We start from the raw sequence: 112,188 nt of genomic DNA, 5'->3' as shown, positions 1-112,188 counted from the left end.
GCTGGAGCGCATCCTGGAACTGCGCGAGGGCGGGCTGACCTCAGTCATGGTGGTTGTGGACTTTCTGCGCCGTCGGTTGGCGCCCCTGCGAGAGCGGGCCCGGCCAAGCTGGTTCTACACCGGGCCGGAGGACATCACCAGGACCCAGATTGGCGCGAGCTGGGATCTGGGGCAGGCGGAGCTGCGGGGGATGACCCGAGTGATCATCGGAACGGAGGACATGAGCCGGACGGAGCTCCCGTGGCCGGAGATGGCGCTCTGCGCCAACCCCAGCCGGGTGGCCATTATGGCGGGGCTGCCGGAGTTCGATGCCCAGGGGCCCGTGGACCGGCCAAGAAGCCGGAGTCCTGAGGCCTCCGAACTCCCTGGGCTGGAGGAACTACTTGGCGATGAGGTTGCTGGCAGTTCGGCGCAGGCTGGCGAAGGGGTCGCCGCAGGCGGCAGCCGCCGTGCCAGAGAGGAGGGCGCCACTGAAGTTGTTGAGGAGTTGGCGCCGGGAGACCGGGGAAAGCGTCCCCGGGCCTTGATCCTAGTGCCGGACTCTCCGCCGTCGCCGACTGTAGCGGCGGCATTTCCGGTGCTGGAGCCGCGCCTGGTGCGGATGGGGCTTGCATCGGCGCCCGCGACCCGCACGGCGGAGACCGAGACCCGTGCGGCGGCACCCGAGGCCCGCACGACGGCGCCCGTGGCCCGCGCAGCGGCTCAGCCGAGCCCCCAGCAGAAGAGGCGGCGGGAGGAGTCCGGACCGACGGCGCCGGACCCGGACATCAGGCTCCCAGCGGCCAAATGGCGCTATCGGTGAGTCTTCTTTCTTGCTTTTCCATGGGCATTTCCGGCCCGAACTAAGTTTTGATAATTTTCACTTGTCTCCCGTAGGCCGGCCGCAGGCGCTGCTGCGACGGAGAGAGAACAGGCACCGGGGCCAGAGCCGAGCCCGCCCGCTGCGCCGACGAAGGCCGGCACAGGAACGGCGGAGGCGCCAATTGACGTGGCGGCCCCTGGGAGAGAGGCGGAGGCGGCGGCCAAGAGAAGGGCGCCGGCGGAACCTACCCCGGGCGCGGAGAGCCCGGGGCGGATAACGGTGGAGGTGGATGTTCTGCCGGGGCCGGTGGACAGGGCGGCCGATGCGGGAATGCGGCGCCGTCCGAGACCTTGGCTCCGGCGGAGCCTACCCCGGGCAGGCAGAGCCCGGGGCAGATGGCGGTGCAAGGCCCTGCAGAGAGCTCGGCCCCCCTGGAGGCACTCTGCGGAGAAGCCTGGGCCCCACCGGTGCCCGGTCAGCCTGCCGATCCTTTCCTGGCCGCCATTGAAGGCGTCCAAGTAGCGGTTGGGCGGCTGGGCACAGTGGTGAACGCCAAGGAGGGGGAGCTCGAGGCCGAGCGTGCCCGCCTGGCACTGGAGAAGGCGCAGCTGGCGGGCGCCCAGGAGGAGGCCCGTGCAGCAGCCGCGCGGGAGCAGAAGCTCCTAGAAGACATCCGCGCGGAAGCCGCGCGGGAACGAGAAACACTGAAGACCGCGCGGGCAGAAGCCGTGCGGGAACGAGAAGACGCCGCCCGCTTGGCTGAGGCGTCGAGGCAGCAAGCTGCCGAGGCCCTCGCCAGGATGGGGCAGGCGCAGGAGAGGGAGGTGGCAGTCGCAGCCCGGGAGCAGGCTGCGGAGGAGCGGCAAGCCGAGCTGGCCTGCCGGGAGGGCGCGGCCGAGAAGACGCGCGCCGACCTCCAGCGCTGGGAAGACGACCTCCGGAAGATCAGAGAAGAATTCAAGCGCTGGGAGGAGGACGTCTCCATCCGGGAAGTGGACAATGAGCTATCGGCGTCGGATCTCGGTGCCCGGGAGGATTCGGTGGCCCAGCAGGAGGATGTGTTGGCCCGGCTGGAGAATGAGCTGAGTCGCCGAGAAGGCGAACTGAGTCGCCGAGAGGGCGAAGCTGCTGCTGCGGCGGCCGCCGTGGCTACCAGGGCGGAGGAGAATGCGAAGCACGAAGCGGAACTGGCCGCCCGCGAACGCGCCTTGTCCGAGATGGTGGCCAAGACGAAGCAGGCTGCCGCCCCCGCCGCGGCTGGCGGTTCTTCCGGTCCGGCCGGGGACCAGGGACTCGAGGCACAGCTGCGGGCCGCCAAGGAGAAGCTCGAGACCGCCTTTGTCTCGTGGGTCAACCTCGAGCATATGCTGGAGGACATACTCCGGCGGATGCGACGGGCCGTGGAGAAGGGTGGTCTCGGACGGCTTGTCGATGACAAGAAGGGCGACGGCCCCGCACGACAAGTGTCTGCGAGCGCCTCGAGACCCTGCCTTGGGCAGTCCAGGAACTTGCCGCCCGGGAGGGACGTGGCTTGGCACGTGCTGTGGCCGAGCACGTCCTGGCCTGCTACCGAAGCAGGGACCCGAACTTCCCACTGGAGCCGGCGTGGGAGGGAGTGGTCGAGGCTGAGGGGGAGGCCGCCCGGGCAGCGGTCCGGAGTACCGCCTCCGTGGTGGCGGCCGGCTTCAGGCGAGAGGTGCCGCCGCTGCCAACCCCCGGGGACGACTCAGAGGATTCAGCCGACGCCTCCGCCGCCGACTAGATCTTTTGTAGCCTTTGTCTTTCTTTTGCCGTCTTAATGGATGTAAATATTAGGAGTGAACCCTTAGAAAACGCCTTGTATATGTCTTGTGAATATAATGACAGCTTCTCCTTAGGCTCGCAACTCCAATTTCTCTGTGTGTTTGATGTTTCTTCTGGTGTTCTGCCTGGAAGTCCCGGGGAGTACTCAGTCGGGCCGTTCCCGACCTTCCCATCCCCGAGAAACGAAGTTGTTCCGATCGCTGACGTTGGCGCAGCCAGCCCTCGAGCTCTCGCGAGTCCGCATTGCCTAGGTTAAGAAATGAAGACACAGACTCCCTTGTCCGGGAGATAGATCGATCCCGCTCGGAACACGCCGTGCCTAATGAACATTTTTTCACTTTCCGACCACTCAGTTAGTAGAAGGGAGACGCGTGCGGGCGAGAATGTGACCAAGAGTCCTCGCGGTCCGGTGGTGCCCGGGCTTAAAACGGGCTAGACCGAGCACTGACAGCCCGCCCCCGAGGCCTGAGCTCCGGACTACCCGAGTAGCTCGAGCGATAGGATTACCCAGGGCACCCGAGGACTCGGTAGTGCTCGGGGTCCTTAAAAGCGGACCGAACACCACGACCACCACGAAGGGCTTCGGTCAGACATTATCGCAAGCACGCTACTCTTTTCTACAAACTGCTCTGTCGTTCTGGGAAAAAGTAGACACACGGCAGGGTTTTTTGCGTGCGAGGAAACCACCTCACCGAACAGATTAAGGCGCGAGAGCCCCCGAGAATGACTCGGGAACATAAATTTATTGAAGGTAGATTTGTCTGAATATAACCACTCACCGGACAGCTGTCGGCCTTCCGGCCCATCGATCCAGGAGGGATGTGCTTCCAAGTTCAGGTGTCGGGAATTTAACTCTTTTAACGGGGCGCCCGAGCGCCTGGAGGTGCACGAGGCTCCTAGGGTCGGGTGATCTCGACCACCCATGCCTAAGTGGTAGGACCACCCGAGGACCCTTGGGGCCGACCAAAGACCGGGGCATTGAAGCCCTCGCGGCCGAGCTGCTTGTGATCGCCAACCTGTGACTTTAAAAGAGAAAATAGGATTTCTTTGTCTGGCGCGCTCTGCCAGTGCGGTACTTGTTATAGACTACTCTTGTTTTCGACTCGAGACCTCTCGAACACCCAAACCGGCGGACAAGAGCGGGCAGAGGCATAACCCAGAGGTCCTATGGTTTGGTGGCGCCCGGGTATGACAGACCAGACCGAGCACCGACAGCCCGCTCTGGGGGCCCGAGGTCCGGACTACTCGAGCAGCTCGAGCGATGGGATTACCCGGAGCACCCCGAAACTCGGTAGTGCCCGGGAGCCTGTCACGACACCGAACACCACAGCCTACCATGGCGGACGTAAGTCAGCGGTGACTGCTCGCATGCATACCGATCGGAATTCTTTTGTCAGCGGGGAAAGAGAGAGAGCGAACTTTTTCTCGCACAACCGAGCTCCTCACCAGACAGATTAAACATACGGAATCCAGAAAAAGTATTTTGACATAGCGATTGCTTATTGAAATACTTAATGTGCAATATTTACAAGGTTGGGCGACAGCGACTTACCCCACGGGGCGAAGCCTTCAGACTGCTCGGGCGGGGAGAAGCCCCCGGCCTTGCTGGCCTGAGCCGCGAGCACGACCATCTACGGGTAGAAGCGTCGGAGATGCTTGATGTTCCACGGATTCGGGAGTGGCTGTCCTTCCTCCGTCGCCAACCTGAAAGAACCTGCCCGGGGGACCGCGATCACGGTGAAGGGACCTTCCCACACAGGGGATAGCTTATTCATTCCTTCGCGCGACTGGACGCGTCGGAGAACTAGGTCCCCCACCTCGAGAGACTGGGCCCGGACATGGCGCAGATGATAACGCCGCAGACTCTGCTGATACCGAGCTGCCCGGACAGCGGCACGCCGTCGGCACTCTTCCAGGTAGTCCACGTCGTCGCGTCTTTGCCGCTCCTGCTCACCCTCAGAGTATGCATGCACTCGAGGGGAGCCCAGAGTGAGCTCGGAGGGGAGTACTGCTTCGGCGCCATAGACGAGGAAGAAAGGAGTCTCCCCGGTGGCGCGGCTTGGCGTAGTCCGATTGGCCCACAGCACGGCTGGCAGCTCGTCTACCCATCCCTTCCCGTGCTTAGCGAGCACGTTATAGGTCCGGGTTTTAAGGCCCTTCAGTATCTCCGCGTTGGCGCGCTCGACCTGCCCGTTACTCCGAGGATGAGCGACGGAAGCGAAGCAAAGCTTGATGCCGAGATCTTCGCAATAGTCCCCGAACAAGGCACTAGTGAACTGGGTGCCGTTGTCGGTGATGATCCGGTTCGGGACACCGAAGAGGCTGGTGATGCTGCGGATAAACTGGAGCGCCGTGTTTTTGGTCACCTTGACGACTGGGACCGCCTCCGGCCACTTGGTGAATTTGTCGATAGTGACATATAGGTATGCATAGCCCCCGACTGCTCGGGGGAATGGACCCAGAATGTCCAAACCCCAGACCACGAAAGGCCATGACAGGGGAATGGTATGGAGAGCCTGAGCTGGCTGGTGAATCTGCTTTGCATGGAACTGGCACGACCTGCAGCGCCGAACCAGCTCGGAAGCATCCTGGAGAGCTGTAGGCCAGTAGAAACCTTCCCGGAAGGCCTTCCCGACCAGCGTGCGGAACGATGAATGGCCACCGCACTCGCCCTCGTGGACCTCAGCGAGAAGATCGCCGCCTTCTGCCCGAGAGATGCATTTCAGGAGGACACCTCCTGCGCTACGTCGGTAGAGATCCCCATCTAGTATGGCATAGCGCCTGGACTGGCGAGCAACTCTTTCGGCAGACGTCTCATCCTCGGGTAGGAACTTTTCTTTCAAGTACCCTCGGATGTCAGACATCCACGAGGCATCTTGAGAACATTCGGCGAGCACAGCGCACTCGCCGGACGGCGGCGCCCTGACGGGGCTTCCCACTGAGGGCACCGCCGGGGTCCCCTGAATTAAATTCGAGGTTTCCCCTTCATCCTGTTCGGCAGGCAGGACGGAAGGCCGTGCGAGTCTTTCTTCAAAGACTACGGCAGGGACGCGCGCACGTGAGGAGGCCAGGCGAGAGAGCTCGTCGGCCGGAGCATTGTCGCGGCGAGGGATATGCCGCAATTCGAGGCCGTCGAAGCGTCTCTCGAGCTTTCTGACTGCAGCCACGTACGCCGCCAATTGAGGATCCGTGCACTGGTACTCCTTGGATACCTGGTTGACGACCAGTTGGGAGTCCCCTTTGACCAGGAGGCGATGAATCCCGAGCCCCACCGCAGCCCGGAGGCTGGCGATGAGACCTTCATACTCCGCCATGTTATTGGATGCGCGGAACTGCAACTGTACGACGTACCGGAGCTCTTCACCCGTTGGGGAGGTGAGAACCACTCCGGCCCCTGCGCCTTTCAGCGAGAGGGAGCCATCGAAGTGCATAACCCAGTACCCGGGCGCGTCGTGCCCAGGATAGGCAGAGACCTCTTCTGGGACGACGCAGGGGACGGGCGTCCACTCTGCCAAGAAGTCGGAGAGCGCCTGGCTTTTGATTGCCTGGCGACAGACGAAGTGTAGGTCGAACTCCGCCAGCTCAACCGCCCATTTGACAACGCGCCCGGTGCCTTCCCGGTTCCGGAGAATGGGTCCCAGTGGATAAGTGGTAACCACCGAGATCTTGTGCGCCTGGAAGTAGTGGCGCAGCTTCCGGGAGGCGATGAGCACGGCATAGAGTAGCTTCTGCGCCTGGGGATACCTTGTCTTGGCCTCCCGGAGGACCTCGCTGACGAAGTACACCGGTCGCTGTACCCGGCGAGCCCGGATGGTGGCCCCACCCGGGGGGCTGCCACAGCCCCCAGGGTCGGTGGTATGGTCGGGGCTGGCCGGGCATTCGGGCTCGATTCCTTGGCTGGGAAGAGCAGTGTGTTCGGGCTCGACCCCTTACCCAGGGGGAGCCGCGAGGACAAGTGAGTGGTCGGGGGCCTCTGGGAGCTGGGACCCAGCACCCGGCCCCGAACACTCGTCGCGCTCCACCACCAGTACTACGCTCACAACCTGAGGAGTGGCCGAAACGTAGAGCAGCAGGGGCTCACCTTGAGAAGGAGCCACCAACACGGGTGGCGAAGTAAGGTACTTCTTTAAGTCGCGGAAGGCCTGCTCGGCCTCCGGCGTCCAATCAAAATGACCAGATTTTTTCAGAAGCTTGAAGAGGGGGAGCCCTCGCTCCCCGAGGGCTGCCATGCAGCCGGCGAGGCGCTGGACTTCCTTGAGTCGAACCGGGGGTCGCATCTGCTCGATGGCCCGGATCTTCTCTGGATTGACCTCGATCCCTCGGCCAGAGACCAAGAAACCAAGGAGCTTGCCCGCCGGCACCCCGAAGACACATTTCTCCGGGTTGAGCTTGAGGCGGGTAGAGCGGATATTGTTGAAAGTCTCGGCAAGGTCCTCGAGCAGGGTGGCGCGGTCTCCGGTTTTGACCACGAGATCGTCGATGTAAGCCTCGACGTTGCGGCCAACTTGCGAGTTAAGAGTGATACGAATAGCGCGCTGGAAAGAGGATCCAGCGTTGCGCAGGCCGAAAGGCATTGACATGTAGCAATAAGTCCCCACCGGGGTAGTAAAAGCAGTTTTTTCCTCGTCCCCCACGGCCATGCGAATCTGGTGATACCCAGAGTTTGCATCTAGGAAGCATAAAAGATCACATCCCGCAGTTGAATCTATAATTTGATCAATGCGAGGTAAGGGGAAGGGATCTTTAGGACAAGCCTTGTTAAGGTCGGTGTAGTCCACGCACATGCGAAGCTTGCCATTGGCCTTCGGGATGATGACTGGGTTTGCTAGCCAGTCGGGGTGGAGGACTTCTCGGATGAATCCGGCGTCGAGGAGCTTGCTGACCTGCTCGCGGATAAACTCCTGGCGCTCTGGCGCCTACCGCCGGACCTTCTGCTTCACTGGGCGGGCGTCCGGACGCACGGCCAAATGATGCTCGATCACCTCCCTAGGGATCCCGGGCATGTCAGACGGTTGCCAGGCAAACACGTCTACGTTAGCCCGGAGGAAGGCGACGAGCGCGCTTTCCTATTTGCTGCCCAGGTCGCTGCCGATACGGACAACCTGGGTAGCGTCTTCGCCCACCTCGACCTCCTTCGTTGGAACAGAGGTGTCGGCGGCGAGTCGGGGTCTGGATGAAGAGGGTCCCGGGCCCCCTGTAGAGCCATCAACCTCGGCCTGCGCTGAGACCAGAGCCATGTATGATTGTTCAGCGCAGGAGACGGCGCCGCCGGAGTCGGCGATCACGGAGATAGAGCCTGCGGGGCCGGGCATCTTAACCGTAAGGTATGCATAATGCACGGCCATCATAAACTTGGCAAGCGCCGGACGCCCGAGGATGGCGTTGTAGGGGAGAGGGAGCTCCGCGACTTCGAAGAGGACGCACTCCGTGCGGAAGTTGTCCCGGCTCCCGAACGTGACAGGCAACTCAACCTGCCCGAGGGGCAGGGAGTGCCCGGGGGTTACTACACAGAAGAGGAGTGACGGCTTTAGGCATCGGGAAGATACTTGTAGCTTCTCAAAAGCCTCCTTAGAAAGGAGGTTGAGGCCAGCACCACCGTCGATCAGTACCCTGCCGACCTTGACATTGCAGACAGTGGGGGATACTACCAGAGGTAGCCGTCCCACGGCTGCAGTACTGGCGGGGTGATCAGCCATGCTAAAGGTGATCGAAGTATCCGACCATCTTAGGGGCCTTGTGACCTCCTCGCTTGGGGTTGCCGAGCACACTTTGCGTCGCATGACCTTGATGCCACGGCGCGAGCAGGGTGTGTAAGTGCCCCCGTCGATGAAGGCGACCGCATGCTCGGGCTCCTGGAAGCCGAGCTCGGCGTTGTTGGGGACGACCTCGGTATCGCCTCCTCCGCGGGACTCGTCGCGCTCCCTCTGGCGCTGCTCCACGAGTCCTTTGACCGTACGACACTCCGTGAGGTCGTGCCATCTGGTCAGGTGTATGGGACACCATTTACCTGGCTCGGGCCCCGCGGGAGCGGGGGCCCTCGCTGGAACAGGAGCTCGGCCAGGGGCCGGGGCTCTTGCTGGAGCTGGTGCCCTAGCCGGTGCCGGGGCCCTCGCGGGCACAGAGGCCCGAGGAGGAGCCCGAGCAGGGGCCCTGACGGGGCGCCGATCGACACCCGGCTGACGCTCTTGCCGGTGATCGGGCTCTTGCGGCACCCTGTGAGCGGGGACTTGGGCTGGCTCAATGGGAGCGGCCTCGCGCTTCCTTCTCTTTTTCTTTTCCCGCTTATCAGAGCGGGAAGAACTTGGCTGGTCGGAAGCGGGGCGAGGAGCATGCCACGCCCTGGCCTCCGCAGCCTTGGCGCACTTATCGGCCAGTGCGAAGAGTTCCGCAGTGGTCTCGATCTCGTGCGTACCTAGCTTCTCGAGCATCCGCTCATCACGGACGCCCTGCCGGAAAGCAACAATAACAACATGGGGGGCCACTCGAGGAATGGTGTTGCGAACCTGGCTGAAGCGCTGTATAAAGCGCCGTAGCGTTTCCCTCTCCTGCTGTTGGACGGCATGAAGGTCACACTCCAAACCGGGGCACGTAAACGTGCCCTGAAAGTTGGCCACGAACTGGTGGCACCGGTCATCCCAGGAGCCGATAGACCCTGGGGGCAAGTTCATAAGCCAAGAGCGGGCGGAGCCCCTCAGGGCAACATGAAAGTAGTTTACCATCACCTTTTCGCTGCCTCCGGCCGCTTGGACGGCCGTCGTGTAGATCTGGAGGAACTCGACGGGGTCGATGGACCCGTCGTACTTCTCCGGCAGCTCGGGGCGGAACTTGGAAGGCCACCTAACCCGGCGGAGCTCGGTGGTGAAGGCACGGCAACCGGTGCCGTACCCCGCAGCGCGAGCGGGGGTCCTCGGTGGCGAGAAGCGGCGAGCCGGGGATCCCCGGTGGCCGCGGGCCGGGAGAGAGGAAGCCTGGTCCTCTGCCCCAACCCCCTGCCGGGTCTCCCGCTGACGCTCGAGAGTAACTCGGGCATCCTCGTGGCCCATCCGCTCGTCAAGGCGCAAGCGGAGGTCCCGGGCTTCAGACACGGCCAAGGGGACGGCGCTCCGCCTGGAGACCCCTCGGCCCGTGCGGGTGTTGCCCATTGAGGAGCCGGCTCTGGCGGCACCATGCTGAGAAGTGGCGCGAGGACTCCCGGCCTGCACCTGGCGACGAGCAGTGCCGACCAAAGCGACGACATCTTGTATCCACCGGCCTTCCGGAGTGTTTGGCGTGACCTGAACGGGCGGGTGCCTGAGGAGAGCATGTGCTGCAAGCAGCGCGCTCCCTGGGCTGGCCTCGCTGAAAGCGAGCCTGCGCCGAGGCGGCACCCGACGTGGTCCAGAGGCGGACCTAGCGGCCGGGGTTCTGACCACCTGCTGGGGGTCGGAAAGTACGTCGGCAGCGGCGGCGGCGGCCCTGATGGGCCCAGCGCCTTGATCCCCTTGAGCGGGAAAAACCGCGCACGTGGATGGCGGCTGCCGCTGGTACGCAGCAGCGACGGGGCTCTCTCGGGCGTCGGGCAGCGCTCCGTCACTGGAAGTGGAGCCGAAACGCTGGAGACGGTGCCCGCTGGCCATCTTTTCCTGGAAAAAAAAGTGAAACAAACAATCCAGGGATATTCCCCCCTACCTGGCGCGCCAGCTGTCGGAGGGTGAACTCCTGTCGCAGGGATCCCGAGAGACCCCTTTTTAGAGATTCGGCCGGGGGGATGATCCTGGAAAAGCTTGTTTGGGAAATAAGCGGGAACGGAAACAAATGCGATGGCTGGTGGGAGATGATCGCCCTAATGCGAGAAAAATGGGTGCACCGGGGTTTAGACAGGTTCGGGCCGCACGGAGGCGTAACACCCTACTCCTGTGTGAGCGCTATATTTATCCTTGAAGGGAATTCTTCAAGGATGTATCTGGTTTCAAGGGGAGAGCCGTTTACAAAGAGCTTGAGGCTCTCGTGTTCTAGCTTGGCTTGAGCTGGTTCGAGCGTCTGCGTCCTCTTCTTCACACACTTCCGGTCCCTCTTTTACGTGTTCTCTATCCTTTCCTTTTATAGGCGCGCCGACCTCAACATATCCTGAATGGGAAAGAGGGGATGCGAATGCCAAGGTGCCACGGAGAAAGGCGTAATCATTTCGTCTTGGCGAAGTGACAGGGGCGGTGGAGAAAGGCGGCGCGCATTCGACCACCCGCCACTGTGGAAGCCCTCGGGCGCCATAAAGGGGGCCCGCCGGGCAGCCTCAGAGATGACCGGTGCACCCACCCTGTCTTGTTCTTCCGCCATGGCAGGGTGGCAGACGGAGCGCTTCGATCTTGGCAGCGTTATCCCGAGGCACCCGGATGAAACGGGACGGGACCCGTGCATTTAATGGACCCACGCCCCCCCTGCCAGTGCATGGCAGGGTCTGACACTGGGGCGTGGGCAGCTGAGAATGTCAGGATGCCGGGATGTCAGGCCGCGCGTGCCTATTAAATGCGGCATTGGGCCTTTGACTGGATGACACCCTGACGACGGGACCCTTCGGGTCGTCGAATGATCTTGCGCGAACCTTCGGGGAACCGAGTCCTCGGGGGCTGCCACGTGCAGCCCCGAGCACTCTCCCCCGAGCACTTGAGTGAGACCTTCGGGGAACCGAGTCCTCGGGGGCTGCCACGTGCAGCCCCGAGCACTCTCTCCCGAGCACTTCGGTGGGACCTTCGGGGCACCGAGTCCTCGGGGGCTGCCACGTGCAGCCCCGAGCACTCTCTCCCGAGCACTTCGGTGGGACCTTCGGGGCACCGAGTCCTCGGGGGCTGCCACGTGCAGCCCCGAGCACTCTCTCCCGAGCACTTCGGTGGGACCTTCGGGGCACCGAGTCCTCGGGGGCTGCCACGTGCAGCCCCGAGCACTCTCTCCCGAGCACTTCCTTCTTGGTATTTGGGCTCTGCGGATCATCGGGGAACTAGGGTGCTCGGGAACCAGAGGCGGCGGCCCCGAGCACCTTCTGCCAGGACTTAGCTTCTTCTTACCTTGCAGGGTGGTGACATGTGGCGGATGGCCGGCCTGGTCTCGGGACCTAGGGACCCCTGGTTCTGAATACACCGACAGACTTCCTTATGTGTAGTCAAATAAGATCTAGCTATGAAAGGCTTGGTGGACGCAGAGTTTCCGCTGGCACGTAATGGCTTCTAATGACTTGCAATCATCTCTCCTCCGTATGGTCCACAGACTCCGTATATATAGGGGAGCGTCGTACATCCTTTGGATTCTTCATTCTCATTCTTGGAGTAAAACTTCCCTATTTACGAGATATCTTGGGTTTCTACAGGTAGTTTCCATTCATCAAAAGATCCTCTTCCCAGAGATAGAAATATGTCCTAAGAATAGCGGGAAACCCTGGGGTGCCCGTATATGGTAGTTTTATACTAGTCATCATCACGTTATTTTTTTTTTCTTGCTTCCAAATTTCAAATCTTTGGGGTCTGTATATGGTAGTTCTATACTACTCATCATCCATTGACCGATGAAAAACTCTTACACATTACCGAGGTGTGTGCTAAAAATCCATTGCGAAGACTTTACAATGACACTCTCAACATGTGTCTACCCGCTAAGGTTTCACCGTTGTGGGAGTACACCCTCCACTCCAGAAGTCCGCTCTTGCACTAATGGAACACCTTGGAAGTATACCCTTCTATTTTACACAATCGGATGATCTACACAATGTTGAGAGTATGCCAATTAATTGGCTAGACCTGTTCCACATCAGACTTGTGGTTGCATTGTAAACAGAAAAATATCACTCCATGAACCAGTTCTTATATTTGAGCAAGACTACCACAATCCCAACAGTACATCCTATACTAGTCTCAACATACCGCATGCTCAAATCCATATACCATGTTGCTATAAAAATTATACCATCATCTATATCATTGTTGCATAGGACCATCATCAAGTTTCGTAGAGCAATTGTTATGATCACTAGCCCAAAAGTAAGGCTAAGCATCATCTACCCTTCCATAACCAATAACCATAACCATGACAACAAGAATGATAGGGGAAACACTAGAGTAAAGCCTAATTCTTGGGATTCCAGATAAAATTATTAGCATTCATGTTTTTAAATAAAATATTTTAAAAACTAGGATAAATATGTTCAAGAACACAACTTCCATTCACTATACTCGGTTGGGTCTTCAAATACTGTACTCCTTCTAACTCATCCGGAATGTTGGCATCTACTCACAACATTAAAAAAAGCAACACATAAACACCAAGATCCAAAAATAACTAAATAGCACATAACAAACATCATCACACACCAGATCACACTTCTCTGGGCAATTCAGTGAATGAACGGGTAAACTCAAAGCTACGATTAACGGTTACAGCTTTCAAAAGATTAAAACATGACTAAAAAGATTATCTACATACAAAATTATGTTTCTAGGAATTTTTCTAGAATTTTTTCCAAGTCATCTATGATTCTATGGGATTTTCTAAGATTTTTATAGAATTTTCTAGCATTTATTTGAATAGTAAAAATATTAAATATTATTAAATAAACCTATAAAATTATTAAATATTATTAAAATTTCTTTTCCTAATTATTCCAATTTTTAGAATTGTTTTTTCACTGAAAAACTATTTATAATGCAATATATAACATATATGACATCAGTAGAGTAGAAATAAATCAAAAGGAAAAATAAAAAGGTTGACTAGGTTACTCACTCAGGACCTACTGTTGGCACGACACGACACATCGGACAGACACGCTTACGTGGCAGCCATGTGGACATGTTGATTGGGTTTATGTAATGCTGATTTGGCTTATCTGAGGGGGTACGGGATAATCTAATCTTGCCCATTCAAATTAGATCAGACAGTCGAGATCTAACCTCGTCGCTCTCTGACGCGATGACGGTGGTGTAGAGCTTCACCGCGGTGGTGCTTCAGCAGACAAATCGCTGAAACCATGTTGTCATGCCCAAAGTTCACCGACGAGCGATGGACGAGCACTAGGGGCTCACCGCGAACTCGGCTGTGGGGCACGTCATCGTCAGCGATGGCTGTGTAAGGCTGGCGGCAGCTAAGGGTGGTGGTGACTTGCGAAGCTCGTCATAGAGGTCTTCCCAAGAGCCGAAACTGGTCCATTTGCTGGGCGAAATATGCGGTGTGCTCTGAATTGAACATATGGCCCTCTATTTATATCTAGGGTGGGCTAGAAGTTGTGATCTAGTTGGATATGGGCTCAAGTTCAATGGAGGCTGCAGCGGGTCAATACGAAGGTGATCACGCATTTGAGTCGAACTCGGCTAGAGATAAAGATGGGCAAAAGTCCAATGGGGGCACGAGTAATCTATCATATAGCTTTCTAGATGGTCTCGATCTCTAATGGAGCTCAGATTTGAAATAGGACACAGTGCCCGGTAGGTTAAGCTCAGAGTTCATCTCGGGTTGTGCTTGGGCTCTTCAAGTTCTCGCACTAGCTCTAGCTTCCTTGACCACTAGCGAATCTGTTTGGCTCATCCCCCTGCGAATTTGGTTGTCCTTATTGCCGTGCTGGTGCCGAATGGGAGCAGAGAGAGTGGGGAGGGAGAGGAAGTTGATTGGTGGGGCTCGGTGTCGATGGTTGAAAGAGAGAGGGAGGGGGGAGACGTGGCTGGGCCGGCTGGCCGAAAGGCCTAGGCGGAAGGGAGGAAAGAGAGGGAGAGGAAGATGGGTCGGTCAGGAGTAAGGGAAAAACATCCTGGTTATCCTTTTCCATTTTCTAATTCCTTTTCTTTTTCTTTTTCGTTTTCTATTCCAATTCTTGTATACTCTTGTATATACATGTATATATACTTATACAGTATATATACTACAAAAATAATTTTATTAACTCACATAATCAACCAATCAAGCAAGCAATCAATTATATACACATATATATATATATTCTTTTATAAGAAAATAATAACCCTCCATGTATATATGTGCTTATACATATAACACATATACTCACGTACATGTATATGTACATATATGCATATATACACACTTAGGGTTTTATTTTGTTTTGCAAAACTTTTTTATTTTCTTTTGTAATTTTTTTATTTTATTTTGTTTTGGGAATTGGGCTATTACAATTATACACTAATCTATTATGACATGCAATGTTGGAGATATTACTCCAGCCTACGTGGGCTCAAGCACAACTTCATCGATGACCAGGGGATAACAACAACATTTCCTCGAAGATCCCCAAGGCTCACGTCCAAAAAGGCTTTGCAGCCCGGCACCTAAAGGTGTCGAGGGCTTGCCTCTGGATATCTTCAAAGCATGCCTTCGAGGGACCTTAAAGGCATGCCTTCCGAAAAAACTTGCAGACCTGGACCTCGAAAGCCTCGACAACTCCGTGAACCATTCAAGAGTAACCGCACACCCAAGTTGTTCAGTACAAATGGATAAATAACACATAAATCGAGCTTAATTGAATGCCCTTAAGACCTGTGCTTCAAGATGTTGAACCTTGAACGACGACCCGATGGGCCTACCGGTCGTAGGCCTGCACCTGATGCATGTGTCAAGACAAAACAAGCAGATGACCAAGATATTATAATTCATGTAACATGACCATTATACCCTTGGTCAACTCTTTTTGACGTAGGGACATAGTTATCATCATAGTATATAAATTCATGTAACTCTCTTATAAGAAACTCATGTTTACTCAGAATATAATATACATTTATAACTCATAATAAGGGTGATCCATAGAGAACGATATGACTCAAAAGGATTTGTGTAACTCTCTTATAAGCAACTCATGTTTACTCAGAATATAATATACATTCATAACTCATAATAAGGGTGATCCATAGAGAACATATGACTCAAAAGGCTCGAGAGGCTAACCAGCTAGATGTAGGACGCCTCTTGACATCAACAATCCCACTTATGTTCATGTTATTTATTGATGTGTCTCAGTAACGTGAACGTTCCCACTTAGTCGTGCTCACTTACAACAACATGCACCGGGTAGTGTAACAACAGTGTTAATGTAAAGCCGTGGCCTTGTCAAATAGAAGCTTTACCCAATTAGGCCCAATCGTCTTACACGACCACACAGGTCCACACAAGGAGGTACTCATGTTAACCTTTTTCATACCCAGACCTACCAACTTGCACATGCCCCTATGGCACCGGGGTTACCACGCCACCTTATTTCTCCTATTTTTTTCTCTTACACATCATATGGATGTACGACAAGCATTAGCACCGCGTATGATAATCAACTTACCTTACATTAGATCGGTATGTCGTTAGTACGGAAAGTGATAAAGCCAACAACATCAACGGACGGTACTTAACCGATGCAAGCGGCCTATGGCACTCGGGTTTCTCTCCGACTTACCCCTAGCACCGCCCACATCTCACCTCATTCTCACCACTCATCAACCCATCATTTTTATTATCATTGTGAACAATAATTAAATCTATAGCTCACCAACGATGAAATATTTCACCGCTCGACTTCTATCAATGACCTAATACCCTGCTAAGCATCTTGTTTAACTTTTAAGTTAGACAGCCACATCGTTGAGCCCGGGTTACAAGGATAGGAAACATCAAATAACCAAGGTAGAAACAAATGCATCAACATAGGAGCTACCCACCATTTCCCGACACCAACTCGCTAACATGCACAACATACATATGGCATAATTTATCACTTAGACACCACATGATCCAAAATAGTAGGTAGAGAATGCTTAGATGTTTGCCTTGCTGCTCCGGTGTCTACCTGATGCTACCTTCTCAGCACTCACAGAATTCTGGACCGTCCTCGGTTACGCCCCGCATCACACTTCGGCTCTTTGTTCTATAAAGAAGAACAACTGCAATGATGAGCATGAAAGAAATACAAAGATGTATGCCACAAGATACATAACAGCAAGTTAAAAGTATAAGACATGCAAAAGATTATTGATGTCTACAATCTAACAAGCTTAGAACCTCTAATAGAATCTAGAAGTTACGGGTTGAACTCGGAACTTCCGGGTTAACCTCTGGGTAGGGGTCATCGGGTTGCCACTTTTTGATTGACTTGGAAGTTTCGGGTTGAGGTCGGAACCTTCGAGTCGGGCTGGAATATCTGGGTTTGCTTTTGAGTGGGAGTGCTTGGCTAGTCCTAAATCGAATTACCCGTAACTTCCGGGTGGGGGTTCTCGGTTAGCTTTAATTAGGATCACTCGAAACTTTCGGGTTCTGGAAAAAAACACGTTCTCGTTGATTTCCTTACTGATTCACCTTGCATGTTAAATCTGTCCCACGTAAACATGTGTATGCACTAGCCCAACAGTTCTAGACTCAATTTACACACTAAACCAACGTAATTTTCTGAGTATAATTCAATTCGGTTTACCTGAAACTTCCGGGTTCTGGTAGAACACGGGTTTTTCAAGGAACTTCGGTCGATTCGACTTGCAAACCTCATCAATCCAAGGGAAAAAGCATTTTGCGCTAGCACATAGGTTCTATACTTCATACACCAACTCCACAACACAAGTTTTCCTAGCTCCTACTCATCCGAACTCCTCTAATTAGCTCCAAACACCATGAACACAAAAAGAGGTCAAGAACGGCTTGAATCCTTCATGCTTGCACAAAAGAATTGGATGGATGAGAAGATAATGAACTAGGGAACGCCATGGTGTGACATGCATACCTTGATTTGTCTTCTTGAAGTGGGATTTTGGGGGAGAATGAGAGAGAGCTTGAGAGAGAGGGGGAGCAGTAGCTCCTGCTCCTGTTTTGGCTTGGAGAGAGGGTGAGGAGGCGTGGGGGAGGAGTGAGGCGTTGGGGTTGCACCTGAGGGAGAGGGAGGGGGTGGTTGGCCAACTCTAGTGGGTCCTATGCATCAGAGAAATAAGATATTTCAACTGCAAATTCTATTCTTTCTCTCCTATTTTTTTTCTCACTTTTTATTAATCAAACCGAGGTGCTCTAGTACTGTAAAAATAAAATTGCTAAAAATGAAACATGATGCTAATGCTGCATGATTATGCTTAAGTACATGATTATTAGTTTTAGAATGTTACGAGTTTTGGGATGTGACAATGAACAAAATGGCATGTAGGATGAATTATTATCGCTTCTACTGATCCCAAACTTCAACGCCTTCAGAGCAGAGTCTTTTAAGATCATCCACCAAAGGACTGAGGTACACATCGATGTTGTTACTAGGTTGCCTCGGATCAGAAATTAAGGTCGGTAACATAATGTATTTTTACTTTTTATAAAGCCAAGATGGAATGTTGTAGATAGACAGTAAAATAAGTCATGTGTTATGTGAGCTACTCATGTTACTAAATGGATTCATGCCATCTGTGCTCATAGCAAACATATTTTTTTTAATTCTTAAACGAACCAATTAAATGTAGAATTAATGGTTGCCACTGAGCAGAATCTGTGGGGTGCCGTATCATTGTATCATTCTTACAACCCTCCTTTTGCCAATGCAACAATTGAGACTGTTTTGTGTTCGCGAACAAACCCTTCAAACGGGAAATTACAGGGAAATATCATACCGCCTTCCTAGAAGACCCTTTTCTCTTGCTACTTTTCTCCACGTCCCCACCCTCATTTCTAAGCTTGTATCGATGGGTTACACAAATAGGATATTGATCCAAGTTTGCATACTCTCCATTAAACATGACACAATCTTTGTTACATGCATATATTTTTTATTATTTTTAATCCTAAAGGATAAATTATCTTCTTCGCGTCGTATACGGTCTTAGGCACCATGTTTCCCTCTAGTAGCATGTCCCTTAGAAGATGCAACAATACTTTAAAACTCCTATCAGACCAACGATGGGTTACCTTCAATTGCAGAAGCGTAAGCACTATAAACAACAATATGTATTTCTCCTTACATCCAGGATAAAATGATATCTTCCAGTCTCGCACCAGTTCCTGGAATTTAGCAAACTTACAATCACTATATTCATTGTGCCCTTCAACATCCTGCATCATTTGGTCTACATTCTCCACCAAATCCACGTAGTCATCATTGAATCCTAATATGTCTACGTCTCTGAGATAATCATACGTATCACCGGTTGGCGGGAGTCCTTGATCCATACTGCTGTCTGGGAGGACCTAATCCATTTCCCCTTTATTAAGGCATTCCTCATCGTGTTTGTTCCAAATGTGATATTTCTCTTTGAATCTACGCTGTAACAAGTGATCGTACACATTGTCCAGGTTTTGGGAACTTCTTCTCATTCTTGCAACCATATCATGGGCACCACATTGTTATTTTACTTGACCTTCCATATTCACCACTGTGGCACTCATGAAAGACCTCACCCCGCTTATGTACTCGTTATAAGTATGATAATCAAGGTACATTTAACTTTGGTCCACCATCTACAAATTGAAAAAAATATTCATTGTTAATAGAAACAACATAGTACATACAACTGAATAAATATAAAAATTCTAACTAAATTTAACTAAATTAAGAGTAGATTCTAGAAAATTTCTTATCTAAAGTGAAAGATCCTAACTAATTTCTACATAGGCAAAGATAGGTTCTAATCTCATTCGAAGATATGCGGACCCAGTAGGTTTCTATGCTCTTGTACGGTTCTAGAGAAAATTTCGACAGCATCTCCTTGTTGTGCTCCAAATACATATCTCCACAATGAGCCAAGAGGATATGTATCCGGAGAACAACATGGAAATGCCACCGAAATTCTCTCTATAATCATACAAGAGCACATAAACCTAGTACTTGCACCACATATGTTCGAACTGTCCAAAGTTCGTGGACAATTCGGGAGTATCTTCTTATAAATATGACGGGTTGTCAAGTCATATTTATAATTAAACACTTCCAAACGGGAAATGTAGGTTACACAAACTAAATTCACTTTTACGAATATAATTAATATAATTGTGCCATATACATATGAAGATTTAGGAGAAAGAGAAATTGTGAATTCCAACTCAAACCCTAAAATCTAGCAAATAAGAGTAAGAGGACAAGGAAAGGGGAATGCAAACCTTCAAATGCCAAGAGGGACAATCCACATATATCAACATTTGGGAGAAGGTGTAAAATTGTTGATTCGAACTCAAACCCTAGAACCCACCCCACCACATATGTGCAATAGGAGAAAGAAAGTGGTGAGACAAACCTTCAAAGGCCAAGGGATAATCCCAACTTCAAATCACCAATATTTGATTGGTCCTTAATAGAATCACCAAAAAATCGCCTCCTGTGCCAAGCAGCTGGCGGACAGACATCGTCTGGTCGAGCAGCTCGATTCAGAAATAGCCCTTAACATCACTCATTACTGACGAGTGATAAGGACACCCATCACTAATGAGTGGCCTCGGTAGTGAACCATCAGATGCTACATTTAGTGATGTGTGCCCTCTCTACCTATCATAATGACTCAATTATTAGTGACGGGCTTTGAAGTGACCCATCACTGCTATCTTTAGTGACGGGTCGTTCTCTCACCACTAATGACCCCTCATTAGTAACGGGTCTTGATCGGGTTCCAATCCGGACCACACATTAGTGACAGATCGTCACTGGACCCATCACTAATAGTTCATTAGTGATGTGTGCTGAGTAACTGTTACTAATGATGTGTTTTTCCCCATTTTCCTTTCTTTCTCTACTGAAACAACCCATTGTGTTCTAATGGTTCAAAAAATCTAAGTATTTTTGTACAACAACTATAATTCAAGATAAACCCGTTTGAATTGGATTCACCTTCATATCTTTTGTGAAATTTTAAAAAAAATTCTTCAAAGTTGGTTATCCTCATACCTTCCAGTAATTCTTAAGACATTACTCACATTCGCAAAAATCTAGAGAAAATCACCAATATTCATCTTTCATGGTGGACTAATCTCAAGGCTTATTCCCAACCTTAGGTCTTCATCACTTCATATGATTTACTCTTTTAATTTACTTCAATTCCTCCTAACCATTTTACTCAACTATTTCTCATAACTAAACATGATGCTTAATAAGATATATATGCATTTTGAGTTGTGACAATACTATTTTTCTTTAAACACTTAGCCACAAGCACCTAGCATTATCCATGCTCTTATCATATGAATGACATGACTAGGAGAACACGCATGCGTGTTCGCTCGCCTCGCTAGGACGCGAAAGGCGTCAGTATGTTAACTATGATTAATTTTATTTTAATCTTGTTGAGCAGTACTTTGTCATTCATGTTATAGAATATATTAGAAATATATAGATGTATTACATAGGTGTCTAGGTTATACTCTAGTTGCACTATTTATAATTTATCTAGAAATTAAATTAAATATGAAAGTGTGCATTTATCCGACGCTCATATCCCACCCGCTCAACTTTGTAGCCGTTAAAAGTAAAATGTTTTCAGAAAGAATGGTAGAATAGGAACAACAACAAGAAGACAGGGAAGATGCCAACAAAGAAGAAAAATAACAAAAAGCATCCCACCCGTGTGCTCCACAGAAAGGAGAAATTTTTAATATGTAATGGTTACATAAACCGATTTATATAACAACTAATCAAAACTCTATGTTTGAAGTCATGATTTTTTTTTATAAAAATATGATAGTATAGAGCATGCTATAATCTATCGTCTCATAAACTTTGAGTTTAAGCAACAACTTGTATAAGGAGAAATAAAAAAGAGAAATTTTATCAATGAATAATACCTCTACATTAATAACTGAATTTTCTTTTTTTTCTCCTCTTGTATAAGTTGTTTTTTAAGATCAAATTTTATAAGATGGCAGATGATATTATTGTATTTTTCGGATTTTTTCACGACTTGGTTTTAGTTAATTAGTTAGACAAATCAGTTAGGAGTAAAATTTCTCCCAGAAAGCGGCATCCGCTTATATCCTTCCACTGTTCTCCATCTGTTGACCGGGCGTGCGCACGTCGGACGAAGCGTGGCGGACGTAACGTTACAGCCGAGCCGCTCGGGACTTCTCGAACCGAGACAAAAAGAACCCCACCACCACCGCGAAGTCCTCCGTGCCGGCCCCATCCATCTCGTCCCCTCTCTCTTCCCACGGTTCCGCCTCCTCGTCGTCTTCCTCGCCACCTCCGCGCCCTCCACTCCCGGCCCCTCCGCCCCGCTCGCCCCGGCAACCCTAACCACCCCTCGCCCCGGCGCCCCATGACGATGCCCCACCGCGCGCGAGGGGGAAGCGGATTCGCGACCGCGCCGCCGCCGTCGCGCTAGGGCGCCACGCCTCGCCAACTCCTCGCCGGGCCCGCCCGCGGGTCGCCCCCTCGGCCTCCGCTATGTTCGAGGGCCACGTATGATCTCTCGCCCTCCCTTCCTCTGTATTCCCCATTCTCATGGGCCTTCGGTTGGGGCGATTTTTATTTTTCTTGCGTGTGATCGACGGCGGCCGCGTGTCGAGTAGTGGACCAGTGGGTTGTTCGTGCTAGGGTTAGCGAATCAGCGTTGCTCACGTGGTGATCACGCCTCTGATTTGGGGTGGCGGTTAGGAATGGCGTAATTCGAGTGCCTAGACGAATGGGTCTTGATGGGTTGCATTTTGATCTTTCCTTGAGGAAGAGTTGCATGTTGAATTATGGAGAAAACCTCTAAAGAGGCAAAGGGAAGTGTTGATAGTTGTGCTGAACATGTGTATTTTGTTTTAATTTTCCTAGCTTTGGTTCCTTCAGAATTCCAACTGTTAAGGATTTCGTGCTTTTAGCTCGAACAATGTTATCTTGCATTTACCTTGCGGTGATGTTAGTACCATATTCACTAGAGCATTGGAATGTGGAAGTTCATTGCTGCCGTGTACCTTCTGTTTGTTTTCCAAATTTCCTAGTCTCTGTCACTTCTTGATGTTGGGCGCTTGTCACTCTTTAAATTTGAACTGCCTGTCATTGCAGTTAGCTTGCATTCATATCAGTGCTATATTTGCACGATAGAACATAGTGTTTTTTGCTACAATTTAGTGACTGTTGAGACTCATCTCCACGCAACAGTGTGCCATTTGTATTTGATTGGTCCAACAACCAGCTGAGTGGTCCATTAAATGGAGTTGGTCTTTATTGGTCATCAAACATGATAGTGTGCCTGACTAGTAATACATATGTATCCTGATCACTTCTTTATTCTCAATAGTGATTGTAGTTATGAGCATCCACACTGTTTTGGCGAGAGCTCTGTTCTGTGCTACCCTATTCTAAGCTCATCAGTTTCTTGTTCGGGATTTCATTATGTCTTTATTTTTATGTCCTTATTTATGATACAATCATACCGGTGGACAGTGGTAGGGTGTAATTTCTGAGGTGTTACAATAACTTGTCACCATGATACTCATTCTTCACAATAGGCTTCACATCAATACAGGAAGAATGATACCCAGCACCAGCACATAATATTCACTAAGTAAGGGGAGAGAGAATTGACACGCTATCAAAATTTGAACCACCTTCTACTAATAGCATTGTAACATTGATGAATCCATGCCTTCCTGCTGACTCATGGGAAAATTCTGATTTTTTAATTATAGGTGCTGTATTTGCTACGCAAATATTTGGGTGAATATGTTGAAGGACTTTCTGTTGAAGCTCTCAGAATAAGTGTCTGGAAAGGTATGTTTCTTTCTTACTGTCTTTTTTCTTTTGTTTGATTATCATCTCCTGCTTGTATTATAAATTGCAAATCTGATGTCAGTTATTTCAGCGTTATCAATTCTTTTTATCATACTGTGGTTTGATGCAACTCTTTCTTTCCTCATTTAGAAAAGATGAAACCTCACTTTTATTGAATATTATATTTGATACTGGGTTGAAGTGGGATGAAGTATTTGATACTACACGTCCTGAAACAGGACATGATGAAGATGCTTGCATATTTGTATGTAATACTTATAAGCATTGTAGTTCTATTTATGGCACTATATACTTATTCTCCTCATGCTGATAGAGTATGCTTGTCTGTGAGCCCATAACCTTAAAAACTGTTGTTTGGCATTGTGTGCTATGGGAATCGGGCAATTGAGTTCCAGCAAATATTTCTGTTGTGATTCTAAAGAGAATGTTGTCAATCAAAGTATCTGGAAACAGTATACCATAGGTCCTTTTAGGAAGCTGCTTCCATGACAAACAAAGATTAAAAAGCTGCTACCATGACAAACACAGCTTAAATATGGTATGTCAAAGCCCTCGACCATATGATTAGATCATTTTACCCTCTGAAAAACAAGTACTTATTAAATATATCACTCTGCACACATGGGCCTGCAAGAGCTAGCCCTTGGTAGCTTGGTGTAGGTAGCCCTTAGTGATGTGTTGTTCAGTACTCTTCTTTTCTTTAGTGTTGCCTGATGCATCCTGAGCGAGTGAGACTACACTCTGGCAGGGTGTTGCATCGCAGCACCCGGTGCAGCCCTTTGCATCGCAGCTAGCAGGCAAAGGCACTGTGAGATCACTTTTCAACAGCTTGACATGCCAAAATAGGTAGCATAGTATTTAGAATTGGGCTGGACCAGTGGTCCTACTGGAGAAGACTGGGATCGGAGCCTGGCCTTGTTGGTCTCCATAAAATACCATTTATGTAAAAAACTGACTAATGTTTTTTAATGACCGCTTCACTCAGGATTCGAACAGAGGAAACTTCAGCCTCCACTACCCCTGTGCACAAAGGCCCAAAACAAACCTGGGCTTGTGTTTCTTTGTTGCCAATGAAGGGATTGGAACCTATATTAGTGGTATAGTTGGGCATATAAAATTTCATTTGAATTACATTCAATTAAAATAAGAAAATATAATTTATTTGAACTGCTGTCTGACTGTTTGAACTGACGGTTGGATCAACAAAGCAGCCACTTGATCTGTTGACTCTCATATCCGATTTCTAAAAAAGAAACATCCGATGATCTTCTATCTCTATTCTGCTTTTTTTCCTCGTAATTTTGATCAATCACTTCAACATGTGTTTAACCACATTTACCATTATGTTGAATATTTCAGCAGTTACTGTGCTTGCATTTGGCTTGTCGAAATTGTATTTGTGTACTGCTTAATTACTTTCTTTCATTTCTTTCTGAAAAAGGTGATGTTGTTCTGAAAGACTTAAAACTCAAGGCTGAAGCACTGAATTCTCTCCGGCTTCCAGTAACAGTGAAAGCTGGGTTTGTTGGCACCATAACGTTAAAGGTACATTTCTTGTTGTACCATACCCAATTGCTTATGGCTTCAATTTTGTAGTGGCATTCTTAAGTCAAAATATCTAACATTCTTTAAACAGTTTTCTGGTAGAGCTGATATCTTCTAGCTTGTTTTCGAATGGCATTTTGATATTGGATATTTTACTTTTTTCAGCACTAGATTCCAATTTATTATTCATGAAGAACAAAATTATCATATTTTTCATTACATGGCTGTACAAGGTCCATTCGAATTGTAATCACTTACATGTGCATTCCTTCATATGCTAACCACCTAGCCCATAGCCAGTCACAATTTAGCTTCTTCCTTGGTTGCACTTCTTGTGTTACAATGTTGAAATGAGCTCAAGACCTTAGTGCCCCTTGATTCTAGGATGCACCAAAGGAACTGTCAAGAACTAATTGCATTGAGTATGCAGTTGTGGTGGTATTCTGTTTATTGGTCACACAAGCTTTTGGTGGGTTTGAAATAATAGCATTGTGCTGTTGAAATTTTGAGAACATGGCTATCAAGGCATCCTGGGAGGAAAATATGGTGCATTGATGCCCCAGAAGAGATGGATCAAGTGTGGCATATTTGATAAGGGATCCATATCTTTGTCGTTCCCATTGAGCTGCTATTGACACAATCTCCCACCATCCGCTGCTGCTCAAGGAGGTGGCATGCTTTGCTTGAGTGTTAGGAAGCGTTGCTGGCCAGGATTGACGATGAGATGGGGGGGGGGGGGTAACATTGGCTGGCCTGGTGAGGATGAGAGAGAGATTGGCCTTCTGAGCGAGGCAGAGATGGGCTGAGCAGTGAGCACCTGAGGTGGCCCACCAAACATCCTTTTCCCCTTTCCTTTTTTTTCATGACTGTATAATTTGTGATGCATATATGCTGCTGTCATTGGTCAGCTAGGCATCCATATCCATGTCCAGGTGGTGGCCAGGCAACTCGTTTCACTTGGCCACTTTGATAACTGCTGTGGGACATGCTTTTACTACCTCACCTTATTGCTAACCTGTTACATCTAGTTTTCCTTTGTTTTTCTTCCTTGTTTGTGTGAATTGTAAATGCCATATTGTGATTTCTGATAGGTTCCATGGAAAAGCCTGGGTAAAGAACCAGTTATTGTTCTTATCGATCGTCTATTTGTTCTTGCTCATCCTGCTCCTGATGGACATACTCTCAAGGTAATTATTTGTAGTATTTATATGGAAACAACATTTCTACGAATGACATTTCCTGATTGTTCCTGTTGCTGACTTTTTTTTGCATCTCATCTTTCTTTTTCAATTTTAGGAAGAAGATAGAGAAAAACTTTTTGAAGCCAAGCTTCAGCAGATTGAGGTTTGTTGTCATGTTATTATTGCTGTCTATTCTCTTCTTCTAACAGTCAAGAGTTGAGACAGTGATCATACATGCTATATTTATATAATGTGAACAAGCCAGTTCAAAATTAATGTGAACAAGCCAGTTCAAAATAAAGTCCCACTTGGATTTTTCTGAGCTTTTTTTATGCCTAAGTAGGCATCTGTTTTTGCCACTTTTCATTTGTTTTGGTTGTCTGTTTGTAGTATTTGGTCATAACAAAAAACAATGCTCCTTTCTTGTTTCCATGGTCTTTATCAGCATGTCGTAGAATGAGGGAATGCCTGCTTCAATTACATGTGCTGTAGCCAAAATCTTTCAAAGATGTTTCTATGGTAGTTGTTTTTGACTTTAATTAAGTGTGTGGGCAGGAGCCCTGGAATTAGTTGTGAGATATATATTCTTCAGACAACTATTTTTTTATTATTTTGGGCTCTGCTTCAATAAGATCTTTACCCTGAATTTATGTTGGGGTAGGGGCTAAAATCTAGTTTTTGTCACTTCATCTTTTAGAATGGAAGTTTGGCCAATTTGAAGTAAGTCAAATAACCTGGAAATTTTAGTCATAGCAGTGTAGGTTTCACCAGCACTCGTTCCTGTCAGCATACCTCTTTCCGTTATGTATTTATTGCTTGGGATTTGATCATTTGCCATCCCAAAGATCAACAATTTAGTATATGCCACTCTAGACACTAAGACTGATATTTGCCATCATAAACCTATGAACATTTAGCATTTTCCGCTTTCTATGTATTTTGTCATTTTCCTCTGCATTTCCAAATTCATCACACGTGAAAAAGATGAGTTTGCCCCCCCCCTCTTCATAATCTTCTCTCTCGTCTTCCACATGACCACAACCCACTCGCGAGGGGTAGGGGTGCTGCTTGGCCTCAGCGGCATCGAGCCATCTGAATTAGTGGTGGTTAATGAAGGGTCAATTGAAGGTGGCCAACGCTTCAACATGTCTCATCGAGTGCAGAGAAGAAGTATCAACTGGATATTATCAACCAGATAGCCAGTTAGGAGTGTTACTAACCTTGGGGATTAAAAACATTTTCACACCATTAGGGTGGATGTGTATATATAGCCATGAGATGGGCCAATATGGGTCTTAACACCCCCCTCAAACTCAAGGTGGATCTGAAGCGTTGAGTTTGAGCAAATGAAGCCAATGCTGCTCTCTCTGTGCTTCAGTAAAGAAATCTGCAACCTGTAGTTCAGATGGCACATACTGAAGAGCGATTGTTTTCTGATGACAATGAGATCGGGTAAAGGAGGCATCAACACCAATATGCTTTGTAAGTTCATGCTTCATAGGACCACTGGTAATCTGTATGGTTCCAGTATTATCACAAAGAAGAGGTGTGGGATCATCACAAGGAATACCAAAATCTGCTTACAACCATCAAAGCCATACAATCTCAGAAGTGGTAGTGGCAAGTGCTCAAAGTTTTGCCTCTGCACTGGACCGAGATACTGTTGCCTGTTTCTTGGGCTTTCATGCAAGAGGAGAAGAACCAAGAAGAATGCAATAACCAGTGACAGAATGACGATATGTCGGATCACTCGCCCAAGTGGAGTACGAGTAAGCATGAAGCTGAAGCGGACTATCATGGGCATAAAACAAACACTGGGATGATGTCCCCCGTAAGTATCTCAGCACACGAATTAAATGTCTAAAATGAACTAAAGTAGGAGCACTCACAAATTGACTCAAAATATGGACATCATGAGCAATGTCAGGTTTGGTAACAATGAGATAAACAAGGCTACCCACAATATGCCTATATCGAGAGGGATCGTCAAGAGGTGTACCATCAGTAGGACAAAGCTGCAAGTGAAGATCCATAGGTGTTGTAGCTGTCCAGTTGTTAGTAATGCCAGAACGAGAAATAAGATCTTGAATGTATTTGGACTGAGAGAGATAATAGCCCTTGGCAGAATGTAAAACCTCAATCTCTAAATAACTGAGAGGACCTAAGTCAGACATTAGAAATTGCTCACTAAGTTGCTTCTTCACATGGGAAATATGTTCCATATCGTCAACATACAGAAGAAGCAAAGTACGTCCATGTGAAGAGATATGAATAAATAAACCAGGATCATGATCACTAGTTGAAAAACCAGCAACTTGTATCATAGAGACAATGCTCAAACCAAGCACAAGGAGCATGTATAAGACCGTATAAAGCACAACGAGCACAACGAAGATGACAAACATGGCTAGACGGAGCATCAACACCTAGGGGTGGTTGCATATAAACTTCCTCATGCAAATCACTATGAAGAAAAGCATTCTTAACATCCATCTGAGAGATAGTCCAACAAGTAGCAACTACGGTGATCAGAGTACGTACATGAGTCATGTGAGCAACAGGAGCAAATGTCTCATCATAATCTTGTCCCCGAGTTTGCTAAAAACCTCTGGCCACAAGACGAGCTTTGTATCTCTTAATAGAACCATCTGACTTGGTCTTAATCTTGAACATCTATTTACATGTAATAGGTACTGTATAGGACGGTAATGGAACAATATCCCAAGTGCCAGTACGATCAAGAGTAGCAAGATCTTTAGACATGGCAAGCTGCCATTCGGAATACTAGAAGCTTCCTGATAAGTGGATAGCTCATCAATAATAGCACTCACACGTGGAATGTTAGTCGCTGAATTCTTACTCTTGGTAGTAGCTGAAATCTTACTCTCATCGAGAGAGGATGACACTAGGAGTTGGGGCAATTTTTCCTTTATTTCTCACACAAATGCCATGCCAACCTGAGGGGTTGGGGATACATATTTATAGGCCCATGGCCAGCCAAGCATATGCTAAGATGCTAGTCTAAGATGCTAGTCTAAGATGCTAGTCTAAGATGCTGTCCTCTAGTCTAAGATGCTAGTCTAAGATGCTGTCCTAGATGCTGTCCTCTAGTCTAAGATGCTGTCCTAGATGCTGTCCTAGTGTCCTAGATGCTGTCCTAAAGCATATGGGCAGCAAGACCACCACCATGTGGCAGCCCCACAAAGACCATGCAGCAGCCCCACAAAGACCATGTGCTGCACAAGGACTTATCCCATCATTCTCCCCCTAAGTCTTGTGCGTCGTCTTGTGGGAAGATTGAACCATCCCGGTCCTGGAGCAGAGCTCAAGGAACTTGAGCCTCCCAAGAGGCTTGGTGAGCAGGTCCGCAAGCTGATCCTTGGTGTTGATGTAGCTCGCCTTGATGCTCCCTTCCTCCAAACAGCCTCGGATGAAGTGGTACCTCACCCGGATGTGCTTGCTCCGTTCATGGAAAACGGGGTTCTTTGCCAGGGCTAGAGCGGACTTGCTGTCCACCCTGAGCTCCACCGCTCTAGTGTCTCTGCCGAGGAGATCACCAAGCAGTCGAGCGAGCCAGAGCGCCTGAGTCGAAGCGGTGGAGGCCGCTATGTACTCGGCCTCGCAGCTGGACAGGGCCACCACCTGCTGCTTGACCGACTGCCAGCTAACGAGGCACTTGCGGAGGAAGAAGAGGATCCCGCTCGTGCTCTTGCTGGTGTCGATGTCGCCGGCGTGGTCGCTGTCGCTGTACCCGACGAAGTGTGCCGCCCCAGGGCACCTAGGGTAGTAGAGGCCGTGGTCGAGAGTCCCCGCAACGTAGCGGATGATCCTCTTCACAGCCTGCTGGTGCTCCGTCGTCGGTCGCTGCATGAACCGACTAACGTAGCCGACGGAGAATGCCAAGTCCGGCCGTATGTGGGCGAGGTAGCGAAGGCTCCCCACAAGACGCCGATACTGCGTAGCGTCCACCTCCTCCGTCGTGCTGTCGCGGCTCAGCTTCAGCCTCTCCTCCATCGGAGTGAGAGCTGGGTTGCAGTCGGTGAGCCCAGCTAGCTCAACGACGCGCTTGGCGTAGGCGGTCTGTCGAAGCGTGATCCCGGAGTCATCCTGGTGCACCTCGATCCCCAGGTAGAAGGAGAGAGGTCCCAGGTCACTCATCTGGAAGGTGGCCTTCATCTCTTCCTTGAATGCCGCCACCTCCGCATCCTTGGTGCCGGTGATCACCAAGTCGTCGACGTAGACACCCACCAGCAGAGCAGTTCCTCCACTGCCCCGTCGGTAGATGGCCGCCTCGTGCGGGCTTTGCTCGAAGCCCATCCCTTTTAGCGTGGAATCCAACTTGGCATTCCACGCCCTCGGTGCCTGCCGCAAGCCATAGAGGGCCTTGCGCAGGCGGAGCACCTTGCCCTCCTTGCCGGGGATCGTAAATCCCGGCGGCTGGTGCACGTAGACCTCCTCCTTCAAGTCGCCGTTAAGGAACGTCGACTTGACGTCCATGTGATGAACACGCCAGCCCTCCTGGGCAGCTAGCGCAAGGAGGAGTCGCACGGACTCCATCCGTGCCACGGGAGCGAAGGCGTCGTCGAAGTCGACCCCCTCCTGCTGCACGAAACCTCGTGCCACCAAGCGAGCCTTGTGCTTGACGATGGTGCCGGCTTCATCCCTCTTCAGCTTGAACACCCACTTAAGGGTGATCGCTCGGTGACCACGAGGGAGGTCACCAAGCTCCCAGGTGCGGTTCTTCTCAACCGCATCCATCTCCAACTGCATCGCGGCGCGCCATGCCGCGTGTCTCTCGGCCTCTGCAAACGACCGAGGCTCGCCGTCGTCACACGCAAGGTGCAACTGCGCCTCCAGATCGTGAGGCACCAGTCCCGGCACCGGCTGGTCGCCGAGAAGGTTCTCCATCGTACGGTACCGCAACGGCTCGCCGTCGTGGTACGCGTCGATGCGCTCCTCGTCGTGAGAGAGCGGAGTAGCGAGCTCAACCGGGCTGTGCTCAACACGAGCTGGTGTTGGAGTAGACGTGCCCGGAGAGGTGCCTGTCGGTGCTGGAGTGCGTGGCGTTACCGGCTGTGGTGGAGCCGGCGAAGAACTCATCGCAGCCGAGGTCTTGGCTGGAGAACGTGGTGCTGTCGAAGTAGCAGGCGCCGGGGTCGGTGGAGGCTCGGGGACTGGGGTAGACACGCTCGTCGAAGAAGAGCTGCCTACTCCCCCAGCTCCCTCGAAGTGGACGTACTCGACAGTGAAGTCGTCGTACGTCGGAGCCGATCTGTCGTCCATCGCCTTGTCCCACGCCCATCCTCGCCCTTCGTTGAACACAACGTCGCGCGCCGTGTGCACACGCTGTGTCTTCGGGTCGAGGATGCGGTAGGCCTTTGAGCCCTCCGCGTAGCCGATGAACACTCCCGGAGTGCTCCTGTCGTCGAGCTTGCTGATGTGGCCAAGCTCCTTGGCGAACGCGAGGCAGCCGAAGACCCGTAAGTGGGAGACCGCCGGCTTGCGCCCATGCCAAGCCTCGTACGGCGTCCTGCCGTCGAGCGCCTTGGTAGGCGAGCGGTTGAGGATGTAGACGGCCGTCACCACCGCCTCTCCCCAGAAGACAGCCGGCATCCCCCTCTGCTTGAGGAGGGCCCGAGCCATCCCCACAACCGTCTGGTTGCGCCGCTCGACGACGCCGTTCTGCTGCGGGTTGTACGGCGCGGAGTAGTGGCGCTGAATGCCCTTATCAGCGCAGTACGACGCGAATTCAGCCGCCGTGAATTCGCCGCCGTTGTCGGTGCGCAGCACGCGCAGCTTGCAGCCGCACTCCGCCTCCGCAGCAGCCTGCGCGCGCCTGATGGCGTCCGCAGCCTCTCCCTTGCTGCCGAGGACCATCACCCACATGTAGCGGGAGAGGTCGTCGACGAGCAGCAGGAAGTAGCGTCGTCCTCCCGGTGTGGCCGGTGTCACCGAGCCACACAAGTCCCCGTGCACAAGCTCGAGCCTCTCCTTGGCTCGGAAGCTCGCCCGCTGGGGAAAGGGGAGTCGCCTCTGCTTCGTCAACACGCAGACGTCGCAGAGCTGCTCCACATGGTCGAGGCACGGCAGGCCTCGCACCATCTTTGCGGCACTGAGCCGCTTCAGGGCCTCGAAGTGAAGGTGCCCGAAGCGCTCGTGCCACTGCCACGCCTCGTCGTCCCGACGAGCGGCGAGACAGAGGGGTTGTGCCACCTGCACGTTAAGGACGTAGAGTCGATTTGTGCCTCTGGTTACCTTGGCAAGAAGGCGACGACGGCGATCCCAAATCCTCATGACTCCATCCTCAACAACCACGCGCGAACCGTTCTCATCCAGCTGTCCCAAGCTGATGATAGAGTTCCTCAACGCGGGAATGTAGTAGACTCCGGTGAGCAGCCTGTGCTCACCAGACACGGCGGTGAAGATGACGGAACCGACGCCCTTGATCTCCACGCCGGAGGCATCCCCAAATTTGACGGAGCCTCGGACGCTAGAGTCAAGCTCGGTGAAGAACTCCCGTCGACCGGTCATGTGATGGGTGGCGCCGGTGTCGAGGCACCGCCCGTCAGTCTTGTCGTTGCCGGAGCCGTCGCCGAGGAGGGCGTGTGCTTTTGGCTCGTCAAGGTGGAGGAGAGCCGCTGCGGCCGGTGCCGCTGGAGGTAGCTCTATGCTCGCATGAGCCATGAACAGAGCCGGCTCCTCCTCCTCCGCCTGTGCGATGTGGGCCTGGCCGCGTCGTGGCTGACGACAGTCCTTGGCCCAATGGCCAAGCCGGCCGCAGTTGCGGCAGGTGTCGTCTCGTGCCGGCTTGTGCTTGCCGGCGGCGCCGCCCTGGGCGCCTCCGCGGGCATCACCCTCGGCACGTCCTCGCGCCCCGGCCTGGGCGTCTCTGCGCGCCTTGCGCGGCTTGCCACGCTTGCGGCCGCCTGTCGTGGAAGAAGGCTCCCCCTTCCTCCGGTCACCCTGGCAGGCATCCCACTGCTCCCGAGTGAGAAGGAGCTTCCCGCCAGTGGTGATGGGCCCCGAGAGAGATTGTGGCTCATCGCTGTCGACGACCTTGAGGCGACCTATCGCCTCCTCGATCGACATCGTGGAGAGATCCAGCAGAGACTCGATCGAGCGAGCCATCTGCTTGTACTTCTCGGGGACGCAACGGAAGAGCTTTTCGACAGCTCTCTCCTCGCCGTAGGTGTCATCGCCGAACTGCACCATCTTCTGCAACAGAGTGTTGAGACGGAGAGCAAAGTCATCAACGTCCTCACCTGGCTTGAAGGCCAGGTTCTCCCACTCCTTGCGAAGTGCCTGCAGTGTGGACTTGCGGGCGCGGTCGCTGCCGAAGCGTGCCGCAGCGATGGCGTCCCAAGCCTCCTTGGCAGTCCGCTTATTGGTAAGCGAGAACTGCATCTCGGACGGGACTGCTGCGATGAGGGCATCCAGCGCCCGTCGATCCTGGTCGTAGTCGACGTCGCCGTACCGGACTGCCTCCCACATGTGCCGCACCTGGAGCTTTACCCTCATCACCGCAGCTCACTCGACGTAGTTGGTCTTAGTGAGGGTAGGCCACCCACCGCCGGGGCCGACGTCCCTGACAACAGCCTGGAACCCGTGGTGACCACGGTACCGATCCGGGGAGAGAGAGCCACGCCGCCTGTAAAGGCCGCGCTCTCCATCGACCCGTCCGCCACCGTTGCCGTGCGCGCCTCCTCCAGGAGCGCCGCCGGCGCGTCCGCGCCTGTCTGGGCTGCCGCCCCGCTCGTGGGCGTGCGCCGCTGCCCACTGTGCCGCCCGCTCTCGCGCTGCCTCTGCCTCCGGCAGCTCGAGGTCCGCGTCGGCGCTGTCGTCAGCAGAAATGGAGCTGCCGGTGCTGCCGCGCAGAGCCTCGACCTCCGCTGCCGCCGCACGCGCTGCAACCGCCGCCGCCGCTGCTTCTGCCTCCGCTCTGGCTGCTGCTAGCTCCGCCGCTGCCAGCCTCGACGCCCTTGCCGCCGCCGCAGCGGTCTCTGCCGCCGCTCGCTCGCGTTCCTCTGCCGCGGCAAGTTCGGCCTCCTGTCGACGCCGCGTGCTCGAGGCGACCGAGCGCTGAGACTGCCCTGCGGACATGACGCGCTACCGGGGGAGGGCTGCTGCGTGGGGAGAGGGCTGCTTCAGACGAGCTACTGCTGCTCTGCGCAGAGGGAGAGGGGTGAGGAGGAGCAACCGGGGCTGCTGCTGCTCTTAGCTGGGGCTGCTGCGAGGCTGAGGGGGGAGATGAGCAGGAGATGCTCAGGCTACAGGATAAACAGGCTCTGATACCAGTTGTTAGTCGCTGAATTCTTACTCTTGGTAGTAGCTGAAATCTTACTCTCATCGAGAGAGGATGACACTAGGAGTTGGGGCAATTTTTCCTTTATTTCTCACACAAATGCCATGCCAACCTGAGGGGTTGGGGATACATATTTATAGGCCCATGGCCAGCCAAGCATATGCTAAGATGCTAGTCTAAGATGCTAGTCTAAGATGCAGTCCTAGATGCTGTCCTCTAGTCTAAGATGCTGTCCTAGATGCTGTCCTCTAGTCTAAGATGCTGTCCTAGATGCTGTCCTAGTGTCCTAGATGCTGTCCTAAAGCATATGGGCAGCAAGACCACCACCATGTGGCAGCCCCACAAAGACCATGCAGCAGCCCCACAAAGACCATGTGCTGCACAAGGACTTATCCCATCATGGAAAACACAACCTGTCAGGAGGCTCAATAGTAGTACGATACCGTATATTATATCTCGGATCAACTTGTGACTCATCAGAAATAGTATGCGACTCATCAAAATTGTCAGATTCATCAGAAACAGGAGCATTAGGATTGGCTGAGGATGTAGGACTAGACGGAAGCTCTGTGGGATCTGTGGGACGACGAGTGTATACATGTATGATGGGTGGTTTAGATTGTGGAGGTGGAGCAGAAGTTGGTGGAAGAGGCTCATTAAGAATGAGTGGAACGGATGGGGGCGGTGTAGAGACTTCATCACTAGATGAAATAGGAGGGAGGCACAGAAACGATGTGGACTATGTGAGAGAATAGGATGGCTGAGTAGAAGGGTTATAAAAGAAAGGACAGTCCTCAACCAAGGTCACACTTCTCAATAAATGTGTGTTGTACATTCCTCTGCTGTACACTGAGGTACCATAGAGATCACAGGGCCCATCAAATGATCAAAAGCAGAGTAATACTCATCAATAGACATATCATTCTGTTCAATTACATGTATTTGTTGCATGAGAGTATGCAGAAGAGCACCACTGTCCTGAACATAGCGCCGCTATAAAGAAGATTATATGGCCTTGGCTGTCTTAAACTTAGAAAGAATCATAATCATAGATTGCTTAGTACTATTGATAATGGCAGCCATCACTTTTCCATCATTAATTTGCCATGTTTTGATATCATCAGCATTAGTACCATTAGACTTACGGACAGGGGGATCTTCAGTTAAGTGAAAGACCGTAACCCCTTAATGCAGTCTCTATTGAAAAGCCCACTTGTGATAATTGTGACCATCAAGAGTGATATTGATAGCAATGACATTAAGCTGCAACATGATTGAAGTACAGGGAGGACAAAACAAGAGTTACCACCAATAGTAGCAGGACTGCACCACCATAGCAACTGCACATGGTGCAACAGGGAGCATAGCAGCAGCACCACGGCAGCCCAACAGCAGTACACAGTAGCAGCCCAACTGCACCATCACGGCAGCGCAGCAATACAGCCCAACACCAACAGAACAAGTTCACCCGATCTGGATTGACGTGGTCGTTGACTCCACGCACAACAGTCGATCGCTTGACGAGAGCTGGTGCGGAATGGATCCGCGATAGGCAGAGGACTTCACGATGGGTGGACCCCAAGGTGGACGGTCGTACGAGACCGCAACGATGGGCGACGGAAGGAAGCCGCTACGGTGGGGCTGCGACGGCGGAAACGGCGATGACGGGGAGCGAAGGAGCGGCGGATGGACCTTCACAATAGACGGGTGAAGAGACAGTGCGAACGACACCAAATGGTTGACGGGCATGGAGCGACAGCACCGAGAAGGAGACAGAATCGGTGCGATGGCACTGGGTGACAGAAAAAAAATGGATTGGGATTTGTTAACCCTAACACTAGGCTGTGATACCATGTTACTAACCTTGGGGATTAAAAGTATTTTCACGTCATTAGGGTGGATGTGTATACATAGCCATGAGATGGGCCAATATGGGCCTATATGATATATTAGCCTTAACAAGGAGCACATCACAGGTCACAAATAGAATCTGCACACACCTTGCCACTACTTCTGGGCTCATGGATAGGTAACAACAAGAGCCTTCTTTTATTGGTCTAGTTTGGAGTAGAGCTGTTGCCGGCGGATGCAGGTAAACTGCGTTAGGTGTGTGGGATGCAGTGTGGTGAGAAGTGAGCTCTTCACATGGACAAAGCGGATTTTTGCAGATTCACAAAAATGGTGTTGGGTAATAAATGAAGAGGAAAAAGAGGGGCAAGCTATTCTTTAAGATGTCAAATCTTCAATTTTTGCTTCTTTTTGTTTTTTATTGGACCAATTAATGGATGGCTAGAGGATGCACTGTGACAGTGTAACTGTTAGGTGTTTGATGGTGCAACAATGCATTTCTGTTTTCATTAAGTTTTTGTTTTGGGAAATTGTGTTCAATCTAGTTGATCACCTTTTCAAATTTCGGATCCACTTGATTTTTGAGGGAAAATTGTAGGGGAAACCCCCACAATGTTGGGTCTGTCTGCTGCTATTTTCTTGCGTTCTTGATTATGTTTTACCTATCTCATTCTCTGTTTTTCCCAAAAACTGTATCCACAATCAGCTTTGTGGAATTCGAGTTTTAATGCTTTCCCCTCCTTTTTTTTTCTGCAGGCTGCAGAGGCAGCAACTCTTGAAGCAACAAGTAGGAGTTCAAAAGGAGGACCTGTATGATCTCTTATCCTGTTTGAATCACAGTGCAACATTTTTGTGCTTCTTTGATATTTTTCGAAAAGTATAGTAGTGAATAGTTATTGCATTCATAGTGACCATATCAATAAGTGCCAAAATATAGATATTGAAACTTCTTGAGTCACATTGCCGTATCAATTTTAGATGTCAAAGATGAATCTCTCTTGTTTTTCTCAGCTGGAATATTGCATATGGATGTACTAAGTGTTCAGATCATGGCTTTTTACAGTTATTTATTTAAATTTATTTTGTGAATGAAATCTGGAGCCTGGAGTTCTCTCCTCTTAGTGGACTATGTGGAAATCTTCTTATTACAGGCTTACAGCTGTACCAGTGTTGACACTGGAATATAAACTAGGTTTCAGTTTGGATAACCTTTAGTTCTGCACCACTAAGTTTGCGCATTAGACCTACTTGCAATATATAAAATCACAGCACACCCCACTTTAGTGAGAACTTGCCACATAAGTTAGCAAGCCAGCTATCTTGAAAAATACGCATCAGCATGAATAGATGAAACATTTGACATACAATTGCCATTCGTCACTTTATTTGAGGTTATGAGGATTTTGACTATCTTGAAGCATATTGATCCTTAATGGTGGTGTGAGTAATTGTTTTTAAGGTGGTGGGCTTAAAAACCATACTGATTTATAAAGTGAGGTTGGTAAATCTCCACATTAAAAGAGAAGTTTCGTGTCTAACTAGAAAGTATTACTATTTGTAGATTGTGAAATGTAAAAAGTTCAAGTGGATGTATTAGTTTGTTATAGTTTCTCCTTCATATCAACTGTGGTTACTCTCATTCATCTGTTCCAGTTGTTCCCTGCATGTTACAGGTGCCAGGTGGAAATTCATGGCTATACAATTTAATATCTACAATTATTGGAAATCTTAAAGTCACCATAAGTAATGTACACATCAGATATGAAGATTCTGTCAGGTTTGCTAAATCACTTGCATGTCTGTTTTAATTTTTTCTTTTTCTATGAATTCTTTATATAATTGGTTTCTTTGATTACTTCTGCAGCAATTCTGGGCACCCATTCGCGTCTGGTTTCACTTTATCAAAACTTGCAGCCGTTACGGTGGATGAGAATGGTAATGAGACATTTGATGCAGATGTAGCCCTAGATAAGCTGCGAAAGGTTAGAACAAATTCTTATAGCATGGAATTTTGTGTTATTTTGCTATTAGCCTATCTTGTTAGAAACATCATATTTCCTTTTGCATTGGTGAGATTTGACATTGAAATTGATGTCTGTAACATAGCTGCATACCATAAAGGCAGTTACGGAACTAGTCAGAATGGTACCCCCCAACACACTGATATGGCTTACAGATCAGCAAGGAAGACTCGGCAAACTTGCTCTACAATGGAGGCTCTGAGATGCAATTAGGGTCTAATTCTTGCTTGCTTTATTGATTATGAGGCTGGCATTATATAGCCAGCCTTCTAACAACTGATGCTAACAACCTTGGTAACTCAAACTTACAACTAACAGATAAGTCTTATCACTAATTTGCATGCAAGCAAACTATCAACCCGACTAACAATTTTATCTCTAAGCTGCATTCTGTTTCCCTCTCTTTCGCTCATAACTTCTTCCAACAAATGCGTCCACGACATTCCCCCCCCCCTGGTGAAATAGCTCGTCCTCGAGCTGGAAGTCAGGGTAATTGGCGGTGAATTCGTCTAGCTTCTCCCAAATGGCGTCCGCAGGTGCCCTGACGACCCAACACACTGACAGCTCCCAAGTACCACGGTTGAGGCGGGCCCGTGCGATTGGAGGTGGAGCTGGAACAACACAACCATGAACAATGTCCCACAGAGGAACGATTGCGTCTGGGGGATTGCCGTGATGCTTCTTCAGGAGGACAACGTGGAATACGTTGTGAATGTGCGCCTTGGAAAGGAGACAAAGCCGATAAGCCACCTAACCAATGCGTTCCTCAACTTGAAACGGGATGTAGTAGCGTGGTGCAAGCTTTGAGTAGGACTTACTAGTGATGGAACTCACGGTGCATTGCTGCAGGCGTAGCCATGCCTAATCGCCGACCGCAAATTCAAGGTCAAGGCGAGAGCGGTCATGGCCCTCCTTCATGTTGTCCTGTGCCTGAAGAAGGCGCTCTCGAATATCCGCCAAGAAGAGGTCGCGCTCCTGCAATTGCCGATCCACCGCCGCGATACGAGCCAAGCCTGACTCATAAGAAATCAGAGCTGGAGGAGCGTAGCTGTAGACCACCTCAAATGCTGTTGCTTGTAGTGCCGTTTGATAGGACGAATTGTAGCAAAATTTGGCCCATGGCAGCCAAAGAAGTCAACTGCGGGGACGATCACCGACGAGACAATGAAGATACCCTCAAAATCCGATTAGTCACCACAGATTACCCGTTGGTCTGGGGTGTAATGCGGAGTTGAGGCGGAGCTGAACACCCGACAGTTTAAGAGCTTGGACCACAGGTTGCTGGTGAAGATGGGGTCGCAGTCGCTGATGATGGGGCAAGGGATGCCATGAAGGCGAACGGTGTTGTCGAAGAAGGCTTGCGCAACCGTCATTGCAGTGTACGGGTGGCCAAGCGCGATGAAGTGAGCGTATTTAGAAAATCTATTGACGACAGTGAGGACCACATATTTGCCATCGACCTTTGGAAAACCTTCGATGAAATCTAGCACTATGTCTTCCCAGACGACACGTGGTACATTGAGTGGATTAAGTAGACCCGTCGGATGCAAGTGCTCTGTTTTATTTCGTTGACCAACAGAGCACCCGCAGATGAAGTCATGGACACGGCGATTGTCGTGCGGGTTGTAGAATGATGCTCGTAGTCGGATCAAGGTTTTCTAGATGCCCTCATGCCTTATGCCGTGCGCCGTCTCCAGAATCAAGGGCCAACGTGAGGAGTCAGGCAGAAACAACCGACCATTGTGTAGTACGAAGCCATCGACCACAGACCATGTTGCGACCCTCTCTTGTTCAATCTCCTGTTGCTTGGCCACCAGCTCCAGCAAGGAGGCTAACTCTGCGCGGATATCATTGAAGAGTGAATTTCGGCCGAGATATGGCATGGGTGGAGAAGACGTCTTCGTCACAGCACGACAGAGCTTCTGTCGCCACGTTTTGCTTTCCCGGTCGAAACTCAACAGAGAAGTCGTAGCCAAAGAGCTTGCTGACCCACGTGTGTTGCGGAATAGTGGACAAACGTTGGTCGAGGAGGTACTTTAAACTGAAGTGATCAGTGCGGATGTTGAACGGCCGAGCCCAAACATACGGACTCAAATGACGCACGACCTTGACCAAACCAATGAGCTCATGCTCGTAGGCAGCCAACTTGGCATGGTGAGGCGCCATCTCCCTACTGGAGAATGCGATGGGGCCAAGTCCTTGATGAAGAACGACGCCGAAGCTGGAGCTTGATGCGTTGCAGTCGACGATGAACGAGTTGGTGAAGTCCGGGAGTTGCAACACCGGTTCGGCTGTGAGTGCGTGTTTAAGCGTTTGAAAGGCTGTTGCCGCCTCGGTCGACCAAGCGAAGGCCTCCTGCTTTAATAGCTTTGTCAAAGGACTTGATGAATTTGCGGTAGTACTTGGTTAAACTGAGGAAACCCCACAGTGCACGCACTGAAGTTGGTTTGGCCACGCTTGCACCACCTCAATTTTGGTTGGGTCCATGGCCACTCCCTTACCCGAGATAATGTGGTTGAGGTATCCGATCGACGTTTCTTCGAACGAGCACTTGGAACGCTTGAGAGCTAGCCGATGCTTGCGCATGAACTGAAAAACAACACAGACATGTTGAAGATGCTCCCGCCTAGGATGAGCTGTAGATCAAAATATCATCAAAGAAAACGAGGACTAAACGACATATAAAAGGTTTGAGAACATTGTTCATGAGTGCTTGGAAGGTCGCTGGCGCATTAGTAAGGCCAAACGACATAGCCAGGAACTCAAAGTGTCATTGATGAGTGCAAAATGCCTTCTTCTCGATGTCCGGTGGATGCATCAACACCTGGTGGTACCCGCTGCGGAGTTCGAGATTGGAGAAGAAACGAGCACCCTTTGGTTCATCGAGGAGTTCGTCGACGACAGGGATTGGGGACCTGTCTTTCACGATTTTGGCGTTGAGTGCGTGGTTATGTCGTTTGGCCACCATGACTTGTCTTTCTTTCGTACCAGTAGTACTGAGATGGAAAATGCAAAGGTGCTTGGATGGATGATGCATCATGGCATTGCATTGCTTTTCGATTCTGTCCTTGAGAAGCTACGGGTAGCGATACGAATGTACCACTATTGGTGTAGATCCCGGCAGAAGGTGGATGTGCTGATCAAACTGTCGTTCTGGGGAAGACCCTGTGACTCCCCAAAGATGTTCGCAAACTCGGCCAGGAGCAGGGCCAGCATGTTGCGGGTGTCCATGGCTTGAGCACGCATCAAGGTGTTGGCCACCATACCGTGCCACCTAACACGGTGGTCGTTGCGCCAAAATGCCATTGACAGGTGTTCAAAATCCAACAAAATTGGCCCTAGGGTGCGAAGCCATTGGCACCGTCGAGTGGGATGATGTAGAAGTCAATGTCGTATTCCTTCTGGCCTATGTGAACACGAACACCTTCACAGATGCCCGCGTTCGGCACACGGTCACCATTAGCTACACTGACGTTGAGTCCCGGTCGGTCGGTGGGCCTGAGGTCGAGGCACAACGCAGTGCTTTCCGCCAGAAAGGAGTGGGTGAAGCCATCGACGAGCGAGTGCAGAGCGGTGGTGCCAATGACTGCCTTGTTCCGCCTGCGTTTATGCCGATCAGTGCATAGATAGAGATCTACATGCCGTCGTCGGTGTAGCCTTCATCCACCGCTGTGCTCTCATCAAGTTCTAGCAGATAGATGTCCTTCATGGTGCAATGTTGTAAATGTTCCTTTGAGAACTTTTTGGGACATTTGAAGCATAGCCATTTCATGCGGCGATCAGCCATCTCAGCTTGAGTGAGGCGACTGAAGTGAGTGCCGAGAGGTGGGGTCGTGCGCGATAGTGTCAACGCCGCTGTTGATGTTTGTGATGCGGCCTTGGATGCAGTTGTGAGAGCGGAGGACACGCCACGGGGCATAGCGGTTTGAGCCGGCGAAGGTGGATGGGTTGCCGTGTGTGGTTCGTCATCCTCGATCTCTAGACGACGCTCATAGGCCCGGGCAAGGCTCATGGCATCCTCGAGTGTCGTCGGTCATTGGAGCTCGACGTCTGTTTGTAGTGGATTGCGTAGCCCTGCCGTAAAGACGTCGATCTGTTGTTGCTCGGAGACATCTAGGCACCGGGCTAAGAGCGTCAAGAAGCGCTCTTGGTACTCGGCCACCGACCTTGTGTGTCAAATCCGGATGAGTTCACCAAAAGGATTACTCTAGATCGGCGGCCCAAAGCAAAGTTCAATGAATTCGACGAATTGATCCCAAGTCGGCACGCCCCAATTGTGTTCTAGGTGATAGTACCACAACTGCGCCGCACCTTGGAGATGGTAAGTGCCATCCAAACTTCCTCATCGTCCGATGCCGCTTGGGCACAGAAGAATTGTTCGCAGCAATGCAACCATGTGAACGGGTCTTCGGTTCCATTGTAGTTAGGGAAATGAAGCTTGTGGATCATTGGCGCAGGACGTTGGATTTGGACGCCGCCGATGCTCACTTCTCATTGCGGCCACAATCTTCAGGCTTCGTGCCGGAGCTATCGTCCTTCTCCAAGCGCAATGATTGGAGCCGGTTAACAGCCACATTGAGCGTGCAACTGCGAGTCTTTAGGTGGCTCAGCTCGGTGTCGACGACCGTCTTGGAGTCCTTCACAAAGGCTGAGAGGTTCTCATGGTTTTGCGCAGGTCGTTGATGGCAGAGTTGAATGCCTCTTTGGTGATCGGTGATCCCATGATGGGTGTGTGTGGTGGGATTTGGCTAGTGGATTAGAGATGGTAGGGAAGGTAGTAGTGGTCGTAGGAAGGAGATGGTTCTGGATACCAGATGATATGGTATATGGATCAGCAAGGAAGACTCGGCAAACTCACCCTCCAATGGAGGCTCTGAGATGCAATTAGGGTCTAATTCTTGCTTGCTTTATTGATTATGCAGCTGGCATTATATAGCCAGCCTCCTAACAACCAATGCTAACAAACCTTGGTAACTCAAACTTACGACTGACAAATAAGTCTTATCTCTAATTTGCATATAGGCAAACTATCAACCTGACTAAATTTTATCTCTAAGCATAACTCTTTCCAACAAATGCGTCCACAACACACACATGAAACAATGTAGATAGGTGATATGGATTCCCGGTTTGGGATAACTTACCAAAGGCGCAGAAAAGCATTAAGGGAAGAAAATAGTTAGTTTCCTTTAGGTTTTAGAATAAATTGTTTCCTTGTAGGTTTTAGAATAGTTGGATTTTAGGATTGACTAGCTAAGTGCCCGTACGTTGTAACGAAAACACAAATATTAGACACGGTAACATCAAGTAAGTTAGGTTGATTCGGAATAGGTTTAGGGTTTGGACCTCTATATAAAGATGGCCTTATAGTGTAATCGGTAAGAAAGAGATTAATTAAAGATTGGTCAGAGCCTGGACTCCAGGAAACCTAGTTATCCAATATAGGTCATATTTAATACTCCCCATAGGTCATATTTAATACTCCCCCCAGTCACAAATAAGTGACGCTTTGGACATCGACATAGCCCCCAATATAAAACTTAGCAAAAGTATTATATTATGAAAGTACTTTTCAAGACAAATCTACCCGTATCATTTTCAAACATCCAAACTCAATACATAAAAAATAATTTGTAACCAAAGTTTGGAATGGTTGATTGCACGCAACGCAAAATGACATTTATTTGTGACTGTAGGGAGTAGCATTAGTAGATTCCATAAAAAAAGTGGCTTGCAAGTTGTCTTCTATTTTCTTTGCAATGTTGAACGGTTGGAATTCTTGGGGTCATAGAAGGGAGAAGAGTTGATGCTCTCGCTGTTTAACTACGACCTTCCTTTAACCTCAGATGATGCTCGAACAATACTTAGCTAAATACATGGGAATAACTTCTATCTTCGTTAATAATCTGTTAATTCCATGGCTAAATTCAAGTGAATAACTGCTGCTTTCCGATCCTTTCTGCCTGTACTGTTGCATGGCTTTCGAATAGAGCTTTATAACATTAATAAGTTGATAGAATATAAACATCAATTGAACATAAGTACAATGTGACATTAGACGATGCATAGGTTGATCTTTGCGAAATCTTGACTGATTCTGCTGTACCTCCTTATACCGCACTTGAAGTTCTGCATCATTATGGTGAGTATTCGAACTGGATTTACAGGGTTTACTTCATGAGCGTTGCTATTATGCTCTCAAACCATTTGGCTTTTGTTCCGAATGCTTTGTTACTATGATACTTGTGAAGCCATCACGTTACATTATTTTTCTGAGCTTGCTTTGACATACTATATCACAACATCAAGCAATTCATTTATAAGTTATGGCATCTTGTATTTCCTCTTTGATCAGCTGCTTTTGTTTTATAATCTTTGTAAACAGGATGATTATATTCTGTTACATTAAATTTTTTCTTTTTTGTCATTGTTAGTCTGTCGAACTGCATAGGCTAGCCATCTACCATGACTCTGACAGCGATCCTTGGAAGCTTGATAAGAAATGGGAAGATCTAAATCCTACTAAGTGGAGCGAGGTTGTTCCCCTGTCTATCAGAACACCTTCTTTGTTTGGCACCTGTTTGCTACTTCTTATCCTTGAATCGTCTGTCACAGATATTTCAAGATGGCATTGATGATCATTCTGGTAATTCCATTTGGGCAGTAAATCGGAATTATTTGGTTTCCCCTATAAATGGAACCCTCAAATATAAACGACTTGGAAAGAATGAAAGAGGGGATCCGGATACCCCTTTTGAGAAAGCCTCACTTGTCCTCAGTGATGTTTCTTTAACTGTAACAGAGGTACACAATCACTTTACTTCTTTAATATGTTCAATTATTGTGTTAACAATTTACTTACCATCTGTCTATGATTCCATATTACCAGGCCCAGTATTATGATGGGATTAAACTGTTGGAAACATTTTCGAGGTTCAGGACACGTGTTGATGTATCTCACTTACGGCCTGTTGTGCCAGTGAAGGATGATTGCCGTGCTTGGTGGCGTTATGCTATGCTGGCTGGTCTGCGACAAAAGAAATTATGGTAATACTCATCTATTAAGTCCTATTTGTCCTTGCTTCTTAATTCTTTATTATTTTCCTTTCATTGTTGAGAGTGGAATAGTTAATTGCCGCTGTTATTGTGCTCCTGTGCTATTCTCTGAACTTATGTGCACTGCACGAATGTTTTTAGAACTGCCTGTGCTGGCAAAGGAACCAAACACGCCTTCACCACTTCTGCCTCTTGGCTTGCCACCAGTCGGTTGAACTCACTGCAGGTTGCCTTAACCCCATCTTGAAGTTAATAATATTGCAGTATTGACTACTAAAACAAAGGGAAGGTAGCGATGAGTTGATGACACAGAGAAAGGAAAAGGGGGTGGTTGTTGAAATAACATGACACAAACATGGACGATAGGGTTTGTTGCAAGTTATTTGGTGAATCAGGCTTCCCATTGTTTTTCTAGCAGTTTTTCTTACCAAGAAAGGCAAGAGTAGGATGAGAAAAATGGTTCATAAATTACATGAAAAGCCTAATTTGCAAGGCACTTTGTTGGGTCCTCAGTGACATGTTTGGGTTATCTTTTTTGTAGTGACAAGCAATCCACAATGACTTCTATGCAATCAAATCTAAAACATTTCAATGCTGCTGCATTGATTTAAAATGGCACAATAACATTCTATTACTCCCTCTGATTTAGAACATCGGCATGGTGTCCAGAACCTGCATTTGACCATTATTGTGTCTAATCATATAATAGCAAAAGATCATAGCCAGAATTATTAAAAGTATATCAATGTGGTAGTGTTCTTGATGATGAATCTGCACACCATTTTCATGCTGCAAATATAATTAATTCTATGTATATTACTGGCTTAAGTTTTCAGTGGTTGACTTCACACATTCTAGGCCGTCATTTATTTGAGACTAGATACAATATATCATCATGCAAATTGTATCACATTAAACCTTTATGGCGCATGATTTGATAAATTGTCTTGAATATTTTATAACTTCTTAGTCAAATGCATGTCTTGATTTGTAGATATTTATTAGCTTTGTCTATAATTTAAAATGCTTGGTAGCGATGCTTATTTGCCCTTTTCCTTTCAGCTATTGGTTCTCATGGGAGAGAACTAGGCATCTCTGCCAGCTTCGCCGCCGTTATGTTCAATTGTATGCCACCCTATTGCAACAAGCATCTAATGTTGATATTTCTGAAATTCGGGAGATAGAGAAAATTCTAGACATGAAGGTCTTAATACTTTGGAGGTGCGTCTCTGCAATATGTACTGAGGTTCTATTGTTTTCTTTTGTCACTTTATCTGAGTTGCTCCTCGCCTTTTAATTCTGTTATTCCATACTTTCAGGTTGTTGGGACATGCTAAGGTTGAGACGGTGAAATCAAAGGAAACACTGCATAAAAAAAGAGCCCCAAAGAGAAGATGGTGGCCTTTTGGATGGTTTGTGAAACATTTTGATAATGAACTCTGTTAATTTATTATTCAGTGCTTCTGTTTTCTAGATACTTGATTCTATTAAAAACTGAATTTTCATCATCTCTCTGTATGTACTAGTTGCTAATTTATTATTCATTTGTTTTGGAACTCTTTCTGTACTAGTTGTTCTTCCATATCTCTTCTCATGGCTGCATAGTGTTGTTTGTTTTGACCTAGCTTCCCAAACCTGTCTGGTTAGTGTTGGTGATAGAGTTTCTTACCCTAATGTATTGATCTGCATGTCAATTGTTGTCATGCTTTTTCATTACTTGCACATGGGAACATTACACTATGTGGGTGCCTGGTAGGCAACCCTTGTGTCTGTTGGAACTCTCTGGAATTTACATTGTGAAAATATTCTTTTTGTTTAATTGTTCTACTCATTCCTATGTTGTACTTGGCAGTTGACAAGCTGGTACATACAATAACTTTAAGTCCTGTATCGACAATTTTACATATCTTTGATAATATTAAGATCAATAAGGGGAACTTTGATAGTATACCTTGTGACACATGAGCCAGCTTTAAAAGGAAAGGCTTGCATGGTTTCAGCACATTAGTATCTGCAGAAACCATAGATGATCCATATTTCATTTGATATCTGGTTGGATGATACTTTCACAAGCCAGTGTTTGTCTTCTGATCAAAGGATCTTGACATGCTCTAACTTCACTTCAGGCTTCTGTGTATCTTAATTTTTTTTTTTGGTTGTCGAAGGAACTCGGCTAGTTTACCTTCGGAAGAAGCTAACCATTTAGAAGTACAGTTAGATGAAGAGGAGGAACTGACCAAAGAAGAGTGGCAGGCTATTAATAAACTGTTGAGTTACCAACCGGATGAAGATCTGTCTTTCCCTCTCGAGAAGGTTTCCCCAGATACGATTCGATTCTTGGTGGATATATCTATTGGCCAAGCTGCTGCAAGGATCATCAATATCAATCAGACTGAGGTTTTGTGTGGCAGATTTGAGCAGCTTCAGGTGGTCACTAAGTTGTATCCCAGTAGCACACAATGTGATGTAACTTTGAAATATTGTGGTCTGTCTTCTCCAGAAGGTCCCCTTGCTCAGGTCAGTGCATATGAAGCAAATAATAATTTTGGGATTTTAAGCTGTATGCCACCTTATGGTTTTTTATCTGAAAAATGCTAGTCCATCTGAACCATCTATACGCATACTAATATAAAAAGCACCAGTTGCTTACTTTTCTACATCCCCTCACCTTAGTGTACACAAGTTAACCTTATCCATCTTATCAGCTGAATCTAATGGATCGTGTTGGTTTCATGTCTTTCCTTTAACAATTAATAACATTAATTTGGCTCTTAATCACCATCATGTCACCTAATGAATCCCACTAATACCACTAGTGTCCCCTAATCATCATCATCATCTTACCTAATAATACTTGATATAAAAAGCACCAGTTGCTTTCTTTTCTACATCCCCTCACCTTAGTGTACACAATTTAATCTTATCCATCTGATCAGCTGCATCTAATGGGTCATGCTGGTTTCATGTCTAATAACATTAATTTGGCTCGTAATCACCATCATGTCACCTAATAAATACCATTAGTATCCCCTAATCACCATCATCTCACTTAATAAAAAACCTACATTGCACATGCACGATTACTAGTAATTTTAACAACCTGATGCTCAGCCTGTTCCACGAGAAAACCAGAATTCAGGAGCCTGGTCTGGATTCACAATGGGAAAATCACTTGTGTACTCATTCTAACCGGAAAACTGTAGTTGAACCTGGTAGTTTCTATTAAACCAGCCATTGTCAAACGAGGGGTTTGACCACTCATCCGACCATCTGAACCAACATTCCAAAATTTTTGAATTGAGTTTCAAGCCCCTATCTTGAGGTTATCCATGCTAGCTGCTACTGTGTTAGGTGCAATGTCCCGTTTGATTCATGGCCAACGTTACCATAATGTCCCATTTGATTCATGGCCAACTTTACCATAACTATCCTTAGCATGTGTGGTTTGCTAGACCTTGTGGCAACCAAAATGGCTGCCTTAACTATGCCAAAGTTAATAAAATAACCGAGCATGTGACACGTGGGATATGGTACTAAGAAAGTGTGGCAAACAACAATTGCAGTAACCAACCAACCACATGCCAATGGAAGTGGGGCACACCTAAGTTTAGGCATGGGAATAGGAACTAAAGCCTACACCTAAATGATGTATATTATTAGTTATTGGAGCTGGTGTTCTGACCAATAAACTAACAATTGTAGCAGTGAACAAGTGAACCAGAAGGGTGTCTGGGTTGAGAATCAGATGGGTTGCATGTAGCTAAGATCCCTAGTTTATTATTAAGTAAAAGCCTGGTTACATACTTAGGTTCGATCTTGAAGATTCTACAGAGGGGGGCTTTAAAGGGAGAGAGCTAACCCTACCTGTCACATCTCATTAATGTCTTTGCCAGTCCTACGGTCTACCCAATCCTTTCTAGTTTATCTGCCTTTTTCTTTCTTTTCTTTTCTCTAATCCAGCCTGTTAGCGCCTGCATGCCTTCATAACTATGGGCACATTGCTACATCACATGCAAGGTGGTCGGCTACTAGCCATCATACTGACTTCAAACATATGTTTGTACACTATGATCATCCACTTCATCACTGATAAATCTTAGTGTCACAATACTCCCTGCTTTGTTTTTTACTAATGAGTTTTTCTGTTGCATTACTATTTTCAAGTATTATGTATTTTTTCTACTTTGCATGGTATTTTCAATATTTTTCTTTCATGGACTTAACATTCTTCGCAATAACATCTTTTTGTCATTCATTGTAGAGTGTCGTAAGTGAGGGAAAGAGTAATGCTCTTGATGTCAGTTTTGTGCGTGCACCAATTGGTATGGACCTGGATTGGCAGCTCACGGCAAAGATATCACCATGTCATGTTACGGTACTTATCTAAGCTTGTGCGTTCTTAGTACTTCATGCAGAGGAGATTTCCTAGGTCTTTTTATTCATTCTTCAAATAGGAGGTCTGGTAGGGTTGTGTGCAAATTTTGAATGGGCACAGGGCAATTTTCATTCCTGTCCACCATCTTTTGCTACTGTCTTAAATAAGCTATTTTGTATTCTTTACGGTATTTTGGCACCAGTATTCTTGCCAGGAAATATCTATGGAGAAAATTTTGAAGGTTATTTCGTTTTTAGTTCTATGGATGCAAAGAAACCAAGGGCATCTATCAAAGTATTAGTTGCTAAATGGTAGCCATTTTGCAAACAAATTAAAAGTTGGGTGAATTTATGTTTGAAACTGTGAACCCAAATCAAAATACTCAGTTCTAATGTCTACGGAACAGAATACAAACAATAAATTATCTTTCTAGGGTTAATGCGATTTGCGCCTGTACTTTTGCTCGGGGCTTCAATGGTTCTTATACTTTTAGAAATAAAAAAAATCACCCTCTGCACTTATTTTGATCATTTGAGGATAATTGTTGACATAGTTTGACAACTGGTGACTGGTATGGAGGCTGATTAACTTAGGATATAAACCTGTTGACTCAGCTGTGAAAAAGATCTACTCTCCACCAGCCATTACCTCTCTACCATGTTCCAACACATATTCCTTTCCATCCTCCCCCTCCCCCCTCCCAGCCAATCATCTATGTCTAGCACCGTCAGTCACCACCACCAACTGTTCCCGCTGGCCCCTTGCGTCTGTGCCCACCTTTGGTGCTGTTGCGTTCAAATGATTGAGAGTCAGAGTGTCTAGTACCTAAATATAATCTTGCATTTCCGCACCTAGTACAGCGTGTTTATTCTCATTTCTCAAGCATGATGTCATTCTGTGTGTGCCTGTACTTGAGCACCACTAGTGAGCTTATGCGCATTGCCTGCCACACCACCTAACTTTACTAGTGGGCCTTTGATAATTACCAGATACGGTGAAGGTCATGATTTGTGGTGGTGGCCTGGTGGGGTCGTTATTGTTAACCTAATGCGGAAGTACGCGGTGTATTGCATGAGCCTGATGATGTAGGACTTGGAGAAAGACGCATAGCTGAGCTTGAGGTTGATCAGATGATTTTGTGGAAGATGTTGCTGCATCTGGAGCCAAGGATGATGATTACGTGAGCACGAGATGGCTAAAATCCTGGAGGGTCTCTATGTGGATTAGGTGGACCACTATGTTGATCACCTTCTGGGAGCTCCTACTACACAATGAGTTAGATATGTTAAGCTTAGGAATTATTAGGAAGCTAACCAAATCCTCTCTTGCATATTGCAAATTCATTAGATATTGACATGCTTGGTAAAGAAGTTATGTGAAATTGCCAATTAGTATATTTCAAGATTTATTTCAATTTCTTCTGTGGATAGTTTTTGTTTCCTTACTTGTCTTTTGTGCCAATTCGTGAGCTATACCATTAAGCGGTACATGCTTTATCTGGTTACTTTCTTGCTTTCTTTTTTCTAGACTTTATTGCTGTTGCTTCTAGTTGTTTGAAAGACTTTCTTTGTTCTCAGTTTTATAAAGCTCACTGAATTTGTATTTATTCGTAGGTTTTGAAGGGGAGCTATGAACGGTTTCTTGAGTTCATTAGGAGAAGCAATGCCGTCAGCCCAACGGTGACTATGGAGACAGCAAGTGTTCTACAGGCAAGTATACCTTTTTCTTATGGACCTTATAAACCAAGTATGGAATATCGTGTTTTAATGTATTCTCATTTCTATTTGGACATACTGGGAGGTGGAGTTTCGATAATTGCTCCGATCTTTTGAATTGCAGCTGAAGTTAGAGCAGGTCACACGTAGGGCTCAAGAGCAGCTTCAGATGGTGTTGGAAGAACAGAGCAGGTATATGTGCTCCCAGAATTGAGTACTTTTATAATAATTATGCATGATTGTATTAAATGTAGGAAGCATAGAGAAGCAACATTTCTTTCTTATCAGAAGTGCCAATGTGTGATAGATGAAATTTTATGATTCGATAAGTTTGCTTTTAATGTCCTCGAATATTTGTGAACTTTTCGCATCTAGGTTCCTCATATTATCCAAGATGAATTTTCACACATTCTGTACCCTTTTGTGTTAATTTTTTTATAGTATGCTCCAATCCTCTGCCATGATGTATTTGTTTTTGCTCACAGTTTGCTCTTCTATTTCTAGATTTGGACTTGATATTGATCTGGATGCACCGAAAGTTAGGATTCCCTTGACAGCTAATCAACCTTTGCTAGGCAATGAACACTTCATTCTTGATTTTGGCCATTTTACACTGCATACAAGAGTAAGTTGATGACTCAAGAGTATATCATGCTGCTGTGCTGATTTTTACTAACTATTTGTTCAATTATAGGATCGTAAACGTGATGAAGAAAGACAGAGTTTGTATTCACGCTTTTATATTGCTGGGAGGGATATGTCTGCTTTCCTTATTTGTGATTTAGCTCAGGACATATACTCCATACCAGAAAATTTAGGTCAGGGTGTGCTTCCAATTCATACCTCTGATCCTAGTCAGTTCTGTTCTCTTCTTGATCGCTGTGGAATGTCAGTGATAATTGACCAGGTAACAAAGATGCCTGTTTGCATGGTGTATTTTAAGTGTTGAAATATATAAAATTATCAAGTTCTTAAACATACCCAATTATTATTGGGCTTAGTGAAATATGGCAACTCAGATTATTGAGCTCAGCTTTCATCTTTTCTGTTGTTGTCTTGGCTTTACCTTTACTGTGATATTGCTCATCCAAAATAAAAAAGAATGTTTTGAGCGTAGGATTAAAAACAGTACTGCACCGGTTGTTCAACTGGAGCCAAGCCTGGTCTGTTTGGGTTATCATTAAGGACCATGGGAAAAAAATTCTGTGAACTGATGAAATATTATTCATCAAAGAGTTTAGAATTGCTGGCTATCTGATTAAAATTTGTGGGTGCAACTGTTTTTACAAGCATTTCTCGGGTGTGTTAATTAAACAAGTCCTGACCAATAAATACGGCATCATAGTGCTGGTAATACTGCACATCTGATGCTGCCCTTGTGTCAACACTCTCCCTTTTCTGTAAAAAATCTTCCAAAATTACCCCTTGTTAGCTGTCATATATGCCATATATTTACATGTGCAAATTAGCTGACATGATTGGCCTTTATCAGTTTTGCATTTCGAGCAACACTTGCATGTGGAAAGTGACCACTTCGATTGAGCTTATAGGCGATACATATGGGCAATTGTAATTTTTTGCATTGTCAGCTACAAGTGGTCTTCCTTTATCTTTAGACGCCCAAGCCCCTTTAGGTTTGTTTCTATGTATGATTTTTTTACCTTCTTTGCTTGTTTTCTTTTGACGATAACTGTAGCCAGTAGGAGAGAAACCTAGTGAAAGATATTGTCTTTGCACTTTATACTGGTGTGCCATATAGGGAAGCAAAGATTTTTAATACTAATGGCTGCAATTTACGCTATGCTATATTTTCCGTTGAAGTTATGCTATATTTTCCATTGAAGTGCATCGAAAAGTATTGATTGATTAATTTTGTGATGGCATGAAGATCAAAATTCCACATCCGAGTTACCCATCAACTCGTGTTTCTTTTCAAGTACCCACTCTGGACATTCACTTCTCACCAAAGAGGTACTGCAAGATAGTCGAACTGCTTGGTGTACTTCACCATTTGAAGGGAAGCAATAATGAAGATTTGAATAGCTACGAAAGTGGTAGCCTGGCGCCATGGTATCCTGCTGATCTAGCTGGTGATGCTAGAACTTTGGTTTGGAGGGTACGAAGTTACATTCTCTCTGATTGAGAGTTCTACTCAATCACACATTGTACATATAAATAAACTCATACTCCACATTTGTTCAGTATACTAAGGCCATTATTGTGTACTTTGTTTTTGGTCCTAGGGCCTTGGCTATTCGCAAGCTGAATGGCATACTTGCTATGTTGTATTATCTGGGATGTATTTATATATTTTGGAGTCAGAATTGTCCCAGAATTACCAAAGGTGTTGTAGGTATGTACTATGATGTTTTCCTAATTTGTTATCATATCGAAGAATAATATATGTAATCCCGAAAGTTTTTAGCATACAATACTGTGTAGCAACTGTATGTTTGTGCACATAGATTGGTTTGACTATTGTGAAACTTGGATAGTAGAAATGAGCATGGTATGTGCATGTGTGCATTTATTGGCATTAAACTGCCATTATTTTCATATCACAACTACTATAATAGTAGTGGTGTACTTAGAAAGTGGAAGGTTTTAAAGAAAATTTTGGCTGGCAGGATTGTATCTGGTAGATCTTTGTAAAATTGATCAAAACTTTCTGGAACAAGCAGAAGATTATGTGATGAATTTTGCGTGCACACCCTTTGTTGGCATTGATGCTCAAATTTGTTTGCTCTTTTTATTTGTTTAGTAGTATTTGCACATTTCATCGTTTACGTGTTTTTTGACATATTTTGCAGCATGGCTAGTCGGCAAGTATTTGAGGTGCCATCAAATAGTGTTGGCGGGTCTCTTTACAGTATTGGTGTGTGTTCTAGAGGTTCAGACACACAAAAGGTAAACTATTTGATCCTCTTGGCATTTTTCTCCTGATCTATTGTTTTGGAAACTGCTTGAAAATTGATTCTTCAAAATATTCTGAAGTCTAAATTGTTTGCTAGTTTGATTGAGATGACATCCTGATTCACTTATGGCCATGTTTTTAAATCTCGGTTGTCACTTAGTTTGATATTTGCCACTTAACAGGATGTTTCCTTCAGTTCTCTTTTGATCTAAGCCTTATTCCATATGCAGGCACTAGAATCAACCAGCACACTGATAATTGAATTTCATAACGAAATTGAGAAGGCTAATTGGATGAAAGCGCTTGTCCAGGCAACATATCGAGCTTCCGTATGTCTTTATTTACTTTATCAGTCTACATACGACCTGCAGTTTGTACTCGGTTCGTCTTATGTTATTTCCCTCCTTGCTTCTTGTAGGCCCCTCTTGAGGTGAACATATTAGGAGACCCTGTCAGCACTCCTTCAGAACCAAGCACACCAAGGCTTAGTAGCTTGGGATCAGTGGATCTTGTTGTGAATGGTTGTGTTATTGAGACTAAACTTTCAGTGTACGGAAAGGTGAAGTATTGTATCAAGTTTTTTATTTTGTTGTGAAATATAACCCTGATATTTGGTGTTAAGTTGATTGCTTTATTTTTATTCATTAATGGTACTATTACAGTTGGACAGAAAGAACAAAGATCCACAGGAGTTTCTAATGTTAGAGCTCCTCGGGAATGGAGGCAAGGTAACTGTTTCAATCTTTCTCGAGTTCACACGAATAATAAATATATAGAACAAGAAGTATACATCATCAATATAGGATTCTTACTTGCATGTATAAATCTTATATTGCTTACATGAATAAATTTTGTACTACATCCGTTCTTTTTTATTTGTCCTTTTAGCCTTGTGCACGACAGCACGGGTATTAAGAAAGTGTAGCAGACACTAAATGAGGTAGGGGTTTATAGCCATGTCGCCTCTTGGGATTATAAGGACAAATAAACAAGAACACTTTGCAACTCCTAAAAGGACAAATGAAAAAGAACATAGGTAGTATTAATTTTATCATACCTTATTTTTGTGTCTTTTTTGGCCTGTCAAGATGTTGAAACGAGCATGACAAATGCATGTATGTATCATTCTTTCTACTAATACTCTTATGGCCGTGAGAGCCATGAAAGGCTACAGCTGGCAACAATGGGATTTTGTTAATATTATTCCTATAGTTACATTTCTTAGGCCTTAAACCACTTAGTTGAGATAAGATTGGATTTGCATCCATTCTTGAGGTTTTTAGCATAGTTATTATGGCGGTGTGGCGACCCACCACCTTCACAACTTTATATTGCTTATGGAACATGGCGTGGTGATGCCATACAAGATAAAGAAACACCAAAACAACAGCAGGGAGGAGGAAAAGAAAAAAGGAAAAGGAGAAAAGGGAAAGGAGAAGGGAGGAGGGTTGGTCCAGGCTACAAGCCTATATATCAGAGAATAAAAGGAAAGGATAAGGGAGGAGGGTTGGCCCAGCCCACCAGCCTAGCTATTTGCTCTCCTAGCTCACCTCACCTCACCTCACCTCACCTAGCCATCGACCTTTGCCTGCCATGCTGGGCCTCGCCGCTGTCGACAACTCGTCTGTCGGCGGCAACACCGTTGGCGTGGCGGCTCTCGTCGCCACTGCCCAGGTGGGCATTGCCGTCTCCCTTGCCATTGACCTTGTGCACCATGCCAAGGAAGGTGGCTGCAGCACTCGAGACGGACGAGACTGCGCTGGACAACCCAGATCTGGGGCGCATCCTCCTCAAGCAGGCGTGCGACGCCATGGTCTCCGAGGAGGGCAGCGCCGCTCCGCGCATTTTCTCTTCTTCCTCTTCTTCTCCATTTCCTTTTCTCCATTTGCCTGTGGCACCTGCCACGACTTCCTTGCTCACCACAGGACGCCTTAACGGCACCACAGGGATGCCACGCCAATTTGGCAGACGCCATACGAGTTCACGCCGTGCTGTCGGCGTGGCGAGCCTCGAGTTTCCGCCACGCCAATATAGCGACACTATGGCGATGCCCTAATAACTATGGTTTATAGGGCCCATCTCTAAAAAATGGAGGCAAACTATTGAGATCAATTAAGAAGGTTAAACAAGGAAACTCCCGGTTCACGTCCACCTTCTGTTTTCCCATGCCTCCCTCTGTTTCTCCCTGCCAAAGCTACCTCTACCTCTGTTTTTTCCCCTCTGAACCCATCCAATCTTTTCCGTTTCTTCGTTCTCTACCCCAGCTACCCTCTTCCAAAAGCAGTTCATAACAGTTACAGTTTCCTACCTTTGCTAATCTCTTCCAAAATTCAGTCCATAACAGATACAGTTGTGTTTTCAGTTTTAATTTTTAGCAAAGTTATAGAAGAGCTCATGAATTCCAATATCTGTTCCTGAAAATCTACGAATGTCCGAAATGAAATCTAATAATGTTTTCCACATGCCTAGTACGTTCCCTTTACGCAAATTCTGTTATGCGTATTATGATTTGAATCTTTAAATCATCTATGAGTGATTTTGTGATTGTTTTCCTCTGTTCTTTCAGTTTCTAATCAAATGGGTTAGTGTGGTGACATAGAAGCCCTTATCCAAGCGCATGATTGTGCTACACTTACAATGATTACCTAGTACTCTTGCTGTATACTTGTATCCATCTGTTTCCTCTTCATTGATTAGTGGATTTGCTAATTAGTTTGTATCATATTCTTAATTCAGCACTAGTTGTACATTATGATTTACATGATTCTATCTTCATCTTTTGCCGACTCCATTATTTATTATTTATTTACCTTTTTAGGTCAATGTTGTTCAATCTTCTCGTGGTCTTAGTGTGAAAACAAAATTGCATTCATTGAAGATAAAGGATGAGCTACAGGGTCGTATTTCAAAGTCTTCAAAGTATTTAGCATGCTCTGTTATCAATGAAAGTGTGGAAGCTACTTGTTCTGGTACACCTGATAAGGAGGGTGACCTAAGCACCTTTTCTGTGGATGAAGATTTTTTCATGGATGCATTGACAGATTTTACTCCAGACCAAAGTTCTAATCCACATGATCATGAAATTCCCTCTAACTTGATTTCTGATACAAACGAGTATACTGAGACGGTTTCTAAAGATGGTTTATGTTTTGATGGGGATCAACAGAAAGTGAAACCTACAGAAATATTTTATGAGGCACAGGACAATAATGTCACAGATTTTGTTGTTCTTACATTTTTGAGCAGGAGTCCAGATTCTTGTCTTTATGATGGTATAGATTCACAGGTAATTGAAATTGGAAAATTATTCTCCACTCTCGTTTCTGCTCATTATTAAAAACGCAATTAATCAAACAACCAGAAACATATTTGTCTTCCTTTCATTTCTGGTGTGCTGTAAATACCTTTCCCTTAGTCTAAAAAGCATACTTTTCCCTGAAATTTCATTGTTTCTCTGCTCTTTTCAGATGACTATTCGTATGTCTGCACTGGAATTCTACTGTAACAGACCCACCCTTGTTGCTCTCATCGAGTTTGGATTTGATATTAGCATGGTTAATTCTGTGCCCAAAAGTGATTTTGATACGGCACCTGCAACACAGATTGTGAAACCCACAGGGAAGGAAGATGGTCGTACTGTTGTAACAGGATTGTTAGGTTATGGAAAACGTCGAACTATCTTCAACATGAAAATGGATGTGGATCGGGTATCAATGTTTCTTAACAAGGAAGATGGCTCTCAGCTTGCAATGTTTGTACAAGAAAAATTTCTGTTTGATATGAAGGTGAGATTAAGGTATTAGTAATGAATAAGGAAATTAATGATATGTTTTATTATTTCCTATATGGGGATCGGATCTGGGATGAGGTGAATGATAAGTTCTGTTTATAGCGTATTGAGGGAAATTTCTAGTTATTTCAATGCATAAAAGTTCCAAAAAAAGTCATACCTGAACGACATGGTAAAGAAATAAAGGGATCTTGCTTCAGAAAATAGTTCTGTGAAGTGTGAAGAAACTTCTTTGGACCTGCAAAAGACCTAGAGCGAAATTTTACAATGGAAGACCCTTTTTTCCTGTTTTTCAAATCCAAAAGATGTTAGTGGCAAATAACATACTCATAAGTTGGACAAAATTACATTAGAGTTCTCACTTATTTTCGTACTGAAGCATATGTCATATTGACTCTAAATATCAATACCTATACCATCCATGATCCCAAAATTTTCGACACTATTGCCTTAGCTTTTCATTGATCTCATCTTTATCATTAGAATAATATGGTCCAGGGTGGATGAAAAAGGTCTAGGATGGTGTCCTTTGCATCTTTCTACCACCTCTAGGGTGGTGCAGTAATCCATGCGATATTTGGATGCTGCTGTAGTGAATACGATGCGCTGTGCTCCATTCTGAGGTAATTGTGTTAAGTTGTAAAAAAGGTTTGTGATGTTATGAATCAAGTCTAATTGTACTGAACATCCCAAGGTAAATATATAGAATACATGAGAGCAATACTAGGAATAGGAAAAGGACTCTAATATCCTAGACTTCTATAACCTTAACATGTGATACCCGGCTAACTTATCCTATTGTTACGCTTGAGAAGATAGTTGACAAATACCAAATATATTGATAAAAAGGCACTACAATTCGAAATCATGCCTGTTTCAAAAGCAGAACAATCCTCGTCAGAGTCTTAGGTACGTGGTTGCATTCTAGATTAGTTATCTTGGGAGCGTTGTACATTGTCTATATTTATATTTCTTTTATTTTAACTTCTTCTCTGGTCAAGCACTGAAGACTGTAGCATATTTTGTTATGTTATCATATTAAATATGGTTTGTTTAGATTGTTTTTCATTGCTTTTCATATGCCACTAACATCATAAGTTGGAGTTGCCTAAGGGTTGATACAGAAGCTATTAAATTGCCTTGATAGGATCATGCACTGACATAGGATCAAAGATGTGCTTGATATCGTTTTACTGCAAAATATTGTAGATTTTATATTTGCTAGTGAGAATTTCATTTAGCACATTTCTGTTGTCCTAATTTTGTAAATGTTTATTAGGTTCATCCAAGTTCTTTTTCAATTGATGGTGTGCTGGGGAATATGAGATTTTGTGACATGTCCCTTGGGCCAGATCATCGCTATGGTTGGCTTTGCGATATACGGAAACCTGGCATTGAGTCACTTATAAAGGTATCATCGACTGTTTTCTGTCACTTAATAGTCGACTGTTTTCTGTCATCTAGGGTATCATATTTTTGCTTACATGCAAGTATATATGTTGATACTGGCTATGGGTTCTAGCATGGTTGTCAAGAAGGAGATTCTATGTATTTTGGGTATGATGTAATCAGAGTTATGTGGATTTGAATTTGTAATAGTAGATTCCAGTAGATTATTGAAACGCCTAAGGGCCTGTTTGGATAGGATAGCTTTTGGTTAAATCCACAAGTTCCAAACATCCCCTAAATTTGGTTGACACTCTACCATCTATCTTCTATCTTATACTACTAAAGATTAAATCCAAATGGTAAAAAACTTAATTGTAAATTACAAACTTAACCATGGTGACCTTTTGTTCGCACCACCCTAGCCTGGTCAACATGCAACACCCTCTTCCCTCCAAGGACAAATGTCCAATAGAGATCTTGTTTGGACATTCTCTGGACATAATTATCTTCAACTATTTGGTTGTGGCCATTATGTTCTACTACCACCTCTGAGCACATAATATTGACTGCTTAGTTTGTTATGCGTGTTTTCTTCTGTAAAGTCTTGAGCACACAGGTTAGTGTTGATATGGCGCTTCTACTCGCTGCTTTCATATCTCACATGGTGACACTTTAGATCAGTGCTGCTCTGAGTTACGTGCTGCTAGATTCTCTCCTGATTATCACGATCAAACTCTATCTATCACTCATCTTCATGTGGTCACACTGTGTTTTCTCCTTGTGAATGGTATGCTGATCAAATAAGGGGACATGAAGCGACGTCTTAGTAAGCTCTCATGTCTGATTCAGAATTTCACACCTACTCTCTAGGGTTAGAGATTCATCTACGATGATGGTACTCTCTCAACTTCGATACACATAGGATCCTTGTTGCTATTGTCATGTTGTGTTCATTTGGGAGCAACTTTGTGGTGATGGACTTGTTAAGGGTATAATAGTCAAGGATACTACGGTAATCTTCTAGTCCAAGGGTTTCCCTCATGTAATTTATATATTGCCCTATTGGGCTACCATTGAATACAAGTTGATATTTCTAACATAGTATCAGAGCTAGGTTTTCTTTTGAGCCGCCGCAACTCGTTCCAATCTAGCCCACCTGTCGGCTCTGATACCATGTTAGGCATATCAATGGTAGCCCCAAGAGGGCAACATATAGAGTACATGAGGGCAACACTAGGACTATGAGATTATCGTACTACTCTTAACATGTTAAGAATAACAACTTGTATTCAATGGTAGCCTCATGTGACAATATATAGAGTACAAAAGGGAAACTCTTGGTCTAGAAGATTACCGTAATACCCTTAACATCCCCTTTAAACGCACGATATATGCAATAGCGTTGCATTTGAAAAAGTGAACACTAAGTACTAAACTTAAAAATAAAATTAATACATCTAAAATTTGTCTCTTCAAAGCCATCGTATTGTGAAGCCTTGGTAATCCTATCGAATCAAGTCCAAGAAGTGCAAAGCGAGCACATGACTAGAGTCATGATTTTGAAAACAAAAGAATGCCCTTGGTCAAGAATCGCAACAAAGTGACGGCGAGTAGCAAGACAACAGATGAAGTTGTTACAAAAGTTATGAAAAGACCTACATGGCACTGTTGCATTAATAATGATGTGAAAATAGTAGCTAAACAAAGACTAAATTTAGCTAACCACAAAATAAATTGACTAATCGATGAACGAATATGTTGACTCACATGGCATAGACGAACTCAAAGAGAGAGGCTTGGATGGGCACAACGGAAGTAAAGACTAAAGAAAAAATAGAGATACTAGCTTGGAGTTGACATCGTTGGTGTAGTAGATGAGCTCACAGTTGTGGCCACTGACGAGAAACAGGTTGGACTTGATGGTCTCGCCAATGCGAACCGCCTCATTGACGAGCGAGTAGCCGTCGATGCAGTACAGGTGCATGCTGATTGCCTGCTGCGCACGGGTGATGGAGACGGAAAGCGCCTCGCACGTGGGACGACATCTTGAGGTGGTGGTAGCTGCAGCCCATGGCGCGAGCAACGGCGGCGGCGCATGGCGTCCAAAGAATGGTGAGCGGCGGCGCAACCCCTAAGTCGTATGGCAGATCGAGTCGGGGTGGTTTCCTCATGTGCAGCGGCGTAATTTGGCGGAGGGCAGACCAGTGCGATCTGGCTAGCGAGAAGGAGCAATTCGGCCAGGGGAGGTCGGATCCAACATGGGAGAGGATGGATTCGGCTAGGGAGAGGACGGATCCAGGCGGGGATGGTTGGATCCGGCCGGTGGTGGGCAGAGTCAGCCGGTGACGGGTAGAAGAGAAACCGACGGCAGGTGGGCTAGATCGGGACGAGTTGCGGTATCCCAAACGAAATCCTAGCTCTAATATGATGTTAAGAGTGATGTCAGGCCTGGTGACAGTGAGACTAGGGAAAGACATTTTGAATATTGATGCAGACACTTTCCAATAAATTGATGTAAACATCTAGTTTTTTTACGATTTGTTGAGAATACTAGTGAATTACAACTTTATTACACCACAACCAATGCATTGATTTTCTCTGTTCAAGTTCTCGTACCTCAGTTCATTAGTAACTTGCTTTGGGTACTAGAATATCTAAGATGAAGTGCATCTCAATGCCTGTTCAATGCTTGTTTCGATTTCAAGCTTACTTGGGCTACATTGTTTCATAATTGATTCTAATATTGAAGGAGCAAAGTTATATCTGATACATAATCTTATGTTGTATGCAAGATAATTTTGATTTTCAATTTGTTGAAATGTTGTAGTCAAGTGATGATGGTTTTCCTCTCTCATGCAGTTCACGTTCCAGTCATATAGTATCGAGGATGAAGATTTTGAAGGTCATAATTACAGCTTGAGTGGGCAGCTTTCTGCTGTCCGTATTGTTTTTCTTTATCGTTTCGTTCAGGAGGTGTGTAGTAACATTACAAATCGTTTTATCAGACTGCCAATGGAATATTTTTTAATGTGCCTTTTATTTCGCAGTTCACTTCTTATTTTATGGAGCTTGCCACCCCTCATACTGAAGAGGCAATTAAGTTCATCGATAAAGTTGGAGGTTTTGAGTGGTTGATTCAGAAATATGAAATAGATGGTGCTTCTGCTATAAAGCTGGACCTTTCACTTGACACGCCCATAATCATTGTTCCAAAGAATTCCCAAAGCGAAGAGTATGTTTGCGTTTCCAATTGTTAGCTCACTAATAATTGTTTACCAAAGCATCCATTGATTAATTTAATTAGTTCCTTAGGATCTAATGATATGAAGATTCTTCCTTATATTCTATAACTACATGACATGCATGTTGCCAGTGGCAAATTCCAAATTATATGCGATTCAGATAGTGTATGTCAAATATGCGCTTGTGGTTGTTATATAGACTAGTGTGTTTTTTTAGTTTTGATGTTAACTTTTTAAAATGAAGCGACACAAAATGATGATTATGATACAAAAAAACATGACATTTACCCTCATACCTTCCTGCAGTTATATACAACTTGATCTAGGACAGTTGAAAGTGAGGAATGAGTTTAGTTGGCATGGAGGTGAAGAGAGTGATCCTTCTGCTGTATGGCTTGATATTCTCAGTGCTGAGGTAAGCAATGGGATGGACAATTTATTTTGTGATTATTTTCAGTGTATTTATCTTAAATGGTATTTTGATTCATGCATATAGATAAATGGAATCAACATGGCGGTTGGAGTAAATGGAACTCTCGGAAAGTGTATGATTCGGGAAGGTCATGGCATAAATGTAGAGGTGCGACGTAGCTTGCGGGATGTCTTCCGAAAGGTCCCAATACTCTCTATGAAAGTTCAGGTGATTAATTTTGTTTTCTTATTCTCTGCCAAACAACTTTGTGTGATCTCGTGTGTTGGTCTGATTTTCGCTTCCTTTTGTGGCACACAATTTTAATGAAATTTCTGTTTACTTTAGGATGGATTGCACAAATGAGGGATAATTACATTAAGGGCCAATGGGCAATATATATAGACTTGCATGAGGGGAACCCTAGATTAGGATATTACTCGAATACCCTTGACACACCCTTACCCTCCCCATCCCCCTCAAATGCAACATGAATGCAATGACGTTGCATTTGAAGAGTTGACACAAAGCACTAGACTTAAAAACAAGATACATCCGAAGTCCAATATCGAAGATGTCATCAAAGCATGCAACGCTTGAACAAATGTTGATGCAACAAACGATCTCCTCCACAAGGGGTACATCCCTTCATGACCCATACTTCAGCAAACACCTCAAGTCATTACAAATTGTCCTTTGACTTGAATCTTGCTTTGGAGACTTTGAACACGACTTGAATAGTAAGATGTGTCAAATCAAGCTGAAGGGAGAATAGAGAAGTCACTGCTGCAAGATGGCAAGCAGTGAGACAAAATCATGATGACGACGAAGGGGGCCATTGGTTATGATGTGTAGAAATACGGCTACGAAAGGGACCAAGAGGGCAAGGTTGCATCAACGACGTCGATGATGAGATTAGCCAAATCGATGGGACTCAGCTAACCACAAATGAAAAGAGGCAAATGGCTTACTGACAGAATTTTTGGAACGACACATCTTTGACAAACTAGAAGAGTATATGTGTGGACTTGAATGGACGGACGCTGTGCAAAACATGGAATTTGAACTAGAAAATTGAAATAGGACTCAGTGTACTATAGCAGCAGCAAGCAGTTCACGGACAGTAGCACAAACTCTGAAACAACCAGCAGGAAAACCTCTCTGAACAGCAGCAGCAGAACAGTGAACCCATCCGGCAGCAATAAACGAAAAGGCAATCAGCGGCCAACAGAAGACCTCACCACCAGCAGCGAGAACTCTCCATGCTGCTGCAGTAGTATAAGAACACACAGTAGAAGCCTTCCCATGCAACAACAGCAGAGAATCGCAGCAGCAATAGAACACAAAAGAACCCTGAAGACGAGCTGACTGTGACGATTCCCCACGATTGATAGCACATGACATGTGAAGACGGCGTCTGCTGGTGTGCACCAAGATTTATGCGTAGAAGAGCTCGCCGGTGGGATCCACGAGCAGCATGACGAAATTGGTGGTGGCCTGATGAAGACCGAGTGACGATGACATTGGGATGACGAATCCTTGATGAAGACCCTGCAACAGTGCCTGGGGATGAAGAATCCCTGCAGCAGTAGGCGCTCTAGGTGGATTGATGAATGGTTGACGACGGGTGTGATGCAGAACCAGATGAGGTTTCACGGACAAAGTGGCAACGATCCTACTCTGCGCGTGAGGCAAGATTACAACAGGACCCTCACAGACCCGTGACTTGGACTCGACATCACAAACGGGCGCACATGCGATGGGACGGCAGATGGCGGGACAAACGGCGAATGATGACGAGGCACGGCAGCGATGGCCCATGCGCCGATGACGACAAGTTGACAATCTCTATGACCGATTGAAGGCCCGTGTGACGAATGTGTCAATTGTGATAGGTGGCGGCACGGTTGGAAAGGGGTGAGCAGATCCGCCCTGGTGATGGATCTGGCCGAGATGAGGCTTGGCGACAGAGAAGGCTCATATACGCCTGATCTGGTTGTTAGTGATGGAGATGCTGTCAAAGACAACCAGATTTTGTTCAAGGATGATGAAGATGACTTGGTGGTGCTGCTGCATGACGAGGACGACTTGCTGCTGCACGACGAGTATGACTTGTGCTGCTGCACGACGACAAAATGATCAACAAACGACACGAAGACGAGATGGGGCTGCCCCCCCGGAGCAAAGGTTGTCTCTCTCCCAGGGGCAGCGTAGCATAGAACTAGGGTGGCGGCTGGATCTGGGAACCTAGGGCTTTGATACCATGTTAGCTTTAGGATGGATTGCACAAATGAAGGAAGATTACATTAAGGGTCAATGGGCAACATATATAAACTTACATGAGGGGATACCTAGACTAGGATATTTAACCCTTGACACATATACCCCTAACAATTTCATCTGCAGCATGTCCTACTTGTCTAGTCTTTTTGCTCTCCTTAAAGCTGTACTACAACTCAGAAATAGTTTAGATCTGAATTTTCTAATACCAGAATAATTTTACTATTATTTTTAATATAATCTAAGTAGTAGTTGGCATATTGAGTGCAAACCACCAATTAGTTGCAATCGTTCAAACTACTTCTGGTCGAGTGCCAAATCAACATAATTTTCTTTTTCCAAACCACTTTGCTATTGGAACTATATTGCAGGCCAATCACTGAGTACATCCTCTAATTGAATTTAAGAAAATTGTTGCATGATTAAAGCATAATCAATGGTTACTTACTGAGATCTATTATGTTGTAGTATTGGATGAGTTGGAGGATATATTTGTGACGATACTTTCTGTCATTATATTTTGAATAGATGGTAGTTTTCTATATCTTGTTTTAGTTATATATGTTTCTCTTCTTCTGCAGATAGGGCTGCTGCATGGTGTCATGTCAGATAAGGAATACAACGTGATCACAAATTGTATTTCTACAAATCTATCAGAGACACCTAACCTTCCCCCTACTTTTCGGGAAAATGTAAACCGGACAAAGGAGTCAATACGTCTACTTGCAGATAAAGTCAACCTTAATAACCATTCATTGCTTTCGCGTACTGTTGTTGTGATGACTGTGGATGTTCAGTACGCGTTGCTTGAACTTCGCAATGGCCCAGATGCAGAGTCACCTCTGGCGGAGCTTGCTGTGAGTATTTCTTACAAATGAATTATGCAACTGTACTTTTGTAACAGAATTTGTGCAATTCTTGATTATTGTTGTGGCTAATATATCATCTCACTTCTTCTATATTATACTACTTCATTGTGGGAAGCGTCTGCATTTTCCTAATACTTTGTTGTGGTATATTAGGCAATTTATTTTTGTCATATTCCGATAGCATATTGGTTAATGTTGATACTTTGTACATTTCTTTTTCTGCAGCTGGAAGGTCTATGGGTCTCTTACAGGACAACTTCAATGCTTGAAATGGATCTATATTTGTCTATACTAAAATTCTCGATACATGATATCCGTCCAGATATGAAGTCTGAGATGCGTCTTATGCTTGGATCTTATTCAGAGACTGCTAACCTGTGCACTGAGCACTCTTCAACTGATGTGGGGGTTTCGAACCTCACAATGCTGATACTGGATTATCGTTCGCGTTCCTCCTTTCAGTCGTTTGTTATAAGAATTCAGCAGCCACGTATACTTGTTGTTCTGGATTTTCTGCTTCCTGTTGTTGAATATTTTGTGCCTTCTTTAGGCACAATAACAGGCAGAGAGGAAAGTCTAGACCCAAAGAATGACCCTCTTATGAGGTCTGATGATATTATACTTTCTGAGCCTGTTTTCTTCCAACAAGAAAATGTTATTCAACTCTCTCCTGGAAGGCAGCTAATAGTTGATGGTTATGACATTGATGAGTTCACTTATGACGGTTGCGGAGGTACCATATCATTATGTGAGGAATTTGACAAGAAGGGCCAGCTATACTCAGGGACTATAATCATAGTCGGGCGTGGCAAAAGACTTCGCTTCAAAAATGTGAAAATTGAGGTGCATGCTTAGTGATCTTGTAATTACTTTTTGTTAAGATTCAAATGAACTATTATATAGTTTGGTAATGTTTTCTTGTATAGTTGCACCATTATTCTTAAGCCAAACTTACACCTGTGATCTCCTGTGTATGGTGCATACAAGAATGGTGCATTACTTAGAAGATGTGTATACTTGAACACTGGAAGTAGCTACTCGATCTCTGCTGAAGATGGTGTTGAGGTCTCAGTGTTGGAATATTCTTTTGATGATGATGAAGATCGTTTGAAACTTGAATATAATAAGAGAATGGGTACTCTCCAGGCTGCCACTGATGCTCCTGCAAACCAAATGCTGAATTTTACATTTGAAGCTCAGGTAGTAACTAAACTCTAAATAGTGTAAACTCTAGATTTTTTTCTTAGTTTATAAGAGCAGCTTGTCTTTGCTGGATAGTTATGAATGATGAAGTTTATTATATACTTATTTTCTCGAACCGGCAGGAGAGTTGCCCGTCATTATATTAAGAAGGAATAAAGGGGGTACAAAACAAACATAACCTAGATCACGCACACCAAAAAAAAAAAAAAAAACACAAACATAGTCACAATCGCTCAAACTCAAACACACATCGACCACAACCCAAATCACCCCTCCACGTCGTGCCTCCGCGGCGCTCTGGGGACCTAAAGAACACTCGAAAGCCGGCCTCCTATGCAAAGAGTAGACTTAAGTTGGCGGCACCCGCCGAACACCAGTAGGAGGATTCCACGGCGATCCTATGGACAAGCGAAGAGATACAAGGGCTCACATTATCAAAGACACATTCGTTGTGGTGTTTCCAAATGGACCACGCAACGAGTATGACCAGGGAATGGAAGCCTTTTCTATGGCGTGTGTCCACCAACAGAGTTGCCTCACGCCACCATTCTTGGAAGGAGGTCGAGGCAGGATGAACTGGTGTTGCAACTAGTTGTCCAATAGCCCGAAGGACATCGACCCAGACCTGCCGTGCAAATACACTGCCTATCTGAAGGTGAGTGATGGATTTGTCCTCCTAATCACAAAGAGGGCATCTCGCAGGGTTAGGTAAACCACGCCGTGACAGTCTATCCGCTGTCTAGCAACGATTATGACATGCAAGCCATATGAAGTATTTGGCGCGTGGAGGTGCCCAAGATTTCCACAACCTTTTCCATGGAACCAAACCAATGCGCCCAATGAGAAAACAGAAAAGCCTGATAGGCCGACTTGGTGGAGAATACGCCTGAAGCGTTAGCAGCCCAGATGTGTCCTCCACCTCCTCATGCAGCTCCACCTCGGTCACAAGGTCCCAAATCTGCAGGAATTGCTCTAGGACCTGGACACCCCTAAGATCTCAAACCCAAGAGTTATTAGATATGGCTTGGCTTATAGTGCGCTTCTTGGCAATGCGCTTCGGCACCATGTCAAACACATCAGATGCCATTTCCTTGAGAGATTTTCCCATAATCCAACGGTCCATCCAAAATTTTGTGGAGAGCCCATTGCCGACTTCAGTCGTAACCAAGATTGAAAACATAGCTGAGGACTGTGATGGAACTGACACCCGAAAACTGATCCAAGGCCGTTGAGGGTCAGTTTTCTGAATCCAAAGGCATTTCATGCGAAGGGCCCAGCTAAGCAAATCTAGATTGTGAATGCCCAAACAACCGAGTTCTTTTGGCATGCAAACCTTGCTCCAGGCTAGGAGGCAATGCCCACCATTAACCTCTTTTCGGCCTTTCTAAAGAAAAGCACGCCGCCGTTTGTCGATAGCCTTAATCACCCATCGTGGGATATCTTGAGCCATCATGTGATATATTGGGACGACAGTTAGAACAGCTCTGACAAGAACGACGCGACCAACGGGATGGATCAGAGCAGCCTTCCAAGACCTTATCGATAAGAGGTTCAAGAACAACCTTAGGGGGCTTCTTGATTGAAAGTGGCAGACCCAAATAGATGCAAGGAAATTCAGCAATAGCACATGGCATAACATCTCTGACTGTATCAATGTCCACCGGAGCGCACCGAATAGGTGTACCTGAACATTTGTTAATATTTGTTTTAAGACCAGAAATTGCCCCAAATCGATTAAGAATCTCCTGAACCGCATCAAGCTCCTCCGAAACAGGCCTCAAGAATAACACCACGTCGTCGGCATACATGGAAACCCGTTGCTCATGTTGTCTAGATGAAAGGGGCTGCAACAATCCTTCAACCGCAGCCTTGGCAATGACGGAGTTCAAGACATCCATAACCAAAATGAAAAGCATTGGAGAAAGCGGATCACCTTGCCACAAACCACGACGGTGATCAATAACATCGCCGGGATCACCATTCAGTAGGACCCGGGTGGAGGATGTAGCAAGGAGACTGCAAAGCATATTGCACCAACATGGTCCAAAGCCCAGGTATGTGAGGATCTCCAATAAGAAGCTCCAAGAAACAGAGTCAAAAGCTTTGGAAATATCCAACTTGAGTAACAACCACTGTTCTTTGCGATGATGTAGAAACCGAGCTGTACTTTGGACCAAGAGGAAATTATCTTGAATGCACCGACCTTGAATGAAAGCGCTTTGATTCGTACCACTAGCGTGGACAGATGTGGAGCAAGTCTGGCCATGATCTTCGCCACAAGCTTAGCGAAGCTATGAATTAAGCTTATAGGTCAGTAGTCTTTGACTTCCAAAGCATCAGGCTTCTTCAGAATCAGGGTCAAGAAAGCAGAATTGAGGAGGCCGAGCTTCCTTGAGTCCCCAGACTGAATTGCCACAATCACCGCAACAACATCATCTTTAATGATGGACCAACAAGAACGGTAGAACCTGCCGGTGAAATCGTCCGAGCCGTGCGCTTTGTCCTGTGGCATCGACTTAATAGTATCCCAAATATCCTGTTTTGAGATAGGATCAAGGCCAAGAGATCTTGAGGCGACTGATAGAATGAAGCCAAGTTAAAAGTTTCTGCACGCTCCTCAGACGTCCCAAGGAGGGCAGTATAGAAATCCATAACAGTTGCTTGTTTTTCCTCCTATCCTGTGATCACACGATCATCTACCCGAAGTTTAGGTATGAAGTTCTTCCGTTTTCTATGTCTTGCATGGGAGTGGAAGAAAGAAGTATCAGCATCTCCCTCCCGCAACTAGCTAATGCGTGAACGAAGCCGAGCAATGGTCCGATCTAAGGAGGCCAGACCAAGACTATGCCGTTTCAGTTCCCGGCGGAGCCAAGCCTCTTCGATGGGCGTAGGAAATGAAGGAAGCGCTGGCTCAACGTGACGTGGATCGATATCTAAGGTAGAGTCTCCAATAAACCTCAGACCTAGATGAAACATCTCCCAGCCTCGTGACTAGGTGCCAGTAGCAGCTGCTCATCAATATCTCGCAGGGCACCCAATGATCGGGCCATGAGGGCCCAATCCTGCAACGTGTGGACCCAGGCGAAGATCTCGGCCATCAGAGATAGGGCGGTCCGGGTAGACGTCGGCGCCTTCCCTTTCACCGCGTGCCTGAAAGAGACCCCGGGGGGGGGGGGGGGAGGGATGAGTGTCGCGCCAACGGCGGGCTCACATCCAGCCACCGCGATCCCTTTGGATGGCCCGCCAACAGAGATGGTGGCGCCGACGGAGAGAGCATGGGAACTGACTTGAGGGAGGTGGCTAAGACAGGAGGGGTGGCCGTCGGATCCGTGGTGGATACCGGCGTGGGGTTGGTTGTGGCTTGGGGAGGGGGAGTGTCAAGGCGAGAGAGGGCAGCCGAAACGTCCATCCCTCTCACTCACTTGGTTATTTAATGCTGTATTATATACTTGGATTAGTTGGATCTACCTTAACTTTTACGTGCTATTTTTTTGTACACCAGTGAGACTATTTTTGATTGGTAGGAATTTTGATACTTCGAACAATTCAAACCTTGCAAATAGAAAAATGGAGAGTACGTATTGATAAATTCAAGAAACGTAGTAGCTAGCACAAACTTGATGGGTAAACTCCCTGAATCAGAGGGTGTATGTTATGGTGATGATGGATTGCAAGAATGCTAGTACGCGTGCTTGGGGAATTTCCCATCTCTGTGCCTCACATGTAAGAATCCTTTTAGCATTGTGATGGAAAGGATAGAGCCCAAGAAACCTGGCGAAGAATAGAAATAATTCATGAAAGCAAGGTCTGGCTAAGTGGCTAGCTAGTTAGTTTAGCCTATTATCTCCTTGTACCGTTATTACTTTCACTTTTTTACTATTACTAATACCTTTATTAGTATTATTGTTTTCTCATCATCTTTTTAGTCGGATCTCGTGGGTTTCATCTCTAGCCTACCCCAACTTGCTTGTGACAAAGGTTTTGTTGTTGTTGTTGTATAGAGACAAGACAGAAAACCGACTGATTGCACATTGCATAATGCATTTTACCAAGTACTTATACTGATGATATCCACGGCACTGAGGCCTCCAAGGTCTTAGTTTCATATAGTTCTGTAAAGCTCTCGTCAATTCCAAGCATTAGCATGTCTGTTGATATGAAGAGTAAACAAAATCTATCTTAGAAGGTAAAAGGAAAACTATCTAATTATGAAGAAGTGTAAACAAAAGCTAACTGTCTGTTGAATGGAGGCCTCCTGATGTCAATCTCCAAAACATGCCAAGGATTTTAAATAGTATCCCTGTTAGATGTTAGATGTATATTGTCCATCTTTCTTCAATACTTTAGGGTTTTGAATGAACTGGTTAGTGCATTAAAGTCAAAATAGGTATGGTGTCTAATGTCCTGAGTTGAAGACACAATTTTAGGAAAAGATTAATTGCAGCCCACTTCGAATCTTGTGTTGTAGGACTGGTCAAGTTGGTTTCTTTGAGCCCTTTGAACTGTTTCGTGGCCAGTAAAGTTCAGTTGCATGTGTTTCAGGGAGCTTTTATTTGATTAAGAGATGTAGTTCCCTATTACATTCTTTTGAGTATATATTTGAGTTCTACAAGGCTACACCCATTCATTGCTGATGAGTATCACACATCTTTATTTTGAAAATGTTCAGGTTGTGTCTCCAGAATTTACCTTTTATGACAGTTCAAAGTTATCAATGGATGATTCCTTGCACATTGAGAAACTTCTTCGCGCCAAGATGGATTTCAGTTTCATGTTTGTCTTCTTCTCACTAGTTTTGCTAAACCATAACTCTGCATCTGTGGATTTCCTTTGCTTAATGATATGCCCCTTTTTACATTGAAACAGGTATGCTTCAAAAGAAAAAGACACCTGGGCTCGATCTGTCGTTAAAGACCTTACAATTGAAGCTGGGTCTGGTCTTCTTGTTCTTGAGCCAGTAGATGTTTCATGGAAATATACTTCCGTCAATGAAAAGACCAACATAGTATTGACATCAACAGACGTTTGCATCCATCTTTCGCTCAGTGTTGCTTCTCTCTTGCTCAAACTGCAAAATCAAACTCTTGCAGCATTGCAGTTTGGTAATATCAGCCCGCTGGTTTCTTGTACAAACTTTAAACGAGTTTGGAGCTCACCGAACGGTACTTGTGTGTTACCTACCTAGCTCTTAGTGTTATGACGATTTCCATTGCAATTCACAATGTTGTATTTAGGTGTTTTTTATGTGTTTGCTTATTCTCGTTCAAGTAATCAGTCATCCCTTGCTAATTTCTTCAATTGATCAAATACTTCAGGTGACCTACCTGGTTACAACCTCACCTTCTGGAGGCCTCAAGCTCCCTCAAATTATGTGATTTTGGGTGATTGTGTTTCCTCAAGGTAAATTTTGTCCCTTGAGATCTACCACCTTGGTGGTGTGTGTTGTATGTTGAAGATGTAAGCTAAATACTAGAGCTGGCATGCGACTGTAATTTGTTACTTTTCGCAGCTAAATAACAGTAGAGTTAAGCAATAAGTGTGTAGCAGCGTGTTGCTGATGGCATGTCTTTTTCTTTTGTGTCTACATTGATCACTGTGGCTTAATGTTGAAAGTAACTGATCTGCACAATTTATTCCTATGGGTCCTGTGATTTTACCATTTACTTTAAACATCGGTTCCTCTTACCTTTATTTTTGCACACCAGATAGTTGGCTGAGTATTTTAACCTTCATTATATTTTTCCTGTTATATTTTTCCTGCTGAAACCGATGTCTTGCACCTTCTCAGGTCTGTGCCACCTTCTCAGGTTGTGGTTGCTGTAAGTAATACTTATGGTCGCGTGCGGAAACCACTTGGATTTAGGCTTGTTCATGTATTACCTGGTCCTGTAGATCTCATCGATTCCTCTCAGTCAACTGAGGAAAATGAGTGTTCTATCTGGATTCCTGTGCCACCACCTGGATATTTAGCTCTAGGATCTGTGGTAAATATTGGCAGGCAACAACCTTCAAACCATGTAGTGTATTGCCTTCGTTCCGATCTTGTGACTTCTGCTACATTTTCAGATTGTATACACACACTCTCACCTTCTCCTGGGTATGTCGTCATTAACTTTTTTATTTGTTTGGCCTGCCATTTCTCTTCTCTTCTTTTTTTTTTCTTTGCTGGAAAGAGTGTATTGAATACCACCAATTCGTGAATGGCTTTCTTGTTTTAATATGTTTCTGCAGAATAATCTCTGGATTCAGCATATGGCGTGTTGACAATGTGATAGCTTCATTCCATGCGCATAGTTCTATAGAACAACCCAGTAGAATATTATCTCTTGATTTGCACCATGTTCTTCTCCGGAATCCAAACTGCTATATTGTTAAAGATCTAAATGCAGATTCATCTGTTGAGAATGACCTGCCTACTGATCAATCAACTCACCACAAGAGTACTTCTGGTTGGGATACACTTCGCACATTATCGAGACCAAGTAGCTATTGTATATCTACTCCACACTTTGAAAGAATATGGTGGGATAAAGGGTGTGATACAAAGAGGTCATTTTCTATATGGAGGCCATTACCTCGTTTTGGGTTTGCTTCAGTTGGCGACTGTATAACTGAAGGGTAATGGTTTCTTTATGTACACTTAGCGATGCTAAAGACTATTCTTTGTGATACATTATTGACATGCTCCCTGCTTCTTTCAGATTTGAACCACCTACTCTTGGCATTCTTTTCAAGTGTGACACAGTTGTTTCTGAGAAACCTGTACAGTTTACTAAAGCGGCACAAATTGATAGAAAGGGCTTTGACGAAATATTCTTCTGGTATCCAGTTCCGCCTCCTGGTTACGCTTCCCTTGGATGTATTGTGACAAAAACAGATGAAATGCCAAGCAAGGATTCAATTTGCTGCCCTAAATTGGGTCTGGTAAGCCAAGCAACTATCTCAGAGGAGCCTATGTCCAGGTCTTCTAGCTCAATGGGTCCTAACTGCTGGAGCATTTGGAAGGTTGAAAATCAGGTAATCCGTCATGCTTACACCATTTCTGGTAAACATTATTTCAGCTGATGTAATTGTAGGGATCAAATTGTTCTGTTGTGTTATAGGGATGTACTTTCCTGGCAAGATCTGATCTGAAGAAACCATCAGCTCGATTAGCATACAGTATTGCAGACAATGCAAAGCCTAAGGCACGTGAAAATATTACTGCTGAGCTGAAGCTGGGATTTTTGTCAGTCAGCATCCTTGACAGCTCCTGTGGAGTGGTGTGTAGGCCTGCTAAATGTGTCTCTTTTGGAAATTCCAGAATGTACTTTGTTGAGATGTTTCTACTTAGTACTACTTACAAATCAACTAAGTTTCCAATTATTTAGGTCACACCACTTTTTGACACTACGATCGCAAATATAAATCTTGCAACACATGGAAGATTTGAGACGATGAACGCTGTATTGATCTGCTCAATTGCTGCATCCACATTCAATAGACACTTGGAGGCATGGGAACCCTTTGTTGAGCCATTTGATGGGATATTCAAGTAAGTTCTGCTTAATCGTTTGTATCTATCTGAGGACATGTACTGTTGTCTCTAGAATGTTCATGCAATTGTCCTAACATTGTTCCATCATCATTGAAGGTTTGAAACATATGATACCAGTGAACACCCTCCTTCAAAAGTTGGTAAGAGGATTCGTGTTGCTGCAACAAGTCCTTTAAACGCTAACCTGAGCTCTGCAAATCTTGATCTTCTTATAGAAACTTTAGTTTCTTGGAGAAGACAGATTGACCTAGAAAGAAAATCGTCAATCAAAAATGAGGTATCATCTTATCCTTTATACTACTTGATTCTTCATGATTTCGTGTATGCTTTTTCTAATGATTGATAAAGTTCGTATCTATTTTACAGGACAGTGTAGAAAATTTAAAAAAAGCTGACGATTCTTCCTGCTCTGCGTTGAATGAAGATGATCTCCAGAGAGTAGTTTTCGAGAACAAATTAGGATGTGATGTCTATCTTAAGAAACTGGAAGACACTGAAAACATTATTGAGTTGTTACAGCATGAGAGTAAAGTTTCGTTGTTGATGCCACCTCCCAGGTTTTCTGATAAACTAAATGTGTTATCCAATTCCACAGAATCAAGATATTATGTTGTTATACAGATCTTTGAGTCTAAGGTCGTACTGGAACTTGTGTTGCACTCTGCAAATGCAATGTTTTTTTATATGAAGCTTACAGTTCCTTTTTTCCCATGACAGGGCTTGCCTATCATAGATGATGGCAATGGCAACAGCTACTTCTGTGCTTTACGCTTGCTTATAGGAAGTCATGCTTCTGAACAGTACAAAGTTTTCCCACAGAGTGCCAGGACAAGGTGTGTAAAACCTGTGAAAACTACTGAGTTACAGACACATTATGCTAAGTGGAACGAGCATTTTATATTTGAAGTTCCGGAACAGGTAACTGTCAGTCTATGGTCTTTTCTTTTTTATTTTTTCTCCCTGCACAAGTTCCATGTTTGGGACTTTTGTTTCTTTTACAGCATATCTCGTAATATCAACATAAGCTTTACGATAAATGGATAACTGATACCAATTTTCTTTTTTGACAACTGTAAATCAATCCTCAACCCACATTTCTTTCCCTTTTACTTTTTGTAATCATAGTGTGCCTCATTTCTGGTGTACTCCCAAACCTATGACTGCATTACTCCTAATGAGACACTTTGCAGGCATCAGCTAATTTAGAGATTGAGGTGACAAATCTTGCATCAAAAGCTGGGAAAGGTAATTTCCAGAGCTATCACTAAAAATTTGTATTTCACAGTTTTTGCTTGAATTTCTTCTTTTGGGCAATTCCCTATATGCTACAGAATGTTTGCTTTATCCCTTATTTGTCGCTCATTGTCTCATTGAAATTTGGATTTGAACACAAGTTGTCAGTGATATAATAAGGAATTTCCCAAAAAAAAAACATGTATGGAATAGGATAACAACAACAACAACAAAGCCTTTGTCCCAAACAAGTTAGGGCAGATTAGTGATGAAACTCACAAGATTCAATTAAAAAGATGATGAGAAAATAATAATAATAATAAAGGTACTAGTAATAGTAAAAAATAAAATACTAACGGTACAAGGAGATTGAAATATAAGTTATGGTTCTGGACGTGGATTGCTAAGTTCCACACGTTTCTACCCATGGATAGTTCTTTGGGGGATATTCCATTCCTTCAAGTCTCTCTTTACAGACTTCTTCTATGTTAGGTTTGGTCGATCCTTATCTCTCTTTACATTATCAGTACATCTCAGTATCCCGTTTTGCACAGGTGACTCTGGAGGTCTCAGTTGGATATGTCTAAACTATCTTAACCGATGTTGGACACCTTTTCAATTGGTGCTATCCCTACCCTGTCACGTATATCATCATTTTGGATCCGATCTTTTCTTGTATGGTCACAAATTCATCGCAGCATACGTATCTCTGCTACACTTAACTATTGGGTCGCCTTTTAGTTGGCCAACATTCAGCTCCATACAACATAACAGGTCAAATCGCCGTCTTGTAGAACTTACCTTTCAGCTTTTGTGGCACCCTCTTCTCACAGAGGATGCTAGAAGCTTGGCGCTATTTCATCCATCCGGCTTTGATTCTATGACTAACATCTTCATCGATATCACTATCCCTCTGTAACATTGACATCCCAAATATCGAAAGGTTCTCTCCACTGAGACTAAGACCTTCTCCCTCATGCCTAGTATCACCAAAATTGCACTTCATATACTCGGTTTTGGTCCTACTAAGTCTAAAACCTTTCGATTCTAAAGTATATCTCCACAACTCCAATTTCGTATTAACCCATATCCTACTCTCGTCAACTAGCACCACATCGTTAGCAAAGAGCATACACCAAGGGGTATCTCCCTGAATGTCCCTTGTGACCTCATCTATCACCGAAGCAAATAAATAAGGGCTCAAACTTGCCCTTGGTGTAGTTCTATTTTAAGCGGGAAGTTATCGGTGACACCTTCATTTGTCACAATGTTATTGTACATATCTTTGATGATGTATGGAATATGATCTCCCCGAATTTTTAGTGGCGATAAGGAGTTCATTGTCCTTTATATGTCCTATTAAATCCCCATGCAAGTGGAACATATATGTTTTACTGTTTGTTACTACTTGAAAAGTAAAATGTTGATTCCACTTTGCTGCCCTTATCATAGTTGTTGCTATTTTCTTCTTAGGTAAGAATTCTAGACCAAGCCACATATAGGCTTTTTGATGCTTCTATTATGTAAGCTCTTCATAGACAAACTTGGGGTTCGCGAGCCAAGATTGGCTCGGGGTCATGAGACCCTTTGTATCAGATTGGAGGGGCTCTTGTGCAAAATTGACTTTTAAGTATCTTAATTTTTATGATTTGTATATCTGAAACCATACATGTCCATTAGAGATTTTTGTTACCATCTCTAGAACTAAAAAAGGAGGAGTAAAATGTACAGGAGATTCCTAATCCACCATCTCTTTTGTTTGCTATTGATTTATCTGGGGAAAATTAGCTTGTTGATAGTTATTAATGGCATGAGACAATGATTTATGTTGTAAACATCAATTCACAATTGCTTAGTACAGTACAGAGGAGGCTTGATGGCGCGGCTTCAAGGGACTTAAGTTATTCGAAGGGAAGTTAAAAGAAGTTAAAACATAAGTTGATAATCCCTCTGTCCACAAATGTAGAGCGTATCTTGTTTTGAAAATGTCATCAACAGTAAACTTTGATCGTTAATTTCTCTTGCAAGATGTTGTCAATTGACGCAAAATCAACATCATATTAAAAGTACTTTGAAATATAAATCTATTGATACAACTTTTGTGTACTAGATATGCATATCATTTGATTAATTGCCGGTCAAAACTTACAAAGTTTGACCTTTTCAAAACAAGATATGCCTTACATTTAGGGATGACAACGGGTCAGGTTGGGTGTGGGCGAAGCATAATTGTGCCCGACATGAGACCCAATTCGGGTTACTCGACCCGCTCCCGCGAAGGGTGACATGCACAATATTGTGCCTGTGCTCGTGCTTGTCAGGTGCCCGAAACCCGTGGGTTGCCCGTGGGGATGAGGGTTGATTAAGAGCGGCGGCTATCGAGCGACGCTCAGGGAAGGGGGAGCTAAAGGCGGCGCTTGGGTACGGTAATGGCCGGAGCGCTAAGGGACGGGGGCCGGTCGGGGGCGGCGCTCGGATACGGCGGCGGCCTTGGGTGGTGGGACGGGGGTTGGTCGGGGGCGGCACTCGATGATGGGGGCTACAGGCAGCGCTCGGGGACGGAGGCCGGTCGGTGGCGGCGCTCGGGGACGGTGGCCTGGAGGTGGTGCTCGGGTACGGCGGTAGCCGGGTGCGCCGCTTGGGGCCGAGGGCTGGTCGGGGGCGGCGCTCGAGGAAGGGGGTGGGCGAGGGTGGTGCTTGGGTACGACTCCAGCTGGAGCGGCGCTCTGGGATGTCAGCCTGGAGGCGGCGCTTGGGGCGAGGGCTGGGGCGGTGCTCGGGCAAGGCGACGTGGATGCCGTGGAGTCTTAGACTCTTTGCTACGCCTGTGCATGCGGCTGTGCGCTGAGATGGGCTGCCCGGTTGAGTGAAGACTGAAGAGGTAGGGTTAGGTGAGATGGGTTGGGCTGAAAGTATTGGGCTATGGCGTGCTTAACGAGTATGCCCGTGGATACCAGTGGGCGGATTAAAATACCTGTGTCAGGCCTGTGACTTCGCGGGTACCTGACTTGCTGTGCTTGTGGGTGAAATCTCAGATCCTCGCCCGCGCCCGTTGGGCACGGTACCCGCAGGTACCTGAACTTGCGGGTAGGATTGCCATTCCTACCTATTTGTGGACGGAGGGAGCATGAGAGAATATTAGGGAAATGACTTGACTTTTCCTTAGTGAAGTTATAACATAGGCTGGGATGGACAACTCTTCTTTTCTTCATTCATAATGGATTCAAGGCTATCCTGTTTATACGGATGACTTGATATGTTCTTAGTTTGGATTGCAAGCTGCAACTCGCGTGCATGTAGTAGGAATCTTTATACGGCCCAAGGAAACAATCTCTGCACATAGGAAACTTATCTCTATTACATGGAGTATATCTTTGAGGAAACCGACCCAACTAACAAGGAAGCTATTTTTTCCGTAGTTTCCTACTAATATTGCGTTGGTGGGTCCCACATGAACATTACTGTGTGTACATTACATCTAAAGCGTCACACTAATAACCCTTTATATCTGGATATTTCTGCTACATAGGACCTGAATGCATATGCTATTCGATTAGATAAAATTATACTATAAGGCCTGCACCAACCACCCCAGCTCCTCAGTTTTTACTGGGAAGCACAAGCTCCCATATGCATCCCATAGTTTTAAGTTTTCATCTGATAATGTAGACAAACGGCAACCATTTTTAATGTTTACGGTTTGTTAACATCTTCTATTTATTCGGAAAGGCGAAGTACTTGGTTCGTTATCAATTCCTATTGGACGAGGAGAAACAATGTTGAAACGAGCTCCTTCTATGAGGATCTTTCAGCAAGCTTCTGAAGTCAAACAAGTAATAACATGTCCTCTTACAAGGAAGGTAAGACTTTTGTGTTTTCTAGTACTTGCTCATCTATGTGGACAATGGATGAAATGCATGTTTCGTTTTCCATGACTCTGCTGTTCAGCCCATACTGAGGACGTGTGCATATTTTTATCTTGTAGGGCCAGGTACCTAATTATGAAGACAGGAACAACTGTGGTGTTTTAGTGCTCTCAAGTTGTTACGTAGAACGATCTACTCATTCATACTTCCAGAGCTTGAAAGACAGCATAAGCAATGCAGAGAGTGACTTCTGGATAGGGCTTAGCCCAGATGGTCCATGGGAAAGTTTTACTGCGGTTTTTCCACTGTCAATCATCCCAAAATCACTTAACAGTAACCATTTTGCATTTGAGGTCACCATGAGGAATGGAAAGAAACATGCAACATTGAGAGGTCTTGCGGTCATTGCTAATGATGCTGACATAAAACTTGAAGTATCTGTCTGTCCTGTAAACATGCTAAATAGCTCTGTATTAAATACTAGATCAACCAGTTCCACCAGCGCTATTGATGAAGTATTTGAAAACCAGTGGTACCGACCAATTACGGGATGGGGAACTAACCCCTCTAATGATCATGGAAATGACTTAAGGCAATGGAGCACAAGGGATTTCTCTTACTCGTCTAAGGTAATTTTTTCGGATCTGTTGACCAATGGAATAATTTTTTCCCATATTTAAGAAAATAAGTATCATTATTCTATTTTTTATACAATGTGAAAAATTCTCAATATATCTAAAATTTGTGCAACTTATTGTGAAGGTATTTTTTGAACCTGGTCTTCCATCTTGTTGGAGGTGGACCTCACCATGGAAAATTGAAAAATCCAATTTCGTGGATAATGATGGATGGGCATATTCTGCTGATTTTCAAAACTTAAATTGGCCATCGTCTTCCTGGAAATCTTCCAAATCACCACATGACTTTGTGAGGAGAAGGCGTTGGGTACGTTCAAGACAGCAGTTGCAAGAACAAAGTGCAGAAATTCCTAGAAAAATACTTGCTGTTGTCAACCCTCATTCATCTACTGCATTGCCTTGGACGGCAATGATTAGAGATATGGATTTGTGCTTGCAAGTCCGTCCGTATTCTGAAAAATCAGAGGAATTGTACAGCTGGAGCCAGATTTTTTCACTAGGTTCTGAGAGCATACCTAAGCAGCAGCAGCAGCAGCAATCTTCACTTTCTAGACAAAGCACCATAAAACAGTCAACTGTGACCTCAAGGAATTCTCTTCTTAGGCTTTCTGAACTTGAGAAAAAAGATGTGATTTCATATTGCCATCCTCCTATTGGCATTGAACGATATTTCTGGCTTAGTGTTGGAATTGATGCTTCAGTTGTTCATACAGATTTGAATATGCCTGTTTATGACTGGAGAATCTCTTTCAATTCAATTCTTAGACTTGAAAATAAGCTTCCATGTGAATCTGAGTATGCTGTTTGGGAGACGTCTGCTCAAGGTAATATGGTTGAAAGGCAGCATGGTATTGTCTCATCAGGTGGAAGTGTATTTATCTATTCAGCAGATATACGAAAACCGGTTTACCTCACACTGTTTCTCAAAAATGGCTGGATTTTAGAAAAGGTAATGTATCTATATTTTTACGGAACATGTTAGAAGCCAAATCATGGTTCATGGCATGACTGTGTAAATAGTGTTCTATACCACATGAATTTGTGGGACAAGTGATCCCCAATCATGCATATTGGACCAAAGGTGTTACCTATTTATGTGCACAGCTTGGCCATGCTTACATTGCTCGCAGAACTGAAGTAATCTTATGCCTTTCTAATCTTTTGTCTCATGTTCTTTCAGGACTCTGTATTGATAATGGATTTAGTATCCCTGGAACACGTTTCTTCTTTCTGGATGGTTCAGAAACAAAGCAAAAGGTTTGGAAGCTTTTGCAATAATCCAGTGTTTTGCTTGAATAATAGAATTACTTTTAATTTAATGGAGCTTGATGGTATTGTGTTTCATTATTTTCACAGCAAAGATGCAACATGTAGGCTGTGTATATTGCATGTACAGTGAATCAGTGTTTTGAGCCTAGGAGCATCAAAACTTCTCAAAACCTTCGTATCAATAATCTAGGTCTTTATAAGAAAAAAAATCAATAATCTAGGTGTTTCCCTCGCTAAACAGTTGTTTTACATTTTGGACAGTGTGGTTTGGCACTTCCCTAATGGCCCAGTCGAAACTCCTCTTCAACCTATGTGGCAGCCTCATTGTAGTGATACTTTTTGGAAAGGCTCTGTTGGTTTTGTCTGCTGTGTCTCATATTTGTTAATGTGCAACTTTAATTTGAGGCTTTAACAGTGATACAGTGAGTTAACTCATCAGTGAGTTATTTAGTTTGAGGAATGGAATGAGGTGGTCCATCACCACCTCATCCCTCATAAGCCTAGTACAAAATGAGGTACCGTGTTATCTCACCCGAATTGGTGGGATTATCCCCATGATGGGCTAACCCATTGTCAAATTAAATTTTCTGTAACCTTAAAAGTAGCTGGCTCTCTAGGTTGGATTTTCTGTAACAAATCTCACCCAAATTGGTGGGATTATCCCTGCCTCTTGTTGTTTACCCGCAGCCGCCACTTGATACTTAAGAGCATAAAAGTAGCTGTATGGTTTTTCTTTGGATTTGTAGATTCATAGGTTAATGTGTTACACAAACTTCGAGTAGCAGTATTGTTTTCTTTGGTTTTGTAGGCTAAAATCAGCAAAGCTTGTCCAGCTTGTGCCGAAAGTACAAACTCATGGTTGCTACTTGCTACTATTGAATGACAGCTTTGCATATCATGTTGGCAGAATATGCTGCTGTTGCCCTTTGCAATCCACTCTTCTATTTTATTTTTCATATAACACTGCTGTTCGACTAGTATTTCATGTCAGGTTAATTGTGCTCAGAGTATTAGTGTATAAATTATTTCTGATAATTTCACTTGTTTTGGTGAACATTAGGAGACTACGTGTCAGTGTTGAACATGACCTAGGAGCAAGTGATGCCGCACCAAAGACGCTGAGATTATTTGTTCCATACTGGATCAAAAACCATTCTTCAATTCCACTATCTTATCGCATTGTAGAAGTGGAACCCACAGAGAGCTCAGATGCAGACTCACTTAGCAAACCTGATTCACTAAGTAGGTCTGCTAGATCTTCAAAATTTTCCCTTAGATATTCTTCAAAGTCCCTTGTCAGAAGGGGAACGATGTCACAGAGAAATATGCAAATACTGGAAGTTATTGAAGATTGCAGCACAAACTGTGTGATGCTATCGCCACAAGATTACATGAACCGCTCTATGCGCTCTGAGTCTAGGGATAACAATTTCAGCCCAGCTCGAATTGCAATATCTGTGGCTGTTGGCAGTTGCACACAATACAGTATAGGAGTGTCTCTTTTTGAGCTCGAGAACAAGGTATACAATTTTTAATGTACACATTTGATCTAGTGTTTGTCTTCTTCGAAGCATTGCTTCATAGATATGATGTCATTCATCTACAGGAGCATGTTGACATCAAAGCATTTGCTTCTGATGGATCATATTACTGGTTCTCAGCTCAACTGAAGATGGCTTCAGACAGAACAAAGGTTTGAGTCTTTATGTCCTGGATCTTTTAAATGTTTGTAGTTTACTAGTGCATGTAAATTTGCCAGACATGATTATGGTCACAACTGAAACTTTTGTGCACCAATTGCATGACGTTCCAATGAATTTGTCAGATATCAACACAGTAATATATCATTTCTCTTAATTAATGCTATATGTGGGACAAATCAGATGTAAAAACCATTTAGTAATTTAGAAGAACATAATGCTGACAATCCTTTGGAAAGTGATTGCAATGTTGACTCGTTTGTCTATTGCATTGCCCATGACAGCATTGATTAGTAATATGGATTTGCATCTGCATGTCCGCCCTTTACTAAAAGTTCACAGCCTAGGTTCTTTCACTAGGTTCCAACTTCTGAGAGCTTAACTAAGCAGCAACAGTCTTTGCGCTCAGATACATATTTTCTGATTGGCCTCATGCTTAAGAAGAACAATCATTGTTAGGTGAAATCAGGGCAAACAGTTTGATCTGTTCATTTTGATCTTAAATGTTATGGTGCATAGAAGGAACATTAAGATTAGCTCTTTTCCTGGTTACCTCTTGAGGAACTCAAAATAAATGCATACGCAAGGTCGGTAGACCAAAGCTCACTGCTTTGATTGCAGAATTTGCTCTTTTGATTGCAGAATCTACTTAATATCTGTAACACAAATTGAGTATTTTTATACTCTTGTTTAGCTTTCTTTTCTGCTAAGCGACATACATATGCAAATCATTAGGTTTGCTATTTGGTTATTCAGATATTGTTCACTATCTTTTGTTGATTCTTTTTCTACATAAGAAGGTTGATTATGAAGCAATTGTTGTATTTTTCACTGTATGCATGAACATTCCGAAAATTGTTGGCTGATGATGCAGGTAGTAAATTTTCTGCCTCGAGCACTTTTTATCAATAGAATCGGAAGAAGTATTATTTTATCTGAGTATCATAACGAGACTGAGGAGCCTTTACAACCGTATGAACCTCCAAAAGTATTTCAATGGCGATCAGAATTTGGAAGTGAACTTTTAAAGGTTATTAGCTTTGAACTGGCAGTTCTTCGCTTACTTGTAAATGTTTGCGTTCAACCTTTTTTTTTTACCGTTCTGATGCTTGCAGTTGAGGCTGGAGGGATACAAATGGAGTACACCTTTTAGCATCAATGCTAATGGAGTTATGTGTGTGCTCATGAACAGTATTACGGGGAATGATCAAGCTTTTGTGAGGGTAAATGTGAGAAGTGGAACAAAAAGTTCACGCTATGAAGTTGTATTTCAGCTCATTTGCCGGTCCAGCCCATACAGGTAGCGCACACATATTATCCTCAACTTTACATCAACCATGTTACACTTAATAAAGCAAAATATAAATTGTGTAAGCAGGGTGGAGAATCGCTCCATGTTCTTGCCTATACGGTTTCGGCAGGTTGGTGGTGATGATTATTCGTGGCGTAATCTGCTGCCAAATTCATCAGCTTCCTTCTTCTGGGAGGATCTTGGCAGAAGGTGTCTATTGGAAGTATTAGTTGATGGAACCGACCCTACAAACTCCATGACATATGACATCGATGTTGTCATGGATCATCAACCACTGACTAACTCAAGTGGGTTTAAGAAGGCCTTGCGTGTAACTGTTTTGAAGGAAGGGAAGTTGCATGTTATTCAAATTAGTGATTGGCTGCCAGATAATAGGATTCGGGGACAGACAATTGAAAAAATGCTATCTCCAATCTTTCAGCCATCAGAGGTTGACTATGGGCAGTCATCTCCAGATCTGGATAGTGAGTTTCATGTTACTTTGGAACTAATGGAACTGGGTATTTCTGTAATTGACCATATGCCCGAGGAAGTTCTTTACCTCTCAGTGCAGCAACTATTACTTGCATACTCATCTGGAATGGGCTCTGGAATCAATAGGTAACAATAATTCTTCCTTGGTTGTTTACTAGACTCACTGCTTATAACTTATCTTTTGTGTAATACTCAAATACCCTATTATAATGGCAGGCTCAAAATGCAGATGCATTGGATTCAGTTAGACAATCAGTTGCCGTTTGTTCCGATGCCTGTCCTTTTCTGTCCTCAAAAGATTGAAAATCAGTCAGACTATGTTGTCAAATTCTCTATGACAGTGCAGATCAATAATTCTCTAGATTTTTATGTTTATCCATATGTCGGTGTGCAGGTGAGCTGCTAATTCAACATTGGTTATAAGGAGATGGTCCTCTGATTCATATGCATGAAACCCTATTTTAGTTTGCTGGCATCATGCACCTGGATATTTTATCTTTTTACATGATTTGTCTTTTTTGAATTTCATAGCTTTCTAGTATCAATTAGATATTAAGATGCTGACACCCGTCTCAGTAAGATGTTTTCTGTTTCTTCTTGTCTATTTTGCATTCTTGAAATTCTTTAGTCATAGTCAATCATGTAGTAGTTGATGTCTTCAACTGCCAGTTCGATAACTATTGTGCAATGTTTGTAGGTTCCTGAGAGTTGTGTGTTTTTTGTTAACATCCATGAACCAATCATTTGGCGCCTCCACGAGATGATTCAACACCTAAAGTTTGATAGGATATATAGCTCTCAACCTTCAGCTGTTTCAGTGGATCCTATACTGAAAATTGGGTAGGCAACTGACCACATCATGTTGTGTTTTCTTTTAGTGTTTTTTTCCTGTTTTATACTGAACCTTTTCTTACAGGCACCTGAACATCTCTGAGATCCGATTTAGAGTTTCAATGGCAATGTCCCCAAGCCAAAGGCCTAGAGGAGTTCTTGGGTTCTGGTCATCCTTGATGACTGCACTGGGAAACATGGAGCATATGCCGGTAGGACAGCTATTGAATTTTTTGTATCTTCGTTATCCACACTAAGTATAATAGTTTCCATGTATACAAATTTGCAATTTGCTTACACAAATGTTCCTGCGCCCTTATCATAATCCTTCCCTGATACACTGGTATTTATTTTCATATGAAGGTTCGTATAGCTCAAAGGTACCGACAGGAATTGTACATGCGGCAAAGTGCACTTATGAACGCTGCTATATCTAATATTCAAAAAGATCTTCTTAGCCAACCTCTTCAACTACTTTCCGGTGTTGACATTCTTGGTAATGCAAGTAGCGCTCTTAGTAACATGAGCAAGGGTATAGCAGCGCTGTCTATGGACAAGAAATTCATTCAGAGCCGAATGAGACAGGTCCGATTTTATGCTTATGTCCATGTATTTAACTTGCCAAAAGTAGTATAAGTAAAAAAAAAAAATCGCCTTATGGTTGCTATGCTTTCTCCAGGATAGCAAAGGAGTGGAAGACTTTGGTGATGTCATACGAGATGGAGGTGGTGCTCTTGCAAAAGGCTTCTTCAGAGGTGTCACAGGCATATTGACAAAGCCCATTGAGGGTGCAAAATCTTCCGGTGTCGAGGGTTTTGTACAGGGAGTTGGAAAAGGTATAATTGGCGCAGCTGCACAGCCAGTTAGTGGAGTTCTTGATCTTTTGTCAAAAACTACCGAAGGTGCAAATGCGGTAAAAATGAAAATATCATCAGCTATTATGGCTGAGGAACAGTTACTGCGTAGGCGTCTCCCTCGTGCAATTGGTGGTGATAGCTTGCTCTATCCTTACAACGAGTATAAAGCAGCTGGCCAGGTAATTAGTTATTATGGCTGAGCCTCGATGTACTGTGAAAGAACATTTCTGACTGGTGTCTTTGTGCTTTCCTTTTTTGGGTTATGAAGGCTATCTTGCATCTGGCTGAATGTGCTACATTTCTTGGTCAAGTTGACATTTTTAAAATCCGAGGAAAATTTGCATCTACTGATGCTTATGAGGATCACTTTTTACTTCCTAAGGGGAAGATTCTTTTAATTACACACAGAAGAGTACTATTGCTTCAGGTAAGATAGCTTTTGCTCTTGTTATGGTGTGTTTTTCACTTGTCAGTTCAATTTCATCACTTGCTTGATTTCTTTGTTTCAGCTACCGATGATGACCCAGCGAAAGTTCAATCCTGCGAAGGATCCTTGCTCAGTAATCTGGGATGTGTTGTGGGATGATCTGGTGACAGTGGAGATGACCCATGGGAAAAAAGATCCTCCAGGATCCTTGCCTTCAAAGCTTATTTTGTACTTGAAAGCTAAACCTTCTAATTCAAAGGAAGTTGTTCGTTTGGTCAAGTGTAATCGTGGTTCTGATCAAGCAACTATCATTTACTCAGCAATTGACAAAGCTTGTAAAGCTTATGGTCCAGATTCATTGAAGGTACGTAAAGTTACTTGTAGATTCAAATGGCATACACAAATACCAGAATAGCATAACTAGGTACGAAATGGTTCTGAACTTTGTGCACCTGTGGGCAAACTTACAATACGGGATGCATTTAATGTTGTCAAGTACCTTTTCCTTTGGGTGTAGTTAGTTTCTGAGAGTAAAATGTTTTTCTTGCGAGTCTGCTCTCTCTAGGGTAGAGGAAATTGACTGCCTTACAAGTGTCGTCTCAAACTTAAGCAGTTTGTAAATTTAACCATCTTTTCATATTGATATTTTTTATTGGTATATTGGTACATGTTGTAACTGCTATTTGTTGAATTTGTGTACTGTACAATTGTTTGATTAACGTAATACACACTATCAACATTCTTCAGGAATTACTGAGATGGAAGGTACCAAGGCCATATGCCCCTCGCAATAGTAGTGGTCGAAGTTTCCAAGACTTTTCATTTGGCTAAAAGATCAACAAACACGTGCACACTTTGATGCTGTATTGCCCCAGGGGATAAAAGAGAAAGGAGGACATATTCTATGGATGTGTTATTAGTATGATACAAGCAACATACTGCTAGATTGAAGGTACCACACCTGAGTGCCTTTTCGAAAAACGTCATAAACATAATTGTTGATAGTATATTGTGTACTTTGGTTTCACAAAAAAGAAAAAGATAATATTGGTTCCCAGTGAAATAGCCTATCTTCAAATGGCAAATGTGATGATAATTTAATAAATAAATAAATAATACATGGTTCAAAATCTTATCATAATTTTTATATATGGAGAATGAGGTTCTATTTCTTGTGTGAAGTTGTTAAAAAACAAATATTATCATTCTGATAATTACAATATATATCTTTAATAGATTAATTGTGCTCCTGTATTTCATGCAAGTCCTACGCTTTATAGTACCATGGTCATCTTAGCTGGCTTCTTGTCAATGGATGATTTTAGTAACTAGTTAAAATTAATTGATGATTTGTAATTGTTCTATGAATGATTTGTAATTGTTCTATGAAATCTTAATTTGTTTGCAATTTCGTATTGTTCGGCATAGTATATGGTTGTACTGGTTGTGTCTCATATTGTGCTCTGGTTTTACAGGTATTGAGTGGTTACCAGTCACAGGAGGCAATGTGTTCATAGTTGTATGTTAGTGATAAGAACATAGTTTTTAGGCCGTGCCAATATGGTGATGTAAATTCAAGCGTGTTTGCGATCAAGAAATTTTTTGATGGAAATACTGCAATATATTTGCTTATTTTTCTTTACGCAATGTTGTTTCTCTCTTTTCCATTGAAAACTAGAGCCAAAGTTTACAAATTCTGACTGCTCGTATTCTGAAATGTTAGGCCGTATTTTTTTTGTGACCAATCCATGTTTCAGATGAAAGCAATAGTCAAACAAGAAGTTCAAGTTAAATCTACTTTCACCTCCAATTTCATCGTTAAAGTCAAAGATTCAACTGCAAACTCGAACTAGAACCTAAACTCAAACCCTAAATCAGTATTTCAATCATATTTCAACTTTCAACTCGAATGAATCAACATTTCTACTCGAAATTTACTTTGTAAAAGAATTGGAGGAACTCATTGCACACATGGAATTCAAACCTTTTTCGTGAATGAGCATAAGAGGCGAGGATCTAGCTCCACGACGCTTCTGACATGGTCTGTTATTCTTTATATTGCCCCAACATATTCTCAGTCGATCTACCAAAGTTCTTTTGGCAGTTATTTTATACTCATAGCTCAGAGTCAATGATGCTTCAAAGAATTGCTTCCGGGCACACGACCTCGCCAAGTATTAATTTGGAGTTGTCGTTGATAGCTTGAGCAAGATTGGAGGAGGAATGCATCATGAGCAAATATATCTAGTAGCAATATATTACCACCAGCGGCATGGGGTTATCATGAAGTATGATTGACGGCTCCACCCCATCTACTCCATCGTTGGCAACATAAGTAAGATAGGTGTCTTCGGGGAATGTAGTGGGCCCAAATACAATGAGTTGTGTCGGAACCCTCATGTCACAAGCTTGCATACCCGCCACCATGCTATCGTACGTGGAGTGGATAGAATTTTTTTTTTTTGGCCGGAACATTGAGTGGATAGATATGAGAGGTGAGATGCGGAGGGTACAAATGTACCACCATGTACGGTAGCCATTTTGTGTTAAATCTCATTTATATTTTTGTTTTATAAGGTAAGTCAATTTTGAATAGTCCAAGTAGCAGTAGTCCTCACGAATGATAATTAGGTATGATAGGTATAGGTAGTGCTCATCTATACTTGTACTCACGTGGGTATACCCATAAACGTTTGTGGGCGAAAAGTGGGGATCAATACTATCGCCCATAGGTACCCTTCACTCGTGGGTATACTCATTTAACCGTGGGGCGGGGCAGGGTGGCTTGTGGCGGCATGAGGTGACAAGGTGGATTTGGCGCGGGGCAAGCTGGCAAGGTGGCGACACAGTGGGTGGCGGCATGGGGGCCGGTGGCTGCACGGGGCGGCAGTGTAGCAAACATGGTCCTTTTAGAGCATGTATGTGATTTTGGTGATTAATGACAATATAGTTAATAAGACTAACATGTTTTTCAACTATATGCTTTAGTATGTCTCATCCATGCAATATATGAAGAAGCCATTGAAGCGAAACTCAAGAAATTTTGAATTGGACAAGTTATGAAAAGATTGTTAATGCTGGATGGTCCAGCGCTCAGGAAATTGTACACGCCGGAGTGTTTTGACTCAGAAGAGGTATTTCAGTAGAACAAACTAGATGGTTCGGCGTTGGATGGTCCGGACAGTCCAATGATAGAGTTCAAGATAACACCGGAATATCCAGTGTTCACAATAAGTATGAGTGGAGTTCCAACGGCTAGTGACAACAAGGAACACCTAGCTTTGAGCGACGTCACACACTAGAAGGTCCGGTGTTCGTTGATGGTGCATGCCAGATCATCTACCTTTCAGGAAAAATGTGACTGTTGGAGCAATGACTAGTTCATGGGTTTTAGGCTATAAGTACCCCTGTCTCCACTCGGCCATTTGAGTGTGCTGGAGTCCAGAGAAGCTCATATATACTTGAGAAGATATCCAAGAAACCAAAGTGCTAAAAGGGATCATCTAAGGCAATTAGCACAATATTAAGGGAGTGATTAGTGCTATTAAGCTTAGAAAGAGTTGTTGCTAGGTGTTGCTGCCTAGAGAGGAGATCAAGGAGTGATCCTATGTTATAGCAAGTGGTATGCCGGCGTCTTAGAGTCTTGGTGACTCGCTGGAATCATGAGTCTTTGTGACTCAAGCTTGTTAACTCTCTGACTTAGTGTGGAGCGACGGCAAGACTCTTGTACAAGAATGCAGAGATCCTTGTCTTGGTGGCTCAAGCTCTGAAGTGAAGACGGTGGCAAGTGACTGGAAGAGAGGCTTGTGATGAGGTCTTGAGGCCTAGGTGGCTTAAGGGTCGTGATGGGGTGTTGTCCGGAAGCTATAGCCTAGGTGGTTGCTCCAACATAGATTAGGGATGGCGTTTATGCTATTGATACCACGAGATAAAATCCTTTGTGTCGACTTTGCTCTCTCTACATTCTTTACATTCCGTTTTTACATACTTGCAATCTACCTTTACTTATTTACCTTCCTAGAGTAGTTTGTTAGGATTGGCTATAGGTTGCAAAACTTTTTGAACAGTAGAGTACATATACTAGATGAACCTAGAACACATTTAGATAGAAATTGTTTATCTTGTGAAGTTTTTAAAATTGATTAGATTTAAATGTCCTAATTCACCTCCCTTCTTAGGATGTCACCGATCCCTACAGGCGGGGTAGACGCGCAATGCAGGGTGGTGGGGTGGTGGTGCAAGGCGGCGAGGGCCAGGGGAAGTGGTTGGAGTTGGAGTGATTAGAAAATAGGGTTAGGAAAAGTAGGTTCCGCATGTCATATATATTGATGAGTAAACGGGTTCAATGAGTATGGGTATTTCTTACCCATACTTGTACCCATATACCCGTTCGGTAGTGATTTGCACCCACAAATATACCCGCGGGTAGCAAATAAGGGACAAAACTGACCATATTATGGTATTTACCCATGGGTTAACATGTAAAACTGCCATCCCTAGTAGTCTTGTTTCGAGTTTCCCTTTCAGATGAGGATTTTGTTTTTGTTTTCAGTTGTCCTTTTTTGTCTTTTGGGTCGTGTGCATCCTAGTCATATAGAGACTAGAAGCAAACTCATTTACGATTGTATCAGCTGGTATGAGGATGAAAATCAATAAAACTTTCTTTATAGAAAAAAAATAGCAGTAGTCAGGTAGAACCTTTATTACCGTACCATTCTTTGTTTTAAAAAGGGACCTCGAACAGATTGTGCGACCTGTCGCATCGCAAGCTCCGCTATCACTCCCCAAGAGCATGCTCCTCTAATGTAGGATGCGGGATGAACAACGTCCATTCTAATGTCCTTTCCCTTAATCAAAAGAAGATAAATAAAGAATTGATTTAACTACGTATCTCAAACAAAAAAAATATGATTCTAGCAATATAATAGTTCATCGTCTCGACTTCAAATGATCATAATTCTTTCATAGGATGTCAATTTTTAATTTCTTTTATACCACTATGTTCCTTGTGAGATCTATAAAATAATATCCATATTACATATATTTTAATACATATATTTATACTAGCAAGTTATGTATAATAGTCCTTGTAAGTGTTTTTACTAGAGTTTCTACACCTAAATAAGCAAGTTGCTACTAAAATCGGAGCAAAATTACTATCTGTAGACTAATTGTAGCAACAACTTCAATGAATATTTATGTGAAAATTCTATAGCAGCTTCATCAGATATGTGTAGCAGAGACTGTGTGTTACGGTAAACACCATTGGGAGGATACCTAGTGGCGTCGACTGCTAGAGGATGGATTGGACAATAGATTAGAGAGACTTAGAATATCGGAGGAGGCATAGGAGAAGGGGACTGGGAACTAGATTGATTTCTCTTTCTTCATTCCTTAATCATGACTGATATTGTGTATATATAGCCGGCCAATCAACCTACAAAGACCGTATTCAAACCAACTCTATTTCTAATCTTATCTCTAGTTTAAATCCAACTCTATCTCTTAATTTTATTTCTAATTCTCTCATAATTTAAACAAACCAAACTCTATCTTATCTCCTAAACCAAACCTAATTGAAACCAACAAACATTTCATGTGCTACAGTACAACGGTTACTGTTCGCATGTTCACATGTGTGTCATCACGCATGAACAGTAATTCCGAGCACCACAGAATTATTGAAAGCAGACAGTATGTCATAGATGATTTCTTAAGATTTGTCACTGACAAAATATTCTCAAACGGTTGCTAAGACAAACATGTCTGTAACAAGACATCCATCTATGTGTGACTGAACTCACATATGGTTTTTATAAATCTATCTATTTCTATCATACAGACATAAATGATGTTTAGAAAAATTCATCTGTGATATTATCACAGATGATTTTTTGTAAGATCTGTCTGTGTTTATACAATCAACACAGATGCATATATGTATTTAAAGGCCCACAAATATTTTCAAATTTGATTGCTCGTCACCCCTGAATCTTTTAGCTTCCCACACACACAACTCGTTCGTCTTCCCATGATCTTTTAGCTTTCCACACACACAACCAGCTCATCTCCTCTCAATATAAAACGATGAGGAATGTTCTTCTTCCTCACTCGCCATATCCTAATGTTCCACCACACTAAGAAGCCTTATCCTCAATTGCCATCAACGTCGGAGAAGCGAGATATCGACCAAGGCCGAATCCCTTTCACTGTACCGAGGTGAGTATCATATTGTTCCTATCGTGGTTTAGTTAGAGTTTGTATGGTTTTAATTGGTTCGATTTGTGTAACTGATGGCGAATGCTTGGAGTTGATTTCAGTCGGATGGACTTCATCTTCTTCACTACTGTAAAGGCCCCCCTCCATGGACTCTATGTATTCTGTGAACCGTGCTCTCCATTCTTCTTCTGAATGAAAATTTCTCCATTGTTGTTTGTTATAATGGAGACATTTTTATCAACTGTAAGACATGCTTGAATGCACATTTCTTGCTGAACCATGGATGGTGGTTTGGCAGCTACGTAGTCTGATTCTAGCTCATGCGTGAGCTAGTCAAGATGATGCACTCAGATCCAGATGACTGTGAGCCATTTATTGAAGATGATGCTTGGGTTGATGTTGTGTTGAAATACAGGAGGCTGAGGTGATGTCTATCATCTCGTCTTTTTGAAAGATGGCATTGATCGACCCAAGTTTGTCGATCACTTTTTGTGTTTCTAGAAGACAATGTCGCCATGATCTCAATCATTTCATCTTTTTGGAAGACAATGTCAATTGAGCAATGATGTATAGCTAGGGATTGTGTTAGCTAGCTAGGTTTATGTATTCTAAAGAATGTGTGATGTGCATTTGTGTGATATTCTTAACCTTTGTGATATATAAATGCCTATATTTTGTGTTCTGAATAATGTGTGATCGATATTATGAATAATGTGTGATTGATGTTCTGAACAATATGTGATCGATGTCCTAAATAATGTGTTAATGTGTTTAATTTCTAAATCATGAAGTATGTATCTGTGTGACCCTTTCTCCCTTATAAGTAAATTTGCTTCTTGGCTGCGCAGCTAGGATGCAAATTGGCTTATACGGGTAAAGGGTCACAATGACGGTTAAATTTTTTTCTGTGACAATCAATACATATGAGTTTAAACAAAAACCGTATGTGTCTCTTACTAGTATTTTTTTCCCGTTTTGACCCCTTTTGTAAAATATTTTGGAAAATGGATCGGCGGCAAAACTATTTTCAGTTTTGACCCCCCAGCTCCGCGACAGAGCCTTTGGCGCGGATGTTAGACATGTCCGTGCTAGTAGTAATGTCGTGGATATTGGTGCCAGCATGGCACGCTGCAAGGAGCAATGGTGACGGGGATCCAACGTGGCACATGCTCCGTGCCAAGAACTCTGAAGCGGACCTTTCGTATCCCACGCCACGATCTCTGGCGCGGACCCCCAAACCCATAAAACCCTGCGTAGGCCCATCCTCCTTCTCTATCCTCCAGTCTTCTTCCAACCGAGTCACACACAGGATGGCTTCCCCTCTCCCTCCCTCTTAACTACCCCTCTCAAATCCGTATTTTTGTTGGTTTTAACCGTGATTTGTCATCGGAATCGGATTGTCAAGGTAAACTTGTCCATCTTCCCTTAATTTCTCCTCCGATTCTACCATATTCATGTGGGTTTGAGTGGAAACCTTAGATGTAATTTGTGGTACGAAATAGACCATTCTAGTTGATGAATTATGGTTTGGAATGGTTAGAAATGCAATGTCGATTGCATATGTATGAATATTTGTTCTGGAACAAAATTGGATACTATTTTTAAATGCCCGTATAATATGATGTTGTGTGCAATGATGTTTTAGAAGATGGTAACTAAGTTTGGTGCATGTCAAATTCGTAATGGATTGGTGTTTATGTAGTTGTATGATACGATGAACCATTTGTGGCGTAAGCAAAAGTGGGCACACATCGGCAAGGAGTATCGTGATGTTAGTTGTAAGGATGCCCCCATTCCTCCCGCTCTTCCTGTCCCGACTTGTGATTGTGATAAGCCTGTTGTGGTCCTTCAGTCTCTACATAAAGATACTGCTGGCCGTGCGTACTACATGTGCCAGGATTATCGTGTGAGTGTATATTTGTTTTGGGTTAGGGTAAAAGCATATGATATTACTTTTGCTGACATGATGTTTTAATAATTTACAAGAGTGGGAGTTGTGCTACTTCTTCCAATGGATTGATGGGCCCGAAATGTATGACCAAAGGGTTTTGAAGGTGAAATAATTTACTCAGTATTCGAAGCCATATGAAAAGTTTGTTCATTGGGTTCCTCCACCAAAATTGACCTATAAAGAGAAATTGGATTTGAGGGGAAAACATATAGCAGATCCTCCGTTATGAACCTGTGGGAAGCGAAGCGTGCTTTGTGAACCTTCAGGCGGATCTCCTTACTTCAGTTGTGAAGGGACGACGAAGGTAAAAACTAGGCATGGTTGCTTGTTTACAATTTGAATGAGATGTAATTAGATGTCATGTACCTTGTATCATGAATTTGAATGCAGCGCCATGGTGAAAGTGCATCTATGACCTCTAAGTGGGTTTTGCTAATTAATGACAAATGATTAAGGGACTAATGAGTTTATTGAGATTATGAACAGGGTTTAGTCCCATTGGTGAATTTAATGGACGTTGGCATCTCTCAAAAAGAAAACAGAAGTGGATTGTAGTTGCTCAATAGGTTTTAATTAATTTTATCTTTTGAATTTGAGTTTAGAATTGCCGTACTATCAAGAGGGATTCATTTGATAGTCTTAATGGTGTCTCAGTGCTCAAAGTGTCCTTTTAGAACCAAAAGATGAGAGACACAATTACCCACAGACACCGGGAAAAAGGGCTGAGTTGCCGGAGGTCGGAGTCTCCAGGTCGGGCCGGATACTCCGGGGTCTGGCATTTTGGCCAGAGTCTACGGGTGAGACTCCGCCAGAGAGTCTCGGGTAGCTTTAAATGTTTCTGGTCAGAGTCTCCGGGTTGGGCCGGATACTCCAGGTCTGGCATTTTGGACGGAGTCTCCGGGTGAGACTCCGCCGGAGAGTCTAGGTTAGTCTTTAAATGTTTCAGGTCAGAGTCTCCGGGTGGCACCAGATACTCCGGGGTCTGGTGTTTTAGCCGGAGTCTCCAAGTGAGACTCCGTCAGAGCCTCTCTGTTTGGGCTTAAATGTTTAAGGTCGGAGTCTCCGGGCAAACTCAGAGTCTCTAGGTCAGTTCAAATTTCACTGTAACGGTTAGGTTCTGACAGCGTTCTGTGCTCGAGTTCCTGTGCTGGCCGGAGTCTCCGGGTGAGTTCGGACACTCCGGTAAAAGTCAACTAGCACAGTAACGGCTAGTTTTTGGGGGGGAGGGTATAAATACCTCTTCTCCCCCTCCAATTCAATGCTGCTGTTTCTGCTGAACTATTTGTGGACAAACACCTTCAGAGCATTCAAGAGCCCTCCCAAACCCCATCTAGAGCCTTGTTTCTTGCTAGATTTGAAATTTAGGGTTTGGTGAGTGAGATTAAGAGCTTGAGAGCAAAAAGCAAATCTTTGAGCATTTGAGTCATCGTCAAGCTTTTGATTCGCAATCTTTTACTCTTGGAGCTTCGTGCTCCTAGACGGCGTGGCGTCGCCCGTAGAGCACCCAAGATTTGTGGAGTGCCACGGGAAGTTTGTAATCCACCATCAAGTTGAGTAAGATCTGCAGGTTACTAGAAGAGGATAGGGTTGAAAGAGACCTGGTTCTTTGTGAGCTCCTGAACGGAGATGTAGGCACTTCTTTGTGGAGTAGTTGAACTTCGGGATAAATTCTTTGTCTCCTTTACATTCTTGCAAAGTTACTTTGTTCTAGTTAGTTTGGGGATTTTCCTGATTTTTGTGCTTGTGAGTCTCTAGCTGCAGGTTCTTGTTGAGAAGAAGCTCATATACCTGGTAGGACCTGTGGTGACCTTTAGATCATATAAAACTTCTTTCAACTTACTTTGATTTTGCGCTCCTGTGTAGGCTGGATAATCCGGGTTAGATTGGATACTCCGGACCCTGGTGTATCCGGACTCGACCAGAGTATCCGAGTCTGTTTTAATCCGCTACGAAGTTTTAAATTTTAGGAACGCCTATTCACCCCCCTCTAGGCGACATCAAGTACATTCAATTGGTATCAGAGCTTAACTTCCTACAAGGCTTCACCGCTTGGAGGAATTCAAGATGTCGGCATCCAGGGCGAAGAGTTTGAAAGAAGGCGGAAGCCTGAAGTCTCCAAAAGATGATCCTTCGAAGTCGGGCGAAGGTAGTGGTAATGGTAGAGGCAAGGGAGCTGCATTTGAATTTCATTATGATAAATTGAATGCCTCTAATTCTTATGTTTTCGTGCCTTCTGGGCGTGCACCATATTTTGATGTTACATATTATGCTGCTTGGAGGCACAAGATGAAATTACATTTAATATCTCTTTATCCAAGTATTTGGAAGATTGTTTGTACAAGTTGTGATTTGCCGGATGAAGACCTAGATTTCACTCCCAATCAAGAGCAAAACTTATACCGCAATGCACAAGCCGCAAGTGTATTGCCTGGTGCCTTGAGCCCCGAGGAATTCAACAAGGTTGATGGGCTTGAGGAAGCCAAAATGATATGGGACACTCTCCAAGTCACACATGAAGGCACCACAAGTGTAAGAAAGTCGAAGATCGAGTTGCTTGAAGGCAAATTGGGAAGATTTGTCATGGAGGATGATGAGACCCCCTAAGCAATGTATGATCAGATGATGGTGTTGGTAAACAAGATAAGAGGGCTTGGAAGTGAAGAGCTAGATGATCACAAGGTGGTGAGAAGATTGCTAAGAGCCTTCGCACCAAAAAACCCCACCTTGGTCACACTTATCCGAGAGAGAAGAGATTACAAGAGGCTCACCCCAAGTGATGTGCTTGGGAGGATACTTGCTCATGAGCTCATGGAGGAGGAAGGCAATGAAGTGAAGAATCTTAGCAAGCAAAGCTCCACCTCCAAGAACAAGGAAGTCACATTCAAGACAAGCAAGAGCAAGCAATTTGAAGAATCTAGTTCAAGTGAAGATGAGAGCTCGGATGATGAAGAAATAGCCTTCTTTGTGAGAAAATTCAAAGAATTCATGAAGAAAGGAGGTTATAGCAAGTACAAGAGAGATATGCCCAAGAAAAGGCCATCCAAGAGGGCATGCTATGAGTGTGGCGAGGTTGGCCATTTCATAGCCGATTGTCCCAACAAGAAGAAGGGTAAAGACAAAGATGAGAAGAAGAATAAGCCATTCAAGAAGGACAAGTACAAGACCCATAAGAAGAATTATTCGGATCAAGCTCATATTGGAGAGGAGTGAGATTCTAACTCCGACTCCGACTCCGATGATGAAGGAGTCACCACTATCGCCATTCGCAAGTCTACACCAACAAAAACACTCTTTGGTGAAATGAGTGACGACGACTCTCCCAAGTGCCTTATAGCTAAAGGCCGCAAGGTAAAATCACATTCCATGCTCCTAGATAGTGATAGTGATGGTGATTGTGAAAGCATGCTTAAGGATTTGAGTAAAAAAGCTATATCTAAAATGAAAATGCTAATGGAAACAATAGAGAGTCATGAGGAGACCCTTGAGAAACAAGAGGACTTGCTCATTCTTGAAAAGGAGAGAAACCTTGAACTCAAGGAGCTCCTTACTAAAGAAAAGGAGAAAGTTGAGAAATTGACTAAAGATCTAAATTTGGCCAATAGCTCAATTGCTACTATTGAGAGTAGCAATGTTAGATTTCAAGAGAAATTTTCATGTTTAGAGGAAACTCACAAAACTCTTGAAATACAAATTGACACTCTCAAGAATAGCTCATCCACCTCTAATGATGCAATCTTGCTCTCTAATGCTTCCACTAGCAATGGTTGCTCTCTTTGCTTTAACATTGATGTAAATGCTTGTGCTACTACTGGTGAATCTATGCAAGCATTGCAAAAAGAGAATGAGAGGTTTAATGCTTTGGTTAAGTATGGGTGCATCAAGACATACAAATTCAAAGATGCACTCTACAAGACCATTCAAGCCAAAGACAACAAGCAAAAGAGAGGGCTTGGATTTGACATGCACACGAGCAAGCCAAATGGGCATGTGATGATAAATGGCAATGAGTGCTTCAAGTTCGTCAAAGGAGGCAAACAAGATGATCACACCGCTTGAGTCAAGCAATCAAAGGGCCATACTTCTCAATCCACATTTTATGCCTCTTATATGCTCAAGAGAAACCATTGTGGTAAAGTGGTTGCTCTTTATGTTGTGAAAAGGAGTGTGTGGGTACCAAAGGTGCTTGTGACTAACGCTAAAGGACCCAAATAAATTTGGGTACCTAAAACAAAGGTATAAACTTGTTTTGCAGGCTTATTCCTCCGGTGGATCAAGTTGGGTGATCGATAGTGGTTGCACAAATCATATGACCGGAGAGAAGAGCATGTTCTCATCATTTGAGGAAAATGGTGGTTCACATGAGAACATTGTATTTGGTGATTGTCGGAGGATGAACTCCTCAAGCGGAGATCCTAAGGGACCTCCTTTGAGATTCGGCCGGGGGGATGATTCTGAATCTACCTCATACGTGAAATTAATGCGAGTATATGGGATGTAAATGCTCAAGGGATTTTTAGACTGGTTCGGGCTGCACGGAGCGTAATACCCTACTCCTGTGTGTATAATATTAATACTCTGGGAATGCCTTTCTCTAGATCTCTTGTGTTACAAGGGTTTTTGTCTAAGTCTAGAGCTTCGGTTTTCAAGTGCCGATCTCTCTGAGCTTTCCAGAGAGTGCTTGAGCTTGTTCTTCTTCTGTTAGACTTCAGATTTCCCGACCTCTTCACTTCCGGGGTGCACCTCCCCCTTTTATCCCGTCGAGAAGGCTTGGCGTGCCTAGAAAGGAGGCACGAGTCCCTATGAGCCATAAATAGAAAGCAACCATCATGGGGCTGCAATTTGATGTTACGGGGGGTTGAAAATGCGTTCCCGATCGGTCCTGTCGCCCATCATGCCACCTTTTAGCAGGTGCAGCAGGGGGGGCAGCCACTGAGCAATCCTGTGTGTCCGCCCGGTCAGAGCAGGCCTGACACAGCAGGGCGGCAGGCGATATGCCTCGAGCCCAGCGACGATATCTCCAAGCCACGCAGGATGGCGTGCGATGGGATCCATTTCATTAAATGTCCCCACGCCTCCCTGCTAGGTGGTGGCAGGGACTGACAACAGGCGTGGGGGGAGTGGTTGGAAGTGACAGGCCATGCTCCCTCTTAAGTGTAGCATCGGACCTCTCACCAATTGACACCTCACCGCTGAGCCCTTGTGGGGTCCACCGGCAAGGGGCTTCTCAGGTCCTCGGGGAACTCTGGGTGCTCGAGGACCACTGTTCATAGCCCCGAGCGCCCTCTCCCGGACACATCTCTTCTCGGTCCTCGGGAAACTCGGGTACTCAGGGACCACTGTTCATGGCCCCGAGCGCCCTCTCCGGGAACTGTGTTCTCGGGTCTTCGGGGAACTCGGGTACTCGAGGACCACTATTCATGGCCCCAAGCACCCTCTCCCGGAACTACCTTCTCGGGTTCTCGGGGAACTCGGGTACTCGGGGACCACTGTTCATGGCCCCGAGCACCTCTCCCAGAACTGGGTCGTCTCGGGCCTCGGGGAGGTAGTCCCCGAGGGATGGCGTCACGTGGCATTCTGCTGTCTTGGCCTCGGGACTCGGGGACCCCTGGTTCCCATGTCACTACAGTGATGATGAAAAAGGAGAGGTAATTGGTCTAGGTAAAATTGCTATCTCCAATGATCATTCTATTTCAAATATTTTGTTAGTTAAATCTGTTAGTTACAATTTGTTGTCCGTATCACAACTATGTGAGATGAGTTATAATTGTCTTTTTACCAATGAGGGTGTGACCGTCTCTAGAAGGGTGAACGCCTCAATAGCCTTCACCGGTAAGTTGAAGGGTAAACTTTATCTTGTTGATTTTTCAAAGGATGAAGTGAAGCCTAAAACTTGCTTGATGGCTAAGTCTAGCATGGGTTAACTATGGCATCGCCGACTAGCCCATGTTGGCATGAGGAATTTGTCTAAACTCCTAAAGGGGGAGCACATCCTAGGACTAAAAAATATTTCTTTTGAGAAAGATAGGATTTTTAGTGTTTGTCAAGCGGGAAAACAAATTGGAGCTCCTCACCTCGCCAAAAATGTGATGACTACAACAAGAGCTTGGGAACTCCTTCATATGGATTTATTTGGATCAATCGCCTACATAAGCATTGGCGGTAACAAATATGGCTTAGTAATTGTTTATGATTATTCTTGTTTCACTTGGGTATTCTTTTTGCATGACAAAAGTGAAACACAAGCCATATTCAAGAAGTTTGTGAGGAGAGCTCAAAATGAATTCGATGTGAAGATCAAGAGAGTGAGAAGTGACAATGAAAGCGAATTCAAGAACACTCAAATTGAAGAATTTCTCGATGAAGAAGGAATTAAGCATGAGTTTTCAGCACCGTACTCCCCTCAACAAAATGGGGTTATCGAGAGGAAGAATAGGACTCTAATAGAGTCGGCAAGAATCATGCTTGTGAACCCCTAAGTGGGTTTTGCTGATTAATGACAAATGATTAAGGGACTAATGAGTTTATTGAGATTATGAATAGGGTTTAGTCCCATTGGTGAATTTAATGGACGTTGGTATCATTCAAAAAGAAAAGAGAAGCGGATTGTAGTTACTCAATAGGTTTTAATTAATTTTATCTTTTGAATTTGAGTTTGGAAATGTCGTACTATCAAGAGGGATTCATTTCATAGTCTTGATGATGTCTCAGTGCTCAAAGTGTCCTTTTAGAACCAAAATATGAGAGACACAATCACCCACGGACACCGAGAAAAAGGGCTGAGTTGCAGAGTCTTCAGGTGAGAATCCGCTAGGGAGTCTTGGTTAGTATTTAATTGTTTTAGGTCGGAGTCTTCGGGTGGCATCGGATACTCTGGGGTCTGGCGTTTTAGCCGGAGTCTTCGAGTGAGACTCCATCAGAGCCTCTCTGTTTGGGCTTAAATGTTTAAGGTCGGAGTCTCCACGCAAACTGAGAGTCTCTGGGTTAGTTCAAATTTCGCCATAATGACTAGGTTTTGACAGCGTTCTGTGCTCGAGTTCCTATGCTGGCTGGAGTCTCTGGGTGAGTCCGGATACTCTGGTAAAAGTCAACTAGCACAGTAACAGCTAGTTTTTGGGGGGAAGGGTATAAATACCTCTTCTCCCTCTCCAATTCAATGCTGCTGTTTCTGCTGAACTACTTGTGGACAAACACCTTCAAAGTATTCAAGAGCCCTCCCAAACCCCATCTAGAGCCTTGTTTCTTGCTAGATTTGAAATTTAGGGTTTGGTGAGTGAGATTAAGAGCTTGAGAGCTAAAAGCAAATCTTTGAGTTTCGAGTCATTGTCAAGGTTTCGATTTGCAATCTTTTACTCTTGGAGCTTCGTGCTCCTAGACGGCGAGGCATCACCCATAGAGCACCCAAGATTTATGGAGTGCCACGGGAAGTTTGTAATCCACCATCAAGTTGAGTAAGAACTCTAGCTTGATCTTTGTGGTCGCTATGAGAGGATAATGTTGAAAGAGACCTGGCTCTTTATGAGCTCCTCAACAGAGACGTAGGCATTTGTTTGTGGAGTGGCCGAACTTCGGAATAAATTCTTTGTCTCCTTTACATTCTTGCAAAGTTACTTTGTTCTAGTTTATTTTGGGGATTTTCTCGATCTTTTTGCTTGTGAGTCTCTAGCTGCAGGTTCTTGTTGAAAAGAAGCTGATATACCTGGTAGGACCTGTGGTGACCTTTAGATCATATAGAACTTCTTTCAACTTACTTTGATTTCGCACTCCTGTGTAGGCTGGATAATCCGGGTTAGATCACATACTCCGGACCCTAGAGTATCCGGACTCGACCGGAGTATCTGGGTCTGTTTTAATCCGCTGCGAAGTTTTAAATTTTAGGAATGCCTATTCACTCCCCCTCTAGGCGACATCAAGTACATTCACATGGTGCTACTTGTAACTTTTGGGATTTGTTGTACGGTCCCGATGGTGAATGGATGGAGGAGGAAGAGGATAAAGGGAAAGGCAAAAGGGTGATAGAACTATGTCGTCCAAGGATAGGTATGGAGGGTCAAGAGGCAATGGATAAGGCGGTGCAAATGGAGACAATGAAGGCACCTGTTGCTAATTTGCCTGTGCTTATCCTTGACGATGATGATGATGACGCTGATGATGAGTTGATCTATAATGGGGCAGATGATTAGTATTATATGTTAGTTGGCTAGGTATGTGGTTGTATTGGACTTATCTATTATTTGTTAGGCGTAATGTTGTGAACTATTTTGTGAGCTTAATGTGTAATCGTCGATGATTGTACTGTGTGAAACATATGTGAACCATATCGTCGATGATTTGTGAGCTTAATCTGTTATCCCCAATTTGCATGACGAGTTTGATTGGTCAATGTAGCTAATTTGGTAGATTCCTGGAACGATTCTTGTGCACTCCCTGCTACGCCTCAGCCACTACTTCTACTCCCTTAAGTAATCACCTTGGCCTGGTTCAATTGGTTCCTCCGCTCCAATCGCCTTGGCGCGGAACAATAAGATCTCCGAGCCAAAAACTTTGGCGCAGAGCAATGGAGTCATCGCGCCATAGTTTTTGGCGCGGAGAGGTCCTTCGCACTGCCACCCACCAACTTTTTGTATCGTTGGCGCTGGACTAGTCATGACCCGCGCCAAATACTTTGGCATGGATAGGCCGCCCGCCCATGCCCCCAATGAACTCTCTGTATAATACCTTTGGCGCTAGACTACTCATGTACAGTAGCACTTCCGCGCCAAAGAATTTGGCATGAAGTAATCGCAGTCCAGCGCCAGTGATACAGAGAGTTTGGTGGTTGTAGCTTGGTCGATACGTCCGCGCCATAGTATTTGGCGCGGAGAATCCGCAAGGCCGCGCCAATTTCTTTGGCGCAGAATTCCTATATTCCAGGAAAATTCCGCTAGTTTGCCTTCGTGTCAAAGGCACATTCCGGGCACTTGTCACACAGAATTCTGGCAGCAGCAGCAGAGTCATAGACATAGTTTCTCAAGCCAACACATTGCATGATTACACAGCTCATTGTTTTAACAGATTTCATACTGACTTCATACATATTTGAGTCCATAGTTCATACATATTGGATTGTTCATAGAGTTTTAACAGAGTTCATACAGAGTCATACACATTCCAATAGAGTCATGCACATATACTTCATACATAGCCATAGTGACAGAGTCATACACATAGCACATACATTTCACCTATTGCCTACGGTGGTGATCCAGAGCATGTGTACCAGGAGTGTACTTCTTGGGCTGCTTGTGACGATGCTCCCCTTGGATCATTAGAGACGGATCAATGTAACGGTCATGGGGCTTTTTGCGAGGATGTGCCTGCGACACCTGAGAGCCCGATGGTGTGTCGACAAGCTGGGATGGTCCTATCTCTTCAAGGCCTTCCACATCTTGTTCCTCTTCAGCCTCTTCATCCTTGAACACGTTGACATCTCCCTCCTCCTCGTACTCACTTACCGTGGGTTCCTTGTGGAGTGAACCTCTCGAGGTGGTAGCACTTGCTGAATGAAAAGGGCCTTGTGACCTCGACCCCCTGGCTGCTGGATGTGGGGGAAGGACACCATCATCAACGGGGCCACGACATCCAAGACGGGCAGCCATCTTGCGGCACCTGGATTGCAAATGCTGCAATCACGAAATGTATGGAGTAAGAACTACGAATAATGATCATAGAACACATAGTCAAAAACACGTGTTCGTTGACGTACCTCAATGAAATGCCTAAGAGTAATCGACTCATTGGGAGCTCCAATGGGTGTCCCTAATGTAAGCTCGGCCTCATTGACAGTCCTAAGCAGCTTGTGTGCCTATTTATAAATTCACATGAAATATGTAATGCAGTTAACACAAAAAGTATGTAAGTACAAATGAGACGATTAGTAAGCCTTACCACCCGGTCTACAACTGGGGCGCCCTATACTTCGGTTCCTTTCACGAACTCCCTTGTTGAATTCATTGTTTGACTCATCATCGGACTTGTCCTCCACCATATCCGCCTGTGTCCATCTAGGCCTCAAGTGAACACAGTAGTTTGCATGATACCACTGAAGGTACCAATTGAATTTTCCAACATCGTGCTCAAGGGGTTGAATGACATTGTTGGCTTCAAAGTGATGGAACTCATTTATGTAGCGCTGGTGCTCGTGAAGGCAGTCTATAATCTTCTTACACTTTTGACTATCCATTCTGTCATACATATAGGGAGTCATCAATATGATGAAGTAACATGGAAAAAAGGGGGAGAAACGAAAACATTAGACGTACTTGTGGAGGTCGATGCTAATATTGAACGGCTCCAGTGGACAAGGTTGCCACCTCCTGAATTGCCTCATGACCCTATGTGGGAGGTGGTACTCGACCGCATAGAAGCAAATCAAGGGGTATCTCATCAACCACAAGTGCGAATCTCGCGTACATAAGATGTTCAAGTCCATCGCCTGCATCGCCTGAGATTGATATGGCATCCCCACCTACAAGTGCGATCCAACCATTAGTGCCAAATAAACATCAAAATACCATAACCTACGATTCCCATCTAAACCAACACTTACATGTCCAGGTTGTAGGTAGTCTAACTCATTTGTGTAGGACTTGTACAACATCTTCTTTCGGCCAACTGACACGACAACTCTATCATATAGATAAGCTATTGTGGGCTTCCTGTCGGCAACAGTAAACCTCCAATGCTTCTTCTCCACCCAAGTAGGCCTACTCACTAGAAGCTGAATCCACATCCACTTCTGACGAAGGTACACACATCCAGCCAAACTAGAATTTGCACTGCTTCCCTGGCATGCGTAGCACAGCTGTTGGTATAGCCATGCCAAGGCTGCTGATCCCTAGCTGTAAGTCCCTGCGACCTCCCAATCTCTGAGTAGTGGCAAAAACATCCAAGAAGCAACATTGCCGGTTGAATTCGGAAACAAAACAGCCCCAAACAAGTGCAGGATATACTTCCCTCGCGTACCGCTTAATAGTCTCCTCATCGGCATCCTCATCTAAGTTCTGAAAGTTGTCCTCCAGCCACGTGAGTGCGACATCGGAGGTCTTCGACTCATGGGAGTCCTCGTTAGGGTGAAGACCAAGCAGCTCCTCCACCATATCCCACCAACCACCTGATGCTGTGCTCCCTGTGACTGGCTCACCGCTGATAAGAAGAGCTAACATCATGACCACGTCCTCAAGCGTGATAGTCATCTCTCCACACGGCAGGTGAAAGGTGTGCATCTCGGGTCGCCATCTATCAACAAGGGCAGACAGAGCTGATGCATTGTATGTAGGCATTCCGCGCTGGCAAAGAGTGGAGAAACCAATAAGGCCTGCCTGTCGCAAGTATGGGTTGTACCGCTCGTCATACTCCATAGCGGGGTGACCTCGTATGCGGAGTGTCAGTGGCATCTGCACTGAAAAAGGAACAAGAATTACATGAAGGAAATAAAAATATAGAACAAAAGAGACAATGCCATTAGCAGGATGTGAACTTTTACCTCTCCTCTGGCAACCTTCCTTGCCTGGTGTGTTGCATCGTAGTGCTCCTCCAAGGCTAGTCGATGTACCATCTTGGAAAAAAAAGATTCAACAAGTAGATAACAACATCATAAGAAAGAAACATAATTGGATGACATTTTACAAATTGTAACTCTTACGTACATGAGAAATACAAAGATTTTCTAGACGTCCTGTTGCATTGGGGCCCATGCCTACTACCCCCTCATCCCCTCTAGACTTCTCACGTTCAGGGCATGTTGGTTTCTTATGCCCTTTCTTATGGCAATGTGAGCATTCGTCTTGGGTGCCATATTACAAAAAGTAATCCATGTTGTTTTGTCTCTGTGATGACCACATCCTATCCATGTCGTTCCGCAGCTGTCGGTGTATCAGGAACCGGGGGTCCCTGAGTCCCGAGGCCAAGCCAGCCGTCCGCCACGTGTCACCATCCCGCAAGGTCCCTCCTGCGTGGTGAGGAAAGTCCAAGTTCCGGGAGAAGGTGCTCGGGGCCACAGTCTCTGGTCCCCAAGCACCCCAGTTCCCCGATGACCTGCAGAGTCTAAATGCCAGGAAGAAAGTGCTCGGGGAGGTGCCCGGTCACCCCCGAGCACCCTAGTCTCCCGATGATCAGAAGGGCTAAGTTCCGAGAGAGAGTGCTCGGGGACTGCGCGCAGCAGTCCCTGAGCGCACGGTTCCCCGAGGGCCAGTGCGAAAGTGCTCGGGAGAGAGTGCTCGGGGCTGCCTGTGGCAGCCCCCGGGCTCTCGGTTCCCCGAAGGTTCGTACAAGGATAAGCATTCTCGGGAGGGAGTGCTCGGGGAGGTGAACAGTACCCCCGAGCACCTGGTACCCCGAAGACGAAGATAGGCATTCCCGGGAGAGAGTGCTCGGGGAGGTGAACAGTACCCCCTGAGTACTCGGTTCCCCGACGACCCAGAGAGGCCCCCAAGGGGCCCACCGATGAGGTGTCCGCCCGTCAGAGGTCCAAGGCCGCATTTAATGAGCGTGCGCGGCCTGACATTCCCAACTGCTCCCGCCGCAGCGTCAGTTCCTGCCATGCTTTGGCAGAGGGGTGTGGGGCTATTAATTGCACGGGTCCCGTCCCGTATCATCCGGTGTGTTTCCGGATAACATTGCCAGGGTCAAGGCATTCCGCCTGCTGCCCTGCCGTGGCAGAGGAACAAGACAGGGTGGGTACGCCGGGTGGCTCTGTGGCTGCCCGGTGGGCCCTCTCAACGGCGCCCGTTGCCAGGGCGTTTATGGTGACAAGTGACCGGGCGTGCGCCGTGTTTTCCACCTCCCCGGTCACTTCGCCCAGAGGAAATGATGACGCCTTTCTCAGTCATGGTGTCTTGGAACTTGTGCCCCCTCCTTCCTGTTCGGGGAATGTCGCAGCCAGCGAGTGCATAAAAGGGTCGGCACACAGAAGAGAACAGGGGATCACAAAAATCAAAGAAAAAGACCAAGCAGTCGACCGTGCCGCGACCAACGAAGAAGAGACCGTAAGCATCGAGCACAAAAACACCAAGAACAAAACCGTAGTGACTGCCCAAGAACAAGGAGCCTCAAGCTCTTAGTTAGACACAATATTCTTGTAACCAGCTACATCCTTGAGGGATCTCCCTTAGGACAGTTATTGCATCCATACAGGAGTAGGGTATTACGCGCCCGTGCGGCCCAAACCTGTCTAAACTCTGGTGCATTTACTTCCCTTTGCACTAGGTCGATCATCCCCCACCACCGGCCGTTGCATTTACTTCCACTTCCATTTATTTCTCCGACGAACTTATTCAGGATCATCCCCCCGGCTGAATCTCTAAAAAGGGGTCTCTCGGGATCCCTGCGACAGGAGTTAATCCTCTGACAGTTGGCGTGCCAGGTAGGGGGGAACATCCCTGAATCTGTTTGTTTGTTTTCTTCCACAGGAAAAAATGGCCGGTGGACACCGCCTCCAGCATTCCGGTTCCACTTCAAGTGAAGAAATGCAGCCCCCAGCAGAGGAGGTCCTAGCCGCTGCTGCATCCCAGCAGCAGCCATCTGCACGTGCGGCTTTCCCCTCCCAAGGGGACCGAGGCGCTGGGCCCAGCAGGGCCGCCGTCGGTGCACCTTCCGACCCCCATCAGGTGGTCGAAACTCCGGCCACCAGGTCCGCCTCTGGACAGCGCCGGGTGCCACTCCGGCGCAGACTCGCTTTCAGCTAGGCCGGCCCGGGAAGCGCGATGCTCGCGGCGCACGCTCTCCTCAGGCATCCGCCTGTCCAGACGACTCCAGAAACTCCGGAGGGTCGCTGGATCCAAGAAGTCACCGCCCTGGTCGGCACTGCTCGCCGCCAGGTACTGGCCGACAATTCTCGCGCCACCACCCAGCGTGGCGCCACTCAGACCGGCCCATTCAGACCGACAACGTTCGCATGGGCCGGGGGGCCTCCAGGCAGAGCGCCACCCCTCTGGCTGCGTCCGAAGCCCAGGACCTCCGCTTGTGTCTCAACGAGCGGAGGGGCCACGAAGATGCGCATATCACCCTCGAGCGCCAGCGGGAAACCCGGCAGGAGGCCGAGGCTGAGGACCAGGCTTCCTCTTTTCCAGCCCACGATCGCCAGGAATCCTCGGCTCGCCGGCATTCGCCGCCAAGGAATGCCACCCGCGCCACGGTGGTCGTGCCTTCACCATTGAGCTCTGTCGGGTCAAATGGCCCTCCAAGTTCCGCCCTAAGCTGCCGGAGAAGTACGACGGGTCCATCGACCCTGTCGAGTTCCTCCAGATCTACACTACGGCCGTCCAAACGGCAGGGGGCAGTGAAAAGGTGATGACAAATTATTTCCATGTTGCCTTGAGGGGCTCTGCCCGTTCTTGGCTCATGAACTTACCCCCAGGATCTATTAGCTCCTGGGATGACCTCTGCCACCAGTTTGTGGCTAATTTTCAGGGCACATTCACACGCCCCGGTTTGGAGTGCGACCTCCACGCCGTCAAGCAACAGGAGGGGGAGATGCTGCGGCGCTTTATTCAGCGCTTCAGCCAGGTCCGCAACACCATCCCGCGGATAGCCCCCCACGCTGTCATCGTCGCCTTCCGGCAGGGCGTTCGCGATGAGCGGATACTCGAAAAGCTGGGTACGCACGAAATCGAAACCACTGCGGAGCTCTTCGCACTGGCCGATAAGTGCGCCAAGGCGGCGGAGGCCCTGGCGTAGCATGCTCCGCGCCCCACCACCGACCAGCCAAGTTCTTCCCGTTCTGACAGGCGGTAAAAGAAGAAGAGAAGAAAGCGCGAAGCCGCTCCTGTCGAATCGGCCCAGGGCCCCGCCCGTAGGCCGGCCCAAGAGCCCGACCGCCAGCAAGAACGCCGGGCGGCCACAGACAGACGGCCCGCGCCCGCGAGGGCCCCAGCCAGGGCCCCTTCTTGGGCCCCAGCTCCCACGAGGGCCTCGGCACCTGCAAGGGCAACAGCTCCCACAAGAGCCCCGGCTCCCGCCCGAGCTCCTGCTCCAGCGAGGGTCCCCGCTCCCGCGGGGCCTGAGCCAGGTAAATAGTGCCCCATCCACCAGACCAGATGGCACGATCTCACGGAGTGTCGTACGGTCAAAGGTCTCATCGAGCAGCGCCAACGGGAGCGCGACGAGCCCCGCGGGGGAGGCGACGCTGAGGCCCCCCCCCGGCAACGCCGAGCTCGGTTTCCAGGAGCCCGAGCACACCGTCGCCTTCATCGACGGAGGTGCTTACACGCCTTCCTCGCAGCATGGCATCAAGACCATGCGGCGCGAAGTGTGCTCGGCAACCCCGAGCGAAGAGGCCGCCAGGCCCCATAAGTGGTCGGACGCTCCAATCACGTTCAGCATAGCCGATCATCCCACCAGTACTGCAGTCGTGGGGCGACTACCCCTGGTGGTGTTCCCACCATCTGCAATGTCAAGGTCGGCAGAGTGCTGATCGACGGGGGTGCAGGCCTCAACCTCCTCTCCAAGGAGGCCTTCGAGAAGCTGCAAGTACCCTCCAGGCGCCTAAAGCCGTCATTTCCCTTCTGCGGAGTGACACCCGGGCGCTCCCTGCCTCTCGGGCAGGTCGAGCTACCCATAACTTTCGGGAGTCGGGACAACTTCCACACGGAAAACGTCCTCTTCGATGTCGCGGAGCTCCCTCTCCCCTACAACGCCATTCTCGGGCGTCTGGCGCTCGCCAAATTCATGATGGCCGCACATTATGCGTATCTCACGGTTAAGATGCCAGGCCCAACAGGCCCCATCTCCGTGACTGTCGACTCCGGCAGCGCCGTTTCCTGCGCCGAGCAGTCGTACATGGCTTTGGTCTCAGCCCAGGCTGAGGTCGAAGGCTGCACAGGGGGCCCGGGACCCTCTTCATCCAAACCCCGACTCGCCACCGATGCCTCCGTTCCTACGAAGGAGGTCGTGGTGGGCGAAGGCGCTTCCCAGGTCATCCGAATCGGCGGTGACCTGGGCAGCAAATAGGAAAGCGCGCTCGTCACCTTCCTTTGGGCTAACGCCGACGTGTTTGCGTGGCAACTGTCTGACATGCCCGGGATCCCTAGGGAGGTGATTGAGCACCACCTGGCTGTGCGCCCGGACGCGCGCCCGGTGAAGCAAAAAGTCCAGCGGCAGGCGCCCGAGCGCTAAGAATTCATCTGGGAGCAGATCCGCAAGCTCCTCGACGCCGGATTTATCCGAGAAGTCCTCCACCTCGACTGGCTGGCAAATCCAGTTATCATCCTGAAGGCCAACAGCAAGCTCCGCATGTGTGTGGACTACACTGACCTAAATAAGGCTTGCCCTAAACATCCTTTTCCCTTGCCCCCGCATAGATCAAATTGTAGATGCAACCGCGGGATGTGATCTTTTATGTTTCTTAGATGCAAACTCTGGGTATCACTAGATTCGCATGGCCGTAGAGGACGAAGAAAAAACTACTTTTACCACCCCGGTG

The 112,188-nt window shown here is 45.5% G+C and overlaps 1 protein-coding gene across 1 annotated transcript; it reads left to right on the top strand.

Annotated features, from left to right (window-relative positions):
• The first annotated feature begins 21,637 nt into the window (after positions 1–21,637).
• Positions 21,638–89,204, top strand: LOC133918926 (uncharacterized). Its single transcript, XM_062363059.1, has 65 exons — positions 21,638–21,959; positions 23,177–23,258; positions 24,721–24,824; positions 25,916–26,011; positions 26,121–26,168; positions 36,912–36,965; positions 37,829–37,932; positions 38,020–38,137; positions 44,611–44,712; positions 44,792–44,980; positions 45,066–45,223; positions 46,295–46,453; positions 46,552–46,644; positions 47,398–47,749; positions 49,494–49,607; positions 51,221–51,316; positions 51,447–51,514; positions 51,827–51,947; positions 52,017–52,229; positions 53,211–53,438; positions 53,566–53,675; positions 54,133–54,229; positions 54,467–54,565; positions 54,655–54,795; positions 54,899–54,964; positions 57,055–57,522; positions 57,704–58,021; positions 59,306–59,437; positions 62,275–62,388; positions 62,463–62,647; positions 62,964–63,072; positions 63,154–63,297; positions 65,928–66,203; positions 66,441–67,058; positions 67,203–67,415; positions 72,088–72,191; positions 72,285–72,580; positions 72,734–72,818; positions 73,207–73,515; positions 73,650–74,036; positions 74,120–74,435; positions 74,522–74,680; positions 74,789–74,952; positions 75,052–75,232; positions 75,322–75,591; positions 75,673–75,873; positions 76,146–76,200; positions 79,918–80,048; positions 80,174–80,683; positions 80,817–81,641; positions 81,873–81,949; positions 83,022–83,481; positions 83,568–83,654; positions 84,536–84,691; positions 84,777–84,961; positions 85,040–85,573; positions 85,664–85,841; positions 86,145–86,287; positions 86,364–86,490; positions 86,642–86,863; positions 86,958–87,314; positions 87,404–87,562; positions 87,645–87,926; positions 88,310–88,514; positions 89,038–89,204. Exons 1-64 carry the CDS (start codon positions 21,945–21,947, stop codon positions 88,391–88,393), a joined length of 12,648 nt encoding a protein of 4,215 aa, XP_062219043.1. The 5' UTR covers positions 21,638–21,944; the 3' UTR covers positions 88,394–88,514; positions 89,038–89,204.
• Positions 89,205–112,188: the final 22,984 nt, after the last annotated feature.

This window comes from Phragmites australis, chromosome 5 (assembly GCF_958298935.1).
Source record: "Phragmites australis chromosome 5, lpPhrAust1.1, whole genome shotgun sequence".
Taxonomy (NCBI): Eukaryota; Viridiplantae; Streptophyta; class Magnoliopsida; order Poales; family Poaceae; genus Phragmites; species Phragmites australis.
Note: the sequence above shows the minus strand (reverse complement) of the source record. Positions and strands in the feature narration are given on the sequence as shown.

Excerpts from the sequence above, each read along its gene's own strand:
- LOC133918926 (XM_062363059.1), top strand. Across the intron at positions 76,201-79,917 it reads TGCATCAAAAGCTGGGAAAG|GCGAAGTACTTGGTTCGTTA; the intron begins GTAATTTCCAGA and ends TTATTCGGAAAG. Across the intron at positions 84,692-84,776 it reads TTGGAAGTGAACTTTTAAAG|TTGAGGCTGGAGGGATACAA; the intron begins GTTATTAGCTTT and ends TGATGCTTGCAG.